This window comes from Sabethes cyaneus, chromosome 2 (genome assembly GCF_943734655.1).
Source record: "Sabethes cyaneus chromosome 2, idSabCyanKW18_F2, whole genome shotgun sequence".
NCBI lineage: Eukaryota > Metazoa > Arthropoda > Insecta > Diptera > Culicidae > Sabethes > Sabethes cyaneus.
Window position 1 is genome coordinate 204,202,710 of NC_071354.1, and position 116,290 is coordinate 204,318,999.

General features: G+C 41.3%; 8 protein-coding genes across 11 annotated transcripts; 4 read left to right on the forward strand and 4 right to left on the reverse strand.

Annotated features, from left to right (window-relative positions):
* Positions 1-11,344: 11,344 nt before the first annotated feature.
* On the reverse strand, positions 11,345-14,007 carry LOC128734892 (uncharacterized). The gene is made up of 4 exons (XM_053829289.1): positions 13,850-14,007; positions 13,452-13,703; positions 13,236-13,393; positions 11,345-13,179 (listed from the first exon to the last, which is right to left on the reverse strand). Exons 1-4 carry the CDS (start codon positions 13,893-13,895, stop codon positions 11,788-11,790), a joined length of 1,848 nt encoding a protein of 615 aa, XP_053685264.1. The 5' UTR covers positions 13,896-14,007; the 3' UTR covers positions 11,345-11,787.
* A 1,560-nt stretch (positions 14,008-15,567) lies between these two features.
* On the forward strand, positions 15,568-17,407 carry LOC128737041 (probable aminoacyl tRNA synthase complex-interacting multifunctional protein 2). 2 transcript variants are annotated; one of them, XM_053831587.1, is made up of 4 exons: positions 15,568-15,900; positions 16,137-16,337; positions 16,399-16,633; positions 16,689-17,399. In XM_053831587.1, the coding sequence occupies exons 1-4, from the start codon at positions 15,778-15,780 to the stop codon at positions 17,066-17,068; spliced, it is 939 nt and encodes a 312-aa protein (XP_053687562.1). In that variant the 5' UTR covers positions 15,568-15,777; the 3' UTR covers positions 17,069-17,399. The 2 variants fall into 2 exon arrangements, with proteins under 2 accessions (XP_053687562.1, XP_053687563.1); XM_053831588.1 differs by having other exon boundaries at positions 15,778-15,948; positions 16,689-17,407.
* Positions 17,408-19,040: 1,633 nt separating this feature from the next.
* On the forward strand, positions 19,041-20,971 carry LOC128733378 (NADPH:adrenodoxin oxidoreductase, mitochondrial). Its single transcript, XM_053826930.1, has 6 exons — positions 19,041-19,110; positions 19,176-19,417; positions 19,474-19,630; positions 19,689-19,904; positions 19,963-20,134; positions 20,192-20,971. Exons 2-6 carry the CDS (start codon positions 19,212-19,214, stop codon positions 20,881-20,883), a joined length of 1,443 nt encoding a protein of 480 aa, XP_053682905.1. The 5' UTR covers positions 19,041-19,110; positions 19,176-19,211; the 3' UTR covers positions 20,884-20,971.
* LOC128733379 (cytochrome b-c1 complex subunit 2, mitochondrial) lies at positions 20,928-23,110 on the reverse strand. The gene is made up of 5 exons (XM_053826931.1): positions 23,048-23,110; positions 22,902-22,986; positions 22,615-22,754; positions 21,500-22,547; positions 20,928-21,435 (listed from the first exon to the last, which is right to left on the reverse strand). The coding sequence occupies exons 2-5, from the start codon at positions 22,935-22,937 to the stop codon at positions 21,349-21,351; spliced, it is 1,311 nt and encodes a 436-aa protein (XP_053682906.1). The 5' UTR covers positions 22,938-22,986; positions 23,048-23,110; the 3' UTR covers positions 20,928-21,348.
* A 4,079-nt stretch (positions 23,111-27,189) lies between these two features.
* Positions 27,190-29,385, forward strand: LOC128733791 (transmembrane and coiled-coil domains protein 1). Its single transcript, XM_053827590.1, has 3 exons — positions 27,190-27,244; positions 27,314-27,372; positions 27,432-29,385. Exon 3 carries the CDS (start codon positions 27,585-27,587, stop codon positions 29,214-29,216), a length of 1,632 nt encoding a protein of 543 aa, XP_053683565.1. The 5' UTR covers positions 27,190-27,244; positions 27,314-27,372; positions 27,432-27,584; the 3' UTR covers positions 29,217-29,385.
* On the reverse strand, positions 29,376-30,767 carry LOC128733792 (syntaxin-8). The gene is made up of 3 exons (XM_053827591.1): positions 30,600-30,767; positions 29,998-30,512; positions 29,376-29,938 (listed from the first exon to the last, which is right to left on the reverse strand). The coding sequence occupies exons 1-3, from the start codon at positions 30,629-30,631 to the stop codon at positions 29,778-29,780; spliced, it is 708 nt and encodes a 235-aa protein (XP_053683566.1). The 5' UTR covers positions 30,632-30,767; the 3' UTR covers positions 29,376-29,777.
* Positions 30,768-33,612: 2,845 nt separating this feature from the next.
* Positions 33,613-93,227, forward strand: LOC128738228 (transmembrane protein 184B). 3 transcript variants are annotated; one of them, XM_053833213.1, is made up of 10 exons: positions 33,613-34,179; positions 46,220-46,322; positions 46,801-47,236; positions 73,569-73,734; positions 73,801-74,059; positions 74,661-74,830; positions 74,901-75,067; positions 75,129-75,203; positions 75,255-75,339; positions 91,926-93,227. In XM_053833213.1, exons 3-10 carry the CDS (start codon positions 47,021-47,023, stop codon positions 91,958-91,960), a joined length of 1,173 nt encoding a protein of 390 aa, XP_053689188.1. In that variant the 5' UTR covers positions 33,613-34,179; positions 46,220-46,322; positions 46,801-47,020; the 3' UTR covers positions 91,961-93,227. The 3 variants fall into 3 exon arrangements, with proteins under 3 accessions (XP_053689188.1, XP_053689187.1, XP_053689189.1); XM_053833212.1 differs by lacking the exon at positions 46,220-46,322 and having other exon boundaries at positions 33,613-33,817; XM_053833214.1 differs by lacking the exon at positions 46,220-46,322 and having other exon boundaries at positions 33,620-33,732.
* Positions 93,228-103,479: 10,252 nt separating this feature from the next.
* LOC128738229 (uncharacterized) lies at positions 103,480-104,274 on the reverse strand. The gene is made up of 2 exons (XM_053833215.1): positions 104,046-104,274; positions 103,480-103,983 (listed from the first exon to the last, which is right to left on the reverse strand). The coding sequence occupies exons 1-2, from the start codon at positions 104,047-104,049 to the stop codon at positions 103,553-103,555; spliced, it is 435 nt and encodes a 144-aa protein (XP_053689190.1). The 5' UTR covers positions 104,050-104,274; the 3' UTR covers positions 103,480-103,552.
* Between the last annotated feature and the right edge of the window lie 12,016 nt (positions 104,275-116,290).

Here is a 116,290-nt window from a genome sequence, read left to right on the forward strand (position 1 = left end):
TAAGCGATAAAAAAAATTACAGTTTGCGTACTCTTCAAGTCGTAGGCGAAATACGCGTATCTGTGAATGTCGCAAAAAGTAGTAGAAGTAAAGGGAATCTCCCCAGACGGAATATCTTTATACTCCTAAACTTAACTTGTTCATAATGTAGCAGCACTAGATATTTCACTAGATTTTACTACCTGGCTGTTGATTTTTCCGAATGCTATTTAAATAAATTTGGGTGGAATTACGTAATCAAAAGAATACCTGTTAACCCTAGATTTTACTTACTTACTTATGTGTCCATGTCCGCCGGTCCGGCAGAACAAAGGGATGAAATCAGAGATCTCCACTGCTGACGGTTACCCGCCATGGCTTTTACCTGTCGCCAGGACAGGTTCTCGCCTACAGCCCGGATGTCGTTGGCTAAGCTCCGTCTCCATGAGCCTCTGGGTCTGCCTCTTCTACGCTGTCCTTGTGGATTCCAGTCGAGTGCTGCTCTGCAAACCTCGTTCGCTCCTTTCCTCAAGGTGTGTCCGATCCACTTCCACCTACGCTCACGAATTTCTGTGGCTATCGGCCGTTGATGACACCGACGATGGAGTTCCTCATTGGATATCCAATTATCAGGCCACCAGGCACGAATAATATATCGCAGGCACCGGTTAATGAATACCTGCAGTTTTTGCGTTGTCTCCGCTGAGGCGCACCACGTTTCGCAGGCATACAGCAGTACGGATTTAACGTTTGAATTAAAGATTCGGGTTTTCGTACGTAGAGTGATCTGGTTTGAGCGCCAAATGTTTCGCAGACCTGCAAAGGCACCCCTGGCCTTCCTGATCCGTGTGGCTATATCAGTCTTGGTACCACCATCGGGCGTTGTTTGGCTACCAAGATATTGAAAGACGGCTACCTGCTCAACTTGTTGTCCCGCTACTGTAAAGTTGGTGGAATTGTCAGTGTTCACTACCATAGACTTAGTTTTCGGTACATTGACTGTGAGACCTGCTGCTTGGGAGCTCTCGGAGAGGTCGTCTAACTTGCTCTGCATATCGTTTCGGCGTTGTGCGAGCAAGACAATGTCGTCGGCTAGGTCGAGGTCATTTAGCTGCTCCATCGTTAGAGGATTCCAAGGCAATCCTCGATTTGGTCTACTGTCAATTGCTCCAACTAATATCTCATCCATAACGATGAGAAACAGAAGCGGTGATAAAATGCAGCCCTGTCTCACGCCAGCAGTAACCCTTATGGGGTCGGACAAGACGCCGTCGTGCAAAACCTTGCACGAGAACGCCTCGTACTGAGCCTCGATGAGATGGACTAGCTTATCTGGAACTCCTCTACGCCTAAGTGCGCCCCAGATGTTTTCGTGGTTGAGTCGGTCGAACGCCTTTTCGAAGTCAACGAACACCAGCAGAAGAGAGTCCTGGAATTCGTTGATCTGCTCCAATATAATGCGGAGCGTTGTGATATGGTCTACACATGATCGGCCAGCACGGAATCCAGCTTGCTGCCGCCGGAGAGTAGCGTCGATCTTCTCCTGGATCCGGTTGAGGATTACCTTACAGAGTACTTTGAGAGTAATACAGAGCAACGTGATGCCACGCCAGTTACCGCATTCAGTTAGGTCTCCTTTCTTAGGGACTTTGACCAATATGCCCTGCATCCAGTCCACCGGAAAAGTTGCGGTTTCCCAAATATTGCTGAAAAGCTGATGCATCATCTGGGCTGACAAAGATGGGTCAGCTTTGAGCATTTCGGCTGAAATACGATCTATCCCTGGCGCTCTATTGGATTTCATACTCTTGATGGCTGCTACAATTTCATCCAGCGATGGCGCCTCCGAGTTCACGCGATTTATTCGACGAACTGTAGGCGTCGTACGCTGCTGGTTTTGTTGGTCTCTGACATTTGAAACTCGGAAGAGTTGTTCAAAATGTTCAGTCCATCGCTTAAGCTGTTCTGTACGGTCAGTCAATAGCTGACCAGCTCTGTCCTTTAGCGGCATCTTTGTATTCATCCTGGCCCCACTAAGGCGGCGAGAAATATCGTACAACAAACGGATATCACCATTGGCGGCGGCGGTTTCTCCTTGTTCGGCTAGGGAGTTAGTCCAGGCTCTCTTGTCCCGCCTACAAGCACGTTTAACAGCCCTCTCCAGTTCGGCGTATCGTTGACGGGCAGCTGTCTTAGCCGATCTGGTCCGCGCTCGCTCAATGCCGGCTTTCGCCTCTCTCCGCTCGTCGATCTTCCTCCAAGTTTCATCCGAAATCCACTCCCTCCGCCCACTGCGCGCTTTGCCGAGGGTTTCATCACTGGTCGTGATGAAGGCGTTCTTGATGCCGGTCCATTGCTCTTCGACGGTTCCACCAGATGGCAACTCCGAGGCTCGAGATTCAAGTTGTTCAACAAAGACCCTTTTCACCTCAGGATTCTCCAATCGGCGGACGTCGTAGCGGCACCCAACTTTCTCCTCCCGTCGTTGGACACGCGCGACGCGCAGACGTATCTCAGCGATAACAAGATGATGGTCGGATGCAATGTCAGCGCTGCGTTTGTTGCGTACATCAAGAAGGCTCCTTCTCCATTTCCGGCTGATGCAGATGTGGTCGATTTGGTTTTCTGTTCGGCCGTCGCGGGAAACCCACGTGACTTTATGTACTGGTCTATGGGGGAAGAGCGATCCACCAATGACCATGTCGTTATTACCACAGAATTCTGTAAACAGCTCCCCGTTTTCGCTCATCTCTCCTAGGCCATGGCGTCCCATGACGCGTTCAAGGTCCGCGTTGTTTGAGCCAATCTTCGCGTTGAAGTCGCCCATGTGAATTTGGATGTCCCCCTTCGGGATTTTCTCAACCACGCTGTTCAGCTGGCTGTAAAAGCTCTCTTTCTCCTGCAGGTCGGCAGCATCTGTTGGCGCATAGCACTGGATTGCCGTAAGGTTCCTAACCCGTGTTCTAAATCTGGCAACGATTATTCGCTCATTTATTGGTTCCCACTTCATCAGGGCCGCATGTGCCCCTGGGCTCAGTAGGAATCCAACTCCTCTTTCACGAGTAGCATTTTCACCTCGTATGCCAGAGTAGAGCAAGACTTGCCCGGATGATGTCCTGTGTTCGCCAGTACCCGGCCAGCGGACCTCGCTCAGCCCCAGGATTTCAAGCTTCAGGTGGCTAGCTTCCCTTGCAAGTTGAGCCAGCTTGCCCTGCTGGGCAAGGGTCAGTATATTCCATGTTCCGATTCGTGTCCGTGTTTTCATGCTAAAGGTCGTTGCCAATAATCCGGAGAGATTTCTTCTTTCATTTTCATTAACTTTTTGTGTGTTCTGGTACAGTAGGCTGTTAACCTAAGGTCCTTATCCCGCTGATGGGGCTGCCATCTTAATGTGGGCGGGAGCCACTGTGCCCCCTTTCCTGTTAGCATACGACAACCGAAGTTGCGTACCCTAGATTGACTGACCGAAATTCCGACTAAACTCGAGCAACCGGAGCCACCCAATTATAAATATAGAAGTTTTTTTTGTGCTGTCACTGCGACGCGACGGCTAAGACCATTGTTGGTCCATCTTGCCAAATATAGAAGTTGTTATATAAACGGTTCAATTTACGTAAAATTATGTAAACAACAAGTATCTGGTGCCTTCTGACGATATTTCAAAAGAAACCCCAACAAACATTTTATTTGAAGAGCAGTTTATTCAACCATTATACAGCCAACATCCAGTAAACAAGCGTTTTATAAGCTCTTATACAACAAAAATGTTTGTTCGGACAGTCCGAAACTGGAACTCGATTGAGGTTGATCAATTGAGGGTTAAAGTAGGACATAAGTCGTTTTTATTCAACTTGATAAGTGATTGACTACAAAATCTGCGTTGAGTCCGCAAGTCGAATTTCACTTGGTCGATCCATTTCAAAAATGAAGAGGGTAAGGTGCTCCTCCGCGAACACAACCCGTGTCTCGTGACCGCGCCCGTCTTATCCGTGTTTCGTAGATGGTCATCGTAATCGACGTATTGGTGACAAATCTAACTTTACTGGTCTCTCAACCCTCAGTCTGAAATACGTTTCTATTTTCGTCTTAAAGTAGCGCGCCACGAACCCAATACTATCGGCAAAGCCGTTAAGCTAGACTGATTTCTGGAAAAGCGTATGGGTCATTCCACGTCAAGTGACCGAGAAAAAGTTCAAACGTGTAATCGATCTTCACGGATTTGAACCAAATTTTGCCAGCCCTGAAGCTTATGATTCATACGCCTCCGCCAGTGTCCGCTTTCCGTTTGTACTCCGCCGTAAATAGTCCGCAACACATTTCGTTCAATTACGGCAAGTGTACATATGTCTTCAGTAAGCAAGGTTACCGTCTCAAGTAGATGGGAAGACTACACCTTCCATCCATTCCTCCGGTGGTTTTTCCACCTCCCAAATCCTAGAAATTACCCAATGAAGTGCCTTTGCTTGTGGTTCTTGGCTATTATTGTAGAGTTCTGGCGGGAGTCGGTCCTTTCCGGCGGCTGTATTATTCTTCAGCTGACGAATTTCTAGCCAAATCTGTTCGAAATCGGGTGCCGGCACGCTGTTGTCGTTTGTAGGCACTCTGAGATTAATTTCCGTTGCGTCTCCTTCTGCTATTGCTGTTGCCGTTGAATTGCTCATCGAAATACTGCTTCCACCTGTCGACCATCTCGCGCTCGCTTGTGATTAAATGCCCTCTCTCGTCCCTACACATGTCAGGTTTAGGTGTGTAACCCTTACGAGTTTGGTTCATCTTCTCGTAAAACTTGCACGTGTCCAGTTAGTTGTTCCAGCTTCTCACGATCTCTGTCCTCCTTTTGGTGCTTTTTCCTCCCCAGGATCGTGGTCAACTCATTCCAAGCTTGTCGATACTTGGCCAAATTCTCTCTCGTGGATATGCTTAGATAGTTTTTCCAAGCTCTTTTTTTCCTCTCTATGCCAAGAAGCGGATTCGCTGTCAAACCAATCATTTCGTGCACTCGAGGTTTCCACTCATAGCACCGCGGTTGCGGCTTCATTGACCTCCGAACGTATTATACTCCATCCGTTCTCGAGGGTCGAAGCATCTAGCTCCACAGAGGATGGCAGAGCTTCATCCAGTACGTACGCGTACTTTTCAGCAACTGGCGGGTTGTTTAATTACCGAATGTTCAACTGAGGAGGGCGGTTTTGTAGCGAGGTATAAACCGTCGAAAGTTTTAAACGCACATGTACTGCTACTAGGTAATGTAGGGAGCGTACGTTGGTGATGTTTGAGAAAACCCGACCTTCGATGAGAATATGATCGAATTGGTTCGAAGTTCGTTGGTCAAGTGATCTCCAGCTGAGTTTGTGGGTTTCTTTCCCCAATTCTGATCACCAAGCCTCGGGAAGCTGCAAAGTTGAAGCATCGCTGACAGTTATCGTTCATGACGGTGTGCAGACTATGGAACCCGTTCTCTGATCTATCATAGGTCATGAATTCATGATCTTGATGTCCCGTCGAGAGCAGCTGTCGTACGTTGCCTCCAGCTGCGCATAGAACGCTTTCTTCTCGCCGTCGGGTCTACCTTCGTGTGGACAATGCACGTTTATGATGGTGTAGTTGAAGAAACGGCCTTTTATCCTCAACAGGTACATACTCTCGTTGATCGCTTTCCAGTCCATTACGCGATCCCGTATTTCGTCCAACTCTACGAAACCCGTTCCCAGCTCGTTGGTCGCTCCACCGCTCTGGTAAAATTGAGCTTTGCCACCACTGATCCTTCACACCTTCTCGTCTTTGCGATAAATCAACTGCAGTGCTACTTTTGCGGTCCTAACTGATCGAGCAGCACCTTGTCGCCACCCACGAAATTTAGCGATCTGCAGTTCCAGGTACCAAGGTATTCCGCGACGTTATTTCATCGCATTTGTCCATGCCGATTGTTCCGAGTCGAATTTCCTTGATTATTCGTAGTGTGTTAGATTCCGGTAGGTTAGCTTACTAGGGCCACGCTACCGAGCCTCATGATGGCTGCCATCTTTTAGTGCCGAGACAACACAGTGCCTCGTTCCATGTTGGTATACAAGCCACCGGGGTAGGTTACCCGATCTTCACTAAGGCTGCTCATCAAACAAGTAGAAGACGCCATGTTCCTGCGACAGCAACTGGAGAACATTTTTAGATGGTGTAACGAAAATAAAATGGTGCTTTTTATTAGCAAGTGTTCAGCTTACAGAGACTATAGATTACAGAGGCGCCGAGACACTCAAAATCCGCTAAATTGTGAAACAAAACGGAGAGTACTATCATAAATAAAGGTAACTCTCCGCTTTCGTTCAAAATTTAGCGTTTTTTGAGTATCTCGGCGGCTCTGTAATCTATAGTCTCTGTAGTTCAGCTGTGTCGTTCTCTAGGAAAAAACAACCAATCCTTTTCAACTATCATCTTGGTGGTGTACTGATTAAAAGAGAGTCCTACCCCAACAAACATTTTTGTTTAACAGTAGCTTATTCAACTATTGTATAGCTAAAATCAATGGAACAAGCGCTTGATAAGCTGCTATACAACACAAATGTTGCTTGGGACATCAAGGACCCGGAAGTCCTCTTTGACTCACAGCTCACCTGCAAGCAGCACATTAGCTACATCGTTGCTAAACCATCCCGCAGTTTGGCCTAATCATGAGAACTGCGAAAAGCTTCACCAGCAAATTCTTCAAATAATGTATATGAATTTGTACTGCGCGCTTGTCCGTTCGATGCTGGATTATTGTACGGCGGTCTGGAATCCCCATTATCTCAACGGCGTTGATCGATTAGAGAAAATACAACGCAAATTTATTCGTTTCGCCCTCCGTCGCCTGCCATGGAACAACCCGCTCCAGCTACCGAAATACGAAGCGCGCCGAATGCTAATGGGACTGGATACCCTAGCAACCAGGAGAAATCTGTGCCAAGCAATCCTTGTAGTTGATATCAGGATGGTGAGGGCCGATCAGCCATATTAGTCCATCAGCTCAACCGCAACCTCGTCGCAGCAGAATGTTCCTCCTAGTGCCGTTTTGAAGGAAAAATTCTGCAGCCATCGTCGGGATACAACGAGTTTTCAGCCAAGTGTCAACTGGATTCGACTTTCACCTAACTCGAAGAACTATTCATGGAAACATTTTAAACATTTTTCGTACTAGATAGATTAAATTTTCTGTTGGTATAAACAAAATAAATAAATAAATCTATACCTATAAAGAAGGATTTCTGTCTGTCTGTCTGTCTGTCTGTCCTGTGTTTCTTATAGAATCAAAAACTACTGAACCAATCGGCGTGAAAATTTGCATGTAGAGGTTTTTGGGGCCAGGAAAAGTTTTAGTGATGGTTAGAGACCCCTCCCCCCACTAAGAGGGGGGGCTCCCATACAAATGAAACACAAATTTCTGCATAACTCGAGAACTAATCAAGCAAATAGAACCAAATTTGGCATGTGGGTGTTTTCGGTGACAAGAATTTATTCTAGGGTAATTTGAGACCCCTCCCCTCTTTATAAGGGGAATTATAACTCCTCTCCCCTTTAAGAGGGGGGGTTTCCATACAAATTTCCTCATAACTCGAGAACTAATCAAGCAAATGGAACCAAATTTGGCATGTGAAAGTTTTCGAGGGCAAGAAAATTTTCTATGTTGAATTAGGACCCCTCCTCACTTTAAGAGGGGGGGCTCCTGTACAAATGAAATACCAATTTCCTCATAACTCGAGAACTAATCAAGCAAATGGAACCAAATTTGGCATGTGTGTTTTTGGAGACAAAATTTTTTTCTATGATGAATTGGGACCCCTCCCCACTTTAAGTGGGGGGGGGTCCTATACAAACGAAATACAAATTTCCTTATAACTCGAGAGCTAATCCAGCAAATGGAACCAAATTTGGCATGTAGGTGTTTTTGGAGGCAAGAATTTTTTCTATGATGAATAAGAACCTCTCCCCACTTTAGGAGGGGGGCTCCTATACAAATGAAATACAAATTTCCTCATAACTCGAGAACTAATTAAGCAAATAGAACCAAATTTGGCATGTGGGTGTTTTCGGTGACAAGAATTTATTCTATGGTAAATTGAGACCCCTCCCTCTTTATAAGGGGAATTGTAACTCCTCTCCCCTTTAAGAGGAGGGGCTTCCATACAGATTTCCTCATAACTCGAGAACTAATCAAGCAAATGGAACCAAATTTGGCATGTGAAGGTTTTCGAGGGCAGGAAAATTTTCTACGGTGAATTAGGACCCCTCCCCACTCTAAGAGGGGGGGGGGGGTCCTGTACAAATGAAATACAAATTTCCTCCTAACTCGAGAACTAATCAAGCAAATAGAACAACATTTGGCATGTGGGTGTTTTTTTGGTGACAAGAATTTATTCTATGGTGAATTGAGACCCCTCCCCTCTTTATAAGAGGAATTGTAACTCCTCTCCCCTTTAAGAGGAGGGGCTTCCATACAAATTTCCTCATAACTCTTGAACTAATCAAGCAAATACAACCAAATTTGGCATGTGAAGGTTTTCGAGAGCAAGAAAATTTTCTATGGTGAATTAGGACCCCTCCCCACTTTAAGAGGAGGGGCTCCTGTACAAATGAAATACAAATTTCCTCATAACTCGAGAACTAATCAAGCGAATTGAACCAAATTTGGCATATGTGTGTTTTTGGAGACAATTTTTTTTTCAATGATGAATTGGGACCCCTTCCCACTTTAGGAGGGGGGCCCTATACAAACGAAATACAAATTTCCTCATAACTCGAGAACTAATCCAGCAAATGGAATCAAATTTGGCGTGTAGGTGTTTTTGGAGGCAATAATTTTTTCTGTGATGAATTAGGACCTCTTCCCACATTAGGAGGGGGGCTCCAATACAAATGAAATACAAATTTCCCCATAACTCGAGAACTAATCAAGCAAATAGAACCAAATTCGGCATGTGGAGGTTTTTGGAGGCAAAAATATTTTCTACGGTGAATTAGGATCCTTCCACACTTCAAGAGGGGGGGCTTCTACACAAATGAAATACAAATTTCCTCATAATTCGAGAACTAATCAAGCAAATGGAACCAAATTTGGCATGTGAGAGTTTTAGATGGCAGAATTTTTTTTCTGTGGTGTATTACGACCCCTTTCCCTTTTAAGAGGGTGGGCTCCCATACAAATGAAATACAAATTTCCTTATAATTTGAGTACTAATCAAGCAAATGGAACCAAATTTAGCATGTAGGAGATTTTTGAGTCTTGAATTTATTTTATGATAGTTAGAGACCTCTCACCCCTGTGGTAGGGGGATATGGACTCTCATACAAATAAAACAGAAATTTTTGCGAAACTCAAAAACTAATCCAACTCGAGAAATTCGAGACTCTTCCATAAAACATTAATCAATAACAAGACCACAAAAACTATCTATAGTAACACTAGATCATTCAGGACGAGCCGGTCGCGAGTGTTGCCGGTGACCCGCCGGCGGAAGCGCCGCCCACTGGGGGGCTTGCAAAACTCGAAATAGTGACAAAGATCATCCGAGATTCATGATTTATGTACAACACAGGTTAATTTGTGGCAATACGAAGTTTGTCGGGTCAGCTAGTAAATAAATAAATGAAACAAGAACTTTCAATCTGGTGACCCTCAATAACCACTCTTATTTAGAAGGAAAGTTAACTGCTTAGAAAAACCCAAGCAAAAGCTAAAGAACGGCGGTAGATAGATACAACACCAATTAAACAAGGAGAAAAAAGAAAGGCACACAAGAACACATGTAAGTTTTTGCTCGCAAGATACAAAAAAGGTCATTTTGAATCCCATCATAAATTTGTTTTAGTGTATCTTTGTTTTTCCACTAAATACAAATTATTCGACTGGAGCAGCAGTTATTTTTTTTTTTTTTTGTGGGGTGTTGATGTGGAGCTGCCTGGCAGCTTGATTTTCAAGGCTCAACCCAAAAACTAAATTTTAACTTCTATCTTGCAGAGCAGTACTCCAGACGGACTAGCCTATGTTGGCCGGTTGAACACTGGTTGGCCAGTACTGTCTTTAGATAGGTTTCGAAAATAAAATAAGTTTACTGTAGTGCGATGTAGTTGTGCATGGTGGCTGAATATGAGTCTGAAGACGAGTGATAAGGTCAGATGAGTAGGTACGTCACGTCGAACGTTTCTCCTTTCTTAACTAAGAAACAAGTCGGGAAACGGATTTGAATTTGGTAATGCCTCATCAATTTTAAGATACTTTGTAGGATTTCAGAATTTTTAAATCTTGTCTTTTTGAGTCTTTAGAGGTAATGTCACCCACTAAAATATTATTTTACTAACATCATGCGCATATCTCCATTAACAGTGTACATACTTGATATGTGCATAATGGCAGTATACGCATTGCATTGACGTAAATCTAAACTTTGTTCGCTTAATACTTCTGAAAACTTCAAGAAAACTCAATTGCTTGACAAATGTATTAATGAATTTTTGAGTTACTGTCGACCAATCTAACACCCGCTTCTAGGCAAGTTTTCATTTAGTATGCAACTATGTTATGTTTTTCGCTAAAAAAATAATAATAAACTTAGTAATATTTAAACCTATTAGAAAACATTATAAATTATGAATATCACTGGTTCGCTTACCTTTCTCTTGCCTTTTTCTTTGTTAGCTTTACCTGGATTCTCTGTAGCCCGTCACATCACCTGAATCAGTTATTGGTCTATATTATTGTTGTTGTCATGTTGTTCCAGATTCTTTTCTTGTTCAGGTCATCTTAGATTGCCGACATTTACTTGGTCTTCCAGCGAAAACAAACTGAAAAAAGAAAAAAAGACGAAAACCCCTTGGGCAACTGCCCTGGATAGATTAAAATTCGCGATTCGGGCAAGCCAAGTCAAAGGTAATATCTTTGTGAATAACCTTACCAAAAGCCCTGAAGCAATAGAAAATAGATATATGTATGTAAATTAAGATTCGTAAATCGAATCTTCAAACGTACTGCTACTATTTTCAACGTTCTGCCAAATAAATTGATTCAAAAATACTTTTGGTAGGCTTCACCACATTTGGCATCACTAGTGTGCATCTTTCATTTGTGTAAAGATACAGACCAGCCCTGGGACCTGGTTGCAGTTAAGCAATCCTCAAGGCTATGCCATGCCCAGGGTATTCGATTGGAGCAGCAGTTATTGATCCTTTAAATAACGAGTCACTGAATTTTGCAGTGAGAATGATCGGTCACTCCCAACCACATTCATTTGATTCATTGTGCAATTTCACTGACTCGGATCAATCACTGAGTGCAACCATTGATATGTGCAGTTTAAGCTAAGCTAAGCTAAATACAAATTACTCGATTGTAGTACTTAAAATTTATTAAAAAATGAACCATTAAATCAAATATATTCCTAAAGTTTTATTACTTTACAATAGACTTAAACGACTTAATGCTCAATTGTCAATAAAATGCCTTAATTACTTGGTAGACCTTATAACATGCAATACTCTTAAAAGGCACATGAGTGTACACTTATTCTATGACCTGAACTCTGGACGGACGGGTTTCTAAAACATGAGATTTGTTTTTTCCTTAGACGTTATTCTTAAACACGAAATATCGATTTTTCGTTCGAATCAGAATGTTGGGTATTCTATTTTAGAATACGTCGGCATTATCAAATGAACATTTCACTGAGTCGAACTAAGTCTTTCGATCGAAACTGTGATATGAACTATTCAATAATAACGATCCTTACTACTGGAACGATACTAAGCTCCCTGGAATTTGCTAACGGACTGAATACTGCTTTCCTAATACAGCAACTTTAGCAACAATGCCGCCAGCGACAGCACAAACGCATTCATCGAGGCACCGATGGTGTTGGTGGCACTCCGGTAAATCAACCACGGAAATACCTTTATGTAATTCTCCGTCCCCTGCCAAGGATTCGAGCCGTCGTCGAAGTGCATTGGACACTGATCACGTTCACGCTCGTATTCGAACATATCGATGGCTACTACCGCTCCTTCCGTATAGTTCCATGAGGTGACGTCCTGCTTCACGTTACAGAATGCACCTACAGCTTGTGACATCAGAACTCGGTTCAAATCAGCTCGCTGGTACACCCAGCAACGATACTTGGACAGCGGATCAAGGTCGTCATAGGTGATGAGATATGATCTCAAATTCTCCTGCCAGTAGCCAATACATTTCATACGGTAATCAGGATCGCTATAAATATCCACAGGGCGACCAAGATGATCTACCGACAGACAGTAATTGGCATCGATGGCCATTTCTTTCTGATCGGTATCGCACACGGAGAAATCGGAAATATTTTGCTTGCAGCGAATATCCGGTCGAGGACTAAGCGTTACACCACCAAGAATTCTCGTTTTGAAGGGTGATTCTCCCTTTTGGGTAAAGTTAAACTTGCCAGCCACGGGACAACGCACAGGGACAGGTTTTGCGGCCAAGAACAAATCATATCGCCACTCTTCCTTGTTCGGAAACTGTACCCACGAGCAAACTGTGCTGAAATCGTCCTTGATGACTGCTAATCCTCTTCGATACCGAATCACATTATGGTGCCGGGGAACGAAATCAAAGCAAATGAAATCTTTTTGACAACCATCAACCGTTAAACGGGCCATCATGATCCTGGTGTCACGTTGCTCGCGACATACATATACCGTTCTACGGTAACGTGCCCTATCGGGATAGTACGTTTCGATTATGTGTGTTTCGTTGATCATTACTTCGGCATCGACGTTGGCTGTGTTAATCCAATCACCGGTGAAATTTTGCGGAAATCTGCAACCTGGTTCCACAACTTCCGACTTTACCGGTGTAACTCGGTAACGTTCGGGAGACTTTTCCACCGTTTTCAACGTGTTACATTCCGCCGTAATCGATGCTCCGATATACAGATCATCGTCTCGATTTTTCAGAAAGCAACGATATTTTTCATCCTCTCGGGATTCCTTAGTATTCACAACGGCAAAGTAGTGGTTCTTACCAATAAACCAGTCTCCCAGACAACTGAATTCCACCACACCGTTAAACGTTCCGTCCATGCCCTGACATTGGCGGTAGGTAATATTGAATTTTTGATTCTGAATCAAAAATTGCGTGCCCGGAGTCTGACATGACTGAATACGTGCATCTTGGCTATCGCATTCTCCAGTAAAACGGAAACGGTTCTAAAATAGGAAATTAAACAATTAGCGCTAACCAATAACTACTAGCGACATATTACCTGATAGGCAAACTGCCATACTCCTTCCAGGGAAGACCGACAACTTATTGGAACAAAATTCTTATTAAACAGGGTCATCAACTGTTGATCTTGTCGGAGCCCTCGACAAATTCTTTCGATTGTTGGTTCTTCATTTTTATCCAAAGTTACACAGGAAACTGAAATCAAGAAAAAAATCTATTAATCCTGGTCAAACCCAATCCATCCGACACCTACTCTCAAACTTTTCCAATACGTTCACCGTACGCGGAAACGCTTTCAAACAGGTATAGCAGTCGGCATTGCCCTTGAAGATAAACGTATGGTCTGACCCATTCCGGATACTATCCAAGCATTCGAGCCTTGCACCACCTCGCTGGTATGACCATGCATCAATTGTGGTTGTCGTAGATTTGCCCTTCTCCCAACTGAACCAAGTTCCTTGCAGGACTTTTGGAATTTCACATTTGGAATCCTTAGCGGCATCGACTGCAATTAAAACACCATTATTAATGCATACCTGTTTTCTCCATTTCCCCTTTGATACAAGTTCAGCCACAAAGATGCAGAGCAAGCGGAGGGCGTGTCTAGCAAGGTGTGTGATTGATATTGAAAACCTGTATACTGATACTTACCATAGATGAAAGCTATAATAAATGTTATTAAAATGTTCAGCTGCATTTTCACTTTCAATGAGACATTCGAAAAATAATTTTTGAAAGAAAACTTGTCGAAAATATCGAAAAACTTAAATCTTTAATGATGTTTGCATGTAAACGATTCACCTGAACCGAGCTTCGCAATCAAACACTGAGCTCGAGCTGAATCATACAGCCGTCAAATGACAAGTGTTTTAACGTTCGTTTGACACTCACACAACCACGACGACTAGCCCGACTAGCTTGATGCCGAATTTCATGTCTTAAGTTTGTCGGTATAAGTCACAGGACCACGGTCATGCTACTGTTTTACCCAGGGGGGATCTATTGCTGTCAGATTCCATACATGTGTGCGTTACCGCAGATGGTGTTTGGTCCATGACGTTTGTACTGTCATGGACCAAACGGCGTGTGATTGATTTCGAGCCAAGGGACTCGCAACTCTATTTTTGTCTGCTGCAGTTGACAGAAACTTAAACCCAAACACGCAGCGCAATTGTCGTTTGTATTGTTTTGATCCCGATAATGGATTTATCTGCTTTTTAGCGTAAATAAAACAAACTAATAAACTTTTCGGAAGCTACATATACAGGTAAGAGCAGCAAATCGGTAAGAAAAAAAGTAGCAAGAGCGGCATTGAAAATTATGGTCACCTGCCTGCCCCTTCACATGTGAGTTTCACAATTCCTTACCGATAGATCCCCCCTGGTTTTACCTGACTCACTGCGAATATGCGTGTTATTGAAATAAAACGTCACCATGCGTTTTATTCGTTTATAACGCATATGTAGCTAATATCGATAACAACCGATTTTTTATAAGTTGTGCTTTTGTTATTGCATTTAACTTTGTAAAAAGTTGCATAAATAACAATTCAGTTTCACAATACAATTATTGCGTACTACTAGCACTTGCAATATAACGTTTAAGTACGTTATTTTTAGTGATCAAAATCAACGATATTTTCGATACAAGGGCGATATTTTTCGAAACCTTTCGAACCAACACGATACCGCGAATACAACGCTATGCGCAGTGAGTCAGGTAACACAGTAGGCAGCCATGTTTTTGCAGTCAACATCAGCTTGACACCGCTATATATACGTTCTGTTCGTTTCACTCCGCAAAGCCAGTATGCTGACAGATGGGTATGGTATTTTCAAATTTTAGCCAGATTTTTGCGAATAATACCGGCGCCGGCAGTAGATGTTGGCTACTGTCAAACATATTGAGTATAGGGATAGGGTTGGTATAATTCACAGGACTCGTTCCCAACTGTTCCCTAAAGGTGCGTTAAGCTTGGCCACATATGGCATGCAACTTTTTTCAAACTGTTGTCCGATGTTTCCAAGCAACATGGCAACATATTCCGATCGTTCAGGTGGCAACAGAACCAACATTGACCAACAACTATAGCAACATGTCGCAAACCGCATGTTATATTTCACATCATGCTGCCAAAAAATTGTCCAGTTTGTCAAATAATCAAATTCTGAAAATGTGATCCGTATCATGCTCTGATAAGTATTTACCATCATGATGGACCTCCGCAAAACACATTGTCCACAATGTATACCATACCCTATTTACTCTGAATGTTTAGATTTTTTCCATTTTTGGATTACTTTTCATAACCGTATACGATGATGTGTTGACCCTTTGACAGAACACAGAATGTCAAATGATGCAAAACGTGCGGATTTTTAGTTAGATTTCCAGTTGTTGATTTATTGCAAATTTTCATGGTTATCTTCTAAGTGAACTTCTTATTATGGTAAAAAACTAAGAAGCAAAATATCGAGATTTAACCTGAGTGTGTTATTTCTAACGAAAACTACTACTTTTTATCGCACAACGGAGTGTAATCAAAGTGTTCATTTTGCTAACCCACAAGTTGCATCAAGATGTACGATTTGAAACCCATCCTGAAACCGGTGGACATTGAATTACCGACCTGCATGTATCCGATGAAGCATATTATCGGTGTGACCAGCAGCAGCCAACCACCGGTTGCTTCCAACAGCACGGTATTTATGGATAATTTATCCAAAAAGCTTAAGACTTTATTGTTAAAGGTTTTGTAGTTTTCTTTACGAAGTCTATGCCATGTAGCTTTATTATCTATTGGTTTATTCGGTTTACTCTTTGGTGTGATTAATGAAAATATTCCCCTTGCATTGCTTTAGCTAAACTGTACTAGCCAAAAGTAATCTTATTTTCATCAGTATCATTTACTAAATTCTGTTCTCTTCTCTCAAATCAGGAGGACTTACCCGAGATTCAAGTACTAGCGTCTAAACAAGAAAAAATTTTAAAACAGTTGGCTGAACTACGCGAACAGTTGGATTCGATGCGAACTGGCTTAAAACTTTGTAACAAACCAGCACAACCAAGTGCCGCGGTTTCCACGATTTCGCAGAGCGCGTCGACTAAACAATTAGTTAAGAAAATAGAACCAATCAACGTACGTAAATAATCTACGATAAACTTAAGTCAATTACAAATAACCGTTCTTTTCCATGCAGCTTTCCTATCTGCACGATTTTGTAGTGAATGCTAGCCCGGAGAACATCCCCTACGGTTTACTAGCCTTGCAGAAACTTTGGTTTAGCCGGCTAAATCTGACCGTTGAGTGCTTCACGCATTCAACTATTTCGAAACTCAGCGAAGAAGCAATTAATTTTCAAAGCATTATCACTAGCCACAAGCCATCCGACGAAAAACTTCCATGCATTAAGGTGACCCTAATATGGAAAAATGGTAATTAAATTGAAACAACAATAGACAACAGTTTTTCACGGAGATTTCGTTTCAGTTGGAACCTATACCGAAATGATAACCTCGCCGACCGCGTACGTACCCATATGTGGCGAAGTCAACATACTCCGGTTCCTGTCTCGCTGCGGTCCAAGCGAATTTAATTACGAACGACAAGAAGACGTAAACGAAGTGGATTCTATTCTTGATGCCTGTTACCTATTGATCAACAAACAGAACGTAAAAGACAAGAAACAAATTTTAAAAACTCTTAGCTCAAAACTGGGAAAAACTCCTAGTTTCGGTGGAACGGACATCTCGCTGTGTGACATAGCAGCGACCAGTGCGATCAAGCAAGTGCAGAAGGCGCTTGCAAAAGATATCAATCCAAACATAACAAAATTAATCACGCGAGTGTCTGCCGCGGTTGGAATCTAAGAAAAAAGTTACTGCAGTTACAGTTGTAGTTGCCGCGGTGTTTTCCCATTTAATCGACAAGCCGAGCTAAGTGTTCTTCATTTTATTTAAATTGTTTAGCTTCATACGTGCAAACGACATTAATAAACTACAGGCGTTCAGTCATTTATCTATCTTATAGTGATGAGAATGGACCTTGATGTGATGCACATTATACATATCAATTTAGTTTTACTGGGCGGTGCTCGTTTTGCTACAAACGGGGTAGCAACCCCAAGGCGCCGTTAATACAAACGACAAAACTATGCATTCTTCAACAATATTGTAGATAATAAATAACTCTACAATTGCCCTTTACACTACTTCCTCGAATTGTGTTTCGCTGAGCGCTGTAGTCAAATGACCTCAGTAGATGGTAGATGGCAAAACAAAAACCGAAAATAAAGCCTCATTATCATGTGGTGCATGCTATCAAACTCTGCAAACAGCTTTTCGTTCTAGCTCGTTTCTCCTAGAATATGGCGTTCCATGATGCATTCAAGGTCCGCGCTATTCGAGCCAGCATTGCGGTTGGATGTCACTCTTTGGGACTGTAAAACCCTCTTTCTACTGCAAGTTGGCACCAGTCAGAATATTATGAGACTTGCCCAAATAATAGTCCTCATACTCACAATTACCTCATCGCACCTACGTCGCCATCAGCGTAGGCCGGGGTGACTCATACTGTACTGTACTCAAGCAGTCGTCTCTATTCAACCCGATCTTGGGCCACTCTTCGGTAATTTCCCAAGCGTGTTTTTGCGAAAGACAAAGTAGCCCAAATTTACAGCTTGGATGCCCCGCTGGATCTCGTTACTAGTGTTGCTGTCCGCGGTCACAAGCGATCCCAAATACAAAGATTAATCTATCACTTCTAGTTTGTCGCCATCAACGGCTACTATCCACGAGAGGCGCGCTTCTTTTACTTTGAGCCTCTTCCTTTTATGCATTTGGTTTTCGACGCATTTGTTTTAGTGCAGTGGTGCCCAGGCATAGGCATGCTGCGGTCCAAATTAAATCATTCTTGTGCATAACAAAATGTAAAATATGCGACAACAAAACACATTTTCTAGGAATCGCCACAAGATTTAAACCGCAAAGCATTCAGATTCACAACATGCACGAGGCATTACGACTAAATTCAGGGACTCCTATGCCATCACAAATTTTTCTCATAAGTCCACCATCTTTCAGATCAGTCCGCGGGCCGCACGGATCATCTCCAAAAGCCACATGCGGCCCGCAGTTTGGCCATCACCGTTTTAGTCGAATCCTCCTTAGACTCCGCCTTCAGTCTGGCCTTCGCTGTCGTAAAATTCCTAGCTTTGCTATCAAAGGCATCTGCGAAGCCTGAAAAGTGGCTACTTTTACCGTGTCTTATTTCTATTCCCCTCATCGGATCTACCCTCACACCCCTGGTGCAAATTTGTATTTGTATCTCCTAAGATTTGGGGAATGGATAGATTTCTGTAGATCATTTCTCGCAGACCTCCTAGCACCTAGCTGGCTTAGAGAGAGGCACAACATTGATTGGCCTAACAAGCCAGCCATCGTATTTTCGAATCTTCGAATCAATGCCTGAGAGAGGCTGTTACCCAAAAAACCAGTGGGTACTAACATTTGCAGTAAATCATCCTTTTATTGGCAATTTTAACTGCACATTGCGGTATATTAGCCTTTCAATTGCATTGCTGTTGTAATAAATTGGCATTCAAAATACGATTCGAGTTCTTCTTGTCAGTAATCAGCTGAAAATAAGCATTTTCAGTACTGTAAGAGGTAAAGTAGCGGTATAGCTGTATATTGAGCTAAAAAAGTTTTTAATTAGCATTAGCAACAGCATTTACAATCGTTACAATCTTATCGAATCAGAATTCGAGTAGCTTCAAATATCTTTTTATTAAATAAAATCTGGCATCTCTGAAAACAAAGTTCTTTCACTCGGTTTGTTTACATTTTATTTACAGTTACGCTAGGTTGCAAAAGTGCCGAAGCATAAACAATTTCCTTTCCTTTTATTAGAGGTAGTAATAGTAAAATTTCGAAAAGATCTCTTTAGAAATAAAGATCTTTCCAATTTATTTTACAGAGCAAAGAACAACCATCTACCTCATAATATCAAACTATGCAACTAAGAGCAAATAACCGATTACTTAAACTGTTTTCTACCGGAACCCGATTTGCCAGCTCAGCAAATACGGTACAAAAGCGAGTATGCATCGTTGGAGCGGGACCAGCTGGTTTTTATGCCGCTCAATACATACTGAAACATTTGGACAACTCACAGATCGATATCGTAGAGAAACTACCGGTTCCTTTCGGACTGGTCAGGTAAATCGAATACCTTTTTTTCAAAACCGGCTATACACAGGTATTCGTGTTTTCAGGTTCGGTGTCGCACCAGACCACCCAGAGGTAAAAAATGTTATTAATACTTTTACGAAAACAGCCGAAAATCCTCGTGTCAGATTCCTGGGAAACTTGACCCTGGGGAAGGATTTTAGCATTGAAGACTTGAGAAGCAGATATCATGCCGTGCTACTGGTAAGAATTGACATTAAAATGTTGAACTAAATCTAACAGAAAAATTCACCATAATTAGACCTATGGAGCAGATAAAGATCGCAAATTAAACATTCCGAATGAAACCTTGACTAATGTACTTTCGGCACGAGAATTTGTTGCCTGGTATAACGGTCTGCCAGGTTTCGAAAATCTCAATCCGGACTTGAGTGGCCGCACCCTGACACTGCTCGGGCAGGGAAATGTTGCTGTAGACATAGCTCGGATTATCCTTTCCGGAGCAGATGAGTTGAAGGTTTGCAAAAATCATCAGTCAATTTGTGGTTTGTTATTTTGATTCTCTGTTGTTCTAGAAAACAGACATTACAGAATACGCTCTGGAGGTATTATCGCGTAGCAATATCAAAAAAGTGTTATTAGTAGGCCGTAGAGGTCCATTACAAGCAGCTTTTACCATTAAGGAACTACGGGAAATGCTTAAGTTACCCCGATGTGCCACCGTCTGGAGGCCAGAAGACTTCCTAAGTATATAGGCACAATCTATGATTAATTTAATAGAAAATTCACTGTACAGTGTTTCAGACGTTGAGGAATATCTGCCCAATCTTCAGCGACCGAGAAAACGTATAACGGAGCTTATGTTGAAAAGTTTGTCCGAGCAGAAAAATTCTGATGGCATATGTGGCTCATTCTTGCCCATATTCCACCGCTCTCCGGTGAAAATAATCGGTGGTTCACGGGTACAGGCAGTAGAATATGTGGTTAATAAACTAGTTGAGAGCAAAGCCGTTCCCACTAATGAAAATGAGACGATTGAAACCGATCTCGTGTGCCGCAGCATTGGCTATATGTCTACGAATGCGGACAAAAGTTTAAATTTTGACGATCGCAACGGACACGTATGTAACGCGGCTGGACGCGTCCTAAAGAAATCACTGACCGGAAGCGATCAAACTATCGATGATATCGAGGATAAATACGAAAAGGGACTTTACGTCTCTGGTTGGTTGGCAACTGGACCAACTGGAGTTATTTTAACAACGATGAATGGTTCGTTTGGTGTGGCAAATTCGATTTGTAAGGATTTCCACAACAATGTCATTCGAGCGAGCGAGTCTAAGCCGGGCTTAGATTTAAACGGTCGACGAGTGGTAACCTGGGCTGGCTGGCAAGCGATAGATAAGGAAGAATGCCGAAGAGGAACACAACAAGGTAAGCCCCGCGAAAAAATAGTTTCACTAGATGAAATGTTGCGAATAGCAGATGGAAAATAAGCGGAAAAGTTTTGCTAACGATAATATATTTTGATTTATATAGAGTATATTTTTGTTTATCGGCTTCAAGTCAAATGGGATATAATTTAACAAAAAATCCAAGAAAGACGATCACTACATCCGAAATTCAATTCTTAAATTTTAAATTAATAACAAGTTATGACTCTTGAACGTTGTAACTTCGAAAGTAGCTTTGTGATTTTACACCGGAGTAAAACATTGCTTTGTAACTAAAGCTACAAAACACCTCTGTGACATCGTAACAATTTCTGTTCTTGCAATAGTTGGGCAGTCATTACAGTTGCAACTAAGACAAAATAACCTATTTAACCACATTTTATTCTCGTTATGATACTCCGAGTACTTTCACTTAATTTTTGGGTTTCCTTTTTCACGATTATCATGTCCGTTGCGTGAAGGAAACAGCTACAGGCGCCTTCTCGATTAATCTTGTTGGCTACAAATCTAATGCAAATTGCACAGATACGGAACGCTGCTCAAATTTCCAACCGCACCAATGGCTAATTTACTAGATGCAACTTTTTTGGCAGCCTGATCAAAAATAAAATAAATTATTAATACTCAATTCTAGAGAGCAAATTTAGCAGGAACTTACAGCTTGTACATCGCCGGTGGTCACCCCATTGATGGCGGCAGCAAGTTCATTTTTACCGTAAATTTGTCCGAGCAAAGCAGCCTGCTCACCCAGATCAAATGCCAGTGTTGAATGGTTTTCCAGATAATCCAGAATCCAGGCCAAAGTAACGGCCTTACCGCGAGCGACATCCGCATCGCTGACGCTCAATGACTTCAAACCCTTGACTCCAGCTTCAACGGCTTGACCGACTTCCTTACCTTTACCAGCCACTACGAATCCGAACAGACCATTATCGGTATAGGTGGAGTTAAGGGAGCTCGACTCTACACCGCTGCCTAACTGTCTGGTAAGCAGGCCATTATTGGCTCCACGTTTGGTAACCGGTCCCGATCCGGCAGCAGCCTGTAGCACAATGTAAGCCAAACATTCCTTCAGATTGTTCCAACCAACTGCTTGTGCAGCAACAGCTACTGCCGCGCGCGAACCTCCACGCTCATGACGAATTTCGCTACTGTTAAAGCTGGATTTCGATTCACTACCAGCACCGGATTCCAAACTCAAAGACTGAGCGAATCCGACCAGCAATTGATGGTCAACGCCCACTCCGGAAACTGCTGCCCGATTTGCGGTACAATTAGAAGCTGCGAAATGTTGCATTGTCTCCGAAGAATGCTTTCCAGCCATATACTTCGGGCAAAACACGGAGTTGCCCAAACCGGTATGGAAGGCAGCCTTATGCAGAGCTTCCACGGCCTGCACTTCCACTGGGACTCGTGCGATGTCTCCCTTGATCAACGTAGTTAAATCAGCAAGTTCCCATGGCTTGAAAACATGACCGGTTGCGGCTGCTTCCAAATATTTCAAACCAGTTTCCAAGTGATCTTTGGTCACGGCTACAGTATAAGTGACCAGCTCACGATCGCCGGTTGCAGTCAACGACCCACCGACTTGTTGTAAATTGCGAGTGATGCCAAATCCGGTGGCAGTCTTCGTAGAAAGCCCAGCCGCTGCTCGGAGGACATGCGAAGCACCAAGATTTTCAGCGGTTTCGTTGCGAGATCCAGCTCTAATAAAACAAAACAAGAAAATAGTAAAATAGACAACGTTCTGGTTGAACATTTAGCTTATATTACCGATAAGCAATAGAAACCCTGACCACAGCAGCATTCGGTTCAGCAGAAGCCACCGTCAACTTGTTTGGTAGGGTGGTGCATTGAGCTTCTCCGCTGCCACGGCTTGCTGCTGCTTGTGCTTGAGCAGCAAACCCGCGAACCTGAAAAATTCAATTACTATTTCATAGACTACCATAATGACTATTTCGCCAAAAAAAAACTATGTGAACTACATCATAGTTGCGTTAGACTATTTACGTAACAGGTCGACGAATTTTCTTGCAAAAATTATGCAGTTCGCAACTTACCGCAGCGGCACGAAGCATTGGAGTTTTTGATGCCATTTAATCACGAAATAGTATCGCACAATGCAATTAGCTTCGAAATCTTTACCTGTAAAGCAAAGATTTAATTTTTAGTTCATTGAAGGCGTTGAAGAATTGCAGAAACTCACACGAACTCGCAAGGATAGAATCGCAGAGCAGATGACAGATGCTTGCTCGACTGGTGAGAAATTTTTTTCAGATTTTCATTTGTTTTGCTGTCAGAGAACAGTCAAAATTCAGGACGGCAACTGTTGAGAAAACGGCAAATGATTGTGCGGGGGGCTTCCGACTACTTTTCAAGGGAATGCTCCATTTATTTATTAATTTAATACCAGGCCGGTGACATCCCTATATGAATGCGCAGGGTTTGTTTGTAACATAAATTTTGAGCCCGTCTCGTTTCGAGCCCACAACAAACTTCGCTTCGGATAAAGTAGTGTTCGTGAATCGTATGCAACAGCTTAGGTATGGTAAACATGTATTAGTTTCAGCTTCGTGTAAAGCATGTAGGAAGCGAGCTGCGATTCTAGTCACTAAAACATGGCTTCCTGTCATAGGCCTGTTTAATACTATTTTGATGGGGCTTTCAACCACCCCATCGGCAGGCAACCATATTTTCGCCGCCGACATCTCGTGTGTGCGAAAATGAGATAGCATGTCAGCACTGCGTTTCACTCAACTGCCACCAGTCTGATTTGAGCCCGCTGTCAAATTTTAAGCCCAGGACATGCTGTCGCTGACGTTCACTGCAGCTATGCAGATATGCAGATGTCGATGGGGTTTTTTCAACCGTTGGTTGGTTCGCCCCAACGGAATGCTCCATTAACGAGAGCAGCGAGTACAACATCGAACAATGAAACTCGATGTTTTGCTTTTTTCTTATTTTTTCTCGCTATGTTACTGCATTGAAATTTGACACTTTTGGAAGCGTTGACAGTTTTGGAAGCGCGATGTTATCCTCCGTCAAATACATAACAAGGGATAGCACAGCGCATCCCCTCGCTACTTTTACCCCGAGTTAGGCTGTGAACCATTTCGCGAAATTTTTAACTTTTTACTTAAAATTTGACAGTTCGATGGCTATTTCTCCTCGAGTGGTTAAAATCAGTTCAGACTTTAGAATGCGAACCATTTCACATTTGACATTTGACAGATTGATAGTTGTTTTACTCAATGAGAGCATATATAAGGTGAGGATGAAGATATGTATGTTTCTATATTTCACCTGGCAGCAATTTAACGAGTCCTACGCAAATTCTTTTTTAATGGTAATTATTTAAAAGTGGGGAGGCAATAACGAAAAACTGATAGTTCAAATTACTAAATTGCAAACATGCGTGGTAAACGCAGAAAATAACCACGCTAATAACCAACCCATCGACATCTCTATATCGAACTGCAGTAAACGTCAGCGACAGCATGTCCGGGGCTCAAAATTTGACAGCGGGCCCAAATCAGACTGCTGGCAGTTGAGTGAAACGCAGTGCTGACATGCTATCTCATTTTCGCACACACGAGATGTTGGCGGCGAAAACATGGTTGTCTGCCGATGGGGTGCTAATAACCGTGCCTAAAGCCACAGAAAACAGACTACCAGGTAATTGACGAGAAGTGTGTTAAAAGTTTTTATGTAATCAACGAGTAATCCTACGATGGACCACCCCTCGAGCAGTAAGTGGCAAACTAAAACTTGATGTCGCTGCCATCGCTACATTGTAACTCGAGCACAAAGTAATATTGGTTAAAGTGCAAACTATTTCTGAAGAGCGCCACCGGCAGATTTTACACACAAAAATCGATTACGTTCTTCGAGCCTGTTAATCTGTTCTCTGTGGCTAAAGCATCTAAATCATCATTAAAATCCGTTCTCCGATACTCCGTGGGTGCCCGGCACGTATACCGCCAGCAAGCTATTGAGATTGCTGACAGTTACCGTACGCACAATGCCGCGTATACGTACACGCGATTTGTTTCTGCTGCTGTTGGTTTTTCCATGACGTTTATCAAACTGGGGGAAAACAAACCACCAACATAACTGCACTGCAGATTAGCAAGTTCTGTATATTCTAGAGAGCATCCACGCGCCCAGCTGCCAACACTTTAATAATCACTATTTTGGCATCCAAAAAATACAAAATCATCTTCAAATATATTTACCTTAATCAATAAACAAAGTACCCCAACACTTAACATAAATTCCAGCATCCGAAAAATATTTGCGAAAATCATTTAGTTTTCGATATTCCAAAGTGGGACACCCTCTTATAGACATCAATAGACCAAATCATCATACCGTCAATTGACAGATACTGGCGCCCTTGTTTACACACTTAATCGGTTCGGTAAAATTTTACCGAAATCTAAACAGCAGAACGTTCGGTAAAATTTTTTATTGCACCAAACATTATTAATGATCTGTAAACGTCGATTGGCACCATCGAAATTTTTACCGAACGTTCAGCTGTTTAGATTTCGGTAAAATTTTACCGAATTCGGTGCTTTTTGTTAAGTGTGTACATTTTGGAAAACTTTCCTTTTTGTTTATAGCGAATGTAACGTGTTTTTTAACATTTTACAGGTATAATGGTTTCTAAATTTAGTCCTAATGCTGTTTAAACTCGGTTTAAACAACAAACTTGCCGTTTAAACAACTAAAACTTTTTTGGACTCTGCGGTCTGTTTGTAAACAAGGGCGTCAGTATCTGCCAGATGACGTCACCTTGATTTGGTCTATTAGCGTTTTTGTTTTTTAACCTGGGTTTATTCCAACTGACCACTGAATAAACAAATATTTTCGCGAGCATAAACAAACGTTTTCGAGTTGTCAGTGTATTGCTTATAGATCATTACACGGGGGCTCCTAACCACACTTTTTTGACAGCACTTGGTGGTTTGTTTACATGGTGTTAAAGTTTGAATTGAGTTTTCTATCTTTGTCCGGCAGATAATGATAAAAAAATGTAGTTTTTATTTAAGAGAAAGTACCTTGCATGCATTTTAAAGCACCTGATGCAGTAATCCTTCACGAAATTTCAAATCGAAACCGCTGGATGTGACAAAAACATGTAAACAAACCACCAAGTGGTGTCATTTGACGGCAAAATGACGTCATCGCAAAATGATCTATTGCGAGGTTTAAACTGTGAAAAAACTCAGTGCAAACCCGTTGTCTAAAAAGTGCAACCCAGAGCGAAACTAAGCAAACCTAAGCAAAAACAAAAACGGTATATAATAAAGGAGGGTACGCTGCTAAAAAGAAAACAGCTCAAGAAAAAATCTTGTTATTTACCGAAGAAATTTTGACAACTCGAACACAAGCAACTACCTGTCATTTTTTTGTGGTAATAAAAAAGTGAAGGTTTAATTCACAATGATGTAAAACGGTGCGTACTGCTTAATTAGTTTAGAACGTTTAGAAGTTAAGTAATTAGAAATTAGTCGTCATCGATTCTGCAAATTTCAAAAGCAGTTTTTTTGGTTGAAACAAAAATTTTGTTCATGAAAATATATTCGCTGTGTTCAGATTGGCAAGAAAAAAGCAGTGAATACATTTCTATAAACAGAGCCCCGCTTTTGGGCCCAAAAACTGCTTCCAAAATTGGGCTCTCCGACGAAAAGTTTATGACTGCTAGTTTCCCGTTAAAGTGATTATAACCCCGTGCACACAGAACAGAAGTGGAAGTCCGAACGATTCGGCGATCAAAACTGGTAACAGAGTGATTTTTGTTTTTATTTTTCTTTGGGAAGATTTTCGCATAATAGCGAATAACAGCAATATAAGCAGAACGCTCGCTGCCAATCGCATAGCAGCTTTCACATGCTTTCGTGTGCATTCGACCCTCCGGCACTCCGCCATTTTTCTATGACCGCAATCTAAAACGTCAAAACACTGGGCGGGAAATCATTTCATAGAAAATATATGGAGCGGCCATTGTTGTTTGGGGCCCAGCAACGAGGGGCCCATCAGTATGGGGGTACTGTCAAATCATATGTAAGAGTGTATTGGTGACACCGGGCTGTGTGCATTCGTATGCGTTCGTGTGTTTTCGTGGAAAAAAGTGACTCGCTTCCACCAGGTTCGTTAGTATCTGTAGAAGGTAACATGTACGTGTTTGGATTTCTACTTCCACTTCTGTTCTGTGCCGTGCATCAACCCGAACTTTACTGGAAAGCACTATAGCAGAGTGTTTTACTGTACCTTTTTGTAAATTACGTTGGCCGTTGCTTGCTGATGAAACGTCAGAATGAAAGGACAACCGAAAAAATCGAAAAATGATTGAGGAGCTTGAGGAGACATAAAATTTTCGCTAGGATACGAATTAGCAGTAAGTAAAGGATTTATTTTCCGGAATGTCCATCGAACTAGATGAACAACAGTCTTTGATTTTTTTTAGATATAGAAGCTCGATGATTGACCACGCAAAAAAACTAGCTTAGTACCGGAATAAATCATGTGAGTAAGAACTCTTTGTATTAGATGAACAGAGAATTAATTTGCAATTGTACTTACAGTTTTACACAAAACTGCTCAATGATAGGTGCGTAAAAATAATTTAAAATTAAATAATGCAATGTTCCACTGGTTAGTAGAACAGCTCATAACCATCAATAGAATGTAGGTGCTCTGCTGCGTTTTCGAGCAATTCCAAAAGAAGTACGAAGTTCATGGAGTCATTAAGAGTGACGTCCCACCCATCATCAATAGAGAGCAAACATTCAAGTCGGGAAACATCTCCAAGTCGTAAGCGAGTAAATGCTTCTGCTAATTTAGTTACGCAGGCAGTCGTTATGCAAACGGGTTACACTATGTCTGAACGGGAGGGATCATTATCTGTTACAGACAACGCCTCTGGCGCGGAGGAAGCAAAAGACAATGAAGAAACTATTATCACATCCATTCAGGGGGATGAGAATGACGGCAATCTCACTACAATTTCCCAACTAAGTAATGACTCGAATGATTCGAAACCGTTTTACAAGGGACACCATAGGACGAGCAGCTCATTAGCGTGCAATCGTATCACTACCAAGATTGCTTGTACGAAAGAATCAATAAAGAAAGAACAAACAGCCAGGGATGCTAATGTTAACGAGTACTTAAAATTAGCTGCCAGTGCTGATAAGCAACAACTGCAGAGAATTAAAGCAGTTTTTGAAAAGAAAAATCAAAAGAGTGCCCATAACATTTTGCAGCTACAGAAAAAGCTTGAATCGTATAGCAAGAGATACAAAGATTTACAGCATCATCAAAAGCAGCAACAAAGTGTTCGCCAGCCAAGAGAAATGCTGCGTGATGTGGGCCAAGGTTTACGAAACGTCGGCGGCAATATACGAGACGGTGTTAGTGGACTATCAGCAAGTGTAATGTCGAAACCCAGAGAGTTTGCGCATCTCATCAAGAACAAATTCGGCAGCGCCGACAACATAAATCAACTTTCATCTACTTGGTACACCGAGCCCAACACTGGTGATATCAATAGAACTTTACACCCATCACACATTGATGATGAGACATCGCTTCGCTATGAAAATCTAAACATCAGTAAGGGCGTTAATCCTTCGGATGACATAGCGATATCTAGTCCAGGTATAATTGGAGATATCGAAGGAAAGTATAGCGAACACGACAGCGAATGCAGTAGTGTTACGAGTGATAGCATTCCACTAAGCTCTGGAAAACATCGTATGTTAAGGAGGAGTCATTGTACAAGCTATAAAGCGAACAATGAAATCCGGGAAGAGCACGATCGAATAAAAGGAAAAATCGACAGATTAGAGGGTTTACATAAGGATTTTACCGAACTGGCCATAGCATTAGATACTGAACGGTATCGTGCAGAGCGACTGGAGGAACAACTTAACGATTTGACAGAGCTTCATCAAAACGAAATTGAAAACCTAAAACAGGCTATCGCGGATTTGGAGGAAAAAGTTCAGTACCAAAGTGACGAACGATTGCGGGACGTTTACGAAATAATGGAAAACTGTCAAACTAGGGTTTCCAAAATGGAACATATATCTCAGCAGCAATACGTGACGGTAGAAGGAATAGACAACTCGAACGCACGAGCGGTCGTAGTGAAGCTGATAAACGTCGTTTTGACCGTGCTCCAAGTAGTTCTGCTCTTGGTTGCAACGGCCGCCGGGATAGTGATGCCTTTCCTAAAAACACGGGTACGTGTTCTGTCTACCATAGTTTGCATCATGTCAATTGCGTTAATCTTCAGGCAATGGTCGGATCTCAAACAGTTTTGGGTTTATTCGATCGGATTTGTTAGGGGTTTTTTAAAAATATAATAAATCCAGCGTAAGTTCACTATTTCAATGTTTAATACTTTTAGGGTCAGGAAGGTGAAATTTTTCATCGGATAATGTAGAAATAAAAATGCAAAGAACTAGGGATATGAGATAAAAAAAAGCAGGGGAAAACTATTTGAATATTAAAGTTACGTAGCTGATCATTGATTCTGACAAACGGGTGTTTTTATTATCGAGAAATTTCCAGGAATTTCAAAATACTCATCGAGTTAGATTATCACCTGAATCGTATATTCACAAATCATTTCAGTATCTTATTTTAGTAGTTATTATACAATTTTGCGAGCGTAATAATAATGATAGCATATACATATGTTTTTGCACCCGGATGGTTCAAAAAACTTGATTTCAATTCATTCGGTTCATGCATAGTTGAAGGTTATTGCTGATAAAAAAATACATGGAACAAAGATTACACGTTCTAGATAGGTTTACCACTGTTAGTACCCATTTACAGTTAGAACAAACCACATCTCTTTAAACAAAAACATTGTTTTCTGATCTACTGGTACCTTCGACCAAAAAACCAAGCATCAACAGCTAAAGGATTGCTACAATGATTATCGCAGCTGCCAAAATGCCAATGATCATCCAATAGCCCCAAGTGGAATCTTGCACCGTAACGACACCGATTTGACGAGTCTCGCGATTCAATCGAGCGTCTGTAGTTTCCATAGTATCTGCCAGGTTGTCTAAGATTTCTGAAAGTAGACATTTCTCTATCAAGTAAAACGTGATCTGTTAAACGCGATTGCCGTACCATTATGCCGATCTACTTCGCTGCCGATTTGGGTAGCAAGTACTTTCTGTCGAGAAATCACCTTTGACAACGCTTCCAAGCCCTCGTTTTGGTCTTCTAGGATTCGTGTTTGTTGTGCTCTCAAGTCTGACACCGTATAGCTAGACTCCGGTCTGATTAGCGCCGGATCGTCATCGTCATCGTCAAACAAGCGGTTGTTGCCTGAGGCGAAAAGGCTAGCTCTCTCAGCGGAAGCTTCCACCGTGCTAAATTGGCGCTGCAGCTGCACGAGCTTTGACTGTAGTGCTTCCACTTGACGTTGTCGCCGTTCCGCTTCGGCCGCGGTAAGCGAAACGGATATGTAGCCGAGTTTTTTATTTAGCTGCTCAAGTTCTGATCCGAATTGCTTTAGCCGCACCCTTACCTGACCGGATATGGACGAATACTCACGAGATAGTTGATTCTCTCGATTACGGGCCACCAGCTGCGATTGAATTTCATTGCTCAAGCGTTCACAGGCGTCAAGATCACTAAGCCTGTTAGTAGAAGGTGGTAGAAGTGCAGCAATTCCAATCAAATTTAATTGAACTAAATTTAATTAGGTATTTATTTGAGCCACCTACCATGGATCGCCATCAATATTTATAAGCGCCATTTTACGGTATTTGAAATTTTTAAAAGATCACAAACAATTTAAGTTAATTAGTGAACGATGAGTAATTCAACCGTTATCAGTACGCAGATAAAAGACATAAAGAAGCCCACGAACTAGGGCAAAATTCTGTTTTCATGCAAACTTTGACGACTTCACTCAACTTCACTTCAATTTGAGACTGCGAGTTTGCTGATATTTTGTTTTGCTTTGCGTGAGAATAAGGGAGAGGAAAGTATTTTCACATTTTGACAGCTGTGCTGAATAATGCTAACCCGAATAAAATACACACAGTTTCAATAATTTAATATTAGCAACATTATAAATATTTTATTGTTCAATCTTTATCGCAAATTTAATTGCAGCTTGCAAGAAAAATCCTCACATCGCGGTTATCTTGATAGTTGAGCACAGAACTGATTTCAGTAAACTCAATAAATCAATTGTTTTCCATCAAAACCATGCTACAAAACTGTTATTTTGTTGAGCCACAAACCATCATTTTTCACCACAAACCAATAATTTTTCCAACACAGATATCAAATTCGCCGAGGTTTAGTCGTCTCGCAGTAAAGAATTTGTGATCTGTTGGGACAATGAACTTGTGTCATTTTTTCTGGCACACACAGACCTCAATTTTGACTAGGTTTAATGGCGTTCGTAAGAAATTTGTTGGTACGAGGGGGTTTTGTCACTCTTTCTGGCATACTTCCCAAGCAAGGACATCAAAATGGTCCAGGTTTAACCGCGGTGTTAAGAAATTTTGCTGAAAGGGGGAGAATTTGTCACTTGTTTTGGCTTACTTCCCAAGCACAGATATCAAATTGGTACAGGTTTAGATCATCGTAAAGAATCTTCCAACCAACCACAAAGCGAGAATTTTGGTAAAATATAGGTTCGCTATTTTCAATTTTTCAACAGTTCAACATCAAGAATCCATACTTTTCTTCATTTGGGTCAATTCTTAGAAGATTTTCCGATCGAATGGTGTAACGTGTAGGAATATTGAAAATCGATCGTAAAATCGCTGAGCTATTAGCGCTTAATACCTTACATTTTTTGTGACGCTCGCATTTTTCGATTTTTTGGAATGACACCCTATCTCAAAACTTGCCGTAAGACGTAGTCCTACGTCAAAACTTAATGCGTTTCCTCTTGCTCAAGAGCTTTGGTAATAGACCAAATCAAGGTGACGTCATCTGGCAGATACTGGCGCCCTTGTTTACAAACAGACCGCAGAGTCCAAAAAAGTTTCACCTGTTTAAACGGCAAGTTTGTTGTTTAAACCGAGTTTAACCAGCATTAGGACTAAATTTAAAAGCCAATATGCCTGTAAACTGTTAAAACACTCGCTACATTCGCTATAAACGAAAAGAAAAATTTTCCAAAACGTAAACAAGGGCGTCAGTATCTGTCAATTGACGGTATGATGATTTGGTCTATATAGCTCATATAGAACTTACCTCTCGCCAGTACTCAAAATAGACCATTTTAGTCGAAACTGCCGAGCCAATTACCTCTTCTACAATTTAAGACTACCGTCTCAACCGAGCAAAATTTGGTAAAGTGATATATGAGACATTTATAGAACAAGTTATTATCTACAATTTTGCTGAATAAAGTTTTGCTGTATCTTTTGTAGTTACGGCGCTACAATGCTAGTAACTCTTTAGTGACTAAATGAACGTTCATTTAGTTAATAAAGAGGTACTAGCATTGTAGCACCGTAAATACAAAAGATACAGCGAAACTTTATTCAGCAAAATTGTAGATAATAACTTGTTCTATAAATGATTCATATATCACGTCAAATTTTGCTCCGCTCTGACGGTACTGTTACATGAATCAAAATTGAGTCAAAGTGATCGAACCATCCTTGTTCAAAACGTTTGTTTTCGTCAAATCAGAACAACAAGTTCATAGGGTGCACGGCTTGCGTGTATGTGAAAATGAATAGAATTACCAAATATTCAGATTAAAAATGAACTCGCCCAAATTGAACGAGGTATTTTTCATATTAGCTGGGGTTGAGTGTATCCATTAAATCGGCCGCGTTCTAAGTTCAATATTCAATTTTTGAACGAACTTGCTATGTTCATGATGAGCTGTACTCGTGATAAAATCAAATGCCGATAAATGCATCATCGGCAACAGAAGCGAATAGTGTATGATCGATTCAAAAATGTTCATTTTTTCGTGAATTCTGCATTTGCGACATCCGCTGTTTGTCTTTTGTTTGCAAATTGCAAGACGATCTCTACCACTACTGAAGAGTGAAGAAGCACATACAGTTGCATCACAGACAAACAGACATAACTCTTGGAAGAAAAATCAACAAAAATTATCGTAATTTGACCAAAACGGAGACATTCCCAACTAAGCCCAAATTTGAAATGACGGTTTAATCGGTACGATGAATGTAAAACGAGTGTTATGTCTGTTTGTCTGTGGTTGCATCTTGCATATATTCGCGCATACATCTGAGGATTCAGTCCAACATGCACGTTACCCTTAGGATCAGAAACCTAGAAACTATAAAGGAACAGAAACATCGGAACCTTATTATCCATCACAAAGATCAGAAAACGCCCCGCAAGCAAAACTCATAACTACAGAGACTTATATAGATTACAGAGACGCCGAGACACTCAAAATCCGCTTAATTTTGAAACAAAACGGAGGGTACCATCATAAATAAAGGTAACTCTCCGCTTTCGTTCAAAATTTAGCGGTTTTTGAGCGTCTCGGTGCCTCTGTAATTTATAGTCTCTGATTTCTGATGTACTCGTAACGCGCGATGTCATTTGACGCGTGTTGTCCATTATTTGACAGCCGTCATCATCGATTTTGTTTTTTGTTGTCATCCGCAAGTTGGTCAAGTTAGTGATCTCTTTCTCGCCTTCGCGCACGACTATACAGCGTACCTGCTCATTTTCGCAAACAGCACGAAAGATTCTTCATTCGAGTTCGAGACGTCGTCGTCGACGTTGCGTGTTCTTTGTGTGTCGCGTTACGGTACATTACCTGTTCTCTTTCCTTTTGCACAATCTGTAAAAGTTTTCATGGAATCTGATTAGTGGATGGCTTGAAAGAGTTTTTTTCTGGTAAAAGTGAGGGCTGCGGAATGGTTGATTGTTTTTCAGTGAGAAATAAGTGAAATTCTGTTGGAAAAATCGAACACAGCCAGAGGTAGTGTATGCAGAAGGGAAATCGCTTGTGCGAGGCAGGTGAAAAAATTGACATCAACATACGGAAGTGGGAAACGTTGATAGATTGTTTCGGGAAGAGTGAAATTTGCTGGGTTATTAGTGTAATCTACTATGGTTGTTAAATTCTAAAGCGTAGAAACATTGTTCCTAGTAGAACTGGCCTAATGGCACAGTGGACAACCACCCACTCACAGTTTTGCTTGTTAAAATATGGTTCACATATGACTGGAAAAGTCAGCAAAAAGAGTTGCTAAAATCAATAATACGCAAGGATACGCCTGCAGTCCTGTTATTTGTCACTTCCAGATGGTTGACTACATTCGTTATTAAAAGTGAATTCAGGTGAGTAAATAGCTTCATTTAATTGATGCAAACCTGAGAGTGCAAACCCGTATGGGTGAAAACTGCTTTTTCTTTTCACGCTCTAGAAGTCGTAATAATGTTGGCTATGGTCCATTCCAGCCAGAGCAACAAACAGTCTTCGTCTTGCTTTACTTGCATAGCTGTTGTATAGCTGTATGTTGTGTGTGTTTCGTGAGTTTGCCTTGAGAAACGAAAAGAAAAAAATAGGGTTATAAAGCTTTGTCTTCTAGACTTGCAACTCTTGATCGTTGCTTGAAATGTTTGAAACGCTTGAAACGGATATGATGAAGACAAAGTACACGTCCTATGTTTGGCTTAAAAGAAAACGCCACTAGTTTATTGTGCTTGCAACGATGCAGGTATTTTATCTGCTGCATATCTTCTTAAGTGTTATAATCGAACAAGTATTTTTATCGCGATTGTTTTGATCTTGCTAATAAAACAAGAACAATTCGACCTAGGTATAATAGGAAAGAACGATGTCTAGAATTGAAAGTATTTTTTATGTTGGTAACTATTCTTTTATGCTATCACATTCCGACGAAATTCGACCTTCGGAAGTATTCTTAAAAAATCATAGCCAAGTACATAGTATCACAGTGAGAAAAAATTAACTCGCAGTCACACTCATTTAGAAACAACTATTTTTTTCTGGCATACAAAATAGCTATTCCTATATAAAAAAACAAAGTCTCATTTTGTGCGAACCGCGAAAAGAGGTGCTTTTTCTTCTATTATCCCTAATAAGGCCATTGCAAATCATATTTAAAGTTTTTGTAATGGCCTAATCGTAATGAAAGCTAAGTAAATAGCATAGAAACTTATTTTTTGCCCGAGAAATAAACTGAAATAGCTTCCAAATATAATCAAAACCAAAGAATCAATCACTCCATACTGTCGAAAACGTGAGAATAGTCCATTTTGCCCGATTCTTTCATACTTTCTTATGAGAGAATAAATGCGTTTTTTGAGAAGAGCGAACATTGGAATAACTGGGAAAAATGATATGCAAACTGCGAAAAATAATTGATTAGCCAGTTTGATGATTGACTGCATGGAGTGGACGGGATTTGATTCTTCGGCTTTGATAGAATTTTACTCACTTAATTCGACTTAACATTTGGAAGCTATTACATCCAACCGCCGGGTAAAGCCAGGCTATTAAAGTTCGTCAATCACAACATCACTTATTCAAATTTCGCTAAAAATTTTTGTATTCACCCAATGTTGGTGAGATACTATTCGCACTGTTTATTTCTTATAGATGTTTGCATTTTTGGTGAGGGTCGGCTCAAAAAACCTCTCTCTTGGGCCGAGCGGCTGAATATGGAATGCTATATTGCGCAACCTATACTGCCGCTACTCGCATAACAGTCCCATTTCGTATGGAGTTTCCCATATAAATGGGACTGTAGCGTATCGGCTGTATACCTAATGCCTATCGTAGCAAATCCATCAGCAGGTTGTAGGTATTGGATACCGAAACTCTTACATACCACGAACAATGAAAACAGAGATACAAATCGGATCACGGTATACTGCCGGTGGAAGCATAACTGCCCATGTTACATTTTGTCATTTTCGACATTTTGTTGTCTAACGTTATAATTATACATGTATTTTTATAATATGAATCGAAGACATGGTGTTTATATTAGAAAAATTCGAAAAAATTTGAAGACAATTTGTCCCACTGGAAAAATGGACGCATATTTGTCTCGCTGCATATACCTTTTCATATAAAATGCTTTCAAGTTGTATACAAAATATAGTGAAGTTTTTTAACATTATCTCGAAGAGGGACAAATAATAACATCAAAACTAAGTAATTTTAGAAAAATCTGTTTTTAAACTTTGAGTGCGATTTTCTCATTTTCGTGTTTTGTAACATGGGACAGATATGCTTCCAGCGGCAGTATAGGACACGACAAAGAATCGATTTGGAATGGAGATCGCTGCCAAAATTCCGGAAAAAGGAGTTCCGTGCAGTAGACGCAGTTGCAGACACTTCTTTTAAGTATCATATCTACTAAAGTGGCGGTAGAAAGGCAGAACATTGGTTTGGCAGGAATTTTTTGGGAGTGCTGGGAAAGCAAAAGCAACAATTTATCCAGTGGAGGCTCGTACCTAACCGTATGTGTGTTGACAATTAAGGCTAAATTCTGCAGCTACAGCTTAATCAACGTATACGCTCCGATAAATGATGAATCCGATGATGCTAAGGAAGAGTTCTACGGCAAGCCTCTGAACCTCTGGAGAATGTCCAAAACATGACGTAAAAATCGTCATCGGAAATGCAAATGCGCAGATTGGGAGGGAGGAACTCTTGCATCCTGCCATTGGAAAACATAGGCTTCATCTGTCGACGAATGAGGCTCATTATGTTAAAGGTTCATTCGCTATCTCGTCGTGTATAAGATTCGCGCAAGGTTTTCGAACGCGGCGAAGGCTCGCACTGAGAACATCCAGCGATTGACCGTGAATGCCAGAGAGTGACAAGTCAGAACAGAGAAAGGTTATAGAAGGTACCCACCATATAGAAAAACGCGAGTAAGAAGCACATTTCCGCCGGCGCAGAAGAGCGATTCGCCAACAGCAGGAACTTTTCTATGCCTATGATTTGCAATGATAGTACTGGCAACCTGCTTACTGATAAAACGGAAGTAGCAGCCAGGTGGAAGAAGCACTTCCAGACGCTGTTAAATGGAAAGATATATATTGTTTATTAATTAAAAGTCAACAGATTGCTCAATCCTACTGACTACTTAAGAACAGATATTCTGAATCGGGTTTTCAGCACGTTGCGGCTAACGTCAAAGTCGAAGTAGTGCCCAAGGTGATGTAATTAGTTCGCCGGTTCGGTATAAGAAAGAAGAAATTGTTCCGTGTTAAGCGCGGTTGAGTTAATATGTCGAGTCTTTCTAGAATCCAAGGGTAGTCAATACGGCATGTCAGAACATCTGACATGAAGACAGCTCTAGTTACGTCCCGACGTGTTTCCGGAGTGTCGAAGTTGAATAATCTGCAGCGTTGTTCATGGTAACCGGAGCGGACCGTTCCATGGTTACCTATGGAGGGCAAAGCGAATGAACCTCCGTTGCACCGACTCGATTCTTTGATCTTTGACGCAATCTAGACGGCGTAAAGGTACGCTTGATAGTCGGTATTCGAATATTATAGGATTTAGCTTTCTCGAGAACGTAATCACTTCACATTTGTCGAGGTTTAGTACCAAACGACTGTGTTTGCATCATCCAGCGAATGTCAACAGTTGCTCCTGGAGTGCAAGAGTGTCCGATGAGTGGTTCACTTTCAAGAAACGGTTTCAGGTCGTCGGCGAACACAAGCCGAAGACCTTTGTGCATTAAGCTGACGTCATTGGAATAAATTAGGAAAACCAATGGTCCCTGATAGCTACCTTGTGGGACTCCGGAAAAAGCAGTGAAAGCCGGTGAGATGAACCCATCAATAAATACATTAATAAGACGATTCGACAGATACGATTTATACCACTGAAGCAGCGACTCTTCATTGCCCAGTTTGTTCAGTTTTGCGACGGCGATTTGATGATTTAGCTTATCGTAAGCGGCGGAGAGATCCGTGTCGATGGCGTCTGTCTGAGTCGTCAACGCAATCCGTTACGTAGCGAATGAGTGTTAGTAGATTGGTAGACGTTGAGCGCTTGGGCGTTGTTGTCTATGTTTCTTTGGTTCCCCTTACGTACTGGAAACATGTAAGCGGATTTCCAAGCAGAGGGAAATATACTTGAGCTAATCGACGGGTTAAATAGACGTCGGATTGGAGCAACCAAGGCATCGATCATCATGACAAATCTGCAAAGCTATAAAATGATGGCTTTCCCAAAAGGTCAACTAAATACATCACAATTACACCAGAACATACATAGTTATTTTTCCCATCTTCTTCCACTCACTACCTCTCATTTTCTAACTTTCCTGTCACCACAACTCGACTTTATTTTCTATCACCAAACATTTTCTTCTTCGGCGTCATGCCACTCTTTCCACTTTCTTATGGACTATTCTTACTTGCTCTTCGCTCCACCATCTCTTATCCTCCGCCACTTAGCATAACTCGCTGACGTATGCAATGGTCGTCACCATGCAACGTAGCCAAGCCAAATCTTCCACGAGTCGCCGTGCACCGATCGGCTGCTGGAGAAGTCCAATGTCGCCCCGGTCTACACTTCTGTCGGCCCCGGTTACGTGCTGGTTGAGAAAATATTCGACCGATAATCTCGATTACGGCCACAGCTCGAAAAGCAGGAACCGGAACAGAAGATCCCGACGTGAGATCTGAGGACCCAAAAACCCTGGACGAAAGTCATCCAACATTAGCCGCCTGCATCCACTGTGAGCATAGAAGTATTTCCTCCTTGGAGGGTCTTTATCACTCTGGTCGTTTTCGTTTCTACGCCGCGATTTTAGCCAATGAACTCAAAATTATTCTCAGAGTCGAACTCCGGTACGGATTTTTCCAGAAGCGTGAAATGAACGCACGTGTCGATCACATCGCCTCTTGGTGATTGCTGTGTGAGTGAATGCTATCAGTGTGTGCTCGTTTAGCGTCATGAAATTTTACCTCTCCGTGCCGGATCTTTTTCTGTTTGTCCCCACGTCTAGTTTTGCAGACCAGCAGATTGGCTGGTAACTTGCGTGGCCAGTGAGTCTGTATGTGTACACGACACTTCCGTTTATTTTGTCTGACGGCATTCGTTATATCCTAACCTGTTCGAAGCAGAATTCAACTCTTTCATTCGGCAAGTACAATGGAGTGGTTTTTTCTCACCTGATGCTAGCACGTTTTTTTTTCCTAGTGCTATGTGATTCGGTTTTTCTTTCTAGCTAGAACAAAATCAGGCTGGTATCTAACGGTACCATCAGTATAATGCTGCTTTTAACGAAAACTGCTGCCACCGGTTAAGACTCGACGATGTCACGAGACGAAAAACGTGTTTGCTGGGATCTCCACTTTTATGTTCCTCTATCGCGTCGAAAACGGAAGACTGTATGACAGCTTCACTTATCGGCGTCCAATTGCGTAATTTTAGGCGAGTAGCAACTGTCACTTGACGTTAAGGGAAGGTGTGCTTACACGTCTAACACTATTTAAGCTAATTTGAGAGTAATTAACCTACGGATCATAACAATTAATCCACAAATCGTTACAAGATTTAAGATACGCCATCCGATCCACTGGAAGCGGAGCTTTACAACTTCAATGGGGCCTGCTTGATCATAGAATCGTCAATAGCCAGAATAGTGAGAGAATCGTCGAGATTTAGGACGCTGTCTAGTGCAGTAAATACTTCAGCGGACAAACACACAGTTGACAAACCATATCCCATTTGATCGCAGAGTCATTTCGAGATACACAGGGAGATCAGTAGGAACAGGATAAGAATTGTGAGCGATGGTCAAGCTGTGAAGTCATCAACACGGGAGGAGGTTGAGAAGACAATCAGTGAGCTGAAAACGGCAAGGCTGCTTAGAAGGACGGTATCCCGACTGAACTTCTGAAAGTGGGCAGCGAACGACTGTATGAAGCAAGACTAGAGTGTAAAAACTATTGGTTATATTGCTCAATTGTGCTTATAATGTGCCCTCCTGTATCTTTTTTTTTTGTTTGATTATAGTCACTTTAACAGATTGGGTCATTCGTGACTTCTGCGGGGTTGGGATTTGAACCCGGGTCCTCGGCATGAGAGGCGTGAATGCTAACCACTACACCGGGACTGACCCCTCATCGTGTATCCTGTTTTGTAGATTGAGACCGTTTGCGGAGTCCTTCGTCGGCAAGCACCAAGCTGGTTTTCGTGAGGGTCGCTCCACGGCGGATCAGATCTTTTGTTTACCCTGCGTCAGTTACTAGGCAGTTTCCGGGAGTACAACTTACCAACTCTGAGCCGTAGCAAATAATGCTAGAACATGGTTTTCCGACGAAACTAGTTAAGCGGATTCGTGCGACGCTGGATGGGTCAAAATCGTGCATCAGAATTATGGATGAGACCTCAGCCGCTTAGTAACGCGGGATGGGTTGAAGCAATGGGAAGCCCTCTAACCTGCTATTCACAATTTTATTTGAAACACAAACTGACTTTAAAGTCTTACGACAATATTCATAACCAATGGACGCAGTTGTGATGTGGCTCTACAGGAAAGGAGATAAACCCGCTATTCAACTTGCTTTGGAAGATACAATACAAAGGGCAAACGTGGAAAGGAACGGGACTATCATCACGAAATCTCACACCCTTTTTGGTTTTGCGGATGACGTTGATATTGTCAGAATCAACCGTAGAGTAGTGATGATGTCTTTAAGCCTTTTAATTGGGATTTACCATCACCAACATCTCCAAAACGAAAACATGGTTGCTGGTAGGCAACATGGGAGTTCTATCTAATGTTTTTAATCCTGAGGAGGAGCTGGATGGAGAACGACATGAAGTAGTGAAGGAATTCATATACCTTGCTACGCTCGTGACAAGTGACAACGATGTAAGCCGCAAAGTAAAACAATGAATTGCACCCGCGAATCGGACCTTCTACGGATTACGTTACCAGATGAAGTCCCGTAGTTCGCAAATTCGTACAACACTGGCGCTCCACAGAACACTAAGTGAATCCTCTCAGTGGCCCTTTACGGACACGAATCACGGGTGCTAAAGAAAGCTGAACCTAAAATTCTGCGATTAATGCTTGATGGTAGCTGGTCATGTCTTGGGCAGCGGTCGTATTCACGCTCCAACTGCGCGTAGAATTCGTCTTTGTCATCATCGGTACTTCAAAGGTGAGGGCTGTGCACGTTAATTATGCTTATATTGAAGAATCGGCCCTTGATTCTTAATCTGCACATTCGGGGGTTGATCGGCCACCACCCGATCACCCGCTTCTGCATCTCGCCCATCACTATAAAAGCTGTGCCCAGCTCGTGTGTATTGCTGCAGCACTGGTAGATGGTATGACCATCTCTATACGTACGTACCATCGTTCCTTTCCAGCATACCTCCTGTAGCGCTACGATGTCGAACTTGCGGCTCTTCACTTCTTTAGAAAGCACGTGGGTACTTCTGAGGAAATTTAGAGACCGACAGTTCCATGTTCCTAATTTCCAATCGTTAGTCCGTTTTCGTCGCCTGGGTCTTTGCCGATTGTTCCGATTAGAGTTATTATTATTACTTACGGAGCCCATTGCTTTGGTTGTTTTAGTGGTTCAGGCTTGCAAAGCCCGCAACCAACCCCACAGTATCGCCGGAGGGCCAACGTAGCTCGAAGGAGCCCTCCTCCGCTGTCAGCATACGACCTTGGTTTCCACCGGGGTTGGTTACCCGATCTCCACCGAGGTTGCTCGTATCACGGTTGGTACCACGAGGAGGTAGGGGTAGGAGTTGCTAGGTAAGAGGCTGTGAACCACTGTGGGGTCTATTTTATGCCCAGTGCACAAGACACCGATGGTACGCATTACCAAGCTGTAGGTCAAAATCAAAATTATCATCGGGGACTGTAATGCTCAGATTGGTCAGGAAGAGGAATTCAAACCGGTGATTGGACGGTTCAGCGCCCACCCGCAAACGAACGAAAACGGCCTAAGACTTGTCGACTTCGCCGCTTCCAAGAACATGGCCATACGTAGTACCTTCTTCCAGCATAACCTCTACCATCGGTACACCTGGAGATCACCCAACCAGACAGAATCATAAATCGACCACGTTCTGATAGATGGTCGGCACTTTTCAGACATTATCGACGTCAGAACCTATCCCGGCACTAACATTGATTCGGATCACTAACTAGTGATGGTAAGGATACGTCAAAAACTATCTGTTGTGAACAACATACGATACTGCCGCCCGCCACGGTATAATCTAGCGCGACTGAAGCAACCGGAGGTCGCCGAAAACTACGCGTTATCTCTCGAAACCGCGCTGCCGGAAGAGGATGAGCTGGATGAAGCCCCTCTTGAGGACTGTTGGAATACCGTGAAAACATCCATTAACAGCGTAGCCTAGGCGAACGTCCTAGGCCGTGTGGCACCGAATCGACGTAACGAATGGTTCGACGAGGAATGCCGGCAGTTATTGGCTGAGAAGAACGCAGCGCGGGTACAAATGCTGTGTAGAGCCGCCCGTCAGAATGTGGAGCGATACAAACAGAAGCGGAGGCAGCAAACCCGACTCTTCAAGGAGAAGAAGCGCCACCAAGAGGAGAAGGAGTTTCACGACACACGGAAGTTCTATCAGAGACTCAACGGATCTCGCAAAGGCTTCGTGCCGCGGGCCGAAATGTGCATAGATAAAGATGGAAGTATCTTGACTGACGACCGTGCGGTGATCGAAAGGTGGAAGCAGCACTACGATGAACACCTGAATGGCGTGCACGCGGAAGACCATGATAGCGGAGGAAGTGACCACATTGGTGCAGCAAGCGACGAAGATGTGCCACCCCTATCGATAAGGGAAGTTAAAGAAGCCATCCAGCGGCTGAAGAACAACAAAACAGCGGGAAAGGATGGCATTGGAGCGGAACTCATTAAAATGGGCCCGGACAAGTTGGTCGGCTGTCTGCATCAACTGATTGTCAAGATTTGGGATACGGAACGACTACCGGAGGAGTGGAAAGACGGGGTTATCTGCCCTATATACAAGAAAGGTGATAAGCTGGATTGTGAGAACTACCGAGCCATCACTATCCTGAATGCCGCCTACAAAGTGCTGTCCCAAGTCCTCTTTCATCGACTATCGCCAATAGCCAATAGATTTGTGGGAAGTTACCAGACCGGCTTCATGGAGGGTCGGTCTACAACAGACCAAATCTTCACCCTGCCGCAGATCCTCCAGAAGTGCCGCGAATTCCGAGTCCCCACGCACCACCTGTTCATCGATTTCAAAGCCGCATATGATAGCGTAAACCGACAAGAGCTATGGAAAATTTTGGACGAAAATGGCTTTTCGGGTAAGCTTACTAGACTTATCATGGCTACGATGGATGGGATCCAGTACTGTGTGAGAATCTCGGGTGGATTGTCGGACCCATTCGAATCTCGCAGGGGACTTCGACAAGGAGATGGTCTTTCCTGCCTGCTATTCAACATTGCGCTTGAAGGTGTTATAAGGCGAGCGGCGATCGAAATGCGGGGCACGATTTTCAATAAATCCAGTCAATTTATCTGCTTTACTGACGGCGTGGATGCTGTCGGCAGAACATTTGAGGCGGTAGAAGACCAGTACACCAGACCAGACCAGAAACGCGAAGCAGAGAAGATTGGCTTGAAGGTAAATACGTCTAAAACGAAGTATATGCTGGCGGGCGGGACCGAACGCGACAGGGCCCGCTTGGGCAGTACCGTGGTAATCGACGGGGATGAGTTCGAGGTAGTCGACGAGTTCGTATACCTTGGCTCACTGGCTACAGAGGACAACAATACCAGCCGTGAGATTAAAAGGCGTATTATCAGCGGAATTCGAGCCTACTGCAAAGAGTTGTTAGACTGCCGGACAACTATCCTGCAAAAATGGTTTTCGCATCAAATCCGGTAGGAACAAGACGAAGAGGGGCACAGCGAGCGAGGTGGCAAGATCAGGTAGAGCGAGATCTGGCGAGCACTGGGTGCCCGCGGAACTGCAGATCAGTTGCCATGGACCGAAACAGATGGAGAAATTATACTGCGCAGGCCTTGTCATAAGACGTTAGGCCAATTAAGCAAGTAAGTAAGTAGCTTGATGGCAAAATGGAGAATGGAGTGTGGCGCAGACTCATTAACCACGAGCTGTATCAAGTCTAAAAATGTGCTGACATAGTGAAGCTTAAACAATGTGGCAGGCTGCGGTGAGCTGGGCAAGTGACCAAAATACACAATCAATGAACAACCAAAACTATTTTCAGCAGAGAACCAGCAAGAGGCTTTAGATCGGCAGCCCAGGACCGGCAGTTCTGGGGACCATAATTCATTTGGCGCAGTTAGGCGTTACGCGTACGTTATTTTGGACATTTCCATTTGATTTTGCCGTAAATATCCAGAATAGCGGACGCGTAACGGCTGTCCAAAAAACATAAATCACTCTATTCGCAGTGAATTTGGTTGTAATTCATGGTGTGACGCCTCCCGTCTTGAAGGTAAAACTGGTAAAGAAACGTTCGGTGGCGAAATTTATTATTTTATCATAAAGCCTCCGATAAGTTTGTTTACAACTCAGAAAAAAGCAGCAGGCGTCGCACGTTCCACATTGAATGACCACACGGTTGTAATTTCACAGAACGATTTAGTTTAACGTCATTATATGTATTGCTCGATTAGTCACTGACCACTTTTCGTTTGTGTACATTATCGAACTCTTGCTAATCAATCTCAATCGTTTGTCTCTGTGGAATCCAAATAAAAACTGGTAGATAGGCGGAAGACAACATTACAGAGTTTTGTATTTGTAAAAAAAGGAGTATAAGTATGAACTGCTTATCAGCTAAAACATTGTCGAGAAAATTACTGATAACAATGATAAGTGGAAAGGTTTATTATCTTTTTCTCTCGTATTGTTGTCTTCACAAAGCTTGTGTGTCGTTAAATCAACCAAATACAATTATTTACTCAGACCTTTCGTCGATATTGGCCTCGTGTTGCTCGTACAGCCAGTGTGTTTCGTGCGAGCCACTATTCTCCGAAAGAATGAAGTCACCGTCGTCAACTTTCCTTCTGATTGTTACGTCTTACGTGAACTGACCTGTTGAATCTGAATATGATCTGTTTCTATCATATCCATCAATATTTCTAACTTATTGCTTGTACGATCACGGTCGGTTGTGCGCGGTCTTGGTCATTAATTTCTCGGTCACAATTCAGGAATAAAAAACAACAGTAGGGATAGTAAAATTTTAGTAGTAAAAAGATTAGAAATTGACGATGAAGAATAAAAAATAAAATTCTGCGATTCTTCAGCCCAAATCTGTGTGATAATTTTGTAAAATATCTACTTGTTTGAAAGTGGTGGATGATAAGAAAAACCTATATCTACATAAAGTTCACCAAAAATACTACTAGTTTCTATTTCAATATCACTAGACTTTAAAATACAATTTACAAAATAGCTTTTAATTGTTGTTTTTCGTTTATTAGAACTTTTAAATGCAAAGTATCCATTCAATTCATTCCATATTTTGATTGTTTGTTTTCTTTATTAAAAAGAATCGATATTTACTTATTTATAGGTGAGTTCTCCGTTTACAAAGTCCGTTCACTGACGATTGACTCAACGTGTGTGTACGCATGTATGAGATTGCCATCACATCCATCAGACAGGTATAAAAAAGGCTCATTTTTTGACCTTGATTTCACGCATAAAGATTTCCTTTGTGGTCAGTCAGTTCAAAAATCGCAACACAAAAAAACATCAGTTGATGGCTATCGAGGAAGCTGTAAATTAGCAAACCGAATTCTTTTCAGTCGAACCCAACAGCACCGGTGTACGGATGGCTGTTTGTCAGTAATTGAAGCCATCGAGTTTTCGCATGGTTCAAATGTTTACTTAACGCATCGCTTGCAGTGGTGGTGGTGGTGGTTGTGAATTTCACAGTAGAATTAACCAGCAGCCAGCCGAACAATGCCGCCGAATGGAAAGGTGCAATTACCTAACACGCTCTGTGGTTCGCAAAATTGCAATCTAAAAAACTAGAAACGTCACCTTTATGTAATTGTTGCCGCACGTGTGCTATCAAACAAAAGCGAACGTCAAATTGGAAGGAAAATTCTGCCGTAATTTGTGAATTTTTTGTGCAGCAGCAAATTCCAACCAAGATCACATTTTTCATTTAATTGTGCCATATAATCAGAGAATTTCTAGACTGAAGTTAATTGGAATAAAATTTGAAAAGGGTACGGGCAAGGTAAATTGTTTAATACAATATAAAATTCATAAAAGATAATACAAAAGCATTAAATTTGCCATCAGTTGTGTCATGTTCATTGTCATGAAATCATACTAATTTTGGTTTTTTCTTCTCTATTTCAGATCGCCGTCCCCGCGTTTCTTTGTGCTTGATTTAGATGAAAACTTAAATGCGACAACATTGAAAAATACCATGAACATCTTTGGTTAAATCTGGCACCATAGGGTAACCGTTTTTTTAAGAATCGATCGGATGAAAACACTCTGTTTACCACACAGTTGCAACGATAAGAAGAGCGACAGTGCAAATTCGCTAGCTAATATTTTGTTGAGTTTAATAATGGTTATTCAACCAGCAAGGTTGTAGCTCCATATAGTTGCTTACTTTATTGCAGCTATCGTGGTAAACGAGTCGCACCAATCGATTCTAACCCAAAGATAAACGGTGGAAACGATGCTTCAAATTGAGAAATGCATGAGTGTCAAGATTGCTTAAAATTGTTGCCGGGAAAATCCCTTACTAAACAGTGTTGTGACCCAAGTTGGGATTTTAACTGTGTTTTCAGTTGAAATTAAAGTGCAAAGTACCCCCAACTTGGTTGTAAATTTATGAAATCGGTGTCTTTGTGACAATTACAACCGATCTCCATCATCACCATTATCGTAGTTGAAATATTCATGCCGCTTGTTGCTTTATTTATTAGGCTCCGTTAAAAAAATTAGTGAGAAAAATAACGCAGAAGAATTGAAAAGAATTGTGAAATATTGTCTTTTGTGTCATTTGCAAATATGAGAAGTGCAACGAGAGTCCACATTGTGTGGTAGCTTGTTTTTAGTTTTAGCGAAAAACAAAGTTTGAAACAGTTGCTGCGGCTTCTGCAGGAGCAGCAGAAGCAGCTGCCACCGTAGCGAAAGCGAAAAATCATGAGTACGGAACATCCGGCAGTGGATTTGGCCAATGCGACCGCCAGTTCAAAGCCGAACATAATCGTGCATGCGACGGAAACGTCAACGGCGGCAGCGCTGGCCATCGATCCCCTGATCAGCCACGTAGGAGACGGTATTTTCCTGCAGACTAAAACCGCGCAGGGGCTGGCGGGAATTTTCGTGTGGATCGCTCTGTTCATCACGTGTCAGCAGGTGAGTGCTAATTGTTTAACACGAATTCCATCCTCATTTTCGAGTTTTAAGCTGAAAGTCTAGTTTTAACAAACTTCTAGTACTAAAAGGTTAGCAAAACAGTATTTGAAAAGGTTTTTCAACTCAGGGGAAGCTCACAAATGGCAAAACTGTTTATGCGAATTAAATGCTCTTTATTAAGCAACTATTTATTGATTTTGTAAAAAATAAAAGGTTTTCGAAAAATATTTGCGCTAGGTTTAAAAAAATCCTGTAACAAATCAGCGTTTTTTTTTTTGTTTGGAAATTTACTTAATTATTTTGAAAATGTGACAGTTGGCTTCCATGCCAATCGACCCAACATTCGGGATTTTCCTTCAAACGCTGCAGCAGCTCAAGAAACTGAACGAAACTTCGTTCTTGCCGTTGAGGTGGATAACCTGAAATTTCGTCCTTCTGCTGTCCGGCTCCGGGATCGTGTAACCAATAGCGCTTAACGTTGTTGTTGATGATGCCCAGTTCATTGGATGCCATACTGGAAACATAAAATGGGACCTGTAATTTTAAAACAATATCAAAAAGTTATTCTCACCATAAATCCGTCAACGCTTGAATAGCTAGCTTCCTCGTAGTGCTATGTTCCAAAATGCAATGGATTCGCTGATCTTCATCGCAGTTGATCAAACGGGATAAGAAACGCGAACTCATAAGCGGAAACCGAACTAGATTTATCAATTCACCTACGCGGTCGCTTCGGAAATCCCAATCTTCCAGTAACCATAAGCAGACAGAATACAGGACGTCTGCCTCAGCGAAAACTCCAATATAGTTAGACTTTAATAAAGTAGTAATATCTTCAAATGGGAGGCGTGACCACTCTTCGGACGCCACCAGCGGAATAAAATACACAGAAATACGTCCCAACATCATGTTTTGCAGAATTGTATGCTGGAAAACTCTCGCTTCGGTGTACAGAACAAATGCCGCTTTTTCGACTAATGCATTCGGGTCGTCCACGCAAGCCCAACACTGTTTCATCAGTGCCGGAATCCGGAGATATTCGGCCGCCACAAACACCCCGGCAAAATGCTCCCTCTGCAGACGTGGACTGGACGACAGTAGCCACTGATAGATCAGCTCGAACACCTCTGGCGTTACCCTCTCCAGCGGCAATGTCACTTCCGGAATGTTGCCCATTTCATCGAACACCTGGGAATAGCACTGCAGCAGCAGCAGGTGACAGTCGAAGGATCGCTCGCCGATATGAACCACTACATCGGTATCTTTGAAGTTTTTTAGTCGTTCGTCCACAAGATCCAGATGGTGCGACCTATGGCCGTGTTTGATTTCGCTCCAGTATAGTTGAGACATATTTCGATGGTTTCGTGTTCAAACGGGGACTGTAGATGAAAAATTTGTGAAATATGTGGCAGTGTATTGAACAGTAATTACCTATGGTTGCTGCGGTGATTAAAAAAGATAGTTTATGTAATATTATTTTCAGTGTGCACATTCGGAATATGCGGGCAAAAGTCTGGAATTTGAGCCTGTCGGGAAAAATGCGGAAAAAGTAAGGAATTTAGCGAAAGTTACTCTAAATCGTGAATTTATAAATTTACGTTCCAACGTAGAAGCTATATTCGTTGAGGAGTTCTGGCAGCACGGTTAAGAATTGTTGTTTTTATTTTATCGCTCCGTTGCTTTCGAAATTTTCAGTGTTAAAACTCAGCGTTTATCTACGTAGTTTGCGCAAGTGTGTTGTTTAGTGCGGATGGATTCCTAATCCCGCTGATTTACAAGGGATTAGCACGAATAAGTACATTTTCAAACTTAAAGTAGTTTCCGATGACATGTCATAGAAACCCCATAAAAAATAATTCGAGATACCAATTGTTTTCGACGTTTATTGACGAATATGGGTTTCGTTTGACATGTAGTTGGAGCTACGGTACAGATGATGTTGTTATGCATCAAAATTAAAATAGTTAAGCAGAGTTTTAAAATGTGTAGCTGAGTAACTGAAATGTTCTCTTCGGCTGTATTTTCATTAAAATTATAAAAGCGGATAATTTGAATGAATGAAATTTCGTGTTTAATGCAATATTTCCAAAATAGAACTTAAACGGTACATATATAGAAGAGAACTATTTCAAATCAGCTTCGCATGCTGCTTCTTTTAAATTACAACAACGATTTTGTCAAATTAAGGATAATGAAAATTATTCTGGAAGTGTGGATATGTAAAAGTATCCATGCGGGGCTTATTGTTTATGAAGGCGACTTCGGAATGTGCGTGTATATCCAGGCATTCTAGAAATGGGTCGTTGGATGAACAATAGAGCTATCACCTTCCCTCTCCAGGACTAAAATTATTTGCATTTACGAAGACAAACTTTCTAAATAAAAGATGCAAGTAATTTTGTTACATAAAAGCGCTGCCGGTCAGCGGGCGATGGATTGTATCACACACACACACACACACACACACACACACACACACACACACACACACACACACACACACACACACACACACACACACACACACACACACACACACACACACACACACACACATTGGACTTGAAGTTGGAGGTAAAATTGAAATTAAATTAAAATTGAAACTGGACTTAAAATGGGACATAAATTTGGATTTGAAATTACACTTGAAATTGGATTCATATTAAGCTAACTGAGTTGAAAGTTGACGAAATGTTCTCAATCGGATTTAAATCCGGTGAACAAGCCGGCCAATCCAAAACAGCAATCTTTTCAAACTTCAATCATGTCATTGTTTCAGTGCTGGCGAGAATTCGTACGTTTACGTTGTCCTGTTTAAAAATCAGTTTCGCCCTGCGTCTCCTTCGAATCTCTGATAGCAAACAGGTTTTAAGGATTTTAACATGGCCGAAACTTTCCATTTTGTGTGATACAAATTAGATTTCCAGCTTTCCGGAGTCATAAAATGCACCCAGGCCATAACGAATCCGCCACTAAAGTTTCTCTTCAAAAAATATCGAGGTTCCTTACGCAAATCTCGCTAATAGCCGTTAAATCCGTCCGAACAGTCTAGGTCAATTTTTTTCGTCTGAGAAAATCACCTACTATAATTTTAGTTTAAGTGGTTTTAATGAATATATTATTTCAGTCTTAGAATTTAATCCTACTTTTTTTCAGTTCTGAGACATGTTCTTGCTTGCTTCCTTGTGCCGAGGTTGCAAACGTGGGGCTCTGATCATTTTTTTATCGTATTATATTTGGTGAACAGTTCAATGCCCGCCAAACCGTCAAAACTGAAGTATTCAACTTGAATTCGGAACGTATTTTGAAGCAATTCAACGTATAATTTGATGCTTTACTGATAATACGACTTACTTACTTACTTAATCACTCCAGGCCGCGGTTTCCTCTGCTGTACGAAGTCGTCTCCATTCCACTCGGTCCATGGCCGCAATTCGCCAGCCACGTAGTCTACGTAGGGTCCGCAGGTCACCTTTCACTTGATCGATCCATCTTGATCGCTGCGCGCTCCGCCGTCTCGTTCCAGTCGGATCGTTATTGAGAACTTTTTTAACCGGGCAGTCGTCCGACATCCTCGCGACATGCCCAGCCCATCGCAGGCGATCAATTTTTGCGGCGAGAGCGATGGGTGGTTCCCTAAGCAGCTGTTGCAGTTCATGGTTCATTCGCCTCCTCCACGTTCCGTCTTTCATCTGCACTCCGCCGTAGATGGTGCACAACACCTTCCGTTCGAAAACACTAACCAACGCGCCTCACGAGCATAGTCCATGTCTCATGACCGTAAAGGACTACCGGTCTAATCAGCGTCTTGTAGATTATTAACTTCGTGCGGTGGCGAATTTTGTTCGATCGTAGCGTCCTACGGAGTCCAAAGTAGGCACGATTTCCTGCCATAATGCATCTTTGTATTTCTCTGCTGGTGTCGTTGTCTGCGGTAACCAGTGAGCCCAGATACACGAACTCTTCTACCACCTCGATTTCATCACCGTCTAAATGAATCCGGGGAGGGAGGTCAGCATTCACTTCTCTAGAACCTCTTCCTTTCATGTATTTTGTTTTCGATACATTAATGACAAGTCCAATCCGTTTGGCTTCAGCTTTCAGTCCGATGTACGTTTCCGCCATCCTCTCAAAGGTACGTGTAATGATGTCAACGTCGTCAGCGAAACCAAGAAGCTGGACGGACTTCGTGAATATCGTGCCACTCGTGTCTATACCCGCTCTTCTTATCACACCCTCCAAAGCGATGTTGAAACTGATAATACGACGCTCATCGCTTTTAGTCAGTTTCTTTTTTCGTCCTGTACTATTTTTCTGACCATACCTTGCGGGATTTTTCAAAAAATTTAGGACAACGCAGTGACTAAGTTGAAATTCTCTCGCAATTTTCATGATCACTCATTCTGTCTTCCTTCAAAATTTCCAGTCCAAGTCCAAAATTTGCCCTTGTTCTTGCTCACTCAGCCTTTTTTGTCTACCCAAAATACTGTTAAATAAATAATAATTATATTGATTATCAATAAATAGTCAAATAACGAAACAAATTACTAAGTGGTTTTATATTTTTAAAAAGGAATATTTACCTATTTTTCCTCCATTCACGTCACGTATAAACAGTCTTTGAATCTTTTACTTGTATTTGTGTCATTATTGATCGATTGTCAAAATTCGTGTGATTGTCAAAATTCGTGTGAATTAGTGTGATTCAATTCAAATCTCGTGAGAAGAGATATTCGACGAAGGTCTAATCATTAGGAAAAGTACTGTAGGTTCATGTCATCAACGCACACTAACCTACATTTAGTACCTAACAATAATGCTACAAAAGCAGTAGTCTCAAATTGCTGCCTTGAAGAACTCCAGATGTATTATTAAACTACCGATGAAACACTGAATCCGATGAAACACTGAGTTTTATACGAAACGCTTTAGCACTGAAATATGAGTTCAACCAAATAAAATTGTACTTGAAATTGGAGTTGAAAGTTGAATCTTATTTTACGCAATTAATCTACTTGTGCAAAGCACCGGCTCCGGGTTATAGTTTGAGGCAGGCTTGGCATGCTCTTTTCGCATCGATTGAGTTCTTTGGATTACTACATCTTAACCAACCAGAATATGAAAAATAGTGTATGGGACATTTGTAAAGCTAGTAATTATATACAATATTGTTGAAGTAAGCATTGGTTTGTCTCTCGTATTTACAGCGTTATATCGCTGCAATGTCGTTGGTAGCGCTTTTTGTGCTACCAACGGATAGCAGCCTTATACTGCTGTAAATACGAGAGACAAACCAATGCTTACTTCAACAATATTGTGTCTAATAACTGGTGCTATAAATGCCGCATACACCACTTTTTCGAATTCTGCTTGGCTGAGGTAAAAGCAAAGCAAAGCTTAGCCTAGCCTAGGTGCTACATTCCGTTATCGAAACTTGAGCTTCTGTTTTTATACGACAGACTTCGCAGCCAGCTGTTAGAATACAGGACAATTGGGTCAGTTGCTACGATCCTATTGATTCCAACAGTTTTGTTCAATATTAAGTTTTTCAGGGAAAATGGGGCACATGTCCCAGCGCTACTACGTATGAAACTTGCCGTGAGACAGGTGTCAATCAGCGATAACTTGGTTTATAAAACTAGTAACCCTCATCGGGTTACTAAACCACATCTTCAGAGATTTTAAAGTACGCGTCCTATTAGTGTTCCACAATTTTAGATCAAAAGTTTAGAGATTTTACTCTCGGCTTTACAAAAACGATAAATGTCGTGTTGTATGTACGAAACAAAGGCGTTCTTGAAGCAGTTCTTTTTTGTATTAAATAATTGTTTTGTTTTTTGTTGGATTAAAGTTTTTTGTTAACTGCTTTCCAATTCATCCAATTTTTTTATTAAGTAGTTAGGGTACGGGAGGGTATTTTCAGCGCATTAAGCGGTATAGCCTAAACAATATTCAGGAATCACGTTGAAAATATTCATTCGAGACAAGATTTTTATACCATTTTTATTTTTATAATATTTACTGAATATCGGCGTGTATTTTGGTCTTAATGAAACGCTACTGAATTTGAGTTATAGTCGCGAGAAATGATGAAGTCGCTGCGGCTAAACTGGGCCCATTTTCTATAGTGGTGTCTGTGTTTTTTAAATCCGACCGGCCGAAATAGCCTGCACAGGGATTAGATGCTTTTCAAAAAAAGATCAAAAGAGAGACCGATGGATGACGTGTTGGTATAGCCTATATATCGATTCTTTGAAGATAACTAGTGTAGCGGTTTTGTATCGAACGAAGCGGACTGGGTTACACCTCGGAGAATTTGGACGAGTTCGGGTTATAATTGATTACTCCGACGGATACTACTAGACTGAATATAATATATTTGAGTATCGTATTTAAAGCCAATAAAATCGTTTAGTTTAGTGTATTAGTGTAATCAAAATTAGTGGATTCCATCGGAAACCTATAAATGTCGTTACACTAGTTTTGCAGTGACAACAGCTTGCTGCTGGCGCTAGTGTATCATTGAATCGTACATATACATTAGCACCAGAAGTAAGTGGTTGTCACTCAAATACTAGCTATGTCAAAACGATAGAATAGTTTCAAGAGTAACTGCCTCACACATTGATAGTAGTATAAATAGAGCACCATATGCTGAAATTAAAAACAAAATGCTGCAAGTGCTAGTGAATGAAAATTGATTTATATTTTCATATCTTAGGGGGGTATTTTTCCGTAATGAAAAGAAGTAGAATTGTTCTGTGACACCATATTCACAGCTGTTTAGTTGCTAGAATAAGTAAACGTGATCATAATTGTGTGTTTTCCAAACCATCATCAAGAGCGGATACGCGTAAGTGGAAAAACAGTGGTTTTGATGTTTATTGAATAAAATTTAGCAAATTACTTACATTTTTATGAAAATAGTTATAACACATTAAAGCTTTTGAGTGCTACATTCGTTTCAGTATTGTTATTTAGCGGCAAAGTTTTTATTTGGGAAAGCGCAGCAAAAAATACCCTCCCGTACCCTATTTTGGCATTCGTCTTTTCATGTTGAGCTTTTCTAGGCTTAACCAGGGGTTTTCCTTTTCGTGATTCGGCCAAATACAATTGCGGGATTCTGTGACAGCTGCTGAAATTCGGCCATTTGTGTTTCGGCCATTCGGCACTAGCCCATATTTGTATTTCCTTTTAAGATATACGCTTTTAAACTTTCTTATTTTGACAAAAATGGAATTGATAATTATAGAAATTTAAAATGGAAATCCGTGAATAGCGAGAAAACTATGTTTCGATTTCCACGACAAATAAAGTTTATTCAGAGGAAAACATAAAGGGTTCAGATGATCCTTGAATTTTGCTCGGAAATGTAAACATCCTATATTAACTTTATTATACAACCGAAAAACGAACAGAATTTTCGTTTCGTTTGGAAAAATTTGAATCCAATTGAGAAAATATCAGGAAAAAGTTGGTATTTTTTTTGTCAAGGAGTTGTGTGAAACCCTGTACTTTTCTTTGGTAATTTAACTAGTATCAATACTCAATATTAAATATGTTCCAAAGACCGCAAACCCTCTGCTGTAAAAGAAATAGATGTGGTTACTGTTTTCTTCACGAAATAATTAAACATTTCCACGGAGTGCAAAGAAAGGCGAGGAGCAATTTGAGGTCTGACTTCGACTAGGAATGTCGGGCATGACCGACAACATTCTTTTGCAATCCCCAACTGCAATCTGTTATGCAGCGCAAAGCTTATGGTGTAGCGTTCGACAGCGTCAAAGAAGCAGACCAAGCCGCAGAAGGTAGTCTAATAAAAGATTCATAGTTCATACTGTCACTCACATGCTTATTACGCTAATCTAGTAGAGAGCGATGCTGCACATGTTATGCATATGAGTTTTGCACATCGTTTAAACTGAATATAAACTCCATATCAGGACACGCGAGCTTTCGGGTACATTACACAAGCGCAATGTTCCGAAACTTTGGTTTTATTCTCGCAGAAGTGCAAAAGTTTAATTGTTGATAAACACACTCACACATGATGCGATCACGGAATGCTAGCAACCGGGAGAAGCCTAAGCAAAGGTTACGTATCGCACGTAAATTAAAACCTGTGTTAACTCGTAATATCTAGCAAAAAAGGTGTTAAATAAGTTGAAAACAACCTCCATGTATCGAAAATTGCTCCAGCAGGTATTGTTTCGCGCCTGTTGATGCTGTTCTGCTCATCACAAGCTTCGTGTTTGATGCATGAAATGGTTTACGTGAGCAGCAGCGGGAAACCAAGACTCAAGAGGCGCTGCTGGTTGGGAAAGGTCATCGAAAGTGAGTAATGAAACAGTACGTGAAACGTTTCGAAACGAAATTTTACATGGGAAAATAGCAAAAAAAAAGTTTTTCTAGTGTGTTTACAGAGTAAAGAATGGACTTGCAAATGGAGAACAAAAAATGCGCAAAAAGAAAAAAGTAAGTTGCGAAATAAATATATCTTGCTGTGAAATTTCTGCAATGAATATAAGTTTCTTAGTTTTTTACGTTTTCTCACGTTTTTTAGATACTCTGGATCGTATTAATGCTATTTGTCAAGACTTGCAACGCTATCAAACAACAATAGTTTTGAAAAGAACAGACAAAAATCATAACATGGCAAACCTCACGCAATGTGGTAAAGCATGACATGATTTTATACGAATCTGTGGCACTCCGCAATGAAGTAGTCTTTACTAGCGACATGTTCTCAAACCAAAACAAAACTCACACAATGCTCGGTACCAAAGATACACACGAGTATCTTGCTGTGTACCTTTATTGTTTCGTACAGCGTCTAGCAGACACTACGAACAAAAAAAAACATAACTAAAATATGACACGGTAGACGACTAGTTCTAGTGGACTTGATTCAACATTTTCGAATAACAACATTTGGCTTTGTTCGCTCCGAAAGCCATCAAGAGATCGAACGTTCACCACCAGCAACCGGGTCGCTATGGGCTACTGAAATTGATGTTTCGGTTTCCTTTCAAGCTGGTAAAAGCTAGGGTAGGGTAGTAAACGACAACTGGCAGAGCGCCATCACATATAGAAAATAATGACCTTCGCCGATAAATGGGAGAATGTCGTCCAACAACATTACATACTGCATCAAAATGAACTCCGCAGGTCCACCCTAGTTTACGCTGCTGTATCGGCACGAGTGCAACACACCATCGCCATCGTATCGGCGCTACACCACCGCCGTACCGTCATGGTTGACCTTCTCGGGCAGGCTGTCGGCCTAATGGCGTTGCTCTTGTTTGTACTGCGGGGGCTCGGTTGTTTTACGATGACGATGAAGCAGTGGAACTTCGCTCCTGCTCCACACAAAAAAAACAGAACACATTAGAACCGCATGACTGCTTCACCGAGTGCTATTTTTCCTGTTTTTTTTTTTTTGAAAATGACTTTATGTATTTAGATTCACTTCCTCGCCTTTTGTAATAGCAGCAAATAGCGGTGTTGTTAATCATGTGGTTGAAAATCCAACAAAATAAGTTTTGTTTTGTTCGTGCGATGAAGTTTTAGACTAGGTGATACCTAATAAAAGGCAAGGTTTCATAGCAAATTTGTTAATTTACCTAGATCATAAAATGTTGTATAACGTGCTGCCATTTATATCCCAATGAGCATAACCAAATGTATGCTAGTCAATTGTACCGTTTAATGACTTAAAGACATAAAAACAGCAAAATGAAGTTTGTTTTCACTTGAAGGAAAAGGGCTGCAAGTGCACTAGAGAGCATTTCCAGCTCAAAACGCTGAAAAAAGCCACTTTTGTCTCGACGTTGATTGGAATAAAGTTTTGCTAATATGTTGGATACCACGTATGGATTCATTTTTCGTGAAACATAATTTTTTTGTCAAGAGTAGCTTTTCAAAAGGGCGTATTTAGAAATGAGATTTTTTTGTGGAAAATTACATCTCGAAACCTATTTATTTGATCAAAATGACGTCAAAGCAAAAGTTGTAGGAAATTGAGTGTATTTTCAGAAAAAAATTATCTGCCTAATTTTTTTAAAGATTGAAAATGTGAAAATGGTTTCTTTCTGAACCTAATATTTTTGGAGATATAAGCAAAAAGAAAAATAAGTTTAACTGAAACCTCTTTTCTTTCAAAAGGTGCTGCTCCCATTAATCTTGGGGAGGACCAACCGGCATAGAATTTAGGAGTTTTACCTTCTGACATAATTCCAAGATGTAATTCGATCCGCGGATCCCCAGCATGAGTAAAGAGGAACGGAATACATACTTAATAAGCGTTGCTTGCGAAAAGCTTCGGAATCCGTGGATGGCTATCGAATTCTAAGAAAGTGGTGGAGTCCATAGACAAACAGGGAATTGCTGAAGTTTTTGGAGCGTCTTAGTAGAATACGAAACCCATAAATTCCTGTCAGCAGCACACGAGAATTCGTTGAGCACCTAAAAACATCAGAAGAACTAGTAGACGACATAATGATCTCTTTCGATGTTACGGTCTTATTTCCAAGCGTCCTCGTGAGAGAATCGATAAGCCTCTTGGAAGACTGGCTATTGAAACAATTGTTTCAACATGAGGACAACGGATGGAGAAAAGAGGTGGGAGGTTATTTAAAGCTGACACGTTTGTGTATGGAGGAGAACTACTTCACATTCAGAAACAACTATTACAAACAGTTGAAAGGTGCACCGATGGGCAATCCATTATCACCATTCATGTGTGAGCTGTAAGTAAGTAAGTAAGTAAGTAAGTGTGAGCTGTTCATGGCTAACATTTAACGCAAGCTGGAACAAAACCAGGTACCGCCATCCGGAGTGAGATTGTGCCAAAAACCAAAAATGTTCATTTGTGAAAATTTATTATATCTATAGAAACTGGTGACCTAAATTCAAATTGATGATGAACATAACATATTTATTCATAACTTAGAATGGAACACAGATAATAATCGCAAACTATTTAGCCTAAACAGGGTTTCAAAGTTCGCGATCAAAAATACGCAGAAATAACGCTTGTAAAAAATGTCCGGCATAAACCAATCCAAACAAGAAATCGCATCAACTTGCTATCTTGAATGTATATAAACTAATCATTTACAATGTATTGACAAGTTATTATGCGTTGGATAACTTTTGTTTACGAAAATAATATTTTTCGAAACTTTGTACTTTTCGAGTTTCACGGGGGTGAGATTGTGCCAAGCCAATAATGATCGATCAAATTTGTGGATTTCACATACACAACAAAAATACGTCAGTATACATCAGCATACTCACATTCTGTACTATTGAGCACAATATTTTGACAGATTAGATTGCATCATCCATTTTGGAGCAAACAGCATCATAGGTCTGCTAAATAATTTAAACTAATTTTAACTTTTTCTCTGAAAATTTCAGATACTTTGAATAAACACTCTAATATAAGACGAATATATTATAACGTGTATAAACTGTCAGTTTTAAGAAGGGAGGAGGGGGGTGGGATAGGCCACATGTTCTGCGGCCGCGGGTTCTCGAACGAAGTAATGGTTACTTTTGTTAAATGATGAAATAGGTATGCCCCCTTAGGATACACCCCTTCATATATCTCCCCCCTTGTTAGCCCTAGAAACGCTACTGGCTATATAAAGGCTGTCCATTGACTACGAACTCATTTTTAGTTATTTCAGACCTCTCCGGGTTATTTTCGTTCATACTTTTTGTATGATGCGTTGTTTTTGGCCGACCCCCTGCCCCTAATAGTCCACTTAGTTCATGGACGGCCCCATGTGAACTACTTTATACTGATATTTATGTGTATTGTTTATAAACATGCTAATGTTTACTGTTTAGGTTTTTAGCCTAACTTTATGTTTTTGGCACAATGTCACCCCCTAGAAGGGGCGAGATTGTGCCAAAGTTTATACACTTCCAGTAAAATTAGGTTTCATTGTAGCTAAACCATCTCTACGGTAGTTGTTAATTGAACAATTTAGTATATATTGACAGGTTTGAAATCAACTTAGTTCCTAAATTGTGTGTATACTGAGCTAAAGAAAAAAATATATGCTTTTTTGGCACAATCTCGCCCCGGATGACGGTACTCCCCAAAAGATGGTGGCGATACGTCGACGACGTTTTCAGCATAATCAAAAAGGGAGAACTGGAAACTATTCCAGAAATGTCACACACAGGAACATACACTTCACATATGAAATAGAAAAGGACAGAAAACTTCCTTTCTTGGATATCGTTGTAATTAGACAAATTGAAAGCACAGAAATTGAAATTGACAGGAAACCAACGAACACCAAACGAGCTATACCTAGCTCGTCTAACCACTTCCACCTACACAAAATGGCAGCTTTCTATCACATGATACATAGGATGGAAACATTACCGTTAAGTGAACTAGCGAAACAAAAAGAATTAACACACATTCTTGAAATTGCAAAACTAAACGGATATAAAGAAACGACAATCCAGAACATTATTTCTAAAAAAAGAAGAGACGCATACAAAAAATCACTCACGACACTAACACCAATAACACCCGAACTTAAGAGAGTGGCAGTAGTATATGACGGAAACATTACACGCCCTCTCCGTCGGAAAATGAGGAAATTGGAATTGATCTAGTCTACACGAGCTGGAACAACCAGCTCAAAAATAAGTTGGGATCAACTAAAGACTCAGTTGCTCACATTGCGAAAAGTTTACATCAGCCAGACTAGAAGGAATCTGGAAACACGTACTAAAGAACACTTGACAGAGGTAACAAAAGCATCAAGAGATGCCGAGAAGGGTCTAACACGTCATTTTAGATCAACAGTGGCTGAGCATATCTTCAACGACAACCATCCGCTGACCATTAACAACGCAAAAGTATTAAACAACTGCTCTACGTGGAAGATGGATGTAACAGAGAGTTTAGAGATTTACAAGAGGTGCTCCTTCACTTTACTAAACAAAGACGCTGGAAACGGTTACTCCTGGCTTTTTAAATATGTGCCAAAACACAGACATACAGAGACACACACAGACGAAACAACTTCTGGTTAAAAAAAACTTCGCTCTCTCCTTTCTCGGATCCTGGTTTCACATTATTCGCATAATCCGATTAGGCTTTTCCAGGTTTTCCTTAATTTAATTGATTTTGTAGATTTCAGACTCTTGCAATAGAATTAGTTTACCAATAGAATATTGTATCCGGTCACCTACACTAATTTTGTATACCCACACATAGATTACGTAACCTTAAGCTCCTATAAAAACTGTAAAATTGCTTTGACTAATTTAGTTCGAAAACAGACACTGAGGAAGCCTGCTAGGCGTAAGCGACATACCTATCTGTTCTGTCAAGAATAAAATATACATAGTAGAATTAAATTGGATAAGTTTTGTTTTTATTTAATTTCCACGGAATTGCTGCGAAAAGGTTTGATCAAAACGCGGTCTTGGCGACCGAAAAGGTCTTGGGAATGTGGTGGGACATTATGTCCACTGACACCTTTACATTCAGAGCTCCAAAACATTGGAGGTCCGAATTGTCTGAACGCCAGGTTCCTATGAAAAGGGATGTATTGCGCATTCTTATGTCAGTTTATGATCCGCTACGACTCCTCGCAAACGTGCGGATGTACCTAAAGGTTCTTCTTCGAGAGATCTTGCGAATGAAAACAGGCTGGGTCGAACCATGCCTTCGTTGATGTTCCATGTCTTCGTTGATGCAAATGAGAAAGGATATGCAGCGGTCACATACTTTCGGTATGAAGAAGGAGGCGTGATTGAGTGTATTTTCGTAGCGCCCAAAACCTGTGTTGATCCCCTGAAGTACGATTCGGTTTCACGATTAGAGCTTCAAGCAGCAGTAGTTAGAACGCCTATGGTATGGGTATATTGAAGAAACGCATCGAATTTAAATGCGAAAACGACTTTTCTGGATTGACTCAAAGGCGTACTGTTTTCCTGCATCCTGCATATTTACGTATTTTGACATGCCCATAATTAATGCATTAATTTATATGCATTTTAGTTTACGTCGAATGTGAAATTCATTTTTCCGTTTTGTGCATATTCATATCATAGAAGGTACTGCCAAATGTTGGTGAAACACTAGAGAAGACTCATTTAACAGAATGGTTTTGGGTACCGATAAAGTTGCATGTTGCTGATGAAGGAACGAAGTGTCAAAAGATTCCCCAACCTTTAAGTCGGTGGTTTAGGAAAACTGTGAAACTTGTGACAAGAGGGAAGTGCGTGGCCGCCTAGCCATTGGATCATGGTTTAATCACTTACGAGATGAAGTTCTCGATGAACGTACACGCTGTCCGTGGTTCTGTCATTAACTTTTCAAATCCTGCAAATGGCGGAAGATTGTTCTGATCATTACCTGGGTGCTTCGGTTTCAGAGAAATATTAGATCTAAACAGCAACACAATACTATGCGCTTCACAAGTAATTGTGGCCTAGCAGACTAAACCTTCATACAAAATGTACCCTGTACAAAACGCTCATTAGACCGGTTGTTCTCTACGGGCATGAAGCATGGACAATGTTCAAGGAGAATCTTCCAACAGCAAGACTCACTGCATACACCCGACCCTTCGCCTATGCAGGCATTGACTATTTTGTTCCGATGCAAGTAGCCGTTGGTAGGTGTACGGAAAAGAGATGGAGAGTAGTCATCACCTGCTTGCTGGTACGAGCTCTTAATATAAAAGTTGCACACTCGCCCAACAAAAATTCTTGCATTTTGGCCCTGCGCAACTTCATAGCTAGGCGAGGAACCCCTTTAGACATTTTCAGTGATCGCGAAACGAATTTTCTTGGTGTGGAACATGAACAAGCTGAACTGGCTAACACTAAATAATTAGTGATCGTTTTAACCTTCGTGTGGTCCGCACATGGGTGGGAGCTGGGAGAGATTGCTAGAGTCTATAAAAAACATTGTACCACATAAAGCTCCCAATATTACCAACAGACGAAGTTTTCAAGAAAAACCTATTAGAGATCGGAGAAAAAACTAGAAGGGAAACTAGCGGTTGCGAATATCATTGACTGGCGCCCCCTCACATATACATTCGTTGAAGACGATGAGCAGGAAGCTCTCCCCACTCCCAATTACTTGTTGCTGGGATTATACAACGGTTCAAAAGCTCTTATGATGCCGTACAACGAGAGTCTCGCTACGCTAATTTTTTTTCATTATCGACGTTCGATATCTGCCATCGATAAGTCGGCGCACGAAATGGCATAACCCGGTAAAGCCAGTTCAGGTTGGTGATGTAGTGATAATTACAGATCCAGAGCTACCAAGGACCCAATAGGCGGGTTGTAGATTGTAGTGAATTGTAGCGTGCAGGTTTAATTCGTCAAGTGCTTGTTCCAGTGACGCCATGATGTAAACAATTAATTTGACAACAAATGCCCACTGTAATTCTATACACTCCCAACGTAATTTAGTTGAAAATTTTTACTTATACTGTTAATAAATTGTATAGGAAAATGTTCACATTTTTTAATGTTAAGCAAATATTGAATCGCATATTACACTATTAATTTGTTTCAATTGAAAGAATCAATAAAATAAATAATAATTACCTACATGGGACACAGTAGCGATCAAAATTTAATTATTGACAAACAAGATACCATCATAAATTCGATCGATTGGTTCGCTTCGCTAGCTCTCCTGCAGTTATGAGTTGTAAAGTCTGATAGCCGACAGCTTCCATCAAAGTATTTATATATCAACAGATGTTGGCAAGCTGTATGACCGAATTCATGCTACATACCCACTGGATGTTTTCTATTGCTCACCACAATCTGCCGTGATTGTGTCAGAGCAGAAATGAGTAATACCGCAAATGGGCGACGACGGATGGTTTATGTATGCATGTTGTATACATATAGTTTGTCATTCTTCGCCGTACGTTTTGTGGTTTGCGTTCATAAGCAAAACAACACAGTAAGATGACTTTGACTGGCTGGGCCGCGTGTTACAGTTATATCGGCAACTAGCGGCGGTCGATGGACAGTTATTTATAATGGCATTACGATGGTTTCGTTCGATTATGCCTCGCGAAATGTAGGGTAAACATCACTTCCAGTTGTGCTTTTGTGTACATAGTCTATCGGTGTGTAAGGCTTTCATGAAGCAACACCGTCATTTGAGAACGATTAGTACTTTCAAAAGAAAGAATGCATCATCAATAATAGATCTTTAATATGTGACCGCGTCTAAACTTTATTTTAGACTTTAACACACAGTAATAAGGATAAAAATTTGGAAACAATAGTGGTTTCTGTCAATTTTAAGCTTATAGTTGGGTAAATGGAAATATTGCTTTCACTTGGGGAAGAATTCATAATTTCATCATTCAAATTAACACAAAATGAATAACATGTTATTTATTTGCGTTAATCGTACATGCTAATTTGCCATGATTATCATCACTGTTCCTTGACATTTCATTCCAGTCAGAAAGCTTGCTGTCATTAGGAACACGTCACCTTGTTCAAGACAGTCGGATATAGTTTATGGTAGAGGTGTGGAAAATGTCATCTAAAGGTTGTGTAAAAATATTTGCAACAAGACAATGCATCGGGTCACTAGAGGATGTGCTTGAACGCCGGTTCATTGGAAGTGTCGATATGTTCTGGTTTTAAAGGTTTTACAGTTGCAGCATTCTAGATTTTGTCTAAAAAAATATTCGGATTTATTTGGATTTAACTGGTTTGATCGTTACAATCGATAAGAGTAACTACATCGTTGGCAAATATGTTTGGTAAATCGAACTAGCGTGAGCTAAATGGCTTAAAACCAGATATTGCGTACCAGGAAGACGGGTAATTGCTTACAACCAACAGGATTTTTTTTACTTCATTACTACCTAGTTCGAACTACCAGTAATCCGTGGCTTGATGCTTCAATTGTTGAACTCGAAAAATGGCTGCTAAGCGTCGACGAAAGCAGCCACGAAATGAGGAAATGTGCATTAATGTTCCTGAAATTGCCAATGGCTAATGAAAATGCGATTCGCTACAAGCACCTGAAACCGCTCCACACCGTTAAGATGCGTGACGTCCGGTTCGCGTAGGAACTACCGCCCATTGGGACGTTACTGAAGCAGAAACGTTTTTTTTTGCTCTCTGGTATGCTGCGAATGCGAAAAAAAATTATTTTGTATTAAAGGTACACGACTTTGCAGAGCACACTGTTTATCGAAATTTATGAATTACCCTTAGGTTCGTTTTGGGCGGTTGAAGTGGTGCATGTTTCATTTTTTTTGGTTTTTATAATCGTGATCTTATAAAAATTTGAACACCGTACCGTGCGTTTATTCGTAGAGCCACTATTGAGTTCTCTAGTTTTTGTAGCAGTAGGTATACTTTACAGCTATAGAATTGTGTTTGCTCTGTGTTGAGAGCTTTTGAGATTTTCCTTAGTTTCAACAATTCATCATCAAGTGGAAATGCTTAATCCTGTTCACAACCGGCAAACTAACGAATGATACCAGCCTCTCTCTGGCTCTGTGTGATCGGTATGATGCAATGCACTTTTAGTGTGTTTCTTTTTTACGAATCATTTTTATGATCATTTTTCTGCTGCAACTGGTTGCGGTTGCCAATCATTCGACTTTGATTGCCTTCACTTCACTGAAAAAAAAACGAACGATCTATCGAGGCTTTTGTAAGCACGCATAGTTTCTGCTGTTGTGCATTCCACCACCTGTCCAGGGTTAATAGTGATTGCCGCTGAATTTATTGGCCGGTAGCTAACAAAATAGTTTAGTATGTTTTACGCAGACTGCTGACCTTGCTAGGCCGTCCGTCCAACGTTGCGGTACGATGGCGATGTGTTTTACGGTTGTTAGAATTCATAATTAGATTAGCGGATGTTTCATCGCTCTATGATAATATAGTATGTTTTCTTTCCATTATCGGAACATGGAAGTGCTTTCACAAGTTGCGTGAAAACATCCCGTAAACTAACCTAATCGAAATTCTAATAAAACTAGCATTAATATACGAATTTATTCCGTTTATTACCACAGCACTATTATTTATTTTATAAGTTTCATTTCATGTATCTCGTCTCATCACCAGTGTTTGTTAAATTACCGGGAATAATCGACATTAAATAAAACTATTTGGGTTGACTCTATTATGACATGGTGGTTGATGACCGTTTTGGCAGGTCGCTTTTACTAGACACAGATGAATTTATTTGAACCGTCATTACTCTCACGCACCACACAACTTATCCTTTTCTTCCAACTAAGGTACCACCTCAGCCCATCGTTAACTTTTTTCTGCGAACTTTTCAGTTATAAAAGAGTAGCGGCGGTTACATGTAGATGTAAATATTTGTACATATCGTATGAATCATACATACGAGGTATTTCACGCGAGCTCGCAAATTGATCCGAATCGACCTACTTCAATTCGTCCAAACATTTACACTATTTTTCTCTGTGACCAAATATGTTGCTTCAAGCTGTTAGTGCGCCATTCTGAACCCCGCGTGATTTTATAGAAATTTTGTAAATCCGAAATCAAAAACATCGCAATTTCGTATATGGCAGAAGATAAGATAGTTTATTTTTCCTGTATGGACTCATTACTGCGACCAGTATCATTGATCTATTGTGATATCGTCCTGGTGTTTGCAGTATGACCCGCACTGCATTTCTTTTGGTTATATATGAATTTTAAGCGTGCCTGTGTTTACTCTTTTTGGGTTTACCCTTCCTTCAATGCTTTCCCTACGTGACCCACCTCGTTCCACATGATAGGGATAGCACCGTCCCCATCCCTGGCGCAGCTAACCAGTGCATTTAACTATAAGAGTCTTTTTTGCACTGTCAATAGGTCTTATCGGGATAATATATAGAATTCAGCATGAAGAAAGGGTGGATGGGGAGCCTGAGAATAAACCCAAGCTAAAGTCACTTTGACATCGAAGGGCCTGATTCTACTAAGATTCGAACCCACGACCATTCGCTTGTCAAAACAGACTCGGTAATCTTGCGGCTACTACATAGCAGTGAGTCTTGTCTAAAACTCAGTTATAGCATCAATATTAATTAGTCAAAATAACGGTTAGTAATCGTCTGCTGTAAGCAAATAGACGTAAGCGCAGTGTCAGTTGCGTCGGATGCAATCTAATTTAAAATCTCAATTCCAAGCAATCGACCTACAATAAGCTACGGAGGCCCGCGCCGGATCGCGTTGCAGCTGCTCTGAATTGGCGTTGATTGCCTTAAATGTTTGTTTGCCGTTGGCTATGGAATCTATATTAAATGAGCGTGCCTAATTGTGTAATGCCGCGTATACAATTGCCTCTTTCTAGTTTCTCACCAATATTTAGCATACGGAAAGAATCTAAGGGAGACTTACGTTATAAAGCTTGGGTTGCTGGTATAAAAAATATATTGTGTCGATCACGTTTATCTGAAATAGTTGTTACAAGTGTTTGCACATAATTACATGTAATTTGCATAGGTCGTTTACGCAAGAAATAATCTAACGGATGCAACAGACAGTACAATTAAGTTATTGTATTGGATGGAATTACAGATCTTTTAATGGACCTGTAATCGAAAAAAAACCTTGCTCTCAGTTAACATGTTCACGCGATACGACTGATGTAATGATTATTTTAAAATGGTCAAAATTCAAAATTTTTGACAAGTAAAAGGGCCGCGGCGAGAATCATGAAATACAATTTTTTTTAAATATTCTATTAAAAAGTAACACAATTTTCAATTGCTTTATCCGGGGTTCTTTTGGAGTACAGTCGAAAAAAGTTTGTGTTTTTTTTTGTAGACAAAATACAGTACTTTTCTCTAAAAGTGGTTTGGTTTGTCCGACTTACTTACTTCAGGCAGCATAGAACCCGGGTGGCTTTTGTAGTATCAAGAATTTCTCTATTACCAGGGCCGGCGCTTCCCTTAAGCAAACTTGGAGCACCCCTTCGAGCGGGCGCCATTTCGCCTACATTAAAAAACTGTAGCATTAAATAAATAAGTGGTTAATGTAAAACTGTAGTGGTTAGCATTCACGCCTCTCACGCCGAGAACCTGGGTTCAAATCCCAACCCCGCAGAAATCACGAATGACCCAAGCTGGTTAAAGTGACTATAATCTAACAAAAAAAAACTTTCTTCCTTCTCCTTTAGCAGCATAAAACCGGGATGGCAAGTGGTGTATCTAGAGTTACTCTCCGCTGTATTGGGTCCTGGGCCATTTGCCGCCAATTCGTTGACCATCTAGGAAGCAAGCAAATCGGCTTCGCCTTGGTCGAGCCATCTAGTAAGTTGGGTCTCTCTATTCCTAAAGGCCCTCATACACGTACGAACATGTTGGCCGAAAATATTGGTGACTTCATGTCCGTCTACATTTTACCCTGTGTATGAGAGCCACGAACCAAGTTGGGCTTGTCGCTCGACCTGAATGACCCGCCAACATTTTATTCGTTTCCAATCCAACTTATGCGTACGTATATGGGGCCCTTAAGGCCGATGAAGGTCTAGAAGAGAACAGATTTACTGCACGGTCATCCGGTATTCTTGTGACGGGTCGGTCACATCGTACGCTCCCTACTTTCGACGAGTGTACTTTAAGAATCATTCCAAGTAGTGCCTGCAGTGCATGGTTCATACGCCTACGCCATTCTTCGCTTTCCATTTGCGCTCCACCTCCTTCTGATGAAAATCTATTCGCAACAAAACACAACAATCAAACCACTCAGATAAACGTGGTGGGAAAGTGGCATTGATGATATTAAATTATTTAGTAATTTTAGGGAGAGATTTTCGAATCTCTTCAGAATCCGCAATCAGCAGACTCATCTTTGATGAAGTAGTAAGGTATGAGGACGAAGTTTTTGAAGTGATAGGAAATATTAACCAAACTTTTTTTTGAAGGTTTATCATGCTAAATGGGTTTCAAGAAACCGACAATTATTCAAAAAAATGTGGGTTGACTGTGACCAGCGTCGCGAAGCCCACGCTCTTCTTCTTCTTCTTCTTCTTCTTCAGCACTCGTCTCCATTCAACTCGGTCTTGGGCCACTCGTTGCCAATTTCCTAGTCGTCTCAGAAGTCGCAAATCGCTTTCGACCTGGTCGAGCCATCGTGCACGCTGGGCCCCCCTGTTGCTGGTGCCGGTGGGGTTGTTGAAGAGGACTATTTTCGTCGCACTGTCGTCCGGTATCCTTACGACGTGTCCGACCCACCGTAGCCTGCTAACTTTCGCTAGATGTACGATGGGAGTCTCCCCAAGCAGTGCCTGTAGCTCGTGATTCATACGCCTCCGCCACTCTCCGCTTTCAGTTTGTACTCCGCCAAATATCGTCCGCAGCACTTTCCTCTCAAACACGGCAAGGGCGCGTATGTCCTCCGTAAGCAGCGTCACGGCTTCAAGTCCATAAACAACTACCGGTCTAATAATGGTTTTGTACATTGTTAGCTTCGTGCGGCGGCGTATGCTTCCTGATCGTAGCGTTTTACGAAGGGCAAAGTAGGCCCAATTTCCCACTTGGATGCGCCGCTGGATCTTCTTACTAGTGTTGTTGTCCGCGGTCACCAGCGATCCCAAATACACGAACTCCTCTACCACTTCTAGTTCGTCGCCGTCAACGGTTAACGTCCGTGGGAGGCGCGCGTTTGTTTCCTTTGAGCCTCTTCCTTTCATGTATTTGGTCTTCGACGCATTTATTTTTAGCCCAATTCTCCTAGACTCCGCTTTCAGTCTGGTGTAGATTGCCGCCGCCGTCGCAAAGTTCCTGGCAATGATATCGAAGTCATCTGCAAAGCCTAGAAGTTGGCTAATCTTGGTAAAAATCGTGCCTCTCGTTTCGAAGCCCGCTCGTCGGATCAGCCCCTCAAGAGCGATGTTGAACAGCATGCAGGATAGACCGTCACCTTGTCTCAACCCTCGTCGCGTCTCGAAGGGACTCGAGAGTGTCCCAGAGATGCGTACGAAACACATCACTCGATCCAATGTAGCTCTGACCAGTCGCGTCAGTTTGTCCGGAAAACCGTATTCGTGCATTATCTGCCATAGCTTGTCTCGATCGACTGTATCGTATGCTGCTTTGAAATCAATAAAGATGTGATGCGTGGGCGTTGTACTCCCGACATTTCTGCAAGATCTGTCGGAAAGTAAAAATTTGGTCCGCAGTTGCGCGAACCCCCATGAAACCCGCCTGATAATTCCCTACGAAACCTTGTGCTATCGGTGACAGCGGCGTAACAGGATCTGGGAGAGTACCTTGTAGGCGGCGTTTACCAGCATAATACCACGATAGTTGCAGCAGTGTAGCCGATCGCCCTTTTTGTAGATGGGACAAACCACTCCTTCCATCCATTCCTCCGGTAGCTTTTCCTCCTCCCAAATCCTCGAAATAACCCAGTGTAGAGCCTTCGCTAGCGTTTCTCCGTCATGTTTATAAAGCTCTGCCGGTAGGCGGTCCTTCCCAGCGGCTTTATTGGTCTTCAGCAGCCTGATTTCTCGTGTGGACTAATTTTCTCACACACGCGTACTCGTTCTAATGAATAGGCCGACATAAGCATTCCTTTCGGACTCCCGCTCTCGTTTATTCATGCACTGCAACGACTTTTGCGGGTGTGTATTTAGCTAACAGCCATGGTCGTCGCTCTCGCACGTCATTACAGCCTGAGCAACTAATTCCGATCACTCGCGAGGATTCGTACTCCCGCCCGCGTGTAAAATCGAGGCCGTAAGATAGAGAAAACCAAAAGTAATGCAATATCTGTATCCCAGTGTGCCGCTAGCCCTCACGGGCAGCTGGCTGCTCGCGAATTGTTTGCCTCGTGAGTGGTTATGCAAAAAGACGCTATGACTGCGTTTGCGTTTGCGAGTGTGTAGGTAGTAAAATGTCTGCACACAGCAACGCCGGCTGTTTTTCGTTTCTTCTGAGGGCGCCATTTTGAGAATTTGCGTAGAGTGACAAATTGGCTAGCGCCGGCCCTGTCTATTACTGTACTCGGGGATAACCTACAAATGGCCAAAACACAAATGGCCGAATCATGAATGGTCGAAACACAAATTGTCCAAATAACAAGTGGCAGCTTTAGCCACCATTTGAATGCTGTTTTCGCCTTCGCCTTCATACTGCGTTTTCCTGTACGCCTTCGAAGATCGCTATCAGCATTCGTCTGTCATACACTCCGTGCACTCGTAGATCCTCCTCGTGCATTATCCAATGGTAAACTAGACAATTTTCACATATAAATTTAAATAAACTTCTCTTAATCCGCTAGACATCTTAGTTAGAAAAACCAAAATAAGGTTCTGCATTCGGCATTAGGCTGAGCAGTGTGAGAAAATGTTGCGCGTTATTGAACTTCGAGGTGATACACATGATTACTACAGTTAAAAGCTCCGGAACTTATTTGCAGCATTCCCTGTTGTGTTGCCCGTTGCCGAGAAATTAATACTAGTTTTCTCGCAACGGAAACGGACACAAGCAGAGCGTCAGATGTCAGATTGTTTTGCTTTTTTTCGATTTTTCAATGTTCAACCTATAACATCTTGGGCTACATGCTTGATAAACGTATGAGACATAAAATAACCTGACATGCTTCAATCATAGTTTAATATGGTGCGTTTCACATTTTTTTTTCTGTACGGTTTTCTATAGGGTGCATATGCATGCACATACAAAATATGCGGTATATTTGAAAAATGTTAATTCTTAGTATGCTTTAGCGTACAGCATTGCATTCACATAACTTTCATCAAATGTGTTATGATATATAAACTACTACTTCCCAACACTTCCAGTTTGAGCTGTTACCTGTTGCTATGTTCATTAGTTCACATCGAGTATTGCGTGTCTTTTTATCCATTATTAACCGGAGTAGGTAACGAGCATATTGGGCTAATCAATAATAGCAACAACGCAGGAAACCGGGTGCAACCTTTTATGTTCAGTTCGGTTTTCATCGATACATATTTTCCAGCACATGTTTTCTTGACTTGCTCGATCGAACAAATCGGAAAGCATAATGAAAGGTCTGTCTTATACCTATGTAGCACAAATCAGAAAACCCTATTATGATGAATTTACTAATTTGGTTCGAAACAAAGTTGTTGAGTTCATTAAGTATTATGAAAATATAGGTAACTAACTCAATAGAGTACACGAAACCACGAAATAATATATTTGTTTCGTGGCAATAAAATAGATACAATTTACTCCATGACATTTTTTGGTCCAGTCAATTTATCATCCCTTTAGTTTGCCTTCACTTACCTGCTTCATAATGAGCCGAGACGTCTTCCTTAGGCTTCGTACACAAATTACGTAACGCTTAGAGGGGAGGGAGGGGGGTCGAGTTAGCGTTACTTGTTGTTACATAGGGGGGAGAGGGGGTCATGAGAATAGTTACGTAACAAATATATGAATACCAAAAAGGCAGTTGCCAAATGAGGAAAGGACGTTTTGGAGGTGGAAAACAGTGAATCGGTTTATACTAATGAACATTATGATACAAAATTATGGTTTGTAGCTGATGAAGATAATCCTACTAAATTTCCAGTTATTACGGTTGAAGACCATTCCAGGCTGCCCAGTTTGCTTCGGGGTACGATGCTGGCCTAACAAGCCGTCGTATGTTCGAATATCGGCTAGGAAGTGCTGCTATAAAGCCAGTAGGATCGTTGCACTATCCCCGTAATTGTCCTGTACTCTAATAGCCAGCTGCGAAGTCAGTCGATAAAGAAGGGTCAAGTTCTCAACAGGACGTTTATACCCATGGTTTACTTTTTTACCATTTCAGCTTAACATGGGCCGATGCCTGATTGTTGTTTTTAATATGAAGCTTGCTAATTTGCTAATCTTGCTAATTTGGTTGAATTTCTTAAAAATTAAAAAAAATATGCGGTTCAAGTTATTTTTATTGAATGTTGAGGTACGGGGGGAGGTTTGGTTAACGTTACGTAATTTAATGGGGGGGTTATGCCAAGCGTTACTTAATGTTACATAGGGGAGGGAGGGGGTAAAAAAACCGAAATTTTTGCGTTACGTAATTTGTGTACCACGCCTTACACGTAGCAGCACTCCTCGTCAACTCGTCGCCAGCCGTAGTCAAGTGTTTAAAGGAAATCCGCTGGCTCTCAATTCCCGCCCTCGTCGTCGTCGTCGGAAATAAACCCTCATCCACTCACGGAGGGATTGATAAGTGCTCTCGGGCAAAAAATATGTGCTATTCAAATTTTTGTGCTCATCCAGTTCGCGAGATTTCATTTTGCACGAGAAATATTCGTCCGCGCCGCAGCGCAGCAGAGGAGGTGCGGAAAAATACATCCACATCCACCCACACTGCTCAGTTTTATCTTTTGTCAACTCTGGCAAAGATGCTTTCAGAGAAAGGATACTTTGTACTAGTCGGTGAAGTGTGCTGGGGCATAGGACCGAAGTGTGTACAGTCGCGCGTTTTATGGGGCTCATTGCATGCAGGGCCTAATGATAGTTCGGAATCTTGATGATAAAATGTTCATTGTCAAACCGGGAGTTGTCAGGTTAATTTTCAAGCTAGGATGTTTGTACTGCTAGAGCAGCTTTAGTTCTTCTATCTTTATCAAGGATATGTTTGAAGATGATAAAAGTTAATTTTTGATTTTTTTTTAGCAATTTCCATACTAAGACATACTTCAAATTTTGCACAGTGTAGTGTGGAAAAAATAAGCACAAATTTTGCAACAATTGTCATTCATTCAAATGGGAAAAAGTCATGCAAGATTTCACTTGGAAGTGCTCTTATTTCACTTTTTACGTTTTAGAATAATGCGATATTTTACATGTTTTGCGCCATGTATTAATCTCTGTGGAAAAAATCTCATTCTACGACATAGTTGAAAGCAAGGTTACAGAACTGGTCTACTGGTTTCAGAATGATTCTATTTACGGCTCGCAGTGTACAGCTGCTGGCAATGACCTGCATTATGGTGCGGCTCATCATAGTACCGGTTTGCCGTTCATTCAACTATACAGGATAGAACTGACAATCGGCTGAGAAAGGGACGGTGCTGAAGCCAGAAGCGATAAATTATTTATTAAATACAAAAGTCACACTTTCGATTCTTCATAAACTAAAGTGCGGCCGGATGATAATAAACAGTCGAGCCATCTGGGTGTCTTACGCTGAGTGATTAAATAAGAGTGGAATGATTCCACTCAATTAGTGTGCATTACATCAGCCGATCTATATTTTCGAGAGATAAAATGTTCAGCTCATACAACTCTAGCAACATTAAAAATGACTAACGTTTGAAATCTTTTTGTTTCTTTCTCAGATCTATCAGCACTTACGTTGGTACACTAACCCACAGGAACAGCGATGGATCGTACGGATATTGTTCATCGTGCCCATATACGCAACCTATTCCTGGATAAGTTTGCTGTTCTTCAACTCCGAAAGTGTCTACGTGTACTTCTTCACGGTGCGGGACTGCTATGAGGGTAAGCTCCAAATAGTATTTCCTAAAAAATTCCTAATTGATAATTTCCATCTTCATTTGCTTGCAGCGTTCGTCATCTACAACTTTCTGTCCCTGTGCTATGAGTACCTCGGCGGTGAGGGCAACATCATGTCCGAAATCCGTGGTAAGCCCATCAAATCGTCTTGCCTGTACGGGACATGCTGTCTTACCGGCAAAACGTACACCATCGGATTCCTGCGCTTCTGCAAGCAGGCCACACTGCAGTTCTGTCTGGTGAAACCCCTGATGGCATTCATCATCATCTTTCTGCAGGCCTTCGGACACTATCACGATGGTGATTGGAGGTGAGTTGAGTGAGCTGTCCTATCATAGTTATGCTACCGAAATAGTCTTCGAAACGACGGTGCCATAAATTCAATTAAATTTTCCATCCGATTGACGTGTTACCGCAAATAACCGATTTGGGTGGAAAAGCGGAAAAGAACGCACACAACACATTCGTCGCATACCACCGGGCGTGACAAAAGGCAACTTTGTCTGCATATGATTCCATATTGCTTGCTTGCATACGAACATTGTAGCCAGTAAAGTAAAGCTTTACCGCAAGTTTATTCTATGAATGATTGGCACCGCATTGACACCGGTAGAACGTAGAGCTGGAGAGGTCTCGATAAGAAATTGCCTGTGTGTTCTACAGCTGCTCGGATTATTGTCGACGTTTGCCATGCTATTCCAGCTTTTGGAAATTTTATGTGGTATTATTGATTTTGGAATTAAATTTATGTGGCTCGTAACATTGGTTCATTTGAGCAATTTTCCTTAATTATCTTGCCGTAATAGATGGCTCTCGTCAAGCCAAAGATTCATTAGAATTCAAATGTTCATTACATATTTACTGCCGGTTTTTCGGAACTCTTTTCTGATGATGTCAACTATTTCTTCCAGTGCTGATGGTGGCTACATCTACATAACCGTCATATACAACATTTCCGTCTCATTGGCCTTGTACGGGCTCTACCTGTTTTACTTTGCCACGAGAGATCTGCTAACGCCGTTCGATCCTGTGCTGAAATTCTGCACCGTGAAATCTGTGATTTTCCTTTCCTTTTGGCAAGGTAAGCATTTTTCGATATCATTGTGTGTAGCCGGTTGTGTTTCATTGGTTTTTTGCTCGGTTTTGCACAGGTGTCGGATTGGCCATTCTGGAGAAAGCTGAAGTAATCTCACCCATCGTTGATGCTGGCGGCTCAACGACATCGGCCGGTACGGTGTCCGCAGGCTATCAGAACTTCTTCATCTGCATTGAAATGTTGTTTGCTGCAATTGCTCTTCGGTACGCTTTTCCGTATCAGGTGAGTTCTATTAAGGTCACAATACAAAGAAAAAAATCATATAATTTTATCTTAAATGCAGGTTTATGCCCAAAGCTGTATGACTGACGCACACGGCCGATCTGTAACGATGCAATCAATCTCCAGCAGTTTGAAGGTAAGTTCTCAGCTGACGAAAGTTCTCACCTAACGCAATTTTTCATTTTAGGAAACAATGAACCCTAAAGATATTATGACGGACGCAATACACAACTTCCACCCACAGTATCAACAGTACACACAGTACAGTTCGGGTAAGTGATTAAATCCAAGCTAGTTCACTTTAGTTGTTTTCTCTTTCTCTCTAATTGCTAGTTCATTTTTGTCAGAAGTATAAATTTTCCTTTTACTCATCCCTTCTGCACGCTATTACATACTTTAGACTTATCGTTAATGATTCGTGCCCGAAAAAAAAAACGCTACCCGCTGCTTGATTGTTACTGTTGTTGCTAAATTAGGGTAGTTACGTGGTTGATGTTGATTTGTTTTCTTTTTTGCATCAGGTCGATTAAACGTTATTATTATTTCCATGTTAGCTGTTCAATGCTGTATTTCGTTCTCTGTACTCTTAGGGAAAGTTATTTTCTTTCTCGTAAATTGCGCATGATTGTTGTGTCATTAGGTTAGTTTTTGCTATAATCAAGTACAAAACATTACTGTCGGGAATCAAGCTGAAAAATCAAATACGAAGATGATAAATCTACGGCAAACAAAAATAGTTTATCAAGTCTAGTAGCTTAATTTTAGTTTGAGGTGTTGTCACTATGAAGGTTTCGAGCACCATTTTAAAGAACGGTATAAGTTTAATATGTAATGCAAATAGGGTTGGTTTTGTATGAAAAAACCTGACGGGAATTTCCATTTTCTTTGAAAAAAGAAGCAAAATTTCAGCCTAGTTGTACATCATTTAATGGGTTTTCCATAGAGTTGCTTTTAGCAATTTGAATAGATTTTTTCTACTGCGACCACAATACTCCACATACTTCAGAGACAATAGCTTCAACAACTGCTATGAAAAATCTATAAACACACTGCTTACTAGTTCATTATAGGCACGATCAAGCCATATTGACTACAAAACCAACCAAAAAGCTATGTATTTGAACATAACCTGTAAAGAGTTATCCAATAAAGACGATGCATTTTAAAATTGAAAATTTGTTCGATTTTCATGATATATTTGATCTATTTGGTAGGAAATTTTATGCCATATAGGTCTAAACACTGGTCGTAGGGGTTTCATCTCCTCCCCAGTAACAATTCTAAAGCCGCTTGGTTTTATTTGAATGTTATAAAGGTTTTATTGCTATGTTAAACATTACCTCCGGTTTTATTGTGGTATTACAGAATATCAAGATGATACAAGCAAAAAATACACATAGTTAGCTATAGAATCATGATAAGACAATCAATAAAGCAAATTTATTGTGGTTGCCTCTATTACCACGATAAAACTAGTCGGCTGCGCCACATCTCTTTTGAATTTATTTCACGCCATTGACTTAGGATGTAACCAATGCAACATTACACAGAACATTCTTTTAAGAATGTGTTTGAAGGGTATATTTCATATGTTCCAGGAGCTTTGTGTGGAGAGAAGTTGTTGACGGCCCACTCAATCGTTTCAGTCGTGACAAGTCTCCGAGTTAAAGCTCATGAGTTTAAGTAACCTAAAACGATTTCTGGATCATTTCGAACTTCAGGCTCCACACAACATGGAAAGTGACTATAAATATACTCCTTAGGATTTTATTGACGTTCGTACAGTATTCGCCGTTCGAGTATCCGAGCTGCTCCAAATGATGCTGGCAAAGGGTGAACATGTGCATTCCATAACCTCTGTTCATTAACTCCTATTCCTACCTCCACGAGGTGCCGGCTGGGGTACGCAACTTCGGTTGTCGTATGCTAACAGGAAAGGGGGCACAGTGGCTCCCGCCCACATTAAGATGGCAGCCCCATCAGCGGGATAAGGACCTTAGGTTAACAGCCTACTGTACCAGAACACACAAAAAGTTAATGAAAATGAAAGAAGAAATCTCTCCGGATTATTGGCAACGACCTTTAGCATGAAAACACGGACACGAATCGGAACATGGAATATACTGACCCTTGCCCAGCAGGGCAAGCTGGCTCAACTTGCAAGGGAAGCTAGCCGCCTGAAGCTTGAAATCCTGGGGCTGAGCGAGGTCCGCTGGCCGGGTACTGGCGAACACAGGACATCATCCGGGCAAGTCTTGCTCTACTCTGGCATACGAGGTGAAAATGCTACTCGAGAAAGAGGAGTTGGATTCCTACTGAGCCCAGGGGCACGTGCGGCCCTGATGAAGTGGGAACCAATAAATGAGCGAATAATCGTTGCCAGATTTAGAACACGGGTTAGGAACCTTACGGCAATCCAGTGCTATGCGCCAACAGATGCTGCCGACCTGCAGGAGAAAGAGAGCTTTTACAGCCAGCTGAACAGCGTGGTTGAGAAAATCCCGAAGGGGGACATCCAAATTCACATGGGCGACTTCAACGCGAAGATTGGCTCAAACAACGCGGACCTTGAACGCGTCATGGGACGCCATGGCCTAGGAGAGATGAGCGAAAACGGGGAGCTGTTTACAGAATTCTGTGGTAATAACGACATGGTCATTGGTGGATCGCTCTTCCCCCATAGACCAGTACATAAAGTCACGTGGGTTTCCCGCGACGGCCGAACAGAAAACCAAATCGACCACATCTGCATCAGCCGGAAATGGAGAAGGAGCCTTCTTGATGTACGCAACAAACGCAGCGCTGACATTGCATCCGACCATCATCTTGTTATCGCTGAGATACGTCTGCGCGTCGCACGTGTCCAACGACGGGAGGAGAAAGTTGGGTGCCGCTACGACGTCCGCCGATTGGAGAATCCTGAGGTGAAAAGGGCTTTTGTTGAACAACTTGAATCTCGAGCCTCGGAGTTGCCATCTGGTGGAACCGTCGAAGAGCAATGGACCGGCATCAAGAACGCCTTCATCACGACCAGTGATGAAACCCTCGGCAAAGCGCGCAGTGGGCGGAGGGAGTGGATTTCGGATGAAACTTGGAGGAAGATCGACGAGCGGAGAGAGGCGAAAGCCGGCATTGAGCGAGCGCGGACCAGATCGGCTAAGACAGCTGCCCGTCAACGATACGCCGAACTGGAGAGGGCTGTTAAACGTGCTTGTAGGCGGGACAAGAGAGCCTGGACTAACTCCCTAGCCGAACAAGGAGAAACCGCCGCCGCCAATGGTGATATCCGTTTGTTGTACGATATTTCTCGCCGCCTTAGTGGTGCCAGGATGAATACAAAGATGCCGCTAAAGGACAGAGCTGGTCAGCTATTGACTGACCGTGCAGAACAGCTTAAGCGATGGACTGAACATTTTGAACAACTCTTCCGAGTTTCAAATGTCAGAGACCAACAAAACCAGCAGCGTACGACGCCTACAGTTCGTCGAATAAATCGCGTGAACTCGGAGGCGCCATCGCTGGATGAAATTGTAGCAGCCATCAAGAGTATGAAATCCAATAGAGCGCCAGGGATAGATCGTATTTCAGCCGAAATGCTCAAAGCTGACCCATCTTTGTCAGCCCAGATGATGCATCAGCTTTTCAGCAATATTTGGGAAACCGCAACTTTTCCGGTGGACTGGATGCAGGGCATATTGGTCAAAGTCCCTAAGAAAGGAGACCTAACGGAATGCGGTAACTGGCGTGGCATCACGTTGCTCTGTATTACTCTCAAAGTACTCTGTAAGGTAATCCTCAACCGGATCCAGGAGAAGATCGACGCTACTCTCCGGCGGCAGCAAGCTGGATTCCGTGCTGGCCGATCATGTGTAGACCATATCACAACGCTCCGCATTATATTGGAGCAGATCAACGAATTCCAGGACTCTCTTCTGCTGGTGTTCGTTGACTTCGAAAAGGCGTTCGACCGACTCAATCACGAAAACATCTGGGGCGCACTTAGGCGTAGAGGAGTTCCAGATAAGCTAGTCCATCTCATCGAGGCTCAGTACGAGGCGTTCTCGTGCAAGGTTTTGCACGACGGCGTCTTGTCCGACCCCATAAGGGTTACTGCTGGCGTGAGACAGGGCTGCATTTTATCACCGCTTCTGTTTCTCATCGTTATGGATGAGATATTAGTTGGAGCAATTGACAGTAGACCAAATCGAGGATTGCCTTGGAATCCTCTAACGATGGAGCAGCTAAATGACCTCGACCTAGCCGACGACATTGTCTTGCTCGCACAACGCCGAAACGATATGCAGAGCAAGTTAGACGACCTCTCCGAGAGCTCCCAGGCAGCAGGTCTCACAGTCAATGTAGCGAAAACTAAGTCTATGGTAGTGAACACTGACAATTCCACCAACTTTACAGTAGCGGGACAACAAGTTGAGCAGGTAGCCGTCTTTCAATATCTTGGTAGCCAAACAACGCCCGATGGTGGTACCAAGACTGATATAGCCACACGGATCAGGAAGGCCAGGGGTGCCTTTGCAGGTCTGCGAAACATTTGGCGCTCAAACCAGATCACTCTACGTACGAAAACCCGAATCTTTAATTCAAACGTTAAATCCGTACTGCTGTATGCCTGCGAAACGTGGTGCGTCTCAGCGGAGACAACGCAAAAACTGCAGGTATTCATTAACCGGTGCCTGCGATATATTATTCGTGCCTGGTGGCCTGATAATTGGATATCCAATGAGGAACTCCATCGTCGGTGTCATCAACGGCCGATAGCCACAGAAATTCGTGAGCGTAGGTGGAAGTGGATCGGACACACCTTGAGGAAAGGAGCGAACGAGGTTTGCAGAGCAGCACTCGACTGGAATCCACAAGGACAGCGTAGAAGAGGCAGACCCAGAGGCTCATGGCGACGGAGCTTAGCCAACGACATCCGGGCTGTAGACGAGAACCTGTCCTGGCGACAGGTAAAAGCCATGGCGGGTAACCGTCAGCAGTGGAGATCTCTGATTTCATCCCTTTGTTCTGCCGGACCGGCGGACATGGACACAAAAAAAAAAAATCCAAATGATGTGATGGGCATTGGCATCACTCAATGAGCGGAAGTCCGTTAGATTGGCAGTAAATCTCACCACACTTCTGAAATCGTCGCTGGGAGACGATTCGTCATGTGGTAAGTATGCAGAGCAGTAGACGTAGTGCCTATGGCGAAGCCTACATCATGCACAACGAGTTCTACTGTAACTGCACAAATATCTCTAGTAGTCAACTCAGAAATAAGGGATGCACTTATGGACCTATGCAACAATATGCATGCCCAGCGCATCAAACAAGGATCTGTCATACCAGTTTTGCTGAAAACAGTAAAGTTCTGGTTTCGTATATTCGTCGAATGAAAATACCAATTGCGAAAATATAGCTCCTGAACCAATGCAATGGTGACAGAGCCATTAAAATGCTTTTCTCATAAATACAAATTTGCATAAATACAATATAAAACGCTACCACACTGCAACCAGAGAGAAACAATGCTGAAAGGATCAGTATTCCGTTCTGCCCCAAAGTCACAAATCCGATCAGAAATGCTCTGGGTTTCACATGGGTTTCACGTCGTGCACAAAAGCAACCACACACTACGTGAGCTTCTATGCAACACGAAAGATAAGATTCCTACAAACAAAATGTCCGGAATCTATCAAATACAATGCAAAGACTGCTCGGCGGTATATATTGGGCAGACCCGACGAAAATTCAAGGCTCGCTTAAAAGAGCACAAAAAGGCAGTGGAAAACAACCGAATCAACGATTCTAGTGTGGCAGTACATACAGCAAACTTTCAGCCTGAAATCGACTGGGATAACGCAAAAGTGATTACGGGAATCAGGAAATCCTTACAACTAAATGCCTGGGAGTCAATGTTCATCACAACAGCTGATCAATTGATGAATGAAGATGAGGCTCCCATCATATCGCGTCTCTTCAAATTAACAGGCTTAAAAATATAACTCTTTCTTCAACGCCATCAGTTGGGCATTACCCCGTCGATGGACTAGTTGCCCGAAACCGGTCGGCAAAAGGTAAATAACTAACCACAATACGCCAGGTTGTTCAACTCCTCGGTTAAACATTCGGCAATTAGACAACCCGCGAATTGCCGAGAACTACACGTGCTTACTGGTTGAAGCTCTTGATGCTTCGATCCTCGAATACGGATAGAGTAGAATGCTTGGCTGTCAGAGAGGCCGGAACCGCGGTGCTCGGTGAGAAAAACTTAATCGCACAAAATGACTGGTTGGACGGGAAATGCCTGTAAATAACTTGGAAAAACTATCTTAGCATTGCCACGAGAGAGAATTTGGACAAGCACGAAATGAGTTGATCACTATCCTGAATAGGAAAAAGCACCAAAAGGAGGACTAAGATCATGAAGAGCTAGAATAACTATTCCGGGCAAACCAATTTCATAAAGAATAATCACCGAAGCGAGAGTGTCGACCACTTTTTTTTTCCATGTTGGGTATTTTTATCACTGCGACCATTTGTTTGATCTATTGTGATATATTCCCCGTTTTATTATAGCTATGTTGTCAAGATGACGCACCACTAGCAGAAGTGATTGTCATTGTTTGACTAATAGCATTTGTCCAGCCCGGTGATGCACTTCGGATGAAGTGCACTACTGCGCTGGGAGTTGTTCTCCAAATATCAGAGGGTTCTAACAGCCCTCTTTCGAAGAACCTTAATCTTTTATTGAGAATTGCCGGACATCGGCATAACAGGTGTTCCGAGTCTTCTTTTTCTATGCCGCAGAGCGACATATATCATCATGAAGTTTTCCCATTAGCTTCAGATGATAGCGGCTCGGACAATGTCCTGTTATAAGACCAGTATAAATGCTTAGATCTTTCTTCGAAAGCTCCAGTATTTTGCGAGTAATTGAAACGTTTGGAGAGATGAAACGTTTCGACTGCCTAGCATTGAAAGTGTTATTCCAATTTGATTCCACTTTCGTACATTCCCATGCTTTTAGCTCCATTTTTAAAGCAGAAGCAGATAAGCAACAGAAGGGCTCAGGTCCTACAAATTGATGAGATGATCCGAGTCTTGCTAGTGCATCAGCTCTCTCATTTCCATCAATTCCACAGTGACCTGGGACCCAGTACAAGTTGACTTGGTTACGACGAGACAATTTTTGGAGTGATTGAATACATTCCCAGACAAGTTTTGATGTGCATGTCGCCGACTTTAGAGCGTTTAGAGCTGCTTGGCTGTCGGACATGATGCATATATTTGAATGTTTATAGTTCCTGCGCAAGCACACAGTCGTACATTCTAGAATTGCTTGTATTTCAGTTTGGAATACAGTTGGCCATCTGCCCATAGAAATTGTCATGTCTATTCCTGTGCCAGTGACTCCTGCTCCCACTTGATTGTTCATTTTTGAACCATCTGTATAGAAAACTGTCGAGCCTGGACGAATATCGGGACCACCATCTTCCCAGGAATCACGTCTAGGCTCAAATACACGAAATATTCGGTTGAAGTTGTATTTTTTCTCCATCCAATCTTCATTACTGGTTACAAGAGGATTTATACTAATAGTTTTTAGAATACTGAGATGACCTGTTAAGTCCCCTTCAAAAAGGTTCTTTGATCTTTTGATCCTCAGAGCACTTTTTTCAGCTTCTAATTGTATAAACTGATGCAATGGAAGTATATAGAGTAAAGCATCCAATGCCTTCGAAGGTGTACTTCTCATTGCACCTGTTATTGAGAGAGTGGCTAGCCTTTGAAGTTTTTCCAGCTTTGTTTGGGTAGTTTTCTCTTTCGTTTTTGGCCACCAGACCAACGAAGCATAGGTAATCCTGGGTCTGACAATAGCCGAATAGATCCAATGGATCATCTTCGGTTTCAGTCCCCATTGCTTACCAAACGTTCTTTTACATATCCATAGAGCATTTGTTGCTTTGTTTACTGCTTGCTCTAGATGTGTGTTCCAATTGAGTTTTCTGTCAAGAAATACTCCAAGATATTTAACAGTGTCTGAAAGTTTTAAAAGTGTTTCTTTCAATCTGATGTTATTTAATGTAAATTTTTTCCTTCTCGTAAATGGTATGATAGTAGTTTTATTGGCATTTATGCTGAGACCCTGCCTATCACACCATGATGAAATCAAATTTAAAGCCATTTGCATTCGGTCAGCGATAATAGAATCAAATTTTCCTCGAACAATTATGACTATATCATCTGCGAAGCCAATTATTTCAAAGCCTAGCGCCGTCAGCTTTTGAAGAAGATCATTAACTATTAAAGACCACAGTAGAGGTGATATTACGCCTCCTTGTGGGCAACCTTTTACTGCTCTAATGCTTATAGATGAGCTTCCAAGGCTTGCTGATATCTCCCTTTTTGATAATGGATAATGGATATATCGAAACCACGTTTCGTCATAGCCGTAATCATTGAATTATGAGATGAATTATCAAATGCGCCTTCTATGTCAAGGAAGGCACCTAGTGAAATTTCTTTCGTTTCAAAAGACTTTTCTAGTTTTTTTACAACAGTTTGTACTGCTGTTATTGAAGATTTGCCTTCTTGATATGCGAATTGATATTCGCTCAAAGGATCTTTGGCTAAATATGATGATTTTATATGCTCATCAATTATTTTTTCCATTGTTTTTAACACAACGGACGATAAGCTTATCAGCCTGAAGGATTTTGGTGAAGTCTTATCCTTCTTATTAGCCTTCGGAATGAACGTGACCCGTACTTGTCGCCATACTGCTGGTATATGACCTAGTATCAGGCTTGATTGAAAAAGGTTTGTTAGAATAGGTGTTAAAAACGCCTTGCCCTTCTGTAGTAGTACAGGAAAAATTCCATCCCTACCCGGTGATTTGAAGGGTTCAAAAGTGTCAATCGCCCATTCAACCTTGCTTCTTGTAAAAATTTTTTTGGCCAAAGTACAAGCATAATTCCTGTTTCTATCTAACCCAGTCATTTCACTCGCTATTTCGAGAATGTCTGTCCTGGTTTCAAGATTTACAGTTCTCAATGCCGGTGCACTTTGGTCTCCGCATGTATTAATGATTGAACAGGGAAAATGTGTTCTCATCATTAACTCTAATGTTTCCTTAGTTGAGTTAGTAAAAGAGCCATCCTCTTTTTTCAAAGTACCTAACCCATTAGAATGATCTTTAGCGAGGATTTTCTGCAATCTAGCAGTTGCTGGAGTATTTTCAATGTTTTCACATGTGTGCCTCCAGTGAATCCCCTTTGATCTTCGTATTTCCCTATTATAGGCAGTGAGAGTTTGTTTATACTCCTCCCACTGTTGTGTTCTTTTTGCCCGGTTAAATAATTTCCGAGCTTTCTTTCTAAATTTCTCCAAAGTTTTGTTCCACCAAGGTACATCTCTATTCGTAGAGCGTTCCTTTGCAGGACAGCTTTCGTGATAAGCTTGTTGGATCAGGTTTGAAAGTTGTTTTGAGTTGTCCTCAAGTTCTTTACATGTCCTTGAGCAGCCTTTCAAGTTCTTGACTCCAACCTTCAGTTTCAAATTATACTGATCCCAGTTTGTTTTCCTGGGATCTCTTATAATTTCCTTAAGTTGCTGATTAGCTTCGTAATCAAACATGATTTGCTTGTGATCGGACAAAGATTCTTCATCCGATACGTGCCAATTTTTTATTTTATCAGTCATCGTTGGACTGCATAGTGTTAAGTCAAGTACTTCTTGCCTTATTGCGTTTACAAAAGTTGGCTCTTCCCCTTTATTGCATATATCTATATCATTTGATGATATATAGTCTAAAAGGAGTTCACCTCTGTTATTGGTATCTGTGCTGGCCCAAACTCAGAATTGCTCAATTCTGCCTACAAGGTGCTTTCCCGTATCCTGTTCTGCAGACTGAGACCGTTAGCGGAGTCCTTCGTCGGCGAGTACCAAGCGGGTTTTCGTGAGGGTCGCTCCACGACGGATCAGATGTTTACCCTGCGCCAGTTGCTAGACAAGTTCCGGGAGTACAACTTGCAGACACACCATCTGTTTGTGGATTTTAAAGCGGCGTACGATTCAGTTAAACGAAATGAGCTGTGGCAGATAATGCTAGAACATGGTTTTCCGACGAAACTAGTTACGCTGATTCGTGCGACGCTGGATGGATCCAAATCATGCGTTAGAATAGCGGGTGAGACCTCAGCTGCTTTCGTGACGTTGGATGGACTGAAGCAAGGGGACGCACTCTCTAACCTGCTATTCAACATTGCCTTGGAAGGTGCATTACGAAGAGCAAACGTGGAAAGGAATGGAACTATCATCACGAAATCTCACATGCTTCTTGGTTTTGCGGATGACGTCGATATCATCGGAATCAACCGTAGAGCAGTAGAAGAGGCCTTTAGGCCCTTTAAAAGGGAAGCAGCGAGATTGGGACTTACCATTAATACCGCCAAAACGAAGTACATGGTTGCTGGTAGGGAACGTGGGAGCTCAAGTGGTGTTGGTGCCGAGGTGGAGTTAGATGGGGAACGATATGAAGTAGTGGAGGAATTTATATACCTTGGTACACTCGTGACATGTGACAACGATGTAAGCCGCGAAGTGAAACGACGAGTTGCAGCCGCGAATCGGGCTTTCTACGGATTACGTAGCCAGCTGAAGTCCCGTAGTTTGCAAATTCGCACAAAACTGGCGCTCTACAGAACACTAATCCTCCCGGTGGCCCTTTACGGACACGAATCATGGACGCTAAAGGAAGCTGATCAGCGAGTGCTTGGGGTTTTTGAGCGTAAAATTCTGCGATCTATACTTGGTGGCAAAATGGAAAATGGAGTGTGGCGCAGACGCATGAATCACGAGCTGTACCAAGTATACAAATATGCTGATATAGTGAAGGTAGTGCAATGTGGCAGGCTGCGGTGGGCTGGACACGTGGCCAGAATGCCCGATGCAAGAGTAGCCAAAACTATTTTCAGCAGAGAACCAGGAAGAGGCCGTAGACTCCGAGGCAGACCCCGCACCCGGTGGGTGTGTGCTGTCGAAGACGATGCACGTTCAGCTGGTGTTCGTGGGGATTGGAGAACGGCAGCCCAGGACCGACGGTACTGGAGGACTATAATTCGTTCGGCGCAGGATCGGTAACGGACCGTTGCCACTAAAGTAAGTAAGTAAGCTGGCCCAAACAGTGTGATGGGCGTTTGCATCACATCCAATTACAAGTGCTTTGTTTTGTTTCTTGCAGTAAGAAACCAAATTTACCACTTCTGGTGGAGGTACTTCACCCAAATCTCCTGGAAAATATGCAGATGCTACGCAAATTTCAGTCGTGCCATGGGTCGTTGGAACCTCCATCATTATTGCTGTGAGATCTTTTGTAATCAATTCTGTAATTGGAAAACTTTTTATGTTTTCACTTACTAAAATGGCAGCTCTTAGCGTGAGCTCACCTTCGGCGTAAATCAATTTACACGACTTTGTAGGAATTCCTTGTATCCTACCTTTATAGGTCCAGGGCTCCTGGATCAGTGCTACATCCAGGTTGCTTTCTGTGAATTTTCTACAAAGTACAGCAGTTGCTCCCTTTGCATGGTGAAGATTCACCTGGACAAATTTAACATTTTTTCTTTGTAATTTTATATGATTTGTGGTACGACCGGGCTGTTTTGGGTTTAGTCCTGCACCGTTGACACAACTGGGTCCTGGGATTTGACTGATTATATCAGCATCGCCAGTTTCCTCTTGGGTCTTATCGATGTCAGGGTCCCTCCTGAGTGCTGATCCCCCACTTGATTTGTTGTTTATATTTATATTAAAAGTTTTATTAATTGTTTCCATCTCAATGGTCTTAATTTGCTGAGAGAAAGAATCAGCTGTCCGTTACCAGCTTAGAACAGAGGGAGCAAATTACTGCACGGGGTGCCCTGGTACCATGCAGGCTCCGTTCGACCTTGGGAGACTTAATTAGACCCCCCCAAGCATTCATCCTTAGGCACGGGTCGCGTTACACCGAGGATTGGGGTCCTCCTCCGCAATTTACTCAGAATGCAGCATGCTCCAATGTTGCTTGCTACATTGGGAGCAAACGTTTTTTTACAAGATTTGCCGCGGAAGAGACTCGGTGCAGATCTAGATGGATCCATCACGTGTTTGTCATGGAGCCATCCAGCGCTGCACACCAAAAGACAAATCTCAACACTCCTCCTTTATCCTGGCTTGTGACAGACAGTTTGGGTCCCGATCCAATTTCCCCATCACTTGTTCACTCTTTTTATGGAGTCACACGTGCTAGTTCATCAGCGTGGTCCCTCACTGGCGGAGTGCGGAGGTCACAAGTGGAACCTGGTCACAAAAGAAAGCAAGATGGTCGGCAAGTGGACCATCGACATTATTCGAGATATCCTAGAACTGTTGTTACTTGTCCGAAGGGTACGATTATTTTATGGTCAAGGACAAAGTTTCAAGACAGACTGTTTATTCTTATACTTACTTACTTAATCAGCTTCAGGCCGTGGTTTTCTCTGCTATACGAAGAAGTCGTCTCCATTCCACTCGGTCCATGGCAATTCGCCAGCCACATAGTCTGCGTAGGGTCCGCAGGTCGCCTTCCACTTGATCGATCCATCTCGCTCGCTGCACGCCCCGCCATCTCGTTTTAGTCGGATCGTTATTGTCAACTTTTTTAATCGGGCTGTCGTCCGACATCCTCACGACGTGCCCAGCCCATCGCAGGCGACCGATTTTTGCGGTGTGAGCGATGGGTGGTTCCCTAAGCAGCCAATGCAATTCATGGTTCGTTCGCCTCCTCCACGTTCCGTCTTCCATCTGCACTCCGCCGTAGATGGTGCGCAACACCTTCCGTTCGAAAACACTAAGGGCGCGTTGGTCCTGCACGAGCATAGTCCATGCCTCATGCCCGTAAAGGATTACCAGTCTAATCAGCGTCTCTTAGATTGTTAACTTCGTGCGGTGGCGAATTTTGTTCGATCGCAGCGTCCAACGGAGTTCATCACCGTCTAAATGAATCCGGGGAGGGAGGTCAGCATTCACTTCTCTAGAACCTCTTCCTTTCCTTTCAATTATTTTGTTTACGATACATTAATGACAAGTCCAATCCGTTTGGCTCCAGCTTTCAGTCCGATGTACGTTTCCGCCATCCTCTCAAAGATACGTGTTATGATGTCAACGTCGTCAGCGAAACCAAGAAGCTGGACGGACTTCGTGAATATCGTGCCACTCGTGTCTATCCCCGCACTTCTTATCACACCTTCCAAAGCGATTTTGAACAGCAAACATGAAAACCCGTCACCCATTGCCGTAACCTTCTTCGAGATTCAACGGGACTCGAGACTGCCCCTGATACTGGAACAACACACATTACTCGATCCATCATCGCCTTGACCAATTGCGTTAGTTTATCCGGAAATCCGTAGTAGTGCATAATCTGCCATACCTGATTTCAATCGATCGTGTCATACGCCGATTTGAAATCGATGAATAAATGATGCGTGGGCACGTTGTATTCGCGACATTTCTGCAACACTTGCTCAAAGCGCGAAAATCTTATCCTTGGTGACACGGGCACCCATGAATCCCGCATGATATTGCCCCACGAACTCCTTTGCAAATCCAAATAGTGATAATCAACGACATAAAACTTGGGAGAGTACCTTGTAGGCGGCGTTCAACGGTGTGATTACGCGGTAATTACAACAATCCAACTTGTCGCCCTTTTTGTAGATCGGACGATGCCTTCCATCCACTCCTCCGGTAGTAGCTCCCCCTCCCAAATCTTGGCAATGACCCAGTGCAGCTCTCTAGCCAGTGCGTCTCCACCGTATTTCAGCAGCTCGCCGGGTAGCTGATCAGCCCCAGCCGCTTTATTGTTCTTCAACCGACCGATCTCTTCTGCTACCTCCAGGAGGTCAGGGACTGGTATTCTATCGTCTTCTGCACGTGCTCCAAGATCTATTGCCATACCGTCACTTTCATGTTCAGCTACATCGCTGTTAAGGTGCTTCCATCCCTCGATCACCTCACGTTCGTTCGTGAGAAGATTGCCGTCTGAGTCCCGACACATATCGGCCTGCGGCACATAGCCTTTGCGCGAACGGTTTAGCTTCTCGTAGAACTTCCGTTTATCGTTACGTTAGCACGGTACAGTTCTTACATCATCTCGCGATCTCGTTCTGCCTGTTGACGCTGTTTATTCTCATAGCTTGGCGTAAAACACGTGAAAAGCAGGTTGCTAGATGATTATGCGAGGAGTTACGTCAACTTTACAATGCAGAGAAGCTCTATTTTCCCAAATTTCTCGAATATTTTCGAACAAATAAATCTGGCTTTAGTTTTCAAAAGGTCGCATAATCAATCCTTTTGCATGCATTATGCGACCTTTTGAAAACTAAAGCGAGAAATGTTGTTTGAGCATTGGGCATATATATTACATAGTTAAGAATGCGTAGGACCGAAAAAGTACATTTCGGTCATTTTGGCTTTTACGTCAACTATGAATCCATGGGCAGTACAGTAGGCTATTAACCTAAGGTCCTTCCCCGCTGATGGGGCTGCCATCTTAATGTGGGCGGAGACACTGTGCCCCCTTTCCTGTTAGCGTACGACAACCGAGGTTGCGTACCCCAGCCGACACCACGTGGAGATAAGAATTGGAGTTAGCGAACAGAGTTTATGGAATGCACATGTTCACCTTTGCCAGGCTTTATGGGGGCCCATGCTACTACGGATCATATTTTTATTCTCCGACTAATCCTCCAGAAACGTCGGGAGTACAACGTGCCCACGCGTCATATCTTGGTACATTTCAGGACAGCACGAGAACGGGTTTTCGGACAATCTGACACGGAGCGAGTGATAAGCTACTTGCGTGTTTCGGGGACACTTCTTGATACAGCAAGAGCCACCCCGTTTCTATGCTGCTAGAACTAAGAAGTAAGAGTAATGAAGGTGTATCAATTACGAGCTGCTGGCACAGCTTGGAGAGATTTCCGTCGTACGTCTGGCGAAAGTCGGTATGCTACGAAAACGGTGCTCTTCAACAACCACCAAAAGTAGAGGGGCGCAACATGCGAAATGGCTCGGCCAGGTCGAAAGCAATTTGTGATTTCTGAGACGCCTAGAAAATTGGCAGCGAATAGCCCGATATCCAGTTGAATGGAGACGACTGCTAGAATGCTGGGTTTATTGTACTGTTGGGTGAGGTTATGGATTATCCTGCGCCTCCTTATTCCGTTCGATAAGTCTTAGGTCCATGTGTGATGTGTGCTGAGTTCCTCCAACCAACAGTTTGTATTCCTTCCCCTGAACCATCTGAACGTTAAAATCCCCGATCTTGATATTATATTTTGGGAGTGGTCACATTCACATTCACGCTTCAACAGTGCGTTGAATTGTTCCTTTCCATTGTCAAAACTTCTGAGCTAAAAGCTGTGGACGTTGATGATGCTTATGTTGAGGAATTCGGAAAACATTTTTTAAGACCGCTAGATAATAAAACGCTGTGTTTGACGAAGGATCACAAGATTGATTGATAATTGGCATGTTCCGAGGAAAGCATAAAAGTCGAATTTTCAGTCCACCAAAGCGAATTCTATCCATAATACATACAGTGCCGACGGAAACGAACAAGTTTTTATGCCGCTAAAACTGATTCGTCTTAATCGAAAATGGGTCAATTTTCTAGTTCATCAACTTCTGATAAGAAAGCTTTGATAAATTGCTCCACTGGTATCGCTAGTACATTTTTAAATGCTTTCAATTTCGTTGTGTATTCCACCAATTAGGTGAATTTGATTGTGCTCTTTATTCGTTTGGGGCCGGAATTCAATGGAATATTCGGTAATCAATGCATCGTTGATTCACGTTGATCACAATTGTAAAACCAAAAATGTTGTATTGAATGAATTTATGTATTAATTTATAAATTTTCCGAGCCAATTTGGAATATTATACAATATCTAACGCTAATAGAAACTTATAACAAATAAACATTATGCGTGCAGCTCATGCAGTGTAATTTGCTAGTGATGTATTTAAGCTATATATTCCTGAAGTACCGTAGGTTTCCCCATATGTACACCCTAGAATATACTGAAACGAAATGCGATAACACATTTCTGTTCCGATAACATTACAGACTGTCCATCGCCAGCAAAGATAAACAAAGCTCTATTATCTGGAAACTATCACTCGACGCAATACTTGAAAAGTTATTATCATTTACGCGAAGAGGAGCTGTATTCGACCGACATTAATACTAACGGCTCATCAAACAATTTCTGTATCGTTACCGACATTAGAAATCCTTTCTAATCATGTACCTACATTTCTACAGTTAAATTCTGTTTCCAGAGCCGGACAGTTCAAGTGGTATTATTATTATCTTATTATTTTTCACAAGTTTGACACATCGTTATCCAAACATGGTATAATAACACTTAGTTTTTTTAATTGTACTACCATTTGCGACATAAACTTAAACTTTAACACGCTATTTTGAGACACCATCATGAGCTCCGGCTCACTCCGGTTCCGGGAATCACTCTTGGTGAACTCATTCGCTACATCCTGTAAGTAAGGTACACCTCACGTGAGAGTGGTTTTCATTCACTGTAGTAGTTGCATCACGCTCTAATCCTACCCACAACAGAAATAAATTTCAAATTGAAAATCGAACGATAACGAATAGGCAAAGCAACAACAGTCACAATCACGATTCACCTTCGCCACGCACCCCAACCATTCCTTTCCGATTGTACGTATTTATTTTATTTCAAAAGTTTATTCATTATTTTCTTTGTTTTTCCTCCCATCGGCTCATGCCCTACCCTACCGTTTGCAGAAGTTGTTTCGCAGCAACCCTACGAGAGACTCTAACTAAAATTGGCCTAAGCAAACACGGCAAAAAAACAAACAAACCTTCAACAAAATCTAGCCTTAAACGATTAGACGGTGATCTACAAGTGTAACACTAATCTACTTATGGAAACGCATTGCTCTGTATCTGTTTAAAACAATAAAAAAAATCTAAACAAGACTTTAGGGAAGCAGCAAGGCACTGAAATTGGTCAAATCAAATGAACAAAATTTTTATTGAAATTCTTTTCGATTAGAGCATAGCTTTTAACGATAAATAAAAACAAACTGATTAAACTATTTTATTAGGTTTAAAGCAAACAACTTACTATCCGTCGATAACTACTTTTAGGTTCCACCGGCTGTTGGAAAAAAATGAGCATTATTTTATTTTTATCTTACGTATATTTTAATTCCATAGAAAACAGTTATTGCTAAGCGAAACAAATGTATATTAATAAGACTTTTGACCTACTGAATTCAATTATTAATGTTAGAACGACTGTAAAAAACACATGTTCGGCAGACCAGAACTCTTAAGCAAATCATTGTTAGACTATATAGAAATCCTATACATAGAAAATTAACAAACCCAGATTCTTAATCGTACTTAAGTGTTAAAAAAGCAGTTTTTAAAGAATCTGAGTAGTAATATTTGCTCGCCAAAAACTATCAAAAATAGCTCTCGTCCAGTTTGACTGTCGCTCAACCGAAGCATGTATAAATCTGTTTTCCTCTTTCTATCACTTTTCTATCGTCTTCTGCTTGTTTTCAACCGAAAGAAAAAAAACATTCACACTCGTGAGCCTAGCTCAACCATTAAATTAACTTTTGCTCAACAAAAGCTTGTGCCGTGTGTTCTAAATTCTGCATGCTTTTCCTGTGCAAGTGCAAATATTACTGCTTCGATAGTCGTTAGTGTTTACTGCCTGCTCGTTCTACTAAGTGCCCAATCGGGTTCGTTCCTGCAAACTGGGACTCCAACCTGGACTGTGCTTGCAAGCAAAGCAAAGATGATGTTTAGCGAAACAAAACAAGGTGAGCCTCGCGAATTACTTGCACACACCTTATTCCCCCTATAATCTTGGCTAAAAGCTTGGCCGGTCCTTATTAACGATTAGATGATGACGATGAAGAAGAAAAGCGACCGAACGCATGCATTCGCAGGTAATCCCGACAGCTAATGTCTGTTCTATCTAGCGCGTGATTCGTATAAGGAACGATGGTGCACTTTCCTTTACTGTAAGTACCTTTAAACTCGAGTAAACCTAAAGTAAAGCAAACGAATCTTGTACGTAATTGGTGTTATTTTGTCGCATGATCGAAAGAAACTATTCCATAGTCTGTTAGTTAGATTGCATATATTTAGCCTGATAAAAATTATATAATCGTGGGTCTTACAACATTTCGCTACTAAGCCCAGTCAATAGATCAGTGATGCCCAGCTGTAGGCATGGTTTGGGCCAAATTAGATTGCGCAATGAAAACCGTGGTCCACAATAACTTCAAACCATTACTGGTCAGAGCGTATGCTTCCAGAAGTGATGAACTTATCATAGCACCGGAAAGCACATGGGTCTATAGACTATGCTTCAAGGCATCAGGAACAAACTGTACGATCATTCATTAAAAAACTTAACCTATAATTCCGCTCCACTGAGCTTCAAAACCAGTCCGCGAGCCGCTCAGATCACCCTCAGTGGTCGCATGCGGACCGGGGGCCGCCGCTTGGGCATCACAAAACTAGATTGAACCAACAACGAAGTATGTGTAAGTGTGAACAAACCAAGTGGAAATTATTATTGGCTGGATCAGAAAACAAAGAAATCAGAAAACACTGAAGATAGAGAAAACAAAGATATCAGACAATAGATAATAGAGAAACCAGAAAACGGAGCAAACAGAGAAACTAGAAAACAGCGAAATACATACAAATAATACAAATAAAACATAAAATATATCAGAAAACAGAGAAACGGAGAAAAAAGTAAAACAGGGAAAACAGAGTACAGAGTAGTCTGTAAATAAAGAACGGAAAAAATTAGGAAACAATCAGAAAACAGATAACAGAGAAACCAGTAAGCAGAGAAATTATAAAACAGACAAATCAGAAAATGGAGAAAACAGTAAGCAGAGAAGAGAGTAAAAAAATAGAGAGAACAGATAACAAAGAAAACAGGAAAAGAAATAAAAAAGAAAACGCAAAATGAGAAGACAAAACAGAAAACAAAGAATAGGGTAAATAGAAAACTAGGAGAAACAACGAACGAAGCGTAGTCTGGAAACTGATGAAAAACAAATACAGACAAAAAGTGAAATTAACAAAAAAACAGAGATATAGAAAACTTTTTAAGTAACATTGGGAGAATCTCTTTGGTGTCGCTCTCTTCCATTTATTACGGTGACATAAAAGCATTTCAACGAAAGTTTTCTTAACGATTAGTAAGCTAGTGACGCCAGCAACCTATTCAAGCATAGCTGATGCGCACTTTAAGTTTGCATAGCCGAAAGAGAAGACAAGAGACTTTGTATAGGTTGCTTTGTTCTTTTGAAAAGTTACGCGAGAAATCATAGATCAGGGTTAGCACAAAATAAAGCAACAGAAAATAGAAAAAAGAGCGAGATCAGAAAATAGCAAAAAAGGAAGAAAACATAGAAATAGAGAAAATAACATCAAAAAATGGTTTCTCTGTTAACCTGAACACGGAACAAGCAGAGAAATCAGAAACAAGCGAAAACAGAAATCAGAAAATAAAACAAACAAATAAAACACCAATTCAGAGAACAGAGAAAACAAAGTAAACCGATTACTTAGTAATCTGCAAAAAGAAAAAAAGTGCTAAGAAAAGAATGAAAAGTCAAAAAATAAACATAGAAAACAGAGAACAAATAAACCAGTCAGTACCCAGCTAGCATTTTCATATGTATAAAAAAGGTAAAAATCAGCATTACGTTCAGATATACATGCTAAATAAATCGTATTTCATGCGCAAAATTGGCATATCTGTACTATTCTGGAGGTGATATACGTGATTACGAATAATTTTGAGCGTTACGACTATATAAGTATTTATATAAGACTAGCTGACCCGACAAACTTCGTATTGCCACAAATTAACCTGTGTTGTACATAAATCATGAATTTCGGATGATCTTTGTCACTTCTCGAGTTTTGCAAGCCCCCCAGTGGGCGGCGCTTCCGACGGCGGGTCACCGGCAACACTCGCGACCGGCTCGTCCTGAATGATCTAGTGTTACTATAGATAGTTTTTGTGGTCTTGTTATTGATTAATGTTTTATGGAAGAGTCTCGAATTTCTCGAGTTGGATTAGTTTTTGAGTTTCGCAAAAATTTCTGTTTTATTTGTATGAGAGTCCATATCCCCCTACCACAGGGGTGAGAGGTCTCTAACTATCATAAAATAAATTCAAGACTCAAAAATCTCCTACATGCTAAATTTGGTTCCATTTGCTTGATTAGTACTCAAATTATAAGGAAATTTGTATTTCATTTGTATGGGAGCCCACCCTCTTAAAAGGGAAAGGGGTCGTAATACACCACAGAAAAAAAATTCTGCCATCTAAAACTCTCACATGCCAAATTTGGTTCCATTTGCTTGATTAGTTCTAAAGTTATGAGCAAATTTGTATTTCGTTTGAATGGGAGCCCCCCCTCCCTCCTAAAAAGGTAAGAAGTCCTAATTCATCATGGGAAAAATGGTTGCCTCCAAAAACACCCACATGCCAAATATGGTTCCATTTGCTTGATTAGTTCTCGAATTATGAGGAAATTTGTATTTCATTTGTGTAGAAGCCCCCCCTCTTGAAGTGTGGAAGGATCCTAATTCACCGTAGAAAATATTTTTGCCTCCAAAAACCTCCACATGCCGAATTTGGTTCTATTTGCTTGATTAGTTCTCAAGTTATGGGGAAATTTGTATTTCATTTGTATTGGAGCCCCCCCTCCTAATGTGGGAAGAGGTCCCAATTCATCACAGAAAAAATTCTTGCCTCCAAAAACACCTACACGCCAAATTTGGTTCCATTTGCTTGATTAGTTCTCGAGTTATGAGGAAATTTGTATTTCGTTTGTATAGGACCCCCCCTCCTAAAGTGGGGAGGGGTCCCAATTCATCATTGAAAAAAAAATTGTCTCCAAAAACACACACATGCCAAATTTGGTTCAATTCGCTTGATTAGTTCTCGAGTTATGAGGAAATTTGTATTTCATTTGTACAGGAGTGGGGAGGGGTCTTAATTCACCATAGAAAATTTTCTTGCTCTCGAAAACCTTCACATGCCAAATTTGGTTGCATTTGCTTGATTAGTTCTCGAGTTATGAGGAAATTTGTATGGAAGTCCCCCCTCTTAAAGGGGAGAGGAGTTATAATTCCTCTTATAAAGAAGGGAGGGGTCTCAATTCATCATAGAATAAATTCTTGTCACCAAAACAAACACCCACATGCCAAATGTTGTTCTATTTGCTTGATTAGTTCTCGAGTTAGGAGGAAATTTGTATTTCATTTGTACAGGAGCCCCCCCTCTTAGAGTGGGTAGGGGTCCTAATTCACCGTAGAAAATTTTCTTGCCCTCGAAAACCTTCACATGCCAAAGTTGGTTCCATTTGCTTGATTAGTTCTCGAGTTATGAGGAAATTTGTATGGAAGCCCCCCCTCTTAAAGGGGAGAGGAGTTACAATTCCCCTTATAAAGAGGGAGGGGTCTCAATTTACCATAGAATAAATTCTTGTCACCGAAAACACCCACATGCCAAATTTGGTTCTATTTGCTTGATTAGTTCTCGAGTTATGAGGAAATTTGTATTTCATTTGTATAGGAGCCCCCCCTCCTAAAGTGGGGAGAGGTTCTTATTCATCATAGAAAACATTCTTGCCTCCAAAAACACCTACATGCCAAATTTGGTTCCATTTGCTGGATTAGCTCTCGAGTTATAAGGAAATTTGTATTTCGTTTGTATAGGAGCCCCCCCCCCCTCTTAAAGTGTGGAGGGGTCCCAGTTCATCATAGAAAAAAATTTTGTCTTCAAAAACACACACATGCCAAATTTGGTTCCATTTGCTTGATTAGTTCTCGAGTTATGAGGAAATTGGTATTTCATTTGTACAGGAGCCCCCCCTCTTAAAGTGGGGAGGGGTCTCTAACCATCACTAAAACCTTTCCTGGCCCCAAAAACCTCTACATGCAAATTTTCACGCCGATTGGTTCAGTAGTTTTTGATTCTATAAGGAACACAGGACAGACAGACAGACAGACAGACAGACAGAAATCCTTCTTTATAGGTATAGATAATCGAGATAAAGCGCGAGTCGCTCCATGCTACTCTACGATTTTGTGCTGAAAATCGTATGTATGTAAGTCATTATCATTATATACGACAAAAAATCAACTTGATCCCACTTTATCCAGCTTTAGTTACGATTTCGAGTTTGTTAGGAGATATTTACGATAGTTTTCGTACATTGATATACGAGTTGGTGCTAGCTGGGTAGAGAAATTAGAAAACTGAGAAATTAAAAACCGTGAACAGAAAGCAGAGAAAGAAAAAATTGAGCAAACAGACAACAAAGAAAACAGAGAATACTTTCTCTGTGTTTAGAACAGAAAAAAATAAAAATCACATAAAATTATTTATTTATTTGTTAACTTTTTTTATTGGGACTTTCAACCAGTGGTTGGTTCACCCCAACAAGGCCTTTACAAACATTTAAAAAAGTTTTTGTCTCTCCGCTGTTGGGCCACTTAAAGGGGGGCGAAAAAAAACAAAGAATTTTTTATTCGAGCAAAAGAAAATGGATTTTAGGCATTTTTACTTAAAGTTTAAACGTGAAAATCAAATCTATTCTTGCTTTTAATAAATACGTTGTTATTTTTCATGCAAAAATCTACGAACAAAAAGACAAAAACGAAAGAAAATTTTTTTGGTCGAGTTTCGGAAATTCCACTGTTTGAACTTCTATTTCTATTTCGTGCTAGAAGCGTTAACTCAACTCGTACACTCATTTTTCGAGTTTTTTATGGTGTAGAGCCCACAGACAATTGATTTTATTAAAAAAAATTAACTCATATCCTACAAATTAATTTTTGCCCCCCGATTTTTCAAACCAATTTCCATGGGGGAGGGGGTGATAAAAACTTTGAAAATGATTTGCAATCAATGGCCTAACACACATAGAAAATTGAAAGAAAAATCAGAAAACCTAGAAAACATAAATCGAACGGAGAAAACAGGGCAAATAGAAAACAGAGAGAACTAAGAGAAGCAGAAAAAGAGCATAATCTGAAAACAATCAAAAAACAATACAGAGAAAAAAATTAAATTAAAAAATAGTGAAAACAGTTTTATTAGAAAACAGAGAAAAACGATTAGAGAAATCATAGATTAGAGTAAACACAAACAGAGCAAACGGGAAATAGAGAAAAGTGCGAATTCTGAAACGTAGAAAACAGAGAAATCAAGCATAGGAAACAGATAACCTAAGAAAATAAAAAATGAGATATCAGCTAACAGAGGAACCAAAAATCATAGTATGGGAATAGAAATTAAAAAAAGGGCAATCTGAAAAGAAAGAAACCAAAAAAGCTAAGAAATCAGAAAATTCCTGAAAGACATACCAGAAAATAGAAACGTTATAAAACAAAGGAAATAGAGTAATCAGAAAACAAAGAAAACAGTGAAATACGAAAAAATCTAGAAAAGAGAAGGAAAATACAAAACCTAGAAAATTGAACAAACAGCGAAAACAACAGAGTAGGTAATAGAAAATGGAATAGAAACTAGAAAAAAAGTAATGAAAAAGTGGAAAATGGGAGGGAAAAACTAAGAGAAACAGAAAAATCAAGCGGAAAATATAAACTTCAGAAGTAAAATTAGAATGGAATAAAAATGAAATTAGAAAAAAGAGCCGATAAATATATCATAAAACAGAGTAAAATATATCAGAGAAATTATAGAAAACAGAAAAATCGCTGAAAACGAAAAACAGAAAAAAGCGAAATCAGAAAATGAAGAGAACATTCAAAACGAAAATTTAAAAAATATAAAATGGACAACGAAATAAACAGAAAATAGAGAGTTATCAGAAAAAAGGAAAACTAGAAATCATAGTAAGTAGAAAAATCAGAAAGAAAAAACAGGCGTAATAGAAACAGAGAAAACAGGTAACAGAAAACAAAGAAATCTGAGCGACTAAATAAAATGGTAAAAACTAGAAAGAGAGAAACCAGTAATCAACCAGCAAAGAAAATACAGAAAACAAAGTGAAATTAGTAGATAGAGAAAATCGATGAGGTAGATAAAATAGAAAATCTGAACAAATTGTGTGGGAGTTATTCTTTGCTGGACCAGAAATCAGAGCGTAGAATATCAGAACAAAGCCACGGAGAAAATAGAGAAGAGTGACTTCAGGTAATAGAGAAGACGGAGAAAACACATCATAAAGAGTAATCTGCGAATTAAAAAATTATGAAACCCAAGAAACCAGAAAACGGAGAAAACAGAAAAGAGAGAAATTAGAAAAGACACAAAAAAGGAAACAGAAAACCGAAAAATGGAAAGACAAAACATAAAAACCTAAAAACTAGAAAACACAGAAATAAAAAAAATCGATGCGAAATAGAAAAGAAAGGAAAGAGCATAATCTGAAAACAAAAAAAAAACAGAGAAGAGATAAAATAAAGAACACAGATATCAAAGAGAGGAAAAAATATATCAGAGAAAAATCATAGGATACATAAAAAAAGGAAAACAGCGATATCAGAAAATAGAAGTGACGTGGAAAACAGATATTAGTAAACAAAGAAACTAGAAATCATAGTGAACGGAATCAGAATACAAAGAAAATAAGTGGAATAGAAAACAGAAAACAAGTAACAGAAAACAGAGGAAATGAAGAAAATGGTATAATCTGTAAACAGGGAAAAGAGATAAATTAGACAGCAAAGAAAATACAGAAAACAAGGAGAAATCAGTAAACAGAGGAAATATAAAAGTTAGAAAATTAGAAACAGAGACAGCAAGAACTATACAGAATATACAAGGAAACAAAATATAGGAAACAGAAAACAACGAAATAAATAAACAGAGGAAACTGAGAAACCGGACTAAACAGAAAACAAAACGGAGGAAACAAAAATTAGAGAAAAGATTAATCAGAACTGAGAAGTCAAAGAAATTGAAAACCACAGAAATTGGGCCCTATTCTCACCTTTTTTTGATGAGAGCACAATTTGCGGTTCTGAAAGTAACCTAGGTGACATCGATCAGCTAAATAGGGACTGCAAGGTGCTTTTAAAATTGACTGTAAAAATAGGGCCCGTGAGGGAAGTGAGGTGTCTGTTAGAATAGGGCTCATTATAATACAGAGAAAATTAGAGTAATCAGTAAATCGAAGACAAAAAGGCTATCTAATTATATACATTACTTAACAAATATATGTACATATATACAAAATAAATATTACATCCGCCTGGCCTACTGAGCAACATTTATCGCAGAGATGATTCCTTGAAATGTATCAAGATCAAACATTATTTGATCAATGATACATTTTAAAATCTACAGGGGGAGAAGAACCGGCGACAACAGTATCATCCGTTTCGATATTTAGATGCTCCAGTAGTTGTGGTAGTATCTGTAGTGGCGGAAACTCGAAATATTCCATTATTTTTGCAGATTTTAGTACAAGTTTCTTTGATACTTACCAAATAATACTGGTACTGGTAGTTCGATACTTATCAAACTTGTACTAAAATCTGTAAAAATAATGGAATAATTCGAGTTTCCACCACTACAGGTACTACCACAACGACTGGGGTATCTACTGTATATATAGGATAGTTGTAAACGTTAGGAACATCATCACTAATTAAGGTTATTTGATACTCCGTGCCCTCGGGCACGTGAACTCATGACATTAACCACAAGTCAAGCTGCAATAGGCCAAAGTTATAGTGATTTTACATTCTTACCGTCTCGTAAGACGTAGTTCTACAAGGAAAACAGAAAATAGAAAAAAGAGGAATCTGGTACCAAACAAAACAGAAATAACAAAAAATAGAAAACTGAGAAATTATAAAACAGAAAACATCGAAATCAGAAAACCAAGAAAACAAAATGGAGAAAACAGAATATAAAGAGAACTGAAAAATCGCAGAAAGAAGCAAACGGAGAGATCAGAAAATAGAGCCAACGAAGAAAAACAAAAATAAACAGAGGCATTAGAAAACAGAGAAAATAAATTCCTATAGTTCCCTCGTTTTCAGGAAGGTTTTAATTGAATGTTGGTGTGAAACCCGCTGAATTTGCGAAAGACACTATACGCTCTGAACCATTTGAACCATTAATAAACTAACACAGAAAAGGCAATATAAATATATACTTTCTGTTAGAAAATTTGTGTTTGCACAAGTGTAAAAACTGCAAGGTTCGTCTTGGTAAGTACAGCCGTCTCATCAATTTTTGCTTGAATTATCTGTTTGACTGGAATGTTGTTCATGACGCATACCTGTGCTCTGCGTGCATTCTTCTTCTATTTGCAATGCTATCTCCACCTTCAGTTAGTCATTCCGATTGTCCTATTTCGTACCATACTCCACAGGCGGAAAGAATTCGCGAGGCATCCGGGTTTCATCCTACGATCCAGATGACCCGACCCATCAGCTAACGCAAACCGGTAGCGGAGCAGGTGGAACCAGCGAGATGTACAGCAGTGGTAACGGCAGCGGAAACGGTCGAGGTACCGGATACAGTACCGGTCACAGTAACTACATTGCCCCACCGACGCTCGGCAGCCAGCGGAAATTCATGCCAGCCGGCGGGGCACCGCAGAAGGTATCGACCATCAGTCAGAACTATAACGAAAAGACCATGCTGTTGAGTAGCGATGACGAGTACCAGTAGAAGAGTTGTTTCCCGTCATTCCTCTTTGTGTTAATTAATGGGGAGCAGGTTAAACTATACGTTTATTTTGTGTAATATGTAAATGTGCCATTTTCCGTAACAATATAAGATGACAAAAGGAAGCTTTTACTATGCTAATAAAAATCAGAGCCAAGTGTTAGCGTAGGGTAATACTAACTATTGTAGTAACAAACAGGAAATGGAAGTAACATAGTTATTCATATATGATAGTAACGATTAATTCGGTACTCAATTGATGTGAAGTATACTATTTGCTTGTTTCGGATGATTACTGTAAGATAACGCTAGTTATCGACGCAAAAAAACTCATACTTCACATTAACTTAGTAGCGGAATAATACTCAATAACCTACCATTGCAATTCCAAGACGGGATTTAGTGTAAAAATGAGTACAGAACTATATAAAAATAGTACTTGATGTTATGCGGCACCGAATATTGGAGTACACTTTCAATAGTTGCTGCTGAAAGAGAGCTGAAGACAAAACTACATTTTTTCATACCGTCTGAAATGCATAAAATGTTTCTGTATAGATAGTACAAGCAGAAAATCGCATTTTTATTGCTTACTTTACTTGTATATGTTCTGGAAACGAAAGTTGAACGCAAGGGATAAAAAAGGCTAATAAAATATCACAAAAAATTACTTGTCAGGATTGGGCTTCATAAACACCTTTCAGTGACATGTCGAAAACCATGTTGACTTGTCAAAGCTTACTTTGACGCACAACCTCTTCAACATCACGAGAATAGTAGATAGTTCTGAACAATAAAAAATACGTTTGAAATGGAAAACAATAATTTCACTTTTGTTAATAGCACATTGCAATCGCGTGCGCGGCAATGAATCGATATGCAAACTGTTTTTACACCGGGCGTTTCAACACGAAGCAAAAACAACAACCAGAACTAGCTGTAGGTGCAAGAGTACAATATTCCTGCCAATCCCAAAGCATATTTGATATGTAAAAAAGTCCACTGTAAGGTTAAAACTGGCACTTTCAAATAGTTTTGTTCATTTTTTCGCAATAAAAATAAATCCGCTGATATGTGTAAAAATTAAGTATTAAAATCATTTGTTGAAAAAATAAAACATAAAAAGTATATCTAGTATATGAAAACTCTTCCCAGAGGGGTAGGGTTGTCAAAATTTTAAAATCCATAAGAAGTAATACTAAATGATCTGTCTTACTACGTGCACGTACATATTTGTACTGTATTGAGCTGTGCACAATACGAAACGTAATGAATTTTTACTTACTACATGTGGATTATTCCTTAAAACAGAAACAAAAACCTTTTTTATTTAAATACACACAGCTTTGTGAGCACCGGCAGAGAGTGAAGGGGCGTCTAAAATGTACATTTATAATAGTTGAAAACAAAATAAACTGAATGGGAAATGCAAAATCACTACTCACTATTAGCTATCTGGAACAATGAAAATGGGCATCTCGACAAACAAAAAGTTGTTATTACTGATTAGAAGAGGCAGCGTAAACCTAAAGTCAAACAAAGGTAAACCTTGATACAATTTCTAAAACTGCGTATATATAATAAAGGTGAATATTATTTTACGAGTGCTGGCAAAAACCAATAATATATCACAAACCACTGTCAATTTATTATCGACCCCAAAAAAAAATCACATCAATCATTCCAACAGTTTAACACCTTATCGCTCGCACAGCACTTCGTAGCTTTGAACGGCCACTTCCGCTCCGCCGTAGGGAATGTAAACGCATCCATGTGACCGCTGCACCTTGCCCACCGTGTGTGAACCTTCGTGGTAAGCACGTCCCACGTACAGAACCTCTCCGTCGCCGGTATGGCCGCCAACAACCGCATCCGGTGGGATTTCTCCGCCGGTAGCCGAGTCCCACACCAGCTCCTTCCGGCAAAGTACTTCAACGCTGGAAACGAGTACTTCCTCCCCACCGTACGCAACGTAAGCGGCACCTTTCTGCGGTATCACTTTGGCGGGCAGTAGATCACCGCCGTGGTTTGCGCGGCCTACGTAGATCATGCAACCATCACTGTCCTGACCTCCTTCGACCATGTTCGGCGGATGGGGTCCCGATGTACTTGCCCATACCCATTTCGTAGCTAAAAAAACCGGTAAATCATTTACTATTTCAGAACCTCTACACAGACCTTCGATATATTACCCATTTTAGAAAGAAACGCCTTCGCCGATAAGCGGTGTTCTCATCAACAGGACTGCCACGATACTGGTACTTCAGCTTTTAGAGATACTTTAAAACAACTGTGCCAACAAGTTGTGCGTTGCTCTTATCTAAGTGCGAGACACCATTGTGCTTTTCGGTCCGTACGCTGGTATTGGGAATTCCTACATTCAACCGATGAAAGCCTTCGGCGGTCGAGCATCCGCTATCTTTTGAGGTGAGTAAATTATTTGCACAACGTTTGAACAACTGTTCCATTTATAACGATCTCCTCCACCCTTTAATGTGTATTGTTACTACTGGGACGCGATTAGTCAGCATACTGGACTATTAGTTTGTTTTGTTTTGAAAACTTCAATTCTAATGAGTCATGAAATATGGATTTTATGCAAAATATGGAACAACATTGTTCCTGACATAGTAGTATAAATTCAATTATTAAAAATGTAGTCTTTTTCGCTGTAGGTTTACAGTGTAGTTAGCCCACTTTGAGAGAATAAATTCTCCAAAATAACCGGAAGTGAATGAAAACCGGCAGTATTTTAGCAGTAATCTTCCATCCGTATTATTTTAGGAGGCTGATCTTTAATATATCATGACACCGGATGACCACGTCGTCCACGTATCCACTACTCCTGTATTCCTGTATTCTGCCCTTTACCAAAGTAAGATTAGTGAAAAACTAGCTTATAGGCTAACTTGCCAGCTTATTTTCAAACACAAAAGTTATTAATGGGGCATTCGCAGAACCAGTTGTTATCTATAATATTGCTGAATTTGCTTTATCTGTTGTACTTACTGTGCTATAAGACTGCTACCCTATTGGTAGCGAAATGCGCGCTCACCGCGCCACCAACGGAACGGCATCTTTATAGCACCATGAACATAAAAAGTAAAGCAATGCCTAATTCAGCAATATTGTATATAGATAAACAGCCTCATTCTTGTTTTCATTCAAATCAATTCGAACGTGCGAACTTCCCTTCCTTTTTGTTAATTCTAATATGAGTTCATGATACATTGGAGATTTAACTTAAAATCTTCAAGGACGCTTACTCTCAACTTTCGTTCTTAATCTTTCGCCATTGTTTTTCCGCCTTTTACCGTTCATTTTTCGTTGTTTAGTTTTTTCGTCTTTTGACTTTAATTGCTTGTCTTTTTTGTTATATGTACTGTGTCGCCTTTTGGTGTCGTCTTTTTGCGTCTTTTTTTTGTCTTTTTAACCTCTTTTAGTCGTTTTTCGTTCTTTTTAACATCTGCATCACGTTGGTCAACGCCGCCTGCAAGGTGCTTTCCCAGATTTTGTTGCGTCGTCTATCCCTAATAGCAAGATAATTCGTTGGGCAGTTTCAGGTGGACTTTATGGAAGCCCGTGCTACTACGGATCAAATTTTTGCTTTCCGACAAATCCTCCAGAAATGTCGAGAGTACAACGTGCCCACGTATCATATTTTCGTGGATTTCAGAGCAGCATACGGTACAGTTAAACGAGAACAGCTCCAGGCTCCAAGAGGCTCCAGAGAAAGCAACGTTTGCCTCCCACGGACAGTGACTAGTGACGACGATGAACTAGAAGTGGTTGTTGAGTTCGTATATTTGGGATCTCTGGTCACCGCCGACAATACACGGTGTTACACGGAAAAAATACCTCTCAAATGACCTAGTGTACGTTGTTAGTCACACCTAGTACATCATAAAAACACATTTTAAATCTTCCTTACGCCCCAAAAGTGAACACTGACAATTCCACCAGCTTCACAGTAGCGGGACAACAAGTTGAGCAGGTAGACGCCTTTCAATATCTTGGTAGCCAGACAACGCCTGATGGTGGTACCAAGACTGATATAGCCACACGGATCAGGAAGGCCAGGGGTGCCCTTGCAGGTCTGCGAAACATTTGGCGCTCAAACCAGATCACTCTACGTACGAAAACCCAAATCTTTAATTCAAACGTTAAATCCGTACTGCTGTATGCCTGGAAAATGTGGTGCGTCTCAGTGGAGGCAACGCAAAATCTGCAGGTATTCATTAACCGGTGCCTGCGATACATCGTTCGTGCCTGGTGGCCTGATATCCAATGAGGAACTGCATCGTCGGTGTCATCAACGGCCGATAGCCACAGAAATTGGTGAGCGTAGGTAGAAGTGGATCGGTCACACCTTGAGGAAAGGAGCGAACGAGGTTTGCAGAGAAGCACTCGACTGGAATCCACAAGGACAGCGTGGAAGAGGCAGACCCAGAGGCTCATGGCGACGGAGCTTAGCCAACGACATCCGGGCTGTAGACGAGAACCTGTCCTGACGACAGGTTGAAGCCATGGTGGGTAACCGTCAGCAGTGGAGATCTCTGATTTCATCCCTTTGTTTTGCCGGACCGGCGGACATGGACACATAAGTACGTAAGTACATAAGTAACACCCCAAAAATTTCAAGTAATTGTAAAAACACGGTTTTGGCTAGGTGTCTCATGAATAACTCAATCATTTTCCAGCCAATTTTACGTTTTTTATACGTTTATACACTCAAGTACTTTTTTTTACACGGTTTAGTTTTTTGAGTATTAAGAACGGGGTAACTTAGAGACCATTCATTTATTTCTCAATACATTTGGGAGTAGCTCGACATTCCTCACGTAGATTGTAAATAGTTCCTTAGCTGCACCGTTTTCGAGTAATCGAAAAAAACAAACCGTGTAAAAAAAGACTTGAGTGTAAAAAGCTTATAGAACAAGCTTTCTGGATATATACACATTCACGATGGTTTTACATAAATTAGACGAGATTTTTTCAATTAAATATAAAATTTAACTAAAAAAATGAAATTTTTCTCTCTTTACGGGTCTGACTGACCTTAAAAATGACCCACATTCCTCAGCTCAACACCACTTGTTTTGTATTCAATGCTAAGCCTTTGTTCAAAATTTTAACCAAATCGGTCAACCTTTGTGAATTAGAGAACATATTTAAGAGTTGTAGAATTTTTTGCTTTTCATATATCATCCGCCTAATCTTACAACTGAGCATGTTGCTTACGATTTCTATCTAGATATCTAGTTGTAAGATTGAGTGGGTAGTATTAGAAAGAATATACAGTGTCTTTAAATCCGCCTTTTGATCCGAGGGTCCTAGGGCCGAGTCTCATATACCATTCGACTCAACTCGGCAATCTGACAACGGTTCTAGGTCCATACGCCTGTAAACCCAAAACCACATGACATGACACGTGACATGGGTAAATTCAATGTGTTTGTATTAAAATATATTCAACAATTTTGTCGACAACCGGAAAATGATTCTAGTTGACCGTTAAAAGTTAAACTCTGTGGCAAAAAAATGAGACCTTGTCGAAATTCATAAATTAATTAAAGCTTTGGATGGCCAATTGCATATTTTCTTACAGCACCTTGTTCATTTCATTCTCCAAAAGTGAGTTTTTTTTGTAAATATTGACACAATTTTCTTTTTACCATACCTACGATTTGAAGTGCCACCAGAAATTTTGATTTACGCTTTCAAGCTTGAAATTTCATAGCCAGTTGTGAAGCACAGGAAAATTTACGGGGCTGGTTGTACGATCCTCGTCATCGTTGTCAGCAGCTAAGAGGCGGGGTGGTTCGTGCTGTTTCAAACTCCATTCAATTCGATCTTCCCACCCAGTAAGCTTCGAGGTACGATGCTGGTCTAACAAGCCAGTCGTCGTATGTTAGAGCCAGTAGGATACTTGCACTAGCCCCGTAACTGTTACCCCGTAACACTAATAGCCGGCTTCTATGTCTGTCGATAAAGAAGGGTCAAGTCTTAGAAAGACGTTAAAGACCAAGGTTTTTTTCAATACGATCTTGGGTTACTCGTCGCCCATTTCCCAGGCGTTTCCGAAGTAGCAGTTTTTTATTTAAAAAAATGTGGTGTTAGACCTTGACGAGCCATCGCGCACGTTGAGATCCTCTGTTCTGGGTGCCGGTGGAGTTGTTTCATAGAACCACTCTCCTTACGACGTGTCCGGTTAACCGTATTTTACTGACTTTCGCCAAATGTACGTTAGTAATCTCCCCAAGCAGTTTCTGTTACCTGATTCACGCACCAATACTACTCTGCACTTTCATTCAGTCAGCATTTTTATATGTATAACTAGCTGACCCGACAAACTTCGTATTGCCACAAATTAAACTGTGTTGTACATAAATCGTGAGTCTCGGATGACCTTTGTCACAATCTCGAGTTTTGAAAGTTTCTGGGGAGTTCATGGGTGTTTTCATATAAAAATTTTCCTCACAGTAAAGTAGAATAAACAACTCCCCCCATAGCTTAGCCTGATAAAACAAAGCGGATAGCATTTGAATATTCGCCAGCATTACAAACCATTTCGCCGAATATCATTTTGCGGAACACCAATTCTCGGTTGACCATAACGCGGAATATAGAGTTTCGCAGAATACCATTTCGCGAAAAACCTTACACGGGAAGTACCATTTCACGGAAAATCTTTTCGTAGAAAGTACCATTTCGCACGGATGACCCAAGTGAAGGAAAGTAATAGAGGGCAGTAGATCTAGGAAAATAAATAAACCTAGATAGAGGTGATCTCCACGGGGGGCTGCCACGCCGCAGTGGCCGGTGCTTCCGACGACAGGTCGCCAGCAACACTCGCGGCCGGTGGCCATCTCGCGCTGAATCATCTAATGTTACTATTGATAGTTTTTGGTCTTGTTATTGACTTATGTTTTATGAAAGAGTCTAAAATTTCTCGAGTTCGATTAGTTTTTGAGTTACGCAAAAATTCCTGTTTTATTTGTATGAGAGTCCTTATCCCCCTACAACAGGGGTGAAGGGTCTCAAACCATCATAAAAAATGGGAGCCCCACCCTCTTAGTGGGGGAAGGGGTCTCTAACCATCATATGAACCTTCCCTGGCCCCAAAAACCTCTACATGCAAATTTTCATGCCGATTGGTTCAGTAGTTTTCGATTCTATAAGGAACATCCCGACAGACAGACAGAAATCCATTTTTATAGGTATAGATAGATGATTAGATTGCAAATAAGAGTTACGTGCTGATATGTATCCAACAAAATCGTAATCGACGCGCAAAAGCCCGCCACGAGCATTGTCAAATCCATAAAAACTATTGGTCTACTAAGCGGTTTGTACATTGTCTGGTTAGTACGGCGGCTTATGCCTCTTAATCTTAGCGTTTTGCGAAGGGCATAGTAGGTTCGATGTACTGCTTGAATATGCCGCTGGATCTCCTTATTTGTGTTGTTGTTCACGGCTACCAGCGATCCCACACTGCTCCTAGCCTCCGCTTGCGGTTTAGCGCAAATGGTCTCCGCCATTGCAATGTTTTAGGCCTCAAACATCAAAGTCCCTTGCGTAGCTTAAAACTCTGCTACCTTTACTGAAAATGAAACCTTATTTTTTTTATTTATTCAGCCGAGAGCCGGGGTGACTCTTGCCGTATCAAGAATTCCTCTCCATTGTACTCGGTCCTGGGCTACTCGTCGCCAATAGGTTGCGCGTCTCGACACACGCAAGTCGGCTCCAACCTGGTCGAGCCGTCTAGCACGTTGAGCCCCTCTATTTCTGGTGCCGGTGGGGTTCTTGAAGAGAACGGATTTCACTACACAGTCGTCCGGCATCCTTGCGACGTGGCCGGCCCACCGTAGTCTCCCAACTTTCGCCAGGTGTACGATGGGAATCTCTCCGAGCAGTGCCTGTAGCTCGTGGTTCATACGTCTCCGCCACTCTCCGCTTTCCGTCTGTACTCCGCCAAAAATAGTCCGCAACAGCTTTCGTTCGAAAACGGCAAGTGCACGTATGTCTTCCGTAACTAAAGTTACTGTCTCAAGTCCGTAGAGGACTACCGGTCTGATTAGCGTTTTGTTCATCGTTAGCTTTGTGCGGCGGTGTATGCTCCTTGATCAAAACGTCTTGCGAAGGGAAAAGTAGGCTTGATTGCCAGCTTGAATGCGTCGTTGGATCTCCTTACTCGTATTATTGTCGGCGGTGACCAGAGATCCCAAATATACGAACACATCAACCACTTCCAGTTCATCACCGTCAATAGTCACTGTCCGTGGGAGGCAAACCTTACTATCGCGGGAGCCTCTTCCTACCATATATTTGGTTTTCAACGCATTAATTTGCAACCCTATCCTCCTAGCCTCCGTTTTTAGTCTGGCGTAGATTACCTCCGCCGTCCCACGGTTTCTAGTAATGATGTCGAGGTCGTCTGCAAAGGCTAGGATTTGGCTACTCTTACTGAAGATCGTTCCCCTCGTTTCAATGCCCGCTCGCTGGATCACACCTTCAATAGCGATATTGAATAACATACAGGACAGTCCATCCCCTTGCCGTAACCCTCTGCGCGATTCGAAAGGGCTTGAGAGTGTCCCCGAAACGCGCACGTAGCACATCACTCGTTGCAGAGTAGCTTTGATCAGCCGCGTCAATTTGTTCGGAAAACCGTACTCGTGCATTATCTGCCATAGCTGTTCGCGATCAACGGTATCGTATGCTGCTCTGAAATCCACGAAAATATGATGCGTGGGCACGTTGTACTCTCGACATTTCTGAAGGATTTGTCGGAGAGTAAAAATTTGATCCGTAGTAGCACGGGCCCCCATAAAGCCCACCTGATACTGCCCTACGAATTCTCTTGCTATTGGGGATGGACGACGCAACAAAATCTGGGAGAGCACCTTGTAGGCGGCGTCGACCAGCGTAATGCCGCGGTAGTTACAGCAGTCTAGCCGGTCACCCTTTTTGTAGATGGGACAGACTACGCCTTCCATCTACTCCTCCGGTAGTTTCTCTTTTTCCTAAATCCTTGAAATTAGCCAGTGAAGTGCCGTTACTAGCGGTTCTTGGCCATTTTTGAAGAGTTCTGCCGGGAGTCGATCCTTCCCGGCGGCTCTATTATTCTTCAGCAGACCGATTTCTCGTCGGATCTCTTCGAGATCGGGAGCCGGTACGCTGTTGTCGTTTGTAGATACTCCGAGTTTAACTTCCATTGCGTCTCCTGCTGCTATATCGCCGTTGAGGTGTTCATCGAAGAACTGCTTCCACTTGTCGACCACCTGGCGCTCGTTTGTGATAAGATCCCCTCCCTCGTCCTTACACATATCAGGATTTGGTGTGTGGGCCTTGCGAGTTTGGTTTACCTTCTCGTAAAACTTGCGGGTATCATTAGCCCGGAATAGTTGTTCAAGCTCCTCACGATCTCTGTCCTCCTTCTGGCGCTTTTTCCTTCTCAGGATCGTGGTCAACTCATTCCTCGCTCGTCGATACTTGGCCAAATTCTCTTTCGTGGATATGCTCAGATAGTTTTCCCAAGCTCTTTTTTTCCTCTCTATCGCTTCTTGGCATTCCCCGTCAAACCAATCATTTCGTGCACTCGAGGTTTCCACACCTAACACCGCGGTTGCGGCCTCGTTGACGGCTGAGCGTATCCTACTCCATCCGTTTTCGAGGATCGAAGCATCTAGCTCCACAGAAGAAGGTAGAGCTTCATCCAGTACGCGCGCGTAGTTTTCGGCAGTTCGCGGGTTGTCTAGTTGCCGAATGTTTAGCCGAGGAGGGCGACTTTGTCGCGAGGTATAAACCGTCGATAGTTTTGAGCGCACATGTACTGCTACTAGGTAGTGGTCCGAGTCAATATCCGCACTCCGTAGGGAGCGTACGTTGGTGATGTTCGAGAAAAAACCGGCCCTCGATGAGAATATGGTCGATTTGGTTCGAGGTTCGTTGGTCAGGTGATCTCCAGGTGGCCTTGTGGATATCTTTGTGAGGAAAGAAGGTGACTTTTTTTTTCCATGTTGGGTATTTTTATCACTGCGACCATTTGTTTGATCTATTGTGATATATCCCCCATTTTACTATAGCTATGTTGTCAAGATGACACACCACTATTAGAAGCGACCGTCATTGTTTGACTAATAGCATTTGTCCAGTCCGGTGATACATTTCGGATAAAGTGCACAGCCCTCTGTCGAAGAACCTTAATCTTTTATTAAAAATTGCCGGACATCGGCATAACAGGTGTTCCGAGTCTTCCTTTTCTATGCCACAGAAGCGACATATATCATCTTGAAGTTTTCCCATTTGCTTCAGATGATAGCGGCTCGGACAATGTCCTGTTATAAGACCAGTATAAATGCTTAGATCTTTCTTCGAAAGCTCCAGTATTTTGCGAGTAATTGAAACGTTTGGAGAGATGAAACGTTTCGACTGCCTAGCATTGAAAGTGTTATTCCAATTTGATTCCACCTTCGTACATTCCCATGCCTTCAGCTCCATTTTTAAAACAGAAGCAGATAGGCCGCAAAAGGGCTCAGGTCCTATAAATTGATGAGAAGATCCGAATCTTGCAAGCGCATCAGCCCTTTCATTTCCATCAATTCCACAGTGACCTGGGACCCAATATAAGTTGACTTGGTTACGGCAAGATAATTTTTGGAGTGATTGAATACATTCCCAGACGTGTTTTGATGAGCATGTCGCCGACTTTAAAGCATTTAGAGCTGCTTGACTATCGGACATGATGCATATATTTGAATGTCTATAGTTTCTGCGCAAGCACACAGTAGAACACTCTAGAATTGCTTGAATTTCAGCTTGGAACACAGTTGGCCATCTACCCATAGAAATTGACATGTCTATTCCTGGGCCAGTTACTCCTGCTCCCACTTGGTTGTCCATTTTTGAACCATCTGTGTAAAAAACCGTCGAGCCTTGGCGAAGATCGGGACCACCGTCTTCCCAGGAATCACGCCTAGGCTCAAATACACGAAAAATTCGGTCAAAGTTGTATTTTTTCGCCATCCAGTCTTCATTATTGATTACCAGAGGATTAATACTAATAGTCTTTAGAATACTGAGATGACCTGTAAGATCACCATCAAAGAGGTTCATAGATCTTTTGATCCTCAGAGCACTCTTTTCAGCTTCTAATTGTATGAACTGATGCAGTGGAAGCATATAAAGTAAAGCATCCAATGCCTTCGACGGTGTACTTCTCATTGCACCTGTTATTGAGAGAGTGGCTAGCCTTTGAAGTCTTTCTAACTTTTTCTGAGAAGCTTTCTCTTTTGTTTTTGGCCACCAGACCAACGAGGCATAGGTAATCCTGGGTTTCACAATAGCCGAATAGATCCACTGGATCATCTTCGGTTTCAGTCCCCATTGCTTACCAAAAGTTCTTTTACATATCCATAGAGCATTTGTAGCTTTGTTTACAGCTTGCTCTAGATGTGTATTCCAATTGAGTTGTCTGTCAAGAAATACTCCAAGGTATTTGACAGTGTCTGAAAGTTTCAAGAGTGTTCCTTTCAAACTTATGTTACTCAATGTAACTTTTTTTCTTCTCGTAAATGGTATGATAGTAGTTTTATTGGCATTAATGTTGAGGCCCTGCCTATCGCACCATGATGAAATAAAATTCAAAGCAATTTGCATCCGGTCAGCGATGATAGAGTCAAATTTCCCACGAACAATTACGACTATATCATCTGCGTAGCCAATTATTTCAAAGCCTAAGGCTGTCATCTGTTGAAGAAGATCATCAACTATTAAAGACCACAATAGAGGTGATATTACACCTCCATGTGGGCACCCTTTCATTGCTCTAACGCTAATGGATGTACTTCCAAGTTTTGCTGATATATCTCGTTTTGATAACATTTCGCCAATCCAGTGGATAACGGATACATCGAAACCACGTTTCATCATAGCCGCAATCATTGAACTATGGGATGAGTTATCAAATGCGCCTTCTATATCTAGGAAGGCTGCTAGTGATATTTCTTTCGCTTCAAAAGACTTTTCTAGTTTCCTTACAACCGTATGTAATGCTGTTACTGAAGATTTACCTTCTAGATATGCAAATTGATATTTGCTCAGAGGGTTTTTAACTAAATATGATGATTTTATATGCTCATCAAGTATTTTTTCCATTATTTTCAGCAGAACAGACGAAAGGCTTATCGGCCTGAAGGACTTTGGTGAAGTCTTGTCCTTTTTATTGGCCTTCGGGATAAAAGTGACCCGCACTTGTCGCCATGCTGCTGGAATATGGCCTAGTATCAGGCTGGACTGATAAAGGTTTGTCAGAGTAGGTGTTAAAAACGCCTTGCCCTTCTGTAGTAGTACAGGAAAGATTCCATCCCTACCCGGTGATTTGAAGGGTTCAAAGGAGTCAATTGCCCATTCCACTTTGCTTCTCGTAAAAATTTTTTTGGCCAAAGTGCATGCATCATTCCTGTTTCTGTCTAGCCCAGTTATTTCATTCACTATTTCATGAATGTCTGTCCTGGTTTCAAGAGTTACAGTTCTCAATGCCGGTGTACTTTGGTCTTCGTATGAGTTAATGACTGAGCATGGAAAATGTGCTTTCATCATTAGCTCTAATGTTTCTTTAGTAGATTTAGTAAAAGAGCCATCCTCTTTTTTCAAGGTACCTAACCCATTTGAATGATCTTTAGCGAGGATTTTCTGCAATCTTGCTGTTGCTGGAGTATTTTCAATGTTCTCACATGTATGCCTCCAGTGTATCCTCTTTGATCTCCTTATTTCTTTATTATAGGCAGTGAGGGTTTGCTTATATGCTTCCCACTGTTGTGTCCGTTTGGCCTGGTTGAACAGTTTCCGGGTTTTCTTCCGAAATTTATCTAAGGTTTTGTTCCACCAAGGTACATCTCTATTAGTAGAGCGTTCCTTTGTAGAACAGCTTTTATGATACGCTTGTAGGATCAGGCTTGAAAGTTGCGTTGTGTTGTTTTCTAGCTCTTCATACGTTTTTGAGCAACCTTTCAAGCTATTGACTCCTACTTTGAGATTCAAATCATGAAAATGGCCAAGGTGACTTTATGGGGGCCCATGCCAGTACGGATCAAATATTCACACTCTGATAAATCATTCATAAAAGTCGAGAGTACAACGTGCTCACGCATCATATTTTCATGGATATCAAAGCCGCGTACTATACAATTAAACGCGAACAGCTATGACAGATAATGAACGAGAACGATTTACCGGACAAACTAACGCCAAAGTTTCTATCTTCTACTCTCTTAATAGTGGAATTTAATTTGGAAAAAGTTTTCTTTTCTTTTATTTCAGGCTTCGTATTCTACAAAGACGCTCCCAAAACTTCAGCCAGTCCAATCTGAGTTCTACAAATTTGTCTCTCTCCGGTCTAGACTAACGTAATTTACAAGATACACTTTGTATGTAGGGTTTAACGGTTTATTTTCTTTTAATCTCCCCGAAATTATCGAGCTGATCCCGTAGAAAACAATTTCTTTTCTGTTTCATCATCAATCGTGTATTTTCTTGAAAAGTGACAAAGTACATATTTTCTGGGTAAATTCATGATTTATTATGTAACTGAAAATTAGATAAGAAGTACACGAATTGTATTGATTTGGACATACTGTTATACACAATTACACATACACAATAGGGCGGTTTCGAATTAGTTTGATTAAAAGTTATGCAACACAAAGCTTTGATAAAATAAATGTGAGACCGGATATTTTTCCATGTTGATGTTTTTTTGTTCCAACCTGATAATCCCACAATGACTGATAAGCTTAGGCGGGAACATAAAACCTTTCTCTATCGCAAACATGCAACGAAAATAAAAGAATGCATCACGTGTTGAACGATAAAAGACGTTTTGCAATAAGCTGTACCATGTACTTACCCTGTACTAGCATGTAGTATTGATTTTATGCAATATGAGTCTTTCGACACACAAATTATCTTATCTAATCGAATGCGTAGCAACAATAATAACGCGACCGGGACCGAAGATTTACTGATATTGCAGAAAAAAGTTGATTTTGTACATGTAATGGGTACTGTTCGCAGGCTTGCAATCTATACAGTCACTCTCACTTCCACGTCACCTCACAGATTTTTAAATTTTCAAATTAATCATTGAAATTCAATGATTGAACATTATTGGTATTTTTGATTTCTAGATTTCACTTACCAAGTTAATCAGAAACTTATTATTTTCCGAATGCGTTAAGTGCGTTTAACTGTTTTTTTAGAAACATATAGTACGCTACATATGGATGGATGCTACAATGTTGCTTCTGTCGCCACTTGAACATTTATGATATGTTGTCATAGTTAATTGGAAACATCGGGTAACATTAGGCCGTATGAATAAAACAGTTTGCTTTGCTTTTCCTATGTAAATCTTATGGGAGCAATTTGCTCTAAC

Bases quoted from the DNA above. Each gene is read 5' to 3' on its own strand.
- LOC128734892 (XM_053829289.1), bottom strand. From the start codon at position 13,895: ATGCAGCTGAACATTTTAATAACATTTATTATAGCTTTCATCTATG. The intron at 13,394-13,451 runs GTAGGTGTCGGA...TCTTGATTTCAG, and splicing joins CGTATTGGAAAAGTTTGAGA to TTTCCTGTGTAACTTTGGAT. The intron at 13,180-13,235 runs GTAATATGTCGC...TTCCTATTTTAG, and splicing joins TATGGCAGTTTGCCTATCAG to AACCGTTTCCGTTTTACTGG.
- LOC128737041 (XM_053831588.1), top strand. From the start codon at position 15,778: ATGTACGATTTGAAACCCATCCTGAAACCGGTGGACATTGAATTACCG. The intron at 15,949-16,136 runs GTTTTGTAGTTT...CTCTCAAATCAG, and splicing joins TTAAGACTTTATTGTTAAAG to GAGGACTTACCCGAGATTCA. The intron at 16,338-16,398 runs GTACGTAAATAA...TTTTCCATGCAG, and splicing joins AGAAAATAGAACCAATCAAC to CTTTCCTATCTGCACGATTT.
- LOC128733378 (XM_053826930.1), top strand. From the start codon at position 19,212: ATGCAACTAAGAGCAAATAACCGATTACTTAAACTGTTTTCTACCGGA. The intron at 19,905-19,962 runs GTTTGCAAAAAT...CTGTTGTTCTAG, and splicing joins CCGGAGCAGATGAGTTGAAG to AAAACAGACATTACAGAATA. The intron at 20,135-20,191 runs GTATATAGGCAC...ACAGTGTTTCAG, and splicing joins GAGGCCAGAAGACTTCCTAA to ACGTTGAGGAATATCTGCCC.
- LOC128733379 (XM_053826931.1), bottom strand. From the start codon at position 22,937: ATGGCATCAAAAACTCCAATGCTTCGTGCCGCTGCG. The intron at 22,755-22,901 runs GTAAGTTGCGAA...TGAATTTTTCAG, and splicing joins CAATGCTTCGTGCCGCTGCG to GTTCGCGGGTTTGCTGCTCA. The intron at 21,436-21,499 runs GTAAGTTCCTGC...ATTTTTGATCAG, and splicing joins CCACCGGCGATGTACAAGCT to GCTGCCAAAAAAGTTGCATC.
- LOC128733791 (XM_053827590.1), top strand. From the start codon at position 27,585: ATGGAGTCATTAAGAGTGACGTCCCACCCATCATCAATAGAGAGCAAA.
- LOC128733792 (XM_053827591.1), bottom strand. From the start codon at position 30,631: ATGGCGCTTATAAATATTGATGGCGATCCATG. The intron at 30,513-30,599 runs GTAGGTGGCTCA...TTCTACTAACAG, and splicing joins AATATTGATGGCGATCCATG to GCTTAGTGATCTTGACGCCT. The intron at 29,939-29,997 runs GTACGGCAATCG...GTCTACTTTCAG, and splicing joins CGAAGTAGATCGGCATAATG to AAATCTTAGACAACCTGGCA.
- LOC128738228 (XM_053833213.1), top strand. From the start codon at position 47,021: ATGAGTACGGAACATCCGGCAGTGGATTTGGCCAATGCGACCGCCAGT. The intron at 47,237-73,568 runs GTGAGTGCTAAT...TTTCTTTCTCAG, and splicing joins TGTTCATCACGTGTCAGCAG to ATCTATCAGCACTTACGTTG. The intron at 74,831-74,900 runs GTAAGCATTTTT...GGTTTTGCACAG, and splicing joins TTTCCTTTCCTTTTGGCAAG to GTGTCGGATTGGCCATTCTG.